At 40.9% G+C, this 144179-nt stretch overlaps 4 protein-coding genes and 3 long non-coding RNA genes across 7 annotated transcripts in view; 3 read left to right on the forward strand and 4 right to left on the reverse strand.

Moving 5' to 3' along the window:
• The window catches only part of LOC123775275 (bicaudal D-related protein homolog), an 18927-nt gene extending 13542 nt beyond the window's left edge, over window positions 1-5385 (forward strand). The window contains exons 9-13 of the mRNA XM_069311514.1: window positions 1653-1784; window positions 2244-2444; window positions 2790-2924; window positions 3329-3481; window positions 3656-5385. Coding sequence (XP_069167615.1) covers window positions 1653-1784; window positions 2244-2444; window positions 2790-2924; window positions 3329-3481; window positions 3656-3859 — 825 coding nt within the window. The 3' untranslated portion in view covers window positions 3860-5385. The remainder of the gene's footprint in view (window positions 1-1652; window positions 1785-2243; window positions 2445-2789; window positions 2925-3328; window positions 3482-3655) is intronic.
• A 10870-nt stretch (window positions 5386-16255) lies between these two features.
• LOC123775273 (putative leucine-rich repeat-containing protein DDB_G0290503) lies at window positions 16256-75001 on the forward strand. Its single transcript, XM_045770264.2, is given in 10 exon segments — window positions 16256-16499; window positions 31831-32062; window positions 47993-48208; window positions 48713-48874; window positions 49561-49686; window positions 51943-52119; window positions 52121-62917; window positions 65813-65975; window positions 67221-67319; window positions 74902-75001. Coding segments are annotated over 7 exon segments (1860 nt in total). The 5' UTR covers window positions 16256-16368; the 3' UTR covers window positions 52937-62917; window positions 65813-65975; window positions 67221-67319; window positions 74902-75001.
• On the reverse strand, window positions 34128-41451 carry LOC123775274 (hyaluronidase B). Its single transcript, XM_045770265.2, has 7 exons — window positions 40823-41451; window positions 40482-40629; window positions 39704-39876; window positions 38443-38550; window positions 38103-38299; window positions 35613-35754; window positions 34128-35078 (listed from the first exon to the last, which is right to left on the reverse strand). The coding sequence occupies exons 1-7, from the start codon at window positions 41021-41023 to the stop codon at window positions 34917-34919; spliced, it is 1131 nt and encodes a 376-aa protein (XP_045626221.1). The 5' UTR covers window positions 41024-41451; the 3' UTR covers window positions 34128-34916.
• LOC123775272 (uncharacterized) lies at window positions 74832-77628 on the reverse strand. Its single transcript, XR_006775052.2, has 5 exons — window positions 77474-77628; window positions 76207-76407; window positions 75899-75947; window positions 75532-75597; window positions 74832-74969 (listed from the first exon to the last, which is right to left on the reverse strand). It is a non-coding gene; the product is annotated as an uncharacterized lncRNA (long non-coding RNA).
• An 11402-nt stretch (window positions 77629-89030) lies between these two features.
• On the forward strand, window positions 89031-91569 carry LOC138356047 (uncharacterized). The gene is made up of 3 exons (XR_011224109.1): window positions 89031-89288; window positions 90299-90517; window positions 90779-91569. It is a non-coding gene; the product is annotated as an uncharacterized lncRNA (long non-coding RNA).
• A 140-nt stretch (window positions 91570-91709) lies between these two features.
• LOC138356046 (uncharacterized) lies at window positions 91710-98680 on the reverse strand. Its single transcript, XR_011224108.1, has 4 exons — window positions 98534-98680; window positions 97242-97460; window positions 96924-96972; window positions 91710-91808 (listed from the first exon to the last, which is right to left on the reverse strand). It is a non-coding gene; the product is annotated as an uncharacterized lncRNA (long non-coding RNA).
• Window positions 98681-124673: 25993 nt separating this feature from the next.
• Window positions 124674-144179, reverse strand: part of LOC123775270 (mitogen-activated protein kinase kinase kinase 1) — a 20790-nt gene continuing 1284 nt past the window's right edge. Inside the window, exons 2-10 of the mRNA XM_069311616.1 lie at window positions 142710-142826; window positions 140636-140814; window positions 135098-135417; window positions 134790-134936; window positions 134323-134516; window positions 132513-133979; window positions 131825-132248; window positions 128328-128602; window positions 124674-127686 (exon numbers count right to left, since the gene is read on the reverse strand). Coding sequence (XP_069167717.1) covers window positions 127534-127686; window positions 128328-128602; window positions 131825-132248; window positions 132513-133979; window positions 134323-134516; window positions 134790-134936; window positions 135098-135417; window positions 140636-140814; window positions 142710-142778 — 3228 coding nt within the window. The 5' untranslated portion in view covers window positions 142779-142826 and the 3' untranslated portion in view covers window positions 124674-127533. The remainder of the gene's footprint in view (window positions 127687-128327; window positions 128603-131824; window positions 132249-132512; window positions 133980-134322; window positions 134517-134789; window positions 134937-135097; window positions 135418-140635; window positions 140815-142709; window positions 142827-144179) is intronic.

Consider the following 144179-nt stretch of genomic DNA (forward strand, 5'->3'; position numbering starts at 1 on the left):
AACTCTGAACACGTGTGTTCAGAGCATTGTTCAGAAAGATCCTAGTAGATAGGCCGGTAATTTTTTTATACGTGCTTAGAAGTTTCATTAGAAATAGCGTTTCTTTGAGAATTAAATGTGAAATGAAAGTAGACGATAGTAGTCAATGGAAGGAGACTTGTGAGCTGCGTGGGAGAGAGAGGTACTCATTTAGTTGTGCTTGCGGGGGTTGAGCTTTGGCTCTTTGGTCCCGCCTCTCGACTGTCAATCAACTGGTATATAAATATAAGGTGTATAAGAGGTATGTAAGAGTGAGTGTAAATGCTGGTCTCTGTACCCTCAATAGTATTTAATAGAGTGAACACCGTGAGTGAGTTCGCAGCTCATTGTACAATGTAAATTGGCTACACAGTATTTAATTAGCGCCTTTGGCGTCGGGAAACAATGTAATGTACTTAGTAGTGCAGAGATAACATACTAAGTAGGTTAGGTAAGGTCGGTGTTTTCTATGAATCTTTTCAAGGGAAACTATTATGTTAAGTATGTCACCTATGCACATATTTAATAAGTCAATATTGACTTATTAAATTTGCGAGAACGGGTTGGCAGAGAACATGCCCCAGTAATTCTGTTGAACACAAATAACCTAACACGCACATGTGATTATAAAGGAAAGTGAAGACATTTGGGCTCATCCAAGACCCCTTATCAAGTTATTTCAAGTGTGAAGGGTTAGGTTAGTTGATGAGAGTTATTTACGGGTAGTAAAACTGTTGAGGTCAGATGTAAACTATAATTGGGGGAGTCTTTGACCTACTTGCATGGTTTTGTGTATTAACTTGCAGGAGGGAGTTGTATGGTGGTTGTGGTAGGTTGTGAAGTGGCTATAACCGTAATCTTTGGTTGTGGTAGGTAGTGAAGTGGCTATAACCTTGACCTTTGGTTGTGATAGGTAGTGAAGTGGCTATAACCTTAACCTTTGGTTGTGGTAGGCAGTGAAGTGGCTATAACCTTGACCTTTGGTTGTGGTAGGCAGTGAAGTGGCTATAACCTTAACCTTTGGTTGTGGTAGGCAGTGAAGTGGCTATAACCTTAACCTTTGGTTGTGGTAGGTAGTGAAGTGGCTATAACCTTGACCTTTGGTTGTGGTAGGCAGTGAAGTGGCTATAACCTTAACCTTTGGTTGTGGTAGGTAGTGAAGTGGCTATAACCTTAACCTTTGGTTGTGGTAGGCAGTGAAGTGGCTATAACCTTAACCTTTGGTTGTGGTAGGTAGTGAAGTGGCTATAACCTTGACCTTTGGTTGTGGTAGGCAGTGAAGTGGCTATAACCTTGACCTTTGGTTGTGGTAGGCAGTGAAGTGGCTATAACCTTAACCTTTGGTTGTGGTAGGCAGTGAAGTGGCTATAACCTTAACCTTTGGTTGTGGTAGGTAGTGAAGTGGCTATAACCTTGACCTTTGGTTGTGGTAGGCAGTGAAGTGGCTATAACCTTAACCTTTGGTTGTGGTAGGTAGTGAAGTGGCTATAACCTTAACCTTTGGTTGTGGTAGGCAGTGAAGTGGCTATAACCTTAACCTTTGGTTGTGGTAGGTAGTGAAGTGGCTATAACCTTGACCTTTGGTTATGGTAGGCAGTGAAATGGCTATAACCTTGACCTTTGGTGGTTTACAGCTGCGGCAGGAGGTTGTGGACGTGATCGGTCAGGTTCGAGTGATGATCGACCAGCTAAGACACAGACGGAGGAACTCCCTCACCTCTCTCTCCACCAACTCCTCCGATGAACTCTCGCCGGATAAACTGAAGGTAAGGTCATCGCTGCCCACCCTCACCCAAACTCTTACTCTTGTCCAGCCGTTTAAATGATGACATTTATGGTCATCTCAATCGGGGATGCAAGGAGAGTATTAAAGAACATACACTGAACAAAAGCATTTTGGCCAAAATATTGCTAATGTATAATTTTCATTGTCCAAGAAAATTTGTTTTTAAGTAATTGTTAGTTTGCACTGGGTCGATATATTTGAGCGTGTGCAGTCATAAAGACTGCACAGGCGACCCAGCTTCATATCCATATGAGAAACAAGTAGCAATTTAAGTGGTAAACATTTTCTCTAAAGTGATTCCCGTTGTCGTACCTTGTCAAATGCTCAATCAGTCCTCAGGAAGGAGATCCGCTCAAGAGAATGGATCTCTCTCTTAGGAGTCGTTTATCATGTTATAATAAACATGTATCGTGACCCAGCCTTCTGCTGCCCCCCTCAGAGCGGCGTGCTGGGCGGGGTGGTGCGCGAGCTACGGGGCCTGGTCAGAGACCTCCTGCGGCGGGAGGCCCAGGGCGAGTGTGCCTCCTGTGGCCGCAGCGAGGACAGACTGCAGCTGGAGCAGGAGGTCCACAGGGCGCTGGAAGCCGTCGACAAGCTCAACATCGAACTTGCTGACGTGAAGGATAAACTCAAGGGCAAGGTGAGGTGCTCAAGCAAACATTTTCCAATGATAGAGGCTCAGATTTGTTGTACTTGAAGGTATAACTCGTTGGTATAAATATTTTTGTTATTCATTACACTATATTCATTGGTTGTTTCAGTTGTTTATTTACATAAATAATCTCACTTTGTTTTACTTATTTTCATAAATTGTGTGAAACTTGCTGTCTACACTTCTTACATGATAAATACACTAAGAACATAACAATGACCTTGGCGTATTCGCTAAACGTACACTGAAATCAAAATCTTAGGCAAATCATTTGTATAACCTGTTCGCGTGCCCAAATGTTGCTCATTCACGAACACAATGGTTGTGTTGCAGACGGAGGAGGCCGCCGACCTGGGCCACCAGCTGACACTCGGCGAGGCTCAGCTCAAGGCCGTGGCTGAACAGCGGGACAACCTCAAGCATGACCTTAGCAACACCCACCTGGCAAAGGACGAGCTCATCAAGAAGGTGAGGCAGAGTGAAGGGTAGAGTAGGCATGAGGGAAGCAGATGAAGGGATAGGGAGAGAAGAATAGAGGAAGAGGTGAAAGGGAATAACAAGCGTTGAATGGAAAGGCTGTGGAATGGAAGAAGAATACGAAATAGGAAGGAAACTCGTAGGAGTAAAAATTTGTATAAAGAATTGGTTTAAAAGAAGAGGACAGGCAGTGAAATAATGTAAGCGGTTGGTAGAATAAGCGAGAGGAGCTTTGGGAGAACAGTGTAGGAGGGAGGTGTAGAGGGAAGGGAAGATAGAGCGTGGTAAGAGGATGTAAAGAGACGATAAGTGAGAGTGCATTGTGTAGGGAGGAGAGCAGACAGCAGCAGACAATCCCCTGTGAGCACAGCCAATAACAAACCTCCGCCCCGCAGGCCTGGGACATGCGGGACAACGCAGTGGCCCGCAAGAACGCCTGCGAGATTGAGTTGGCGAGAACCAGGATTGATGTGATGCAGATCAACTCTCAGCTCATGGAGGCCATCCAGCAGAAGGTGGAGCTCTCCCAGCAGCTGGAGCAGTGGCAGGTGATTGTGCTTCTCTTCAACCTGTATTGGTCTTCTTGTTCGTGTTCATGTATTTACCAATGTAATGGTGCTATCTTTTTTTATACAGGCACTTGTGCTAGTTACATTTTAATTTATTTATAATACAGTACATGTGTGTGTGTGCATAGATTGACATGTAACATTTGTATACAGGTGGACATGCAACAGCTGTTGGACGAGCAGATGAGGCGAAAACTAAGCAAGCTTGAGATGGGAGGAGGAGCGGCAGCTGCTGCCGCTGCTGCTGCCCGACGACAGGCTGCCAATGCCAGCGACTCTGACTCCTCGTGTAGTGGCAAGACCTCTCCCAGGAAGAACTCTCGCCTCTTTTCCATTCTCACTACCCTCAAGCGGTAACCTCAAGACGCCTTCCGGTTACCTTCGTTATCACCAACTTTGTCATCTCCAGCAACCTCATATTATCCCAACAGACTACTCTCATCTTCAACTGCAAAAAAAAAGTGTAAAAACACCTCAAATCATATCTAGTATAATATTTCGAGCAATGAAGTTTATGCTGATGTCCACAAGAGTACCGTCTTCATCTTCAGTAACCTCGCAGTCATCTGGTTGATACCTGGTTGATGGGGTTCTGGGGTTCTTCTACTCCCCAAGCCCGGCCCGAGGCCAGACATGACTTGTGAGAGTTTGGTCCACCAAACATCTGCAACCACTGGCAGCCTGCAGCTATAATGTAGAGTCTCCAGAGTATATGGATGCAGTGGCCAGCTGCACCACTCTTTCTCCAGTGGCCCACTGACAACACCCAAACCCACGTCAGGAACCATCACAACACTGGGCTCACTATCACAACCTCTCCCGTCCATGTAATATTAGAAGACCCACCTCAGACAGCTTGGACTATTGTGGGTTTCCCGGAAAGAACGCCTTGCTGTTGCCGTCATTCTTCTGGCCCACACTGGACCTTTTTCTCGCTGCCTGCAACTCTCCAGTATTTCCGTCTTAGTTGACATCAAGCCACATTTTCTATAACTTGAACTTGAAGCGTCTTTTATAGAAGTGATCAACTCTTAATACCTCCTTTAAAAAGGACAAATTACGTCTGATGAGAAGGGTCTAGATGCTCGCAGTGAGGCTGTTTTTTTCCTCCATTGTAACGAAAACTTAAAAGTTCTGGATGACGTGAGTTATTTCCAAACTTCTTTACTCTCCTTGCACTCTTTGCCACACTGACGTATGGCAGACAAGTCTGCCAAATCAAAACAAATCAAGGCGAATAAGAGCACGTGGGAAGGTTGTTGGAGATACTTAATATGTGTTACTGGGGGCTGCCAGTCCCATCCAACACATCCTTAATTTGTCCAGTACACTTTAAGAAACAGCTATCGATAAGTTCATTAGTATTTGGCCAGTTTGATTGGAGTGTTGAACATTGCTGCTGCTGCAATGAGTACTTCATAATCTATTTGTCTCGCAATAAACGAACGTTTTAACGATTGATTTCATGTGGTGGATGGGACCTGTCTCCTCCCGCCACCAGTGTTCGTGTGCGCTCCGCAGCCAAAACAACAGAAAATATGAACAAACTTGGCGTATTGCGTCAGAACGTATCGTCGACACACGCATTTACTATTAACTTGAGTTGGGTCCTAAGCTTTAATCCTAGTTTTGTCAGCTTTGATCATGTCTGGCCTTAAGTACAGTATAACGAAGCGTGTAGAGTTCGGATTAAGCTGGCATCAGTGGTAAGTGTTGTTGCTGACCATCCCAGGCTATAATGGTCGTGAATCTTGTGTGTGCTGGACGTGTCTTGGACTTGTTACAAGAGTCACACTGATACAAGTTGAACAAGCTGGGAAAATTAGTTTTTCTTAAAACATAGATGAAATATATATATATATATATATATATATATATATATATATATATATATATATATATATATATATATATATATTATATATATATATATATATATATATATATATATATATATATATATATATATATAATTTTAAAATATAATAAATTTATTTTATATTGATAGTTATTTTAGTTATAATACTTAGCTGTGATATATTGAGCTCTACTTGGCTTACATGAGATATGTACTACTGTTGCTGTCTGTGGACAAACTCACTAGTCTGTACACCACAACAACACAAAACTATAGTGTAGCTCTTCTGATTAAGATATTTTAATTTGGATTTGCCTTCGCTAACATTATCACAATATTCCAGATCTCTAGTGTGTTATATTTTCTCTTCTATAATCTTTTTTGAACTCCTCTTTGCTAAGTTACAAATTCGAAGTAGTTTATGCAGTGTTTATCCCAGTGCGAGGAATGTGGCTGCATGCACTATACTCTGTCTCGGTGATAGTGTCTCTTGCCAGTCCCCCTAAAACCTCCTGGGATAGTACGTGGACCTCGGAAAAAAAACGTTATCAAATTTTGACAAGAATTTATTAACCTCATCGTATATTGATTTCGTTTAGCCTGTTTATAGAGTCCATATGAGTTCCTAGGTTGCAAACGGACCAAAGTCACAGGCGCCTGTTGGTCTTCCTGCGTATATGGACGCGACTTAGGCTCATGCGCGGTTTCTTTGATAGTAAGTGTTTGCTTCTCTGTCATTATCGTCCACAATCCTATGGTTTCTTCCCTCGAAAACCTGAATATTCCTTATATACAATTTTCCTGCGATAGAAAGGCCAGTGTCTATCGACTCAGGAAGTAACAGGAAAGCTACCCTTTTGAACGTTTAATTCTTTTTAAATAATTATTTTTCTTGTTTACGATCCTGAGTTACAGAGTTAGCATAGAGTCGTCTTGGCGGCTACAATCCAGGTGTTGAGGGTGTTGATCAGTGGTTCTAATAGCCACGTACTTGAAACTCCTCCAAAAATATTGATCGCCTTTGGCTTGTGACGGAAGATGTCTCTGGCTAACTGGACTCGTGGATAACACAGGTTGTTATTTCCGCATTACACACGCCATCTGGGGCCTCTCCCTACCTGCCTCTTCTTCCCTCTCCAACTTCAAACTTGGCCACCTCATTGTCAATTGGTTTTGTTGTGACTTTGCATCATTTCTTGACGTATTAATATAAATCTGCTTTTATTGACTCGAGTCATACACACTAAATCCCTGGCACGCTTGATATAAATTATAATTTTTAAATTCGCTTAAAATTAAAAAAAACACATGTGTGTATATAAATATATGCGTACATACATTCAAGCATAATCCATACATCTACATATATACATAAAATATAAAAGCTGAGCACCTCAGACATTCCATGTGTTAATTCCATTGTTTGAATAGGTTTAAGTAATTCCCAGTAACTAAGGTGAAAATTATCCGGAATGTAATTCCTGTCTGGGTTTCTTTTCTCTCACTAACTAGATGTAAATAAAGCACTTGTATATACCAAGAGCCACACAGTAGGTGGGAGGAGGTGCGGGCGACACCCGCGGAAGCCGCTCTGGTCACCTCGGAGGATTTGATGGATTTGTTCATTTTCTTGAACGTATGTAATGGTTGCACGAATGGTCCCTCCTTTCACCCAATGCCGCTATTAATGAAGCGGTGAAATAGATGCCCGGGAGTTAGCTGGCTGTTGTGGGTTGCATCCTGGGGAGGGTCAGGAGTTGGTCTTATGGGACCTCGATAAGCCTACCATGCCCCCTGTTTCCGAGAAAGGGAATTATGTATATCAATATTGCAAGCCATAATTGCATGGCTTCAATAAGGCACAAAGATATAATAAGTTGTGACATTACAAGTGTAGGAAACTCGCACTGTCCTCCCGAGTGACCATTCCAAAGCAATGATATGAAAGCACTGTATATTTAATCACTAGCAATTCAGCATAAAGACAAACTAGTGTGGTTTCTAGCAGTGTCCCCTACATATCCTCTATTTTCTATACCGGGTTTTGTGCAGGGGGACTTGGACATTCTGACCATTATCTCTCTCACTTCTCGAAGGATAATTGGGCCTTATTTTACTTTTTTAAGCTATGATTTTCTCATTGCACTACGATGCATCATAACTTTTTACATGTTAGTCAAGTAAAAGATGTACGTTTTTGGGGAGATGAACAAAATGAATGCCTTAAATATATATTTATATGTATCCGTCCAGCAGTATCCTATTGTCTCAGTGAGATTATTGATAGCTGTTAACAGGTTCACATAAGGATTGCCTAGCATATCCCTAATGGTTCTTTAGCAGAATCTAGTTGTAATAGTTGTAAAGAGAACATGAGAAGCGAGGCATGTGTGTGTGTGTGTGTGTGCTAGGCTGCGGCCACCGTCTCAGGTGGAGAGAGAAGACCTCGTCTGGAAGCAGCAGCATCTAACCAGCACTTGCAACACAACTATTGAAGTAAAGCTAGAATGTTAAGGAGATGTTCAGTGTCCACTAGTGTGTTGGGACACTTGGGATGATGAAGCATCTGTATACTAGTGCAATAAACTCTAGCATAAACACCGTAGTCTTCTTCTTATACCCCTTAAACAATGTTTTACCAGAGGACCACTGTCTCTAGTGCCGTCGACGGGGTCAGGAAGCTGGCGGTTTGTCAATCGTCCTCTGTTTATGCATATTTATTAAATTGTTGATTTTTGCTATATTGGAGATGGATTAAGTATTTAATCTGTAAGGTGCAAGCTACTATGGCCAAGCAGCAGCCATCACACAATATGGGAATATGCTCCAGATATGCGCGTAGCATTGTCTTCCTGTGTTCCAAATTGGAATCAACTACTTACGAACATCTTCATTAAATAAAAATTAGAAATATATATAATGTTTACTGTGTCTTTTTCACTAGAATTTTATACAAAATGTATTTTTTATTTTTCTATATTCTTCCTAAAAATAGAAATATGAAATTTAATTGAATAAGTTCCATACATAAATATGTATTTATCACGTGTCAATAATAAATAAAGGAACATAGTTCACAGGGATTTATTACACAGGCATACTTGGTAGCAATACAAAATGCAGTTCTGGCTGCGGTTCGCAGTAAAAAAAAATGAAGTTGGAAAACGCTGCCCAAGTGTTACGTGGGGACTTGAAATGGCAATAGAGCAGTTTAACAAGCGGTTGAACCAAGCTCTCACAAGTCAAGCCCGGCCTGGGGAATAGACGAACTCACAGAACCCCCATCCAGCAGGTAATAACATTACGGCTCACTTCTTCTGCAGCCAAGGGAGAGTGAGCGTGTGGAAGGTGGGACTAGGAGCGTCACTGGTCAGTAGCGACCTCAACACTGACAGCGGAGGGTGGCCGGTGGACGCCCTCCACCTCTATCCCCTTACCAGCTAAGTAGAGAGAATTAGGGCTGCCAGAGTTACATATTATTGTCATTTTCACTGTTATCATCATGATGGTTGTACTATCGTAATGATAACACATGGGATTTAATTTGTACTATACATAACCAAGGAGTGCCGGACCAACCGGGCTGTGGTGGGTATGTGGGCCTGCGGGCCGCTCCAAGCAACATAAGGATTGCCTAGCATATCCCTAATGGTTCTTTAGCAGAATCTAGTTGTAATAGTTGTAAAGAGAACATGAGAAGCGAGGCATGTGTGTGTGTGTGTGTGTGTGTGTGTGTGTGTGTGTGTGTGTGTGTGTGTGTGTGTGTGTGTGTGTGTGTGTGTGTGTGTGTGTGTGTGTGCTAGGCTGCGGCCACCGTCTCAGGTGGAGAGAGAAGACCTCGTCTGGAAGCAGCAGCCAACCAGCACTTGCAACACAACTATTGAAGTAAAGCTAGAATGTTAAGGAGATGTTCAGTGTCCACTAGTGTGTTGGGACACTTGGGATGATGAAGCTGGACCAAACTCTCACAAGTCAGTAGTAGAAGAACTACTTCTAGGGGAGAAGTAGAACTCCCAGAACCCCATCAACCAGGTATAATACGACCCATCCTCCTGTTTAGATAGTAGTTTTTGTAACAATGTTTACGTAGTACAAAGATTGACGTACTAAGAAAATAGTAGAATTTTGTACTATTCACTATAATTTATAGTCCGAAAAAATGAAGCTAAAAAACAAACTTAAATATCCCAAAGCCTAGTGTAACACACACATGTACTATATTAGGCCTCAGATAGCGTGTGTTAGGCCTGGGAAGGTTAGGCTAGGCTAGTTTAGTGTATCTTTGCAACATAAATATAAAATCTTTTCCAGTTTGTCCAAATTCAATAGTACCGATTTCTACTTTCTAATAGCGCTGAACATCGGTACATGTACTATGGTCTTCATCGTTACTATAAGTACTACCACAACAGGAGGATGGACTGAAATAGGATAATTAAACAAACTTGATCACAAATAGTATTGTTTTGTTTAGGGTTGACATGTTAGTCAGCTGTCACAGGCTGCTTCCTGGTCGAGGACCGGGCCGCGGGGATACTAAAGCCCCGAAATCATCTCAAGATAACCTCAAGATAAGATACACTACAGCTAAGCACCGAAGGGTATTATTTTTGTTTGCTTGTAGAATAGGTTTTTATACTGTGATATAAATATACAGTTTTCCTTTTACGTTAGGTGATTGTGCCCCTCCTAGTAACTTTCTAGATCCCGACGGCAACTCACATACACACAATGTTCCCAGTTGTTGTTGTTGTTATAGATTCAGCTACTCGGAGCAAGTTCCAAGTAGCACGGGCTATGGTGAGCCCGTAGTGGACTTACCTGGCACAGGAGCGGGGCAAGTAGCACGGGCTATGGTGAGCCCGTAGTGGACTTACCTGGCACAGGAGCGCTGGTGTCGATGTTCCCAGGAAGCACCCGCTTTATAACTAACGGTGTATCGGCCTAAAGGTTCCTTCTCTGGTAATCCGTAATGGTTGTCTTGTTTACGGTTGCTGATGTTGGGTTGTTTGAAGGCCTTCCAACCAGGAGAGCTGGTCAGGGACCGGGTCACGGGTCATTAATCCTAGGAACCACCTCAGGTTCAAATTCAAGTACGTTTATTGAGACAATAAAATACATCTCAAAGGGATAGAGTAGCTTAGGCTATTTCTACCCCCCCCCCCCTCCCCCGCAGGTTATCCCGAGTTGGTTCCGATTGGGGGAAGGAGAGAACGTTTAAACCAGTCGTTGGTTATCTGAAGAATTTCTGCTTTAATCTCTTGAGGTTCACTACCGCCCACAGGATGGGTATGGGGTGCATAATAAATTAACTAAACTAAAACCTGTAAAACCTTCCCAGTGCTATATAGTCGTAATGGCTTGACGCTTTCCCCCTGATAGTTCCCTTCCTTCCCTTACGAGGCAAAGAAAGCATTAGAGGTAATAAGTACAGTATACAAATTTTATACTGCCAGTATAAAATCAGTAAAGCAATTATACTATTGGGATCTCCTAAAAGCGAAAATATTGTACTCCTCGGAGCAGAGGCGAGATGTATCATCATATATAATGTACTGGAAGGTTAGATACTAACTTGTATGCAACAAATTCAACATACTGGAGTGAGAGAAACAGTATGAAGTATAAAATAAACCAAATGAAAAATAAGGTTGTCAAGCACAATTAGAGAACATAGTGAGAGCATTAAAGGGCCTCCACACTCGGCCACCTTCCAGAAAATATAAGAAATATTGCTGTAATGAAGGTTGTAGCGTTTAAGAACAACAACAAGGTTCTTCAGGAACTTACTACACTTCCATAACTATGGATTTCAGTTTATGAACTCAGCATGCAGCCCGTTCCCCTAAGGTTTCTCCAACGACAAGAAACTGTCGTACTAAAGTGTCCGTATCTTAACCTACCAGAGGACCCAAAACAGAAAACGGGACAGTATGTCAATTTCGTGAGTCGCTACCATTTTCTAGTACGATGATTTTTGGCCATAGGTAGAATATACGTCAAAATGCCAATCTCTATTAGGAGGACGGGTTGAGCATGTGCCTCTGTAACCCGGTCCACCACCGCCTGCACGTGATGAGTATTGGGTGCATGATAAATGACTAAATGGAAAATGGACTGAAGGCTATGGGGGGCGGCGAGCACAAACAACCTCAGAGACAGAGTGTGTATACAAGCTCTCGTAATCGACCACAAGTATATTAATAATGATATAAAGAAGGGGAAAACACTCCCTTGAGTACCAGAGACGGAATCCCTCCTCGGTAATAGTGGGATACCAGGGTAGGAACTTCTCCTTGGCAACAGTGGAGTACCAAGTTGAGAGAGTGTTGTGATAAGGTGTTGAGAGGTGGAGCCCACTTGGAGGTGTGGGAGAGGGGCTAAGATGTGCAGAGGGAGGAGAGTCTGGGTAATGTTGACGAGACGTTCTTGGGTAGGGGTAGGGAAAAAAATATTTTATTTATAAAATATTATATAATATTTTAGGAATAATAAGCTCAGGAATCTGTACATCAGTTGATTGACGGTTGAGAGGCAGGACCAAAGAGCCAGAGCTCAACCCCCGCAAACACAACTAGATGAGTACCCCAGAAGTGACTCGAACCCATACTGCCAACCCATACTGCTCTGCTGGCGTACAGGATCCCTTAACCGTTCGAGCAACACTACTATTTTTTTGACCAACACAACATTTTTGATCTATCAAAAATGGATCTAAGTTATATAAACCACAGCTAATGTTCAAATTACATTCTTTTGTAATCTGTATTAAAACAGATTCAATTATGTTCCTGTTATAAGTGCTTTTACAATTCGTTATTGAAGAAGCCATCTCCCAGTCAATTTGGTGAGTATTTTCTGACAGATGAACAAACAAAGCATTAGACAATTGGCCATGTCTTACAGAGTATTTATGTTGCGAAATTCTACATTTCAAATCTTTAGATGCTTGTCCAACATAGAACCTATTACAGTCTTTACAAGGTATTATAAAAGCACTTATAACAGGAACATAGTTGAATCTGACTGCAGATTCAGTCATCTGCCTCCCGATGACTGCACGAGTGGTGATGTTGAGAGATGCGGCACTCACTGTGGGGCAACAATGGTCAGGACGTGGCAGAGGTTGGAAGGTATCTATGTCTTCCATTTGTGTGAGGATAAAGACCAAAATATACATATGAGTGGAAATTTGACTCAGGATTGCACATATGAGGAGTGGTGTTAATGGTGGTAGCAAAGTGTTGCTGTTGTATGGAAAGTGTGTGGTGTAGTCGAGAGACTGAGTTTGTGAGTCGAATTATGTTTGGGAGTTAATCGCAGTTCACATAGGTTAGAATATGGTAGGGTAAATTAGAGTACGTTAAATAACAAGGCCTTAAATACAAGATCTATAACATGCACTGAGATAACTCACGATGAGCTACTGGATGCTATAAAAAGTGGCAGCTCTACTGCTCCGGGAAAAGATGGAGTAACGTATGACATACTTAATTATTTAGCCGGTATGAAACCTAGTCCCTTACTTGATTTGTTTAATATGAGTTATAAAGAGGGAAAGTTACCAAGAAAATGGAAAGAGGCTGTCATCATTCCTATCCCTAAGTCAAAAGGAGGCTACAGACCTGTTTCCTTAATATCCTGCTTTTATAAAATGATGAAAAGGATTTTGTTAAATAGGCTACTCTACCTTGTAGGGGATAACACGTCCAGTAATCTCTTTGGTTTTATCAAAGGCAAAAGTACTGCGGATTGTCTCTTAAAGTGTTTGTCTAATGTGGATGACAATTGTAGAGTTTTTGTTGATCTACAAGGAGCATTTGATAAAGCCAATGGGGAAGTAATCTTATACGAATTAGCCAATCTGGGAATAACAGGGAGATTGCTACACTGGATAAGGGATTATCTACAAGGCAGAAAAGGTCAGGTGTATTACCAGGGATACATGTCTGAGGAACGGAGGTTTCAGTTAGGTACCCCACAAGGGGGAGTATTAAGTCCCACCTTATTCAATGTATTAATGAACAGATTAGCATCAGAGATGTATCCTCCAGGGGTCACGACGATCATATATGCTGATGACATTCTTATACAAGGCACTTCTGGGAACAAAATTCAAACTGCTCTTAACATACTTGGTACAACCTGTCACAAGTTAGGCTTAGTTATAAATGCAGATAAAACCAAATACGCGTATAGGAAACGAAGAAATATAACACTTACTCTAAATGGTGTGGAACTGAGCCGTGTACAGAAGTACAAGTATCTGGGCATGTATGTTGGATACACATGTGAGAGTAAAAATGCTGAAATAAATCATATCAGCACCTTATGTAAAGCCCGTCTGCATCCTCTGAAAGCACTGGCTTTTTCTGGTAAAGGTGTTGGGGTACCTATCATGCGGATGTTATACATAAGCACTGTTCAGTCCCTGATAGACTACGCAGCACCCGTATTGTCTTACACAGGCCAAGGCAGAATTCAAAAAATAGAGCTGATACAGAACGAGGCTATGAGGATTATTCTTGGATGTCAAAGAAATGCAATGATTGAAATAATGAGAATGGAATTGAATTTACAGAGTGTGTGTGATAGAGTCCGTGACATTAACACTAGAGTATCTATTCGTTTCATGCGGAGAAAAGGAGGGGATAAGCTGTTTGAGAGCGTTCAGACCTGCTTGAGTGACGTACACACTTCCAGGAAACTGAGGGAGACATGCTACACGAGGGGATTAGCTCATGACCTCAGGGAATACGACGTACTTGACTGCTGTAAACCCTCTCGACAGTGTAATATGTCTGCTCCCTGGAAAGTACAGAAAATAGACGTCGAAATTGTACCCCTCAAGGTGAAAAAGATTCATCATGAACCGGGACAATTACGGTGTTTGTATAGAAGCATGATATCTCGGTTACCAAGAGGCAACAGTTTACATGTATATTGCGACGGGTCGGTGGCGGAGGATGGCAGGGCCGGGTGTGGCGTCCTAATAAGGGAATATACGGAGTTTGGGACTGTGGACAGGATAATTGAACTCCGGCTTAGTAATTATATATCATCCACACAAGCTGAACTGCAGGCCATTCTGGCGTGTTTGGAGGAAGTACGTCATGACGACAAAAATGTTTTTGTATTTGTCGATAGCCGAGGAGCACTGGAGTCCTTAAACAGTCGAAACCCAGTCTTCATGTCTATAGTTCTACTGAAGTTCTACTGAACTTACTGGATCCCGTAGCCTCTCCGAGGCACAAACCAAGCTTTTATACATAGCTCGGGTGCAGGGGGGGGGGGAATTGTGTAAAAGCCTGGTTTGTGCCTCGGAGAGGCTACGGGATCCAGTAAGTTCATTAGAACTTCGGTTTCAACCCTTTTAACACTGTCGTAGCTCAGTCGATTAAGGCAGTGTCTGGGATGCTCCCGGACGCAGGTTCGAATCCTCGTCACGGCCCTTGTGGATTTGTTCGATAAATGAAATTGTTTATGTAATAATCTAAGATGAGGTCTGATAAAGCCCTTTTGTGCCTTCTGTAATGCTTTTTGCGCTACCGCTCACAGGATGAGTATGGGTTGCACAATAAACTAGCATCAATCAAATCAAGACATATCAGGTACAAGCAAAGGTTGTGGTTGAGTGTGAAGTAGTGGTTGATGATGGACATACCGCCATAGTGACGGGCAGTGACAGTATTTAGTTTTTTCTCCTCTCCAAGTGGGTCGGCTTCTACCCGCTCGCCTCCTCAAGGATTCCTGGCTAAGGAGGTGAGCTCAGTGTGCTTAGAACGATTACTTTGTTATATAAACACATTCCTGAATATACCTCGTCTTGTATTATGAGGTATATTTCATCTCTGATACCCCCTATCAGCGGTATCATGTGTTACGTTCAGCAGTTAGCAGGACCAGACCGGCCCGTGGCCACGGCCTGGCTGTTCCTGCGACGGCGTCTCCTGAAGGAGCCTGAGTCTGGCTGTTGTTGGAGTGTCACACGTCGCATATGTTCGCTACTTGAGAGATACGACGCCCCTTCTCCCCCGTGTGGCGTGGCCCGAGGGCGCTCTCCCTGTAGTATTTTTAGCCCTATGTTGACGCTGTTGAGTTTGAATAAGAGGAGATTGGTAACGTGATTCGAAATGGAGTTTTTTTTTTTTGTGAGCGAATGATGGATCTTTGCCATTCCCATAAGGTCTGTTATATTGTGTTCAGAGAATGTGTTGTGTGTACGTGCCTGGTCGTGCTTGCAGGCTTGAGCTTCGGGTCTTTGGTCCCTTCTTTCAACTTTCAATCAACTGGTACAAAGGTTTTCAAGCCTTTTGGACTTTAACAGAACTACATTTAAAGCTGTGTTTGTTGTTTGCCTAAACCACTTCACTTCTTAGTTCATTCCATTTGTTCACGACTCCACTGAAGAAATTATTTATAATATCTGGCTAATTTGGGACCTCGTTTGACACCTGAGTCGCCATTTTTGTGTACAACTCTTCCTCGAATATCCTGTCAATTAACCTGACAATTTTGTAAGTGGTAATCGTATCTACTTTAAACACTCTGTCTTCAAGTGACGAAGTTTAGATTAGTATTTCCTCATAAAATCCCATTCCTCCGTTCTGGGACTCTAGTCTGGGACTATAGGTCCGTAATGATTATTTCCTCATATTGTTAAAGTCAGGGCGAAGTGTATTGGGCAGCGTCACCGGTTCTGTTTTGTACCTTGGGCCAGCACAGAGCTTCCATTCCTTCCTTTAGTGTCCATGTTGAGATTCTCTTTTCAAGAAGTGTGTGTGTGTGTGTGTGTGTGTGTGTGTGTGTGTGTGTGTGTCCACCTGGAGTGGGTGGAGGAGAGGTGAGGTAAGGGGGGAAGGGTGGAAAGGGGTGGGGGTTCCTGGCACTCGGCACAGTTCCCGCCACCGTCTTGAGTGGCACCAGTGCCTTCACGACCCTCACCGCCGCTGCACTCGCCTCTCCTTTCTCCGACCTTCTCCGCAGTGTGTGGCCGCGAGGTTTTAAAATGTGGTGGCTCGCCGCGATGGTGGTGGCAGTGGTGGTAGTGGGGACGGAGGGGGGCGCCGTGCCCCTGGAGGCAGTCCAAGGTGGGAGTCACAGGCGTGTCAGCCGTCAGCAGCCCGTCTATGGTATTACGTGAGTACCAGTCAATCATTCCTGTCTTTGTGTCTATATGTCTGTCTCTCTGTGTCTCTGTCTCATTCTAATCGGATTCCACTTGTTCTATTACTTTCCTTGACCTGGTCCCCGCCTTGACCTGGTCTTCGTCTTGACCTGGTCCTCGCCTTGACCTGGTCTTCGTCTTGACCTGGTCCTCGCCTTGACCTGGTCTTCGTCTTGACCTGGTCCTCGCCTTGACCTGGTCTTCGTCTTGACCTGGTAATGAAACTAGGCGGACGAAACAGGGGGTCAGACACAGGATAACTAATGGGAGATGAAACGGACACAGAGAAAGATCTAGGAGTTGATATCACACCAAACCTGTCTCCTGAGGACCACATAAAAATAATAACATCAGCGGCGTATGCAAGGCTGGCTAATATAAGAACTTCCTTCAGAAACTTGCGTAAGGAATCCTTTAGAACTCCCTCACACCCTCCCCCTCACTCCCTTCCCCCTCTCCTCCCTCCCCCCTCTCCTCCCTCACTCCCTTCCCCTCCTCTCCCTCACACTCTTCCCTCCCTCACATCCTCCTCTCCTCCCTCACACGCTCCCCCCCCCCTTCTCCTTACACACACACACACACATAAAAGAAAAGGAAAGGGAACTGTCAGGAGAAAGCGCCAAGCCATTACGACTATATAAAACTTGGAAGGGGTCAGGATAAGGATTTAGGATAGGCCGAAGGGAAGGAATGGTGCCCCAACCACTTGGACGGTCGGGGATTGAACGGCGACCTGCATGAAGCGAGACCGTGGCTCTACCGTGCAGCCCAAGGCGTTAATCACAGCGCCACAGGAAGGTAAAGCAAGAGGACAAACGGAAGGAAACGATGCCGTAAGGGACAATAATGAGGCGGGAAGGGCGGAGCCAACCTGGGAAGAGGTGCTCGGACGGACCTGTCTGGCGCCCCTTTCCATCCCTTGGTGTGGCCTGTGTTGGCGGGGGTGTCGTGGTTGTGGCCCCTTTTCCGTCCCTTGGTGTGGCCTGTGTTGGCGGGGGTGTCGTGGTTGTGGCCCCTTTTCCGTCCCTTAGTCTGGCCCATGTTGGCGGGGGTGTCGTGGTTGTGGCCCCTTTTCCGTCCCTTAGTCTGGCCCATGTTGGCGGGGGTGTCGTGGTTGGTGCTCCTTTTCTGTCCCTTGGTGTAGCCTGTGTTGGCGGGGGTGTTGTGGTTGTGGCCCCTTTTCCGTCTCTTAGTCTGGCCCATGTTGGCGGGGGTGTCGTTGTTGAGGCCCCTTTTCCGTCCCTTAGTGTAGCCTGTGTTGTCGGGGGTGTCATGGTTGTGGCCCCTTTTCCGTCCCTTAGTGTAGCCTGTGTTGTCGGGGGTGTCGTGGTTGTGGCCCCTTTTCCGTCCCTTAGTGTAGCCTGTGTTGTCGGGGGTGTTGTGGTTGTGGCCCCTTTTCCGTCTCTTAGTCTGGCCCATGTTGGCGGGGGTGTCGTGGTTGGGGACCCTTTTCCGCTTCTTACTGGGACTCTCAGTGTCAACGTGTCCCCGTAAATGTTGGAGTAGATTGTGTAAAGTTGGGCGGCGGGTTTGGTGTGGGTGTGTGGCTTGCTGGAGCAGCAGGTGTAGTGACGGGTTGTGGGTGTGTGTTACTCTCACCAGGGTCTGCAGAAGACGACCATAAGAGAAGACGTCCGAGGCAAAGGTACTGTTCTTTCCTTCACACACCTCCGGGGCATAGTATGGGAAGGTGTCCGGGTCAATAATGAAGCCCAGGGAGGTTCCGTCCGGGCACGTCAACCCAAAGTCTATTATACTAACTGTCGGAGAGCGAGGTGGTCCTTCTACCATAATATTGTTGCTCTTGAGGTCGTTGTGGACGTAACCCAAGTTATGGACCTCCTGTAACTTGTGCCCGACTTGCAGTCCAAGTTGCAGTAAGTTGTGTTGGTTACTTGTGAAAACGTCATAAAGGGCTGTCTTACCCTTATATGCCATTAGAAGAGCTGGAGGGTCGGTGGCCACACCATAGAGAAGGGGAGCGCCTCCTGCGCCCTTCAGCTGGGTAAGGACCTCACCCTCCTGCCTCAACTCCTTACCAACACTATAGGAGTTTGCCACTTTAAGGGCCGCCAACTTGCCGCGCCACCTCACTAAGTTAACAGTGCCATACGCACCACTTCCCAAAACTGTCACCTTCTCCTTCACCAGCCGCTGCACTACACTCTTCTCAAGTCTCTCCACCATGACTTAATAAAACAGTTACCATACAAGACCGTCGACTTAGCTAATGGCAATATCACACACCAGAGAAATATAGTCAACTCCCAGAGTTAAACATTATATTTACCCGATCACATCCGGGTTAGTGTGGCTTTATTAACTGTTCTCTATACAAGAGAATGTTCGTCTGTTTAAGGCTGGGGCCCAGGCGCTTGAGTCTAGCGTGTTCAAACTATGCAGGGTGACTGGTCTGGGTCATAAGTGCGTGGGGATCGAGCCATGTGCTCCCATCTTTCCATCATATGACAAATTACACTACATTCCAACCTCACTAAATATGTCTTAACTCCGTCTTCACTAAGGCTCACCCGGTACCTTATTGTCTACGTTAATTACTGAACGTTAGTTTCTCTGACGCTGTTCCTTTACTGGCAAAGTGTTTAGTGAATATGGTTACAGAGACGGAGAGTGGTGAAGGGTAGGGAAGGTGGTGAAGGGTAGGGACGGTGGTGAAGGGTAGGGAAGGTGGTGAAGGGTAGGTGGTGAAAGGTAGGGACGGTGGTGAAGGGTAGGGAAGGTGGTGAAGGGTAGGTGGTGAAGGGTAGGGACGGTGGTGAAGGGTAGGGAAGGTGGTGAAGGGTAGGTGGTGAAGGGTAGGGACGGTGGTGAAGGGTAGGGAAGGTGGTGAAGGGTAGGGAAGGTGGTGAGGGGTAGGCAAGGTGGTGAGGGGTAGGCAAGGTGGTGAAGGGTAGGGAAGGTGATGAAGAGTAGACATGGTGGTGAAGGGTAGGGAAGGTGGTGAAGGGTAGGGACGGTGGTGAAGGGTAGGGAAGGTGGTGAAGGGTAGGGAAGGTGGTGAAGGGTAGGTGGTGAAGGGTAGGGACGGTGGTGAAGGGTAGGGAAGGTGGTGAACGGTAGGCAAGGTGGTGAAGGGTGGGCAAGGTGGTGAAGGGTAGGGAAGGAGGTGAAGGGCATGCAAGAAGGTGAAGGGTAGGGAAGGTGGTGAAGGGTAGGTGGTGAAGGGTAGGGACGGTGGTGAAGGGTAGGGAAGGTAGTGAAGGGTAGGGACGGTGGTGAAGGGTAGGGAAGGTGGTGAAGGGTAGGCAAGGTGGTGAAGGGTGGGCAAGGTGGTGAAGGGTAGGCAAGGTGGTGAAGGGCATGCAAGAAGGTGAAGGGTAGGGAAGGTGGTGAAGGGTAGGGAAGGTAGTGAAGGGTAGGGAAGGTGGTGAAGGGTAGGGAAGGTGGTTAAGGGCAGGCAAGGAGGTGAAGGGTAGGGAAGAAGGTGAAGGGTAGGGAAGAAGGTGAAGGGTAGGGAAGGTGGTGAAGGGTAGGTGGTGAAGGGTAGGGGAGGTGGTGAAGGGTAGGGAAGGTGGTGAAGGGTAGGGAAGGTGGTGAAGGGTAGGGAAGGTGGTGAAGGGTAGGGAAGGTGATGAAGGGTAGGGAAGGTGGTGAAGGGTAGGGAAGGTGATGAAGGGTAGGGAAGGTGGTGAAGGGTAGGGAAGGTGGTGAAGGGTAGGCAAGGTGGTGAAGGGTAGGGAAGGTAGTGAAGGGTAGGCAAGGTAGTGAAGGGTAGGGAAGGTGGTGAAGGGTAGGCAAGGAGGTGGTGAAGGGTAGGGAAGGTGGTGAAGGGCAGGCAAGGTGATGAAGGGTAGGGAAGGTAGTGAAGGGTAGGCAAGGTGGTGAAGGGTAGGCAAGGTGGTGAAGGGTAGGCAAGGTAGTGAAGGGTAGGGAAGGTGGTGAAGGTTAGTGAAGGTGGTGAAGGTTAGGGAAGGTAGTGAAGGGTAGGGAAGGTGGTGTAGGTTAGGGAAGGTGGTGTGTTATTTCTCCATTTCTCTACGTGTTTTAAGGAGTTAGTGTTCTTGAGCTGATATATATAGAGCAACTTAACATCATTACTCGGGAGGGGATCCACAGAAACTTGACGACTCTTCCCTGATTGAGAGTACTTACCAATCAGGGAAGAGTTATCAAGGTTCTGTGGATCCCCTCCCATGTTGGAATATGTGGGAATGAACGAGCAGATGTGCTGGCTGCTGAAGGCGCTGAAGGAGACCATATTGAATACTTCATACCCAAGACTCTTCTACAAATTAGAGGTATTGTCAGGCAACATCACCGTGACAAGGTAACTGAGGAAAGGAGGATAGAAGCACAAACCAGTGAATCTGTACGATGGTACAACACGGTTGCAGCTGGCAATCCCAATCATTATGGCCGAAGAGGAGGAGGACGAGGGAGAGAATCAGTAATAGCGAGAATCCGTCTTGGATACAAATATCCATAGAGATACGGAATGGAAACAACAGTTGTTCAGCGAAGTTGCAGAATCTGTGGTGAGAGTGACGGACACCGCCTTGACCGTAGAATAATAAACCCCACACTATTTGTCAAATATTGATACTGTTCTTAAAAGATTTTCCCATTTTGCACCCGCAAGATAACGTAAGCTTTTAAGGGTTGACAGATGTTAATCTTTTTGTTTGAGGAGCTGTTCACTTGAGACAGTTAAGCAAGTCCCAGCTGTGTCTGGGTACAAGTGACAGGATGAACAACCCAGCGAGTTTTCTTCCTATTGGGGAGTGTTGTACATGCTGCTATGGCGGTGTGTTCACTCACAAGATGAGTGGCGCTGCCCAATAAACTCGCCCCTCTGGGCAAATTTAGAAAAAATTATCATTACTCGGTCTTAGAACTCTATATTTATCCTTAATCTACTTGTCTTGCGTTCAATTTAAAACTCTAAATCGTTCTATAGCGATTTCTGGGTTACGTTAATATTGATGTCGAGTCCCAAGTCTAAATAGTTTACATGTCCCATAAAGAACAGAGGTTCGTGTACAGTGTCATGGGTACTCAAAGAGTACAAGACTAATGAGTTCTTAAAAGCTACAGAGACATGAGTATTCAAAGCCACAGTCCCTCACTCGGTCTTCAATGTTGACTAATCCCCCTGGCACAAATACTGCCTAACTGAATACTTGGTTGGCGGCCCATTGATTGCCTGACAGTTTGACTGTTTCATTTATTAATCGACAAATTTACTTATTGTTTGGCATTTTGGTCGAATTATTTACTGAATAATTATTCGATTGAGTAATAATCGAGCCAACTGACTTTTTTTTTTACTTAGGCTCGTCGGTACAGGGTAGGAAACCTCGCTTTTTGCCCGATGTGGTGGGTCAGGTACAACATCTGGTGGGTTTTCAGTAGGCTATACAGGGGCTCCATTAGTGCCTCTCAACACCACGGGGACCAGCTTCTAAACCGGGATATCTACTCTGTAACTATAGCGGCGCGGTAAACAGTCCCCCCCTAATACACTCCACACCAGCCACTGTGTAGTGCTTGAACCCCATTACCTTAGCATCGGGTGTCCCCTTGACTCTAGATTATAATTATCGCGTTTTTATGTTTTCAATGGATGTTGTATCTGGTGTGGTTTCTTATGTGTCATTAACAGTGTGTGTGTTGTCTGAGATGGGTATATATATGCGTCATATGTTAGTATAGACACACACACACTCTGTTATTCAACATTAATGTTTTTTTATGAATAATTATTAGTATTGATCAATGTAAAGACAAAACTTGCTATATACAGTAGACCGTTTTTGGATACTTGGAGGGTAAGTGTCTGAGACGGCCGGGATAATTGTGTCATAGGTTACCGGTCCATCACTAGGCTTGAGTTCGCGAACACTTAAAAAAAAAAGACGGTAAAGCCTTCAATTCTTGCAGTCACAGCCACAGCGAGTGAGAGAAACAGCTACGGATATTAGCACTGTTTTGCCAAACTGGTGACTGAGGTACAGAGTTTTATAGTTACTAGCAGGTGCTAGTAACGCTTGATAGTTGATAACACGAGCCTTCGAAGCAACGGCGGAAGAGAAAGAGAAACAATTTTGCAGCGGAAGCCTAGTGATGTAATCATAGGGCGAGTGTATTACCCTATGATTACTAGTGAGTTTATTACGTGGTGAGCATTTGAGGTTCGCCCAATACTTTAATTGCAGTATTTGATTTTGGCGATACAAGCATATAAGATTATCAAAGGAATCGGATAAGTCGGGGAAGCGTGTGCAGTATGTGTCAGATGTAATATGTTGTAAGAGTATTTGTCTTGTATTAGTTTAACTCACTGTATTGTGATTGGTGTCATTTAGACGTCAATACAAAGGTCCTTGCTTTTGAAAGTGTATTAGTATTGGTGTTACCAAACATTGTAAAATTACAGAACCTAGATATCCTAGTTGGCCAAAATCACACACACACACACACACACCACACACACACACACACACACACACACACACACACACACACACACACACACACACACACACACACACACACACACACACACACACACACACACGCACACACACGCACACACACCTCTGTTATGGCACCGCGGCTCCCATCCACGAGCGTCTCTCACTTGTTTATTTCCCCCCCTGCCAACATTGTTTACACAAGGCAACAAACATAAACAAAATGTTTCGTCTTTAGTTTTTCCCTGGCGACGTGTCTGTTATTGTTTAGGTTACCGCAGGAGAGTCACTCACACCAGGATATTTTTAGTCTTGGTGTGCACTACCCTTTGTCTATGGTGGTGAGAGGCAGAGTGTGTGTGTGTAAAAGTGTGAAAGAAACAGCAAGCTCTTTTTTTTAAATTTTGCCCCGAGGGGCGAGTTTATTGGGCAGCGCCACTCAACTTGTGAGTGGACACACCGCCATAGCAGCATGTACAACACTCCCCAATAGGAAGAAAACCCTCTGGGTTGTTCATCCTGTAACTTGTACCCAGACACAGCTGGGACTTGCTTAACTGTCTCAAGTGAACAGCTCCTCAAACAAGAAGATTAACATCTGTCAACCTTTAAAAGCTTACGTTATCTTGCGGTTGCAAAATGGGGGAATCTTTTAAGAACAGTATCAATATTTGACAAATAGTGTTTTCCTAACTCAAACAATGTGGGGTTTATTATTCTACACATATTCCTAATGTCTCTCAGGTGTTCACGTTACTTTTTCTTCCGAGTAGCTGAATCTAAAACAACAACAGGTGACCAGTAGACGGGGAATAAAGAGCTTGATCTCACTTCCCTGTGACTGAAAGGTAAATACACACCTGCCTGTTACCACTCAGCCATCAAATATATCTGGTTACATTAGCCTAATGTTGCGTGTGCGTGTGGAGCGTTGACAGGTGAAGGCTAGACCCCTCTGGGGCTCCCTCGCACGCCAACACACGAAGCCTCGCATTGCCTCCCTCACATAAGTGACGCTATGACAGCTATACAAGGCCAGTATAGCAGGACTCCCGTTCTTGCTGCTCTCGGCTCGTCAAAATGAACTAACTGAACATCGGGTGCGCACTTGGACTCAACAAATGCAATCCAAATTAATTGCAGCAAATCAGTTAACAATTAAAATAATACAAATACGGTAAACAGTCTCAGTTACGTTACCACACGCCTCTGTGGACGACAATCCTAAACAAATAACAATTACGTTAAAGTTCTCTTATACAGGCAAGAACAATTCATTACAATTTAATCAAAATAAACAATTACGTTAATTACTGTCAGTTATCAATTCATGATAATTTAGGTTAATTACAATCTGTTACTACAGACAGATTAATCAAACAAAACAATAATTCTTCACAGTAATTACTCTGCCATAAAGACCATTAACCAATCAGTGAGTAATTATAGTAATTACTGTCACACGGACAGATAATTAATCAAGATGAATTATGTTAACTGACGCTATCACTAAGACAGCTTGCCAAACAAGAATTAGTCAACACTTTACTAATTACGTTAAATACACTGTCTCCTGGACAGTTATCACAGCAATGGAATTACGTTCACTGACTTTTCAATTAATAATTAAGGATTATATAATTACCTGTCTCACCGACAAGTCAGGAACACGGTAACAATTTACACTACAGTGCTTAACAACTCACAAGCACAAGAATACACTACAACACACATCACAGTAATTAAAAATCACAAATCATTAATCGATGCTCACACAATCATTAATCCCCGGGTGTCTCAAAGACATCCCACAATTTACTTGAGGTAATCTTGAGATGATTTCGGGGCTTAGCGTCCCCGGGGCCCGGTCCTCGACCAGGTCTCCTTTTTGTTACACACCCCCAGGAAGCAGCCCGTAGCAGCTGTTTAACTCCCAGGTACCTATTTACTGCTAGGTAACAGAGGCATTAGAGTGAAAAAAAACTGACCATTTGTTTCCGCTTCCACCGAGAATTGAATCCGGAACCTCAGGACTACGAATCCGAAGCGCTGTCCACTCGGCTGTCAAGCCCGACGTGGAAAATGCTATATTGTGTCGGTATAATTGAACTACCACACACACAATTAGTACACCCTAAATAAATGTGTAATTACGTGTAACACATACACAACCGAGACGAATAACAGTCATCACTAAGATCTACTGTAATCGTCACTTTTAGGGCGTTTTCTCGATTCGTCCTCGCGCTTGTTTCAGGCTTATGTAAGACATGACAGTCTGATGGTTCATAATGAAATCAACACAAGGAATCTTGCACTGGCATATATATATGACCGGCCTTTTTGTCACTCAACAATCATGCATACAGGGGGGGTAGAAATAGCCTAAGCTACTCTATCCCTTTGAGATGGATTTCTTGCTTATCTCAATAAACATACTTGAACTTGAACTTGATCATGCATACAGGTGAACTTTGTAGAGGTTCCTCCAGCAGTTCTGGCACGGGGTAGTAGCGGGAACAACGACCATTACAAGTGGTAGATGTACACACATACGTCGCACTTTTCAAGCAACTCGACCGCGCGTGGTTTGCGTGTGAGACCACGTGATAGGCTGACCAGACACCAATAAAGAGGCGCGCGGTTCCAGCTTACTTTAAGCTGGGAGTAACAGTGACAGTGTGTTTGTACCCACGGGTGAACACACTGGGTGGGGCACAGGGGGTGTATGGTAGCCGCTGTTTAGTATTTAAACTATTAAATTTCTAAGGTTTAGAATTGGAATCAGTTTGCTAAGGAAGCACATTAGAAGAAGGAATATGTTAACCCGTTCTCGTTCTTCTTTCTTTATAGTCAATATTGGCATATTTAATAAGTGCATATGTGACATACTAATTGATTGTAAATATTTTAGTTTACCTTGAAAAGCTTCATAGAAAACACCGACCTCACCTAACCTTCTTAGTATGTTAAGATAAGCATCTTATTGCTTCTTATTTACAATTATTACTTAACCTATCAACCCGTTCTCGCACTCTATGGAAGGGGAACCAGTTCTCTATGGAAGGGGAAGGTGAGCGGGAAGGAATGAATGTGGGAGAGGGGAGATAGGTGGGAAGGGAAGGTGGGTCACTGACTTTCCGTTGTTCCCCTAATGCATTTCTCACCTTTGGCACCGTTGTCCTTGACGTCATTATGACGATGCGGGGGTGGGAGGTGGGGGGGGGGGTGTCTTGTCACTCGCCAGGTGGGGATGTTGGCCCCACACCCTCTTGTGGCACCCTCGTGCGTCATCCTCTTGTGGCACCCTCTTGCTACACCAAACCTGTGCCACCATACTCAATGTATACACTTACAAAACGCTGTAATCTAACCATGGTTATCTTGAGGTTATCTTCAGATAATTTCGGGGCTTGGCATCTCTTCTCCTTTCTGTTACACATCCGCAGGAAGCAGTCCGTAGCAGCTGTCTAACTCCCAGGTATCTATTTATTGCTAGGTGAACAGTGGGCATCAGGGTGAAAGAAACTTCCCATTTGTTTCCGCCTCCACTGGGAATCGAAACTGGAACCTTAGAACTACGAACCCTGAGCGCTGTCCACTCAGCTGTCAGGCCCCCTTTGACTGCTGGTATTTTTTAACTTTTTAATAGATCTATAAATATTTACAGTACTATGTAAATCCTTTGTCCTCTTTGTTTTTAACGTATACCGTGTGTGAGAGGGGGGGAGTGGCTTTGACAAGCCGCCGACTTTCAATTTGGCTATTTTCTCATTTGGCTCACAACCAAATGAGACTAGTTGGATTCCGGGACCAGAAACCCCATATATTATCAGCGTTCAACTTTCTGTAAAAGTTAACCATTAAGTGTATATCGTTTTCTGTGATGGCCATGAACGTTCTGAAAAGATAAACAAATTTAAATTCCATTTCCACATTTCTATTTTTCAATTTAAAGGCTATTTAGCGTTCTTATACATAAATGCAGATCCTTGGCTTACAGCAGACATACGTCAGTTTAAATTTAAATGGAGAAATAAACGTAAAGGCCTCCAGAAATATGACGTCAATCCCCAACGTACAAAATATGATGTATTGTAAATCATATATATATATATATAATATTCTCGGGTCATACTTGAGGTATGCCCCCCCCCTCTTCGAGTCATACTTAGAAATACCTATAATTTCCTCGAGTAACACTTGAGATCAGTAGGTCACTCTTAATTTTGCTTACGGTGCAGAGATCCCTCGAGTCATCCTTGAGATACTTCAGATACCCAAGTTCCTCGAATCATATTTGTACAAGTCAACCCGGAAACAGGTTGCCACATGGAGATGGCCTCATTGAATAGCCGCTCTGACCTCCACATGTCAACACAGCCACTCTGGGAGGGGGGGGCATCGTTTTCACAGATTAGGTTCCCTCTTGTATTGCACAACCATCGTCTTTATTAAACTAACACGATGGATGTTGTATTGCACAACAATAGTCTTTATTAAACTAACACGATGGATGCTGTATTGCACAACAATAGTCTTTATTAAACTAACACGATGGATGCTGTATTGCACAACAATAGTCTTTATTAAACTAACACGATGGATGCTGTATTGCACAACAATAGTCTTTATTGAACTAAGCATTAAATTATTCAGTAAACATAAAAATAATGAAATAGTTCGTAATCTTACTCAAATTCCTGCCCCGGGTTAGGCTATGTTTAGTTAGGTTATGAAATCGTTAGTGATTTGTATAGTTTTAAAACAAAACGTTCATGTTCCTTAAATATTTTTATATTAATGATTTGTGCCTACGAAACCTATTAATTTACTCTAGTTTAACACCTATAGTTAACTATTGTTTACGAAGTGAGCAAATACGCTCATGATCTTTGAATTTTGCAGTTGGGAATAAGTTAATTGACGCTTGGCATCTTCTGAAGTAAAGTCATTTTCCTGTTGCAACATAAGAAATGAACATTGCATATGTTTGTTGCGATGACGTTATTAGACAGTGTGTGTTCCACTTTTATACAACTTACTATTGTTGAACCAATGTTGTCCTATATCCTTTATATTTAACCTAAACTTGTCCAGTTGAAATCCGTTGTGACGAGTGCTATGTTGATATGGGTTTCAACACCTTGCTTATACCCTGCATTTGTTTATGGCTTTCATCCAAGTGTTTATACTTCAGTCATGCCTCTCTTCGTTCTAGTTTAGTTTAGTTTTTTCATTTATTTTGCACCCCGTATCATCCTGTGGGTGGTAGTGGACCCCCACACCCTTCTTGTGGGTGGTAGTGGACCCCCACACCCATCCTGTGGGTGGTAGTGGACCCCCACTCCCTTCTTGTGGGTGGTAGTGGACCCCCACACCCATCCTGTGGGTGGTAGTGGACCCCCACTCCCTTCTTGTGGGTGGTAGTGGACCCCCACACCCATCCTGTGGGTGGTAGTGGACCCCCACTCCCTTCTTGTGGGTGGTAGTGGACCCCCTCTCCCTTCCTGTGGGTGGTAGTGGACCCCCACACCCATCCTGTGGGTGGTAGTGGAACCCCACTCCCTTCCTGTGGGTGGTAGTGGACCCCCATACGCATCCTGTGGGTGGTAGTGGACCCCCACACCCATCCTGTGGGTGGTAGTGGACCCCCACACGCATCCTGTGGGTGGTAGTGGACCCCCCACACCCATCCTGTGGGTGGTAGTGGACCCCCATACGCATCCTGTGGGTGGTAGTGAACCCCCACACCCATCCTGTGGGTGGTAGTGGACCCCCAAACCCATCCTGTGGGTGGTAGTGGACCCCTCACCCATCCTGTGTGTGAACCTCCCACCCATCCTTTGGGTGGTAGTGGACCCCACACCCATCCTGTGGGTGGTAGTGGACCCCCCACCCATCCTGTGTGTGAACCTCCCACCCATCCTTTGGGTGGTAGTGGACCCCACACCCATCCTGTGGGTGGTAGTGGACCCCACACCCATCCTGTGGGTGGTAGTGGACACCACACCCATCCTGTGGGCGGTAGTGGACCCCACACCCATCCTGTGGGCGGTAATGTAAAATGTTATCATTCATTTAAAACAAACATTAAATGTACATAATCTAATTATTTTTAATTTGTCTTGTTCTAATTGTATAAATTGAAGATCACTTTGATGTATTTTTAATGCTGATTGAAAGCTGCGTTAAGGGTTCATTCAGGTATTGTATAAGCTCTGAAAGCTGCACCAGCGGGAACACATTGACGTCAGAGTGACGTCACACTTCAGTGCGCACACTGTATTAATCACAAAGTTTTCTTTTTATTTCGTTAGGTTGGATTAGGATAGGTTAGGTTTGATTTGTATTTCCCCTGGATTTACCTGACGGCCACTAACACTCCAGTGGCCTCGGCGAGGACACTCAGTGTGTGTATATACATTCTTGTTTACAGAGTAGCGATGACGTAGAGGGGTGCATACTTTTATCAGGTCATAGACCCTACTCGTCTCTTGTAGTAATTAATGTGCTCCAAAATAAATATAAGAAAGGCGTAAATGCTTTTAATTGTCAATACCCGAGCTACTGGGGACCCAGCGGCCGTCAGACATCCCGGCAGTCCTGCGTGGAACAAATTCAATTCAAATAAGTTTGAGGTGTAAATACACACACACAAAGATTAGGTAGCTCAAGCTACTCTCGCCCCCTACTGCATGGAACGGTTCGGTTCAACAAGGCAGCCTCACAGTTCACCGGGATAATTGGATTCAGGGCCTTGTGGTGCTGGGCTTATGGACAATATCTCGTAGGTTGTTGCCCTTGTGACTACGGGCCCACCTAGTTGTGCTTACGGGGGCTGAGCTTTAGCTCTTTGGACCATCTTGGCTTTCGTAAATCTGTGTTCATCTTGGCAACATTTTACACGCCATTTTTGGCATCCAGATTGTTGAGAAAATGAATCTGATATTCTGACTGCCATTGCTCATGCGGTAAAGTGGGTTACGCCGGTGATGTATCAAGGAGTATGTGATGTACTGGCTAGGCTGGAGGTGGTGGCTAGGCTAGAGGTGGTGGCTAAGCTGGAGGTGGTGGCTAGGCTGGAGGTGGTGGCTAGGCTGGAGGTGGTGGCTAGGCTAGAGGTGGTGGCTAGGCTAGAGGTGGTGGCTAGGCTTGAGGTGGTGGCTAGGCTTGAGGTGGTGGCTAGGCTAGAGGTGGTGGCTAGGCTTGAGGTGGTGGCTAGGCTAGAGGTGGTGGCTAGGCTTGAGGTGGTGGCTAGGCTAGAGGTGGTGGCTAGGCTAGAGGTGGTGGCTAGGCTTGAGGTGGTGGCTAGGCTAGAGGTGGAGAGAGGGAAGGGGAGAGGGGAAGTGACAGGAATGTGGATGCTCGGAGAGGTGGTGAGTGGTGTTCAGGGAGGGAGGGGCTACCTTATGTGAAGATTCATCTCCCTACTTTGCCAGTAACGCAGTTTGTGCGCATTAACACCAAGGTCACATTTGTCGAAAGCTTTTGCAAAAGTCTTGTGTATATTACATCTAGATTCTGTTTTTCTTCCATGGCACCTAAGACCATGTCATAGTGATCTAGCAACTGTGAGAGGCAGGAGCGCCCTGTTCTGAACCCGTGCTTGTCCAGGGTTATGTAGATGTTGTGAGTTCACGTGATTTGTAATCTTTTTAGCACTCTTTCAAAGGTTTTTAATGATGTGTGAAGTTAGAGCTATTGGTCTATAATTTTTTTTTCATTTGCTTTTCCTTCTACCTACCAAGGGGGGGGGGAGAGGAGAGAACGAACAGCGGGGAGGAAAATTGAGGACAGGTGCTTGGGGGGAGGGGGAGAATATTTCAGGCATCAAGTAGTTTTCAGACAAATACCCACCGTTGCACTTCTCGCCGTGGCAGACACAAATGGACAGAACTGATGCCCTCTTTACCTAACGCTAAATAAGTACCTGGGAAATAGACAGCTGCTCCGGGCTGTATCTTGGGGGATGTGTGTGTGTGTGTACTTACCTAGTTGTGTTTGCGGGGGTTGAGCTCTGTCTCTTTGGTCCCGTCTCTCACCTGTCACAGTTGAGTTCCCCTGTGACAGTTCAGTTCACCTGTGACAGTTCAGTTCAACTGTGTGGGTGTGTGTGTGTGTGTGTGTGTGTGTGTGTGTGTGTGTGTGTGTGTGTGTGTGTGTGTGTGTGTGTGTGTGTGTGTGTGTGTGTGTGTACTAAGATACAGGAAAACCAGGTCGGGGTCGAATCAGTACATTAGACAACAAACGGTTAGAAAGGTGGGATCCAAGAGCTAACATCTTGATTCTACAGGCACACATAGTAATACACATACACACACATACGTGTAATTTTATGTGTATACATGTGTATACTGTACGTACTTAATATTTTTCCGGGGCGGTTGGGACCTCTGCCAGCTGAAATATTGAGTTGGAGTGGTATTTATCTTGGTGTTGAAGACCTTGGTGACTGATGGCAACCCCCCGACCTCTCCCATAGTACATCATATTTTGACGTATAAATATCCTACGGCCAAAAACTGGTGTACTTAAAACCACAGCGGCTCGCAAAATTGTCGTGATGTCCCGTTTTCTACTACTTGGGTGGGGAGGGGGGCTCGGTTAAGTTTGGTTCGGGCAAATTAGTACATCAATTTAGTGACGTTTTTGAACACTGGAGAGATCCGGCTGCGGTGGGTAGCCTAGGTTTTGACGCTTTTCATTAGACTAAACCACTACATTTTTTACGGAGGGGGAAATTGAGTGAACTAAGGAGTGTCTAACTTTCCCCTAAGTTACCCCTCCCTAGTAACACCTTGCCCCTCCTCTCTTCGGAAAACTCCCTCTTCCTCCTTCTCCAAGTAACTGCTGTCCTCCTCCACAGACATTTGGACATCCGGGACGCCATCTTGACCCTGGAGAAGAGCATTAAGGACGTAACCAACAAACTGAACAGACACGAGGCTAGAGAGGCCCAGGTGGCCGACTTCTCCAAGAAGACGCTGGTGAGCCTGGCCTCGGACCACGACCTCACGGAGAAGAACATGCAGGCCCTCGCCAGGCAGCTGGCCACCGTGGAGGAGAGACTGATCTCCACCGAGGCCCTCATCATAACGGTGAGTAGGCCTGTTATGGTTGAAATTGAAATAAGTTTATTTGGGTAAAATACACACAAAGGGATGAGGTAGCTCAAGCTATTCTCACGCCGTTCAGTACATCGTGTTAATACATACATAGACACACATCACAAACAATAAACATATTACCGAACATTCTGAGAGATAAACATATACATTTCCTCCTTTACACAAGTAGTATGGTAGGAAGCCTGTTATGGTAGTTAGGTTGTTTATGACTGCCAATTGAAATAGCTGCGGGGGCAGAAATAGCCTAAGCTACTCTATCCCTTTGAGATGTATTTCTTTCTTGTCTCAATAAACATACTTGAACTTGAGCTTGAAATAGCTTCGTGTATTCGTACGTTTGTCAACCGTTTTTTGATGGGGATGAAGAGGGAAATAACACGTGTATGCTATTTTTCCTCTGTTATTTCTCGTTCCTATATAACAGAAAATTGGAACGTTTCCGGGAAATTGATTTCCTTGTGTTCATGTGAGCGGAAGGTACTAGTTTTTTTTTAGTCTATTATTTAATTAGTAAATGAAAGAATGGCTCTGATAAGTCACCCTATTGTCGTATCCCGTCCAAGTGTTGTACAACCATATTAGCTGTACGCTTTTACTCATAATTACTTCAGACAGGTCAGATGTACTGGGCTTTCTCCTCATAATTACTTCAGACAGGTCAGATGTACTGGGCTTTCTCCTCATAATTAATTCAGACAGGTCAGATGTACTGGGCTTTCTCCTCATAATTACTTCAGACAGGTCAGATGTACTGGGCTTTCTCCTCATAATTACTTCAGACAGGTCAGATGTACTGGGCTTTCTCCTCATAATTACTTCAGACAGGTCAGATGTACTGGGCTTTCTCCTCATAATTACTTCAGACAGGTCAGATGTACTGGGCTTTCTCCTCATAATTACTTCAGACAGGTCAGATGTGCTGGGCTTTCTCCTCATAATTACTTCAGACAGGTCAGATGTACTGGGCTTTCTCCTCATAATTACTTCAGACAGGTCAGATGTACTGGGCTTTCTCCTCATAATTACTTCAGACAGGTCAGATGTACTGGGCTTTCTCCTCATAATTACTTCAGACAGGTCAGATGTACTGGGCTTTCTCCTCATAATTACTTCAGACAGGTCAGATGTGCTGGGCATTCTCCTCATAATTACTTCAGACAGGTCAGATGTACTGGGCTTTCTCCTCATAATTACTTCAGACAGATCAGATGTACTGGGCTTTCTCCTCATAATTACTTCAGACAGGTCAGATGTACTGGGCTTTCTCCTCATAATTACTTCAGACAGGTCAGATGTACTGGGCTTTCTCCTCATAATTACTTCAGACAGGTCAGATGTACTGGGCTTTCTCCTCATAATTACTTCAGACAGGTCAGATGTGCTGGGCATTTGTGTACTGGAAATGTCTCTATTTCTCGATCAATTTAGATTTCACCACAATATATATATAACTTCTTTCTGTAAGTACTGTCAGCATCTTTTAATGGTATAATATTGTTGCTCTCTGTCTTAAGTATTGCAATAACTAGGTGATCCCTCCCTCCCTCCCTCCCTCCCCCCCACCCCGAGGCTTGGTGGGACAGGTTGCCGGCGGCCGCCACCTGTCCTCTTACAAAGAACGTCGCTTTTCGACCGTATGCGTTACCTAAGGCAAAAAAAAATTGTCGTACTAGAAAATGGAAGCGGCTGGCGAAAGTGACGTACTGTCCCGTTTTCTGTTTTGGGTCCTCGCTATAAATTGACCGTTTTCTTGGCGTTGGGAACCTTAGGAGGACGGACTGCACCATTGGAGCACCTAGAGACTTGGCTTAGGTTGTGCTAGAAAATAGATGTTTTAAAAGTCTCAAAGGTGATGTCATGGGATGTCCAAATCACAGTTCAGAAAATGACGAGACGACGACGTTTCGGTCCGTCCTGGACCATTATGTAGTCTACAATGGTCCAGGCAGCGTGTGCCTGGTTCGCTAAGGCAGCGTGTGCCTGGTCCGCTAAGGCAGCGTGTGCCTGAGGACGGGTTAAATAATAACAACAGCCAGTTAGTGAAGAGTCTATATTGCCCATTGTTAGAGGACAATACACGCGTTGTGTATTGTCCATCAACACTTTAGTTGCATAAAAGCAAATACAGATTTTATTGTAGTTAAAAAACTTACACACCTAACACCATGATTATTTTTTTTACGGTATTGACCACAGAGTCAACAAATTCCATGGATTTATTGGCCAAGGTTTTGACAACAGTCAAAGAGATACGGCATGATGGGAGTTAACTGCTAGGTGAACAGAGGCATCAGGTGTAAGGAAAGGTGTCCAGACGTCTCGCTGTGTCCGGAACTCCAACTCGGGTCTAACCGGTTGTGAGCCGACTGCTGCAGCCAAATTACTTCCTGTGAGACAGTAGCCACCTTTTGTGCCCTGATTGGAAATTCTTGGATTTGTTTCAAGTAATTAAGATCAGTAATGTGGACTTGGGACTCGTGGTGATTGGCACTGGGAGGGGTCTGTGGTGATGACTCTGGCCGGGTTGTGATTGGGAGGTTTGTAACTGGCTCACAGTCAGACTTAATAATACTGTTGACTATATCAGTGAGTCAGTCAACCAGTCAGTCAGTCAGTCAGCCCCGTCTGTGAGTCTGAGTGTATATGTCAGCGAGGTTGAATTGATAGGTCGGTCAGTCAGTCAGTGAGAAAGTGAAGGAGTCAGTGAGAAAGTCAGTCAGTGAGAAAGTCAGTCAGTGAGAAAGTCAGTCAGTGAGAAAGTCAGTCAGTGAGAAAGTCAGTCAGTGAGTCAGTGAGTCAGTCAGTGAAAAAGTGAAGGAGGCAGTCAGTGACGCCTGGTGAATGCTAGTGGCCACTTGTCCTTCCTGAGAGCTTTCTTAACCACTCTCTTGAGCAGTCTCTTGGAGTTGATGATGGTGCGAAGGGCAGCCGTGGGAAGACTGTCGAGGTACTTCACCAGCGGCCCCAGCTGGCCCTCCACATACGCCTGCACCAAGAAAATAATAAAAAAATGAATAAAAACACACCGAAGAAGCCCAAGGAGGTATATATTAGCCTAAAGGAGGCAGCTCCATAACATATGTCTATCCTACGCTTCAAAGACTCCAGCGATCTGTTAACTTATACATAAATCAACAGTTAAATAATGTAGTTTACAAATGTGAATGTACTCCGGATAGCTTTTTTTTTTTTTTGAGATATATACAAGAGTTGTTACATTCTTGTACAGCCACTAGTACGCATAGCGTTTCGGGCAGGTCCCTGGAATACGATCCCCTGCCGCGAAGAATCGTTTTTTCATCCAAGTACACATTTTACTGTTGCGTTAAACAGAGGCTACAATTAAGGAATTGCGCCCAGTAAATCCTCCCCGGCCAGGATACGAACCCATGACATAGCGCTCGCGGAACGCCAGGCGAGTGTCTTACTACTACACCACGGAGACTGTGAGTTGAGACCCGCCCAAGACTTTTGGTCTTGGGCGGGTCTCGACAGAGGAGGGTGTACATGAGGAAGTCACCTTGAGTGCCAGGCACTGGTCCTCGGATCTGACGTCGTCGCTGGAGCCCCAGACAACGGCGCCCTCCAAGCCCAGCACCCGGGTGAAGCCCAGAGTGTTGACCACGTCCACGGGCAGGAGGAGGCTGGGGGAGTCGTGGTACCTGTGGTCAATGGTAAACACTTCAGTAAATAGGTACCTGGGAGTTAGTCAGCTGTTACGGGCTGCTTCCTGGTGTGTGGGTGTGTGTGTGGGTGTGTGTGTGTGTGTGTGTGTGTGTGTGTGTGTGTGTGTGTGTGGTGTGGAAAAAAAAGTAGTTAGTAAACAGTTGATTGACAGTTGAGAGGCGGGCCGAAAGAGCAAAGCTCAACCCCCGCAAACACAACTAGCTGAACACATCCTGCACGACGATCTATAGACGACACACAAAACTGGTGAAGAATGAAGACAAAGATAATTTCAAGCAACGAGAAAAGGGTCTAGACAACCCTGCAAGATTGTACATAAAAAAAATAAGTATTGCCAGAGTTCAATCCCAGCAAATGTAAGGTAATGAGAAGGACCAGAGAAGAAAGGAATCAAGCAGAAGTAAACAATATAAAAAGCAAGTATCTACACAAGTAGATACTTATCTACTATCTATTATTATCTATTTATTAGCAAGTATCTACACAAATAGATACAGAAAACTGGTCCGTGTTTAACACTAAGTTTAATATGTTAACACTAAGCTTAATATGTTAACACTAAGCTCAATATGTTAACACTAAGCTCAATATGTTAACACTAAGCTCAATATGTTAACACTAAGCTCAATATGTTAACACTAAGCTCAATATGTTTAACTTTAATGCTCCATGCACTATTTAATGCACTAACTTTAATGCTCCACATCTGCGTGAACAAAACTACATCAAGAGATTAATTGCTCAAGGCTGGCAAAAGAATAGATGTTCTTCAAGTAACTAAACAAGAAATCCTTCAAAGCACTGTGGAGAGTCCGTATAACACCAGTCCTAGAGTGAGGGAGAGACAACCTGGAACTCCTGCCTCGTAAAACAATTTTTTTTTATATTCAGGTAAGAGTACATACATACAAGATGAGTTACAAATATAATGTTGGCTTTCTAGATGGAGCTAGTACATATAATACCTAAAGCCACTAATACGCACAGCGTTTAGGGCAAGAAGCGCAAGAATCTTGACAAGTTAAGTCTGTACATTTGCTACAAGATCAGTATTAGATATATTATAACTAAGCTATGAAGACAGAGTGAACCTAACAACATCAGAGAGGAGAAAGGTCATCGGAGACATGATCATTATGTACAAGATATCTTAGGAGGGATGATAGACGACGTGGTCAGGGACGCCTTCTATTTCAAATGAAGGAACGATGAGCAAAATGTGAAATTGGAACGACAAATGAATGGGGGAAGACAGAGAGAAGTGGGAGAGACATAGAAAGCTTCCTCTGTGCAGTGAGGGATGTAGACAAGCGGAATGCACCAGGTGTGGTGGTGAGCGCCGCCTCTCTGCTATCTGTCACCTTCAAGAGCAGATACGATAAAGCACTACAGAGTCAAGAGAAATAACTGCACCAGGTACGTGACAGATAAGAGGCGGGCCCAAGAGCTGAACTTCCTTTCCCGATGACATAGATACATCAGAACATCACTCCCACCCACCCCTATACATATATCGAAGGCAGATCAACACACACAACGTTCTGAATCCTTCAGAACCTTGTATACCACGTATGTAAGACCAGTCATGGAGTATGCAGCCCCAGCATGGAGCCCGTACCTTGTCAAGCACAAGACGAAGCTGGAAAAAGTTCAGAGGTATGCCACTTGGCTAGTCCCAGAACTAAGAGGCATGAGTCACTACGGGCTCACCATAGCCCGTGCTACTTGGAACTTTTTGTTCCCAGTAGCTTAATCTATAGCAAGGGGGTCGGGATAAGGATTTGGGATGGGACGGGGGAAAAGGAATGGTGCCAACCGCTTGGCTATTGTTGTTTTAGATTCAGCTACTGGGAATAAAAAGTTCCAAGCAGCACGGGGTATGGTGAGCCCGTCGTACTCACCTGGCACAGGAGATGTGCGTGAACCACTTGGACGGTCGGGGACTGAATGCCGACCTGCACGTCGCTCTACCGTCCAGCCCAAGTTTATAATAGTGTGGCCCAACTAATAGAAAACTCTAAATAAATAGTGAAAATTCAACACAAACCAATTATCTTCCTAAATATGACTGTAGTTATTTCAGTACGACTGTAGACGACGTGTAGAATGTTGTGTGGCTCTCAGGCGAGCTGATATGATGAAAGGCAGCCAAGAAGCTCTATAACAGTCAGAAGACAAATACAACTGTTCCAGATTCGACAAAGAATTGGAACGTTAGATTAGTTAGGCTTTAACGCAACGGGTCCCAGAAAGCTAGTAGAGCCGGGGCATAGAGAGCTAGACCTCACTTCCCCGTAGTCACTGAAGGCGAGAGGTCCCTCACCTGTACCAGAAGTAAGGGAGGATGGGGATGTTGACCCCAGCTCGCTGCCGCATGCGGATGGCTTCAAGGAGGCGTCCGCGAGTGTTGAGGCGCCGCGTGGCGGGGTCCCAGCCACTGTCCTTGAAGATGTAGATGCTCGGGTAAAGCGCTGTGCTCATCTCTATCAACCACTGCGTCTCGTTGTTCACCTCCATCACCTGCATTATAAGAGAGAGAGATGATGCTTCACACTGAAAAATTACTTGTTTTTATCCAATATGATTTGTATGACACTGTTGTGTGTGGGCGTTGTTGCGGTGACTGTGACTAGCCAATAACAAGAAGAGTATCGTGTACTGACCAGAGGCTTGCAGTCGCCAACACCAGGGCCATAGTTGTGACAGTAGGGGTAGTGGTAGTAGCCCCAGAGGGCATCCGGCCGCAGCGCGCGACCCGTCCACAGCAGCGCCTGTGGGAGGGAAGGTAGAAATAGCCTAAGCTACTCTATCCCTTTGAAATGCATATTTTTTTCTTGTCTCAATAAACATACTTGAACTTGAAGCAGGGCAACAAGTATAGTCTCTTCACACAACATTCTGAATCATACTTTTATGTACGCGTTTAGTTGAGTCAATCGAACTGCTCTGAAACAATCAATCACGATATTGTGATTTCATTATGCAACAAAAGACCACTGTAGCAGTGGCCCTTATCATGACTGTACAGTGAGGGAGAAAAACTAGTGACCTGGGAACCCCAGTCTTGAGAGGTTTCTGATCTTCTCCTTCCCCCCCTCCCTACAACCTCTCCCCCCATCCCGCTCTCTCTCTCTTGATAAGAGTAACATTTATTATTACTGCTTTTCATAAGGCATAATTGCGTATGTATGCTACACACATTCTACTCACTAGCCACCTGATCAAACAGCCAGTCTCAAACCCTGTAAACTTTATAAAATAGACATCAGTAGCATACTCAATGGTAATAGGGATATATATACTCATGAGAGGTATACTCTACTTTCCGGTGGGTATACACTGAGGGTTTACCTTAGACCTGCACATTGTCCTAAAGATTGGTCCGTAGGCTTCAGCGTCATAGCCTTATCCCTTCAGAGGTTGATAGACCATTAACCCAACACCAAACCAATTGGTACGAAAGTTTACCTGAGTTTACCTGAGAGCCACTAACACTAGTTGCCTTGACGAGGACACGAATCCGGCGGCTTGTCGAAGGTCCCCCATTTGCCTTGATGATCTTTTCCCGTTGTATTTAAAAGTTAACAGAATTTTGGCATTTATGGCTTCGGTGGGTAGGCGGTTCCATGGGTTTAAAACCCTGTGGGTGAAAACGGATTGGGACAAACGGCCAAATTCAGACGTTATTTGTAAGAGGACAGGTTGCTAACCTTGTTGAGCTTGAAACCGTTGCTCCTTGTTTGTGTTACATCTGACATTTTGAAGAAATTTTCCGGACCAACATCCTCCAAATTATTCAGCATTTTAAAAGTGTCAATAAGATCCGTCCATAAGAGTCAATGAGATTTCAATAAGATCGAAAAGATTCAATAAGTGAACCGACACCCTCTACTTTTCATCTCCGGGGAGCGTCCATGCACCCACCTCGAAGTAGTCCCTGGCGGAGGCGTTGAAGGTCTCCTCTGCGAGTTGTTCGACCTCGGATGGAGGGAGAAGTGGAAATTGATCGAGGACCCACTCTCTGGACGCCTTGCGGTACTCCGGCACACTCATATCCAGGCTCGGGTAGTACGACTCGAAGTCCAGCACCGCTACGCCTGCATTACAATGGATGGTGGTTATCATAGGTGTACATCCGCACGCTCTCTCTCATCTCTGTTGGGTGTATATTATCACATATGAATATTATATGTGTCTAAGTGGTCTGTTTTACTTAATATATGTAATTAAAACACATATTACTGAATACTGGATTGATCTGTCACCTTTTGTGGTAAAGGAAAACGGTGTGGCATGGGTGACTCTCATAATATACATATCAGCCTATCATCCTGTTTAGATGGTGATGGAGATGAGGAGGGCGAGGAAGATGAGGAGGGTGAGGAAGATAAGGAGGGGAAGATGAGGAGGGTGAGCAAGGTGAGGGGAAAACGGATACAAGGGAAAACGGATACAAAAGATACATTGTAGCCGTCGCCCCTAACGAGAAATGGCAAATTAACACCTAAACGAGTCAGAAGAACACCAGGAAGAACTTTATGTATACAGATTGCGAGAACAAGTAGCCAGCTAAGAAAGAGAGGTAATGAAGACTGACTTCCATACACAGATACACAATTAATCACGATAAGTTCAATCAACTACACCAGACCGTGGGGGGGAAGAAAGTGACATTGAGGATGTCTAGGACTACTGGACTCGCCTGAGAAGTTAGGTTGCATTTGATGGCGGACCTTATCAGCGAAGGCTTGAACATGATGGGACAGGTTGCCGTTCTGAGGAATGCCGCCGTTCACCGGCACGGTCCCGTTCAACCAGGGGAATGCCCCAGGGTTGTAGAATATCGTCGCCTGGGACCGCGGAGAGCACGATCAGGGGAAGAGAAAGATGTAAACAACCTGTCCTCACACTTAATGCACTACATATACGCCTTTGAGCGTCAAAATTCCGGGGCATTAGTGAAATTACAAGCACCATAATGTTGACGTTTCCCGGACAAATGTACATGCCTAACTCAACACATCACACCATCCTCGTACTCACCTTGTCTCCATAGAACTTGTCATCGGTGTTCTGAACGATACCGAAGGCAGCGGCGTCGACGTAGACACCGAACTTGTGACATGCGTCCGTTGGGGAGTTCCAGTAGACAGTGAATCGTGCGTCACATAGACGGCAGATTACCGTCAGTGCTAGCAAACAGCACGCCCAAGCCACAGGGGTAGCCGGTGGACGGTTAGCCATGAGGGTGGCTTTCAAGCTTATCGCCGAGTGTGTGTGGTGGTGAATTGGTTGTTAAGGGGGTGTTTCACATTAAACTGATGGAGTGCGTCTTGTGGGGAAGGTTAAGTGGTAGTGTAATCACAGCAGAGGAAATGGCTTTCGTATTGGTGGCAGAGGTTGTTGAAGTAGTGATTAGTTAACAGCGGAGAGACGTAGGCCAACTAGTGGCGTATTAAAGAATGGAGTGCCTTGATCCAGTAGTAGTAGAGAGCAATGTAGCTGCTGTCACAATTAACGTTGCTGCTCAGGGTTGTAGTGGTGTGACCGGTGGTTGTATTCCCAGCAGCACACACACACACACACACACACACGCGCGCGCACCCTGCTCCTGTCAGACTGATGCCCTAGCTATCGGGTGACAGAGCCAGGCACCACAGCCTCTACCTGATAAGACTCTATTGGTCTTACCGTCCTCCCTCCCATCACACCATTCCCCACCACGCCCCCCTCACACCACTCCCCGCCCCCTCACACCATTCCCCGCCCCGCCCCGCCCCCTCACACCACTCCCCGCTCCGCCCCGTCACCTGCTGCACGGTTGCCGTGTTGTTGAATGATTAACAAACTTGGGTACGCAACATTCTGCTTGATACTCTAATCTTTTTAAGGGATAACAGAAAGTAGGTCGAGAGATAGTAGCTAGTATATTAGTGACTTGATATACCCGCCTTGTAGAATGATGCGTCATACTTGGGATGAGAGTAGAGTAAGGTAGCCCTGTACTAGCAAACGTCGGCTAGAATATGAGGATATCCTCAAATATTCGCGAGTAAATTCAATAATTTTCAAAACTAGATATCTCATGCCTAATTATCTAAAATCTTTTATGAGTGGGCATTCAGTAACATAATTTTGAAGGGGTGTTCTAATTTTGTCCATACTGTACAGTTGCAGTGTTAAAGTGTTTGAGATTCATTATCTGCTTTAACGATATGGAAGCTTAACTCTGGTAGTTCCTGTCACACTGGTGGACTCCTTGTGTTATCCGTGTAATATACTTCTTAATATTTCATAATTAAACTGTGTTTGTTGTGTGGTGGAGAGTTGTTACTGTGTGGTGGAGAGTTGTCACTGTGTGGTGGAGAGTTATCACTGTGTGGTGGAGAGTTGTCACTGTGTGGTGGAGAGTTATCACTGTGTGGTGGAGAGTTGTCACTGTGTGGTGGAGAGTTGTCACTGTGTGGTGGACAATTGTCACTGTGTGGTGGACAATTGTCATTGTCAGTCAATCATGAAGGGACCAGCACGACCAGCCCTCACTCCTCGGTGTCATGCAGGCTTAGTGCCCGTTGATCACAAAACTGATCGTACCGTACACTCTCGCCTAATACAGTGTACAGTACTAGTGTTATGTACGTCCCTCTTGTGATCTTGCCCAAATCCGGAGACTTCACCTCCGGTGAGGTGCTCGGAACTCTGGATTATACACTAAATTAATCCCATTTTAACTAATATTCACATGGGATTATAACTTAGCTGACATCCGTTGGTCACTAATTCGTCTTGACTTTCAGCACAAACGAGTCTATATTCATGGGCTCGCTAATAAGACTGGCGTCCTCTACTGCTGTAGTCAGGTCACCATGCATCAACGAGACCTTCGGTTAACTGGTTCAGTGAGCTCATTTCTTTGTAGCATCTCAAGTGTTGTTGCGTACAGCTGTTGTGCAAATTATTTTCTTCGGGGTGAGTTGTGACACAACACATCGTTCAACCTGAAGCCTAAGGGCTTGGCGACCTATTTATTCTGCTTCACTTCGCCCTAGACGTTTCCTTGCTAGACATTTTCACTTCTTGGCCGGTGGATTTGTGTCACACTTAAGGCCAGGTAATGCTTCATTGCACTGACAACAATTCCAGTACAACCTATGATGCGAGAATTATCTTATGACAATAAAAATCAAATAATATAAAATTATGACCACTTGGGCTGGACGGTAGGGCGACGGTCTCGTTTTATGCAGGTCAGCGTTCAGTCCCCGACTGTCCAAGTGGTTGGGCACCATTCCTTTCCCCTGTCCCATCCCGAATTCTTAATGCTGACCCCTTCCAAGGGCTATATTGTCGTAATGGCTAGGCGCTTTCTCCTGATAGTTCACTTCCCTTATAACATTACACCCTTGGGTTCTCGACTGCAAGCTATCCGATATACATCATTCATCCTTCACTATTCTTCCTTGAAGACGAGTTTGACTTAAGGTAGCAGAGTCATGCGACGCTCCACAAGGACTTGGCACTGATAAGACAAAATCCCAACTGCGTGACGATCTCCATAGCACCAGCAAACGTCTGCTACTCTACCTGCACTTTTATGCGTCAACCCTGGCCATCATTATGGCATTATACATCAACCCTGGCCATCGACTTGGGTCAGAATGTATGCTCAAGTCTCCCCAAGCCGCGGCGTGCTGCTATAGGCTAAAGTCTAAAGTGCTGCAATAGGCTTTTCTCAATCTGGTCCTTCTCTAAATGGTCATTTTCGATTTCAAAGGCATCTATATGATGTCTCTGGTCCGTTGCAGCTTCCCGTAAATGGAGAAGTCCAGTCTCTCTTTATGCTTGGCTACTCGACTTCACATGCATGATTTCTATACTATTAACATAGAACTTAACACATGTGCACGATTTTTATCCGCAAAAGTTAGGCTACGTAAAAAGTTAAACCAAGATATTACAGGAGTACATGCTATGAAACGTGCTGTTACATGAGGTCGTATATCCTTAGAGCAGGTAGAGTAAATGACCTGAAAATGCTAATTACAGTATCTACTTACAATATATAATGACTTCAACTAGTGTACTATGGTCTATTGTTCTATATCTCTATAAGAAAGTTCGTATTCAATTAGCTACCCTAAGTGGAAAAACCTTCGTAAGTTCATTTCGGGATTTAAGTGTGGTTTCGACCACTCGTAGCTTTACGTAAACTGGATATAAGTCATTTTTTCTCTACTACATAACACTGAGATCGACCAAAATGACCAAAATATTATAGCTGGTGAATCTAGTGAAGAGTAATCCTTCGTGTTAGTTATATATGCATTCTCTGCTTGAAACTTGAAGTAAATATGTGTTTGATGATAGTAGAATTAGTTTTATAATAGCAAGATATTATACCAGTAGTTATTAAGTAAATAAACACTGGTGAACATGAAATATGAGAGAAGGTGATGAGCCCTGCCTGATGGGATCATTTACTATCACCAAATGCCCCTGTTCACCTAGTAGTAAGGGTGTACCTTAGCTATACATACCCATTTCTAATTTATTTAGTTTGGTTTTATTTTGAAATTAAATCTGGGTGAGACATAAAATAAAAATATGCTGCACAAATGATGTTAGGTGAGGAAAAGGGTAAAAATGTCAAAAACTTTATTCATTGAATACTTAAAGCTATAATTATGACTATATAGATTATTAAAAAAGAGAGAGGGAAGTAGGGGTCCAAGACCTCTTCCTGTTATACAATTTTGGTGTGGAACAAGTAATTATCAAAAGAAGGCACCATGCCGGGAAGGCTATGTAGCAGTAAGGCAGTGAGGTGAGGCAGCTACTTATTTGAGAAATGCTTATTTTATTTACCTTATAAGCTGAGGCAACTTATTTTATTTGAGGAATACTCAGCTGATTCCTCTACATTTAGCATGGAACAAATTTTTGTCCAAGACCTTTTCCTGTTACTCAATTTGGCTGTGTGTAACCAAACTAGAAGTGCTCTACAAATCAAGGGACCCAGAATGTGGAATGACCTCCCGAATCATGTCAAAGGCTGTACCTCTCTCAACCAGTTTAAGAGTTAAACCAAGTACTGCCTAATTAACTCCATGTAACCTAACTTACCTCCTAAATGTCAACCCATGTCTTGCTATTTTTTAAACAACGCTGTTCACCAACATGTGCAATTGCTGATTTATGCTATGTTAACCCCCCTTTTTGTATTTTTTATTCCTTCTTTCAACACAATTTATACCTAATCCCGATTACTATTAAGTTTTAGTCTGTGTTTTTTCCCCCACACCTTGCCCGAAATGCTATGAGTATTAGTGGCTTTAGGTATTGTATGTACTAGCTCTGTCTATAAATCCAACATTATGTTTGTAAATCAACTGTATGTACTTTTCCTGAATAAAATGTATTTATTATTTATTTTTTAATCAGTAAGTATTAAAAGAAGGCACCAAGCTGGGAAGGCTATGTAGCACCTTTGTGTGTAACAATAAACCAAATTTTTTTTTAACAAATAATGCACCTGTATGGTAAAACAAATCCTGTCAGCTGTAAAAATATTGATGCAGTTATTTAAATGAAAAATATAATGAAAGAAATATTACTGGTTTATTTTTATCCTATCTTTTTGTACTGTACAGTGTATCCAAGGAAGTGAAAAATTGAGACATAATGCACAATTTAATGAATGATTAACATGGATTAGCAGTTCAAAAGAAATATGACTATTACATATCAACATGAGATCTTAATGATCCATAGTCAACATGATTTAATAAGGATAATACAGTACTGAATTTGTAATAATACAAACTATAATTTAAAATCTTTATTACTGATTTTTTTATTAAGAAGATTAGGTATACACAGCAATGTACCTATTGTACCTAGCAATACCCTATTCTATATGGAATATTACACAGTGTAGATAAAAAACTAGCTATAAATTTATCTAATACTCCCATCTCACAGGATGGTTAGACATACTGTACATGGAATCAATTTAGAAAATACCAGCCTCAATACAAAAAACAAATCAACTCTGACTAAACAACTCTAAGCAATTTTCACAAAAGGTAAGCACTGAATCATGGAAACATTATATTATAATTACTCTTACCAGTTTCTACAAGACTCCTCTCAAACAATGTATTTTTAAACATGTTTAGGTATACACAGCAATGTGCTGCTTCCCTATTCATTTATTTATTTATTTATTTATATATATACAAGAAGGTACATTGGGTTTGAGAGAATACATAGGATAGTACAGTACTGTATTTACATTCTTGTAAAGCCACTAGTACGCGCAGCGTTTCGGGCAGGTCCTTAATCTAGCAGATAATTTTAAGTAGGTAATTTCAATCAGAATTGATAAATGAAAGATACATTACAAGAGAAAAATGAGATGAGAGAGACTGTATTCTGTATAAAGGACCACACAGATCAAAAACCAAAGGATCAAAAACCAGCTACAAGCTCATCCAACATCCTCACCTCACAGGATGGCCAGTCATACATGGAATTAGGAGAGAACAAAATACTTAATGCTGATCTATTAGCCTCCACTGGCAAAATCTGGGTGCAGCACAAGAATATCTTCCAATATTCCTGAGTGTATGAAGTAATTACAGAGCTCAAAATACCTCATACCATTTGGTATGAAGTCACTGATAACAGGACAATCACAGATATAGTGTTCGAGAGTATGTTCTCTCAAGTAGGACTGAAAACAGATGTTTTTTTCCACCAAGAGGGCTATAAACCCATGGAACCGCCTACCCGATGAAGCCGTAAATGCCAAATTCCAGCTAAAAAATATCATTAAGACAATTGGCGGGTCCTTTAACAAGCCGCCGGCTTTCTGTCCTCTTCAAGGTCACTAGATAGTTAGTGGCCCTTGGGTAAATTCAGTAAATATATACAATAATTGTCAGCGCATCTTCCGAGCAACAAGGACAGCTACACAGTATCTCTTAGAATTACGTAGGTAAACAACAAATGTAACATATTTGTTTACTACAATGTCGGTGCTGGCTGTAGAAGTTGAAAAAACATTGTTTTACTTCGAAATATACTAATTTTATAGGAAAATTCAACGTAAATAGGAGGCAGTAGAGCTCCGATAAACCAGCGCTAAATCTTCAATATGAAGAATGTTGCTGCTCTCTGATTGGCCAAACGAAACACAGTAGTGACCTCTATCGGCACGCAGGTGAACCAACAATTTTCTTCTTAAGTGGACCTTATTGAATCGCACCTAAGCATCTTCTTAGGGCGCACTTAGGAACCTTCGTAGCAAACCCACTTACGAAGAAATACACAGAGCTTCCTGAATCTAGGTCCTGTACAATTGTGTGTTTACCAGTCGTGAGTCTCCGAGTAAATACGAGTAATATACATACAGTTAAATATCTTTGCTATACTACATTTTTACAGGTATCTATCTCTAGCATTTCAACATTAATGTACTTTGATACCAAGTTTCTTAGACTGTATTTGAGCACTGTAAATGTTGGCTCAGTGTTTGAACAAAACTGAACACAGGAAGAGGGTTAGAACAAGTGCAGAACGGAAGTCTCTCACAGGTGCGAAATTTTCCCACAGGTGTAAAATTTTTCCACAGGCGTGGAATGTTTTCTCAAAGATATATGAATATTATTTTATAAGTTTATGTACACTTAGGACCAGGGCAGGTGTTTTGGTTCTATTGATAATTATTTGTTCATACAGTACGTAGATGAAGCATTTAGAGATGTGCGATTCGAACATAGGAAATGAGTGAATCGCTCCTAAAAAAAAAACTTCATACGTAATCAGTTGCGAGTCACGTGTAGTTTTTTTCATTTCTGAACAAGGGGGAGCCTAATGGATTAACGAGCATTTGGAAAAGTGTATAATAATCAACTTACAGGAATTCGAACTTGGTTACCCTTGGATTGTATAATGTCTTATTTACAAGTGTTTTCAAGTTATTTTCATTGTTATATCATATAATTTTCTCAACAAATTTGTCCTAATCTGAGTACTTCAATTAGGAGTTATTAAAATGAGGATGATACTGGTATTCACTGCCACACAGGACAGAGGATCATAATACACAAGACAATAGGCAAACTGTAGACTTTGTACATATACTGAATTACCCAGATTAGGCAAAATTGTAAATTAATTTTGTTAATGTTAATGTTGCAACTTCCCCAGGCTGACGAGCGTCAGCGGATGCTGCTTGGCCAGATATCTCAGGGCCTGGACCGGCTGCTGGCTTCCGGCCCATCGCTGGAAGCCTTCCCAGGAGGTCCTCCAACTGGTGATGATGGTGACGACAACAACGTTCTCAAGAACCTCAAGAAGCTCACCAGGAAGGTCAACACTGTGGACACTTTCATTCAGCAAGAGCTGAGGAAGGTCTCAAATGAGGTCAGTTATGAGGGCAGCTGCGAGGTTTAATTCCATGTTATCTTGGTAATGTTTGATTACTTTTGAGTGATAGTATGAGCATATATTATGGATCTGTCATGTTTATTTTTGGTTTCTTCTGTTTCTGGTAGCTTTTCATTCAATATCTCTAGAACCCTTCATCGTACTGACTTCATACTTTTATATTTTAGTGTGTGTAAAAATGTCTGTCATCTGTGCGATATCTTAAGGAAGCTTCATATTCCTTCCCTCCGTCCTATCCAGGTTCTCAAATCCTTTCCAAGTGTTATATAACCATACTGACAACGCTTTCTCCTGGCCGTTCAGTAATTGTGCTTCTGGAAGAGTTAAGCTTCGGCTCGTTGGTCCCACCTATCTCATATATCAATTTATTTATTTATATACAAGAAGGTACATTGGGGATTAACAGAGAACATAGAAATTGAGTTGATTTTACATTCTTGTAAAGCCACTAGCACGCCAATCACAATCAATCACCTGCAGGTGAAGATCGTTGGCGAGTCTGTGGATCAGCACATGGAGCAGCTTCAGGAGCGTCATGACCGTCTCTCCTCCAGCATGGACACCTGCCAGAGTCAAACTGTGGCGTCCATACAGCACCTGGGAGCCTCTCTGGTCGCCGCCGCCGACAAGATCCAAGAACAGGTGAGAACCATCACACCCGCGGGAAAGGCACCGAAGTGTTTTCCTTATATCAAATTTGCTGTGGATGCTTCATTTTTTAAATTTAGTTTACATTGAACACTAGATTTGATCTCCAAAGTAATAGGTTTGTTAGTAAATATATATATATATATATATATATATATATATATATATAATATAAATTAACCTTTGCATATAGATTGATTGTTGCTCGAGAGCTTACATCGTTCCTCAATAAATTTTTTAAGTTTAAAATTTACTATTTATATTAAGCAGTAAATTTTATATTAACTACTTAACATAAGTAGTAATTATAATATTAACAGTTTATTATATAATTATTTATAATTAGGTACTACAAATTCTCAAAGTAGTCTATCGTATACCTGAAATAATTGCTAACCTTTAAACTTATCAGAAACGCTATGCCTGTTAGTTCAAGTTCAAGTATGTTTATTGAGACAAGAAATACAGTAAATACATCTCAAAGGGATAAAGTAGCTTAGGCTCTTTCTACCCCCAGTGCCTGTTAGAAGCTTTGCAAGAATATACCATTTGCCATTGTAATTAATTGTTCATAATTACCATTCATTGTAATTAATTGTTCATAATTACCATTTATTGTAATTAATTGCACCATCGTCATTTCTTTAAATCACACACTAAAAAAAATGTTGTATATGCAGATGGAAGAGCAGCAAGGGTCAGGGTGCAGCGAGGCCAAGAACGTGACCTCTCGCCTGGACACACTCGACCAACACTATCGCCAGCAGGAACACCAACTCCAGGGCTTTACCGAGCAGACGCAGAAGGTGGGTCTTGGACAGTGGCTGGTGCAGACACAGGTGGTGGGTCTTGGTCAGTGGCTGGTGCAGACACAGGTGGTGGGTCTTGGTCAGTGGCTGGTGCAGACACAGGTGGTGGGTCTTGGTCAGTGGCTGGTGCAGACACAGGTGGTGGGTCTTGGTCAGTGGCTGGTGCAGACACAGGTGGTGGGTCTTGGACAGTGGCTGGTGCAGACATAGGTGGTGGGTCTTGGTCAGTGGCTGGTGCAGACACAGGTGGTGGGTCTTGGTCAATGGCTGGTGCAGACATAGGTGGTGGGTCTTGGTCAGTGGCTGGTGCAGACACAGGTGGTGGGTCTTGGACAGTGAATGGTGCAGACATAGGTAGTGGGTCTCAGACAGAGGCTGGTGCAGACACAGGTGGTGGGTCTTGGACAGTGGCTGGTGCAGACACAGGTGGTAGGTCTTGGTCAGTGGCTGGTGCAGACACAGGTGTTGGGTCTTGGTCAGTGGCTGGTGCAGACACAGGTGTTGGGTCTTGGACAGTGGCTGGTGCAGACACAGGTGGTAGGTCTTGGTCAGTGGCTGGTGCAGACACAGGTGTTGGGTCTTGGTCAGTGGCTGGTGCAGACACAGGTGTTGGGTCTTGGTCAGTGGCTGGTGCAGACACAGGTGTTGGGTCTTGGACAGTGGCTGGTGCAGACACAGGTGGTAGGTCTTGGTCAGTGGCTGGTGCAGACACAGGTGTTGGGTCTTGGTCAGTGGCTGGTGCAGACACAGGTGGTGGGTCTTGGACAGTGGCTGGTGCAGACACAGGTGGTGGGTCTTGGACAGTGGCTGGTGCAGACACAGGTGGTGGGTCTTGGACAGTGGCTGGTGCAGACACAGGTGGTGGGTCTTGGTCAGTGGCTGGTGCAGACACAGGTGGTGGGTCTTGGTCAGTGGCTGGTGCAGACACAGGTGTTGGGTCTTGGTCAGTGGCTGGTGCAGACACAGGTGTTGGGTCTTGGTCAGTGGCTGGTGCAGACACAGGTGGTGGGTCTTGGTCAGTGGCTGATGGAGGTACAGAAGGTGGGACTTGGACAGTCAACCCATCCATAAGGGTTATGTGCCTTTGTTATAATCACCACACAGTCTATTATTGCTTCCTGTTAACAGTACCAAATTGCATTACATAATTAGTGCTTTAATGTACAGTACTTCCTATTTTTTATTAGGTTAAGTTTAGGTTAAAGTTGTGTTAAGATTTAAGTTAGGTTGCTGATTAGGTTGAGTTTATGGTTAAGTTAGGTATATTGCATCCTCAAACATGTGAAATTCTTGCCTACGGCACCTCATATATTATCACTATAGCTTCAATCACATGAGCCCTGCAGAGAGCCCTGCAGATTACACAAATGTTTCAATGGAATATGCCAGAAATTTGTTAAGACTTACAAAGTGGATATTAAATGCACATGAAAGAGAAAGCTAAATATAAGTTCGAGTATCTAATGAGTAGACGAAGATAAAATTAATACAGTGTCTTTAATGAGGTACAGTATGTATTGGTATCAAGTAACCATTATTTGATGTTCTGATGTAGTATATATAGGTTTACAATATTTTTATTTTTTTTTTATACAAGAGTTCATACATTCTTGTACAGCCACTAGTATGCATAGCGTTTCGAGCAAGTCCTTAATCCTATGTTCCCTGGAATACGACCCCCACAAAGAATCGTTTAACAACCAGGTACCCATTTTACTGTTGAGTTAAACAGAGGCTACAGTTAAGGATTTGCGCCCAGTAAATCCTTCCCAGCCAGGATACGAACCCAGGACAAAGTGCTCGCGAAACGCCAGGCGAGTGTCTTGACCACTACACTACGGAGGCTGCCAATTAGGCTTTAGGCTTTATGAGGGTTTAGCATATGCTGTTTTTTGAGGGCTTACACATGTCCTACATTACTCAACTGGTGAATAGTTGAAAGCTCTTTCATTTAAAAATATTGAGATTAACCTTCTTGTTGTTATAAGTTATACTAAATTACATACGGTAAATATAAAGAAAAAGCTGATTTGAATTTTAGGAAATAGAACCTTGTTCATATTGTTGCATTAATAAAAGTCTGATAACCCAGCCTTAGGTATTTACTATCGGTGCAAATTGTAATGTTAGCAACTTGGATAATTGTAGCTGATAGCTTGTTTAGAAATATTAGTTTTTGTCAACCTAGTAACTATAGTTCTACTGATATTGATTACAAAAATGTAATAATTTGATATTATGTATGTACTTCAGAGTCTGAATGAGCACTTAGCAACACTGAAGACATTGCTGGAAGAGAGTCATGCTGGTCAAGCCGTCATCAATGCCTCTATGGCCGATCTCGCTCTTAATTTACGCAGCTTAAACATCACTAACCAAGAGGGACTGGGACACTTATCCTCTGATGTCACAACAGCTCTTAAGGACAACTGCAGCCACAGTTGCGGAAGCAATGTCATCCATGGTAAATGACCTGAAGGAAGGAACCTCAAATATCATTGACATCCTTGACGACAGGGCCTCTCAGACAGAGAACCTTCAGAATACTGTTTTAGAAAACTATTCTGAATTATCTGCAGAAATTGGTAGCTTGAAGAAGGTAGAACAAGTGATGATTAATACTGCAGATTCTGTTCTTGATACTAAACGTAGCATCGAATTTGGCATTCAACAGATTATTTTAGAACTTGGTGAAATTGTGAAGAATAGTGGCAGTACCATTAACTCAACCCTTTCTGATCAGATTAACAACATTTCCTTTGCCATTCTGAAGAACCAGACTTCTGCCCTGACCAACATGACTGCTAAGATGGAGCAGGAGATCTCACAAGTCTGGCGGCAAATTGGAATTATGTACCAGCAGATGACCCAGTCTGTGGACCTCCTGGACCAGCTGAAGGACACCACAAAACAGCACATGAACGCATCTTTGTCTCGTGTGGGAAGCATGGACGGAACGGTTGACAAGATCAACACAAAGGTGGCTGATGTGGAGAACAACCTCAATTACCTGTTGGGGCGACTCTCTCTAGTGGTCTCTGAATTCAACCTGATGAAGTCTGGTGTAGGGGATGAGCTCATGAGATTAAGGGAGAACTTAGCAAAGGAGAACAATGACAATTCTGTGCATTTTGCTGGATCACAGCCACCACCCGACAGCCGGTATGAAGTTAATCGCAAACGACATGCCCCTTTGCAATCCGAGGTTTATCCAGGACACAATCCTGAGCCCCTTGGTGTGTTCTAGCTGGGTAGTATTTTGCAGCTTTCATTGTTATGTTCACTACCAGTTTTTGAGGTTTTGAACTTGTCTAATCAGTACATCTTAATTTGAACCTAGGGACAAATCTTGAAGTTTGCATAAAATTTAGGGGTATATTTTTAGTGTGGCCATCTTCAATTCATAATCATTGTCATACATAGTGATGCTGTTATGAGAATTGTACATCATGTGTTAGATGTATTTATCAGGGACTGTGATTGCCAGATAATAACTAGAATCTTTCTAGTTATGGTAATTGGCTCTTGTTAACTACAATGTGGTCTTTGCTGTACTAATGACCAGTGTTGAGGTTGTAACAATAATTAGGCAGAGAACTACAATGATGCATAGCTGGCCCAGCTTGGTTAGTGGTGGGGGTAAGTGCTAACATAAGGTAACCCCATAACAGAATTATCTTTTTTTCTTTAGATTTAGCACATTTTAGTACTGTATTTGATAAACTGGTTTGGAAACATTTGATAAATTTTTTGTAGTTGTATAGTAAATTCTTTGTAGTAGGAAATATACAGTACTGTATTTAGTATTAAAAATTTGTTAAAAAGTTTCTTTCATCAGCCACATGTCTCTGGAGATACCTGAAGGTATTGGTGAATCGATGAGTCAGGTTGCATATGAGTGATGTACAAAACATACAAGCCTGAGGGCCACTATCTTTCGTAGCCTAGACAGACAGGAAGCTAGTGGCTTGTCAAAGGGTTCCCCCATTATTTCTAAGGATTTTTTCCTGCTGAATTTAAAGCTGAAGCAGTGTTTTGGTATTTACAGCTTTGGCAGGTAGATAATTCCATGGGTTTATTAAAGTGCAGGTGCAAAAACCTCTCATGTTTTCTGTCTTACATTGTGGCTTCTTGAATTTGAAGCTGTTGGCCCTTATGTTACACTGTGCCTTTTAAAGAAGTGGTCTGGATTAATATCTTCCAATTTGTTTAGCATTTTAAAGAATCAATGCTTGGCACCTTCTTTGGATAAATATAAGCATACTTACTCAATTAAATCAGCCGTCATGTCTGTATGTAGTGCTAATAGTCCTAAGGCCCTCGTCCATTCCTGGAAAAAATGTTGACTTAGTTCCGAGATGATTTTTGTAGCTTTGCACTAAACTGTCTCCAAAATGTGTAATTTTGAGACCAAAGTCTCCATGCCTGGATACAGTAGTCTGGATGGGGTGCACCAGAGATTTGTGCAGATAAATTACTGTACCACATTCTTTTCCTTGATCAAAGAATCTTTTTTTTTTTTTTTTTATTATTATTATTATTATTATTATTATTATTATTTCTAAGGTTTGGTTGTCTTCTTTTTTCCACTCGTTACTTATTGAGCAACTTTGAATGACTAGTGGATCAGAATTCTCAGGTACTTTTCTTCAACACACTACTGTATGATCATGCTGTTTATATGGTAGTTATGATGTACATGCATATTGTAATGCCCTACATGCAAGGTCTTGCATTTTTCAATATTGAAAAGCTATTTGCCTGTCTTTTGACCATTTGTAGAGTTTACGTAGATTGCTTTGCAAGGCCGTGACATCATTTTTTTTATTTCTCATTTTATCATAGAGCTGTGTCATCTGTTAATTTGATGATGTGGTTTGTAATATTCTCATCTACATCATAAGTGTAGGTAACAAACAAGGTTGGCCTCAAGATTTTCCAATCAGATTTATTTGCACATAGGATGAGCTTTTGCTTTCTGTTTTAACCATTGTTTTATCCATTTTAGTACAGTATTGTGTTATTTATTGCATGTGCTTGCAATTTCTGTGAGTCATGTGGTACAATATCAAAAGCTGTAGAGAAGTTCTTGTATTGTACACTACTTCTAGTGGAATTCATTTGTGTAAGTAGCTGGTTACACTTTATAAAATGTGAACAGGTTCATTAGGCAGAATTAATTTTATTTTACAAAACTGTGTTGATTTCACAAGGTTATGCAGTGTGAGATAGTGAATGATTTCCTCCCTTAGGATTCTCTCCATGAGCTTGTAGACATATGAGGTTAGGCTGATTGGTTGCTAGTCTTTTGCTGAACTTTTTCAGCCTGTCTTTAAGATGGGATGTCATTTGCATATTTCCAATCTTGGAGACTTTTCCCTTGATCTAGATACTTGTTGAGTAGCAGTTTTATTGGTACACATAGCTTGTCAGACCACTGTCTACATACAGGAAAACTACTGTATGATGTTGGATTGAAATGTATCCACACTTAGAGGTTTTGATTCCTTTAATTTATCAATGCTTTTCCTGATTATTTTACATGTAGTGGTGATATCCGTTTACTCATTCTCTTCTCCCACTTCAAACACTTATATTTACTATTTGTGTCTGCAGAATCGAGCTATTAGCTCTTGGACCGCCTTTCTAACCAATCTATTTTTACTATATTATATGTACTTCATATATTTCTCTTTAACACACACACATCCCCAGGAAGCAGCCTGGGATGCAGGCGGCTTCCTTGGACATTAAGGACTTGCCCGAAACGCTACGTGTACTAGTGGCTGTACAAGAATGTAACAACTCTTGTATATATATAAAAAAAAAAAAAAAAAAAAAAAAAAAAAAAAAAATCAATCAATCAATCACAAGAAACAAGGGATACATCTCCCGTCACACAGGGTCCAGTCGCACCTCCACAGATCTCCAGTATCATCTATTGATACTCTTAATGGTTCAAGAGGACTACCACTTACGGGCCACTTATGGGCCTACCTCAAGGTAACAATCAGGTGAGAACATAAAATATAAGGCTGATCTATTAGCCTCCGTTAGCAAAATCCGGGTACAGCATAAGAATATCTTCCAATATTCCTAAGTGTATGAAGTAATTACAGAGTTCAAAGTACCTTATACCAATTTTTCTGAAGTCACTTATAACAGGGCAATCACAGATATAGTGTTGGTGAGTATGTCCCAGCTCTTGTTCACATAGTTTACAATTGGAATATTCACCATTGGGGGCTATTCATTACCTGCAGCCACCTGCGATACATATCGATATCCTAGCCTAATTCTGGCAATTACAATGTCACACTGTCATTTTGACACTAGTGGAAGTTTTATGCTGTCCGTTCATATAATCAGTTTACAATCAAAATGTTAGGTCACTTGGTAAACATTTTGATGATATAAATGCACTACTTACAGCACTAGGTACTAAATTATCGTTCATCATTTTAACTGAAACTTGGCTAAGTAATGACTATACCCAACTCTACAATTTAGCTGGTTATAAAGCCATTCATAACTGCAGGCCTAACAAAAAAGGTGGTGGTACAGCAATATATTACAAAGATACCTTCATTTGCAATAGTGTCATTAGTGATAGAGACGACTATTGTGAATAGTCGTTGCACACCACTACACCACTACACCACAGTCTCCGTGGTGTAGTGGTAAGACACTCGCCTGGCGTTCCGCGAGCGCTATGTCATGGGTTCGTATCCTGGCCGGGGAGGATTTACTGGGCGCAATTCCTTAACTGTAGCCTCTGTTTAACGCAACAGTAAAATGTGTACTTGGATGAAAAAACGATTCTTCGCGGCAGGGGATCGTATTCCAGGGACCATAGGATTAAGGACTTGCCCGAAACGCTACACGTACTAGTGGCTGTACAAGAATGTAACAACTCTTGTATATATCTCAAAAAAAAAAAAAAAAAAAAAAAAAAATATACCTTTGCCAAGTTCTCCAGTACAGTAAATCCCTTAAATCCTCCCTGATAATCGGTGCCATCTATAGATTTCCTAATACCAACATAGCTTTATTCTCTGACAATGTAAGGAATCTTATCATAAATAACAATCTCAACAAAAATCACATTATTCTGGGAGGTGATTTCAATATTGACCTGGGTCTTCAAAACAACCCTCAAGTTGACTATTTCCGTAACAGCATGCACTCCTGTATGCTAATCCCCACAATCACCAAGCCCACCCGAGTCACTCAAACATCTGCCACTACCCTGGATCACCTATGGACTAATATAACAGCTCCCCTTACATCTGGGGTAATTTATGACAGAACAACTGACCACTATCCTACTTTCCTCATAGCAAACATTGACACATCACCACCAGAAACCAAAAAACTTTCATTCAGGCTACATAGTGAATCAGCTTTAGGCAATCTCTCTAATGCACTTCACAATATTAACTGGGAATCTGAATTTAACAATTCACAGGATATAAACTCATCAACAAACCTCTATCTCTCCAAAACTCTAAGCCTCTACAACACTCACTGTCCCCTCCTTACCAAACAAGTAACTGATAAAAGAAAAAATAACCCGTGGCTCACAAGTGGCATAATTAAATCAATCAACAAAAAACATGAATACGAAAAGAAATTTAGGAGTGGCCTAATTTCAATGGAAGTACAGTAGTTAAAAGGTACTCATCAGTGCTTACCAGTATCATAAGAAAAGCAAAACTTTCATATTATGAGACTAGATTCAAAGAAGCAAAAGGCAACATGAAAAGCACATGGAATACCATCTCTAACATCCTGGGAACTAAACAACACTCCCACAACCAGATAACTCTCTCTAAGGATGGCCTTACACTGTCATCTGACTTAGAAATGGCGAATGAATTTAATAGCTTCTTTTCATCGATTGGTGCTAACCTTGCAAGTAAAATCCCACAGACTCAGGACACATATCAACACATATCTCTCAGGCAGCTATCCAAACTATCTTCTCCTCTCACCAGTCAGCCCGTCAGATGTTGTGTCCATCATACACTCACTAAAAACCAAAGCTGGGAACATCAGTGAAATCCCATCCATTGTATACAAGAGCACCTCCCATGCCCTTGCACCACCTATAGCTCTGCTGTTCAACAAATCCCTTGAGTGTCATACCTTCCCTGATATCCTTAAAAACGCAAGAGTAACGCCAGTTCATAAAGGAGGTAATCTGTCAGACATAAACAACTACAGACCAATATCGAACCTACCCATACTATCAAAAATATTTGAAAAAATTATCTACAAACAGCTCTACTCCTATCTCGTAAAATGCGACATTCTTAGCCCCTGTCAGTTTGGCTTCCGCTCTCAAAAGAGTACCAACGATGCAATTATTAGTCTCCTTGATATAATTTACTCTGCCCTTGACAAAAATGAGTTTCCAATTGGACTCTTCATTGACCTGAGAAAGGCCTTTGATACTGTTAATCACGATTACCTCTTATGTAAACTCCATCATTATGGAATCCGAGGCCATGCACTGGACTATATCCAATCCTATCTTAGTGATAGACACCAATGTGTAGCCATCAATAATATAATCTCACCCATTCTACCAATAACCGTTGGAGTGCCTCAGGGCAGCATCTTGGGACCCCTACTATTTCTTATATACATTAATGATCTGCCTAATGTCTCTAACATTCTGAAACCTATTTTGTTTGCTGATGATACTACCCTCATTTACTCCAACCCCAACCCACATACACTAAATGATGTTGTTAATAATGAACTAAAAAAAGTCCACTTATGGATGTCAACCAACAAACTAACACTTAACATAGAAAAGACCTACTACATCCTATTTGGAAGCAAATCTACAAATGTAATTCAGCTTCAGATTGACAATGTAAACATTAGCAATAAAAATGATGGAAAGTTTCTTGGCATATTCCTAGACAAGAGACTCAACTTCAGTACCCACATACAACACATACAACAACAATACAATACAATACAATACAATTTTATTTAGGTAAGGTACATACATACAATAAATATTTACAAGGATTGTTTGACTTATAGGTAGAGCTAGTACATACAATGCCTAAAGCCACTATTACGCAAAGCGTTTCGGGCATGATAAACTTAAATGACAAGCTTAATACTAATTGAGCATAATGAGTAGAATGAAAACAAGAAATGAAAACATAGATGAAAAAGCAGCACAAATACAATTATGTCGACAAACAGCGCTCTTTAAAGAAAAAAACAGACATTGGTTGACAATAGAAGGGTAAGGTAGGTTATAGGGAATTTATTAGGTATAGCTTCGCTTTTAACTTAAACTGGTTGAGAGAGGTACAGTCTTTAACATGGTTGGGAAGGTCATTCCACATTCTGGGCCCCTTGATTTGTAGAGCATTTCTAGTTTGATTAAGTCGTACTCTAGGAATATCAAAACTGTATTTATTTCTGGTGTGGTGCTCATGGGTTCTGATACAACCTTCTATGAAGCTTTTGAGATCAGGATTGGCATTATAGTTTAGCGTTTTATATATGTATAATACACATGAGAGAATGTGCAGTGACTTAATGTCTAACATATTCAGAGATTTAAGTAGGGGTACCGAGTGATGTCTGGGGCCAGAATTGGATATTGTCCTAATAGCAGCTTTGTGTTGAGTAATTAGAGGACGTAAGTGATTTTGGGTAGTAGAGCCCCAAGCACAAATACCATAGTTGAGATATTTATAGATAAGGGAGTAATAGAGAGTCACCAGGGCAGGGCGTGGTACATAATATCTGATCTTAGAAAGAATGCCCACAGTTTTTGAAACTTTTTTTGATATGTTTAGAATGTGTCCCTGGAAATTAAGCTTGTGGTCAATGAGAATGCCAAGGAATTTGCCATCTAATTTGTTACAAATTTGGGTATTGTTTATTTTGAGATTTATTTGATTAGAGGATTTATTGCCAAACAGAATATAGAAGGTTTTGTCAATGTTAAGGGTGAGTTTGTTGGCAGTTAGCCACAGATGGACTTTATTTAGCTCAGTATTTACTGTGGCATTTAGAGCAAGGGGATCAGGACTGGAATAAATGAAGGTTGTGTTGTCAGCAAACAGAATTGGTTTGAGGTGTTGGGAGGCATTTGGAAGGTCATTAATGTAGATGAGAAAGAGGAGAGGGCCAAGTATGCTGCCCTGGGGAACACCAATGTTGATGGGTAGGGTGGGAGAAATTGTATTATTCACAGAAACATATTGGAGCCTGTCAGTAAGGTAGGATTTGAGGTATTGTAGGGAGTGTCCTCTGACTCCATAATGATGTAATTTAAGAAGAAGGTTTTGGTGATTGACAGTATCAAAAGCTTTACGCAGGTCCACAAACAACCCAACAGGGAACTCATTTTTATCAAGAGCTGTATGAATCGAGTTAAGCATACTAATAAGTGCATCGTTAGTGTTTTTTTTGGGTCTGAAGCCATATTGGCAAGGGCTAAGTATATTGAGTTTGGCTAGATATGAGTAAAGCTGCTTATAGATTAGTTTTTCAAAAATTTTTGACAAGTTTGGCAGGATAGATATAGGTCTGTAGTTGTTAACATCTGTGAGATTACCACATTTGTGGACAGGCGTTACTCTCGCTTTTTTTAGAATATCTGGGAAGGTTTGGAGTTCAAGTGACTTGTTGAAGAGCAAAGCAATAGCAGGGGCTAAAGATCTGGAGGCTTTTTTGTAAATTAAAGTTGGTATCTCCTCAAGGGCACCAGACTTGGTTTTAAGGGAAAGGACATAACTAAGAAAGTCTCTAAAACAGTTGGTATACTCTCCAAAATCAGATATTATGTTCCTAACTCTGCTCTCATCTCTCTATATTATGCACTAATCTATCCCTATCTCAACTATGGTATCTGTGCATGGGGTTCAACCACTGCAAACCACCTCAAGTCCATCATCACCCAGCAAAAATCTGCTATCAGAATAATATCAAATTCTGCTTTTAGACAACACACAGCCCCTTGTTTAACTCCCTAAACATGCTAAACATAATCTCACTCCACAAATTCTCTTGTGTCAACTACATTTACAAAACCCTGTTCTTAAATGCAAATCCTTGTCTGAAACTCTTCCTGGACAGATGTAATAGGACCCATTATCACCACACCAGAAATAAATATCTCTTCGATATCCCCAGAGTTAAACTTAATTTGTGTAAACACTCTATGCAAATAAAGGGACCCAGTTTATGGAACTCACTCCCTACTGAATTGAAAAGCTGTCCAACTTTTACAACATTCAAAATCAATACTAAAAAGTACCTATTTTCATCTTCATAGTTTTTCTCTTTTTGCCTTAAAATTGCACTGTATCTATTGCTACCCAATCTCCCAACCTTTTTGTTTCCAATTTGAACATCTTTACCATTGAGATCATTGCTGTTTTCTTATATGTGCTGCCAATCTGTGGTATGGTGTTTATAAATCTTGTTTATCTGTATCTTTTGCTACCCAGTCTCCCAATCTTTATGTACCCAATCTGAACATCTTTACCATTGTGATCATTGCTGTCTTATATGTGCTGTCAATCTGCTGTATGGTGTCTATTAATCTTGTTTAAATTACTAATCAAGCTGTCAATGTAATCAATCAGAGCTTTAATATAACAATGTGCTTTAATATACTTACTTATCTCTCTCATCTCATTTTTCTCTTGTAATGTATCTTTCATTTATCAATTCTGATTGAAATTACCTACTTAAAATTATCTGCTAGATTAAGGACCTGCCCGAAACGCTGCGCGTACTAGTGGCTTTACAAGAATGTAATTACTGTACTATCCAATGTATTCTCACAAACCCAATGTACCTTCTTGTATATATATAAATAAAATAAAATAAAATAAAATAAAATAAAATAAAATAAAATAATTCTCGATTCTAAACATGTTTACTTAGTTTAGTTCATTAATTATGCACCCCATATATCATCTTGTGGGCGGTAGTGGAAAAGGTTACAGAGGCACATAAACATGTCATAGCTCTTTATACTCTTGCTTTCTGGCTTTTGTGTGTCAGTGACTGCTCTTCTGTCTTCCCTAATTTCCTAAAATATTGGGGCTTTGACAGAAGAGATTGGAATGCCCATATCCCACTCAACTTCAGGCTTATCACATTCAGTTTTAGCTGCCTTGTTTGTGTCATCATGCTGGACAACACCTATATGAGAAGGTATCCATACAAATGAGACTTTGAAACTCCTACTGTTTGCAATAATAATGTTGTTTATAATGGAAGTTACAACTACAACCTTTTGAAGATCAATGCTAATTTTATCTAGATAATGTAATAAATGAAAGTTTTCTATGTCAACAGAAAGGCAGAAATATAAGCTACACTTTAAATACTTGTCATAAATATAACTGAAGTGAAAGCGAAGATATATGCATTTGATACTGTACAGTTTCTTGATGGCTTGCTCTAAGAGTGTGAAGCCCTTCACACCAGCCTATAAATTGTGTAATTTATTTCCATATATGCTAATTAACCTTAAAATCTATATGTCAGAAGGAAGGAAGATGTAGACGTTAATGTGACAACATTTCAAGAAATATCTCTCTTGAAAGTTAAATAATACAATCCTGTCGCCGGTGTCCGGACACATGAAAGCTACTTAGGTATCAGTGGCCTAGCCAGGTGGAGATCACAGGACTGTACAATACTGATAAATTATGTAATTCACAGAGATACGTTGATAAATATTAATGTTTTATATTTTATTAAAAATACAGATATATACTTTGTTTCATACGTTAAATGTAACAATATTTCAGTATACTGTATATTATATAAGCATAGTATATATAATTCAGTATATACAATATATAATAAGAGTGTCAGACCACGGAGGAAGAATTGAAACAGGAATTTCCTTTAGTACTTTCTTATATTAATACATCTTCAGAGCGAACCATTCCTTCTGAAGATGTATTAATATACGAAAGTACTTAGAGAAAGTACTATTGTGGTTTTAATATTGAACTATTATACATATACGAAACAGACAAATCTGGTGTCCGAAATAGTAAAAATATTAGTGTGCGATGTGATCAATGTAAGGGGGATATTGGGTGTGCCTCGTATCCCCTACAACAACAAGAAGTTCGAGAGCGATGAGGCCGCCACCTACTAGCTTCAGGATGTCGTCGAATCTAAATCAACAATATACTACCGCCGCTACTTTCTCGGAAACGTAAGTACCTGCCGCTTTACTTCTCTCACCCTGCCTAGCCTGGCCTGGCCTGACCTGGCCTAGCCAGACCTGACCAGACCTGACCTGGCCTAGCCTTACCTAGCCTAGTCTGACCTGGCCTAGTCTGACCTGACCTGGCCTAGCCTTACCCAACACTAATCACCACACGTGACAGCCCAAACGAATCGCAAATAAGTACACGTAACAAGTCATATGCCCGGACACTCTTTCACCTTGGGGACTGAGTGGTAACTATTGTATAGAAGAGCCGGCTCCCTGAGAGTGGTAAGAGGGCGTGATAAGAGGCTAACGTGTGGTCTTGAAGGAAGTCGATAAAGCAGACAATTTTCAAAAGGAAGGGCAGCATAACGAGCAGACAGGAATGGACAGACAGTCGGTTATCCCATAATGTGTAATACGCCCCGCACAGCATGGGTGGAGTGGGGGGGGGGGGTTGTAGCAGGGCACAGTATGGTGATGGTGCGGGTGAGATACACACCCACTGAATTCCTGCCATCAATAATTGTTTTCATAACCATTAGAACAATGGCATCCCTCCAGGCACCATCCTTCCACTGACCCCCTCCTCTGGTCCTCCACCTCAGACAATAACCCCCCACACCCCCTCTCCCTTCCAGACATCAGCATGTCAAAATCAGTACCATAATGTGTTTAAACTATTTAAACTAAGTCATTGTGTATCTCAAGGTATCTTAATTCATTTGAAAGTGTACATGTGCATTCGTTCATATACTCGCCTAATTGTGCTTGCTGGGGTTGAGCTCTGGCTCTTTAGTTCCACCTCTCAACCGTCAATCAACAGGTGTACAGGTTTCCGAGCCTATTGGGCTCTATCATATCTACACTTGAACCTGTGTATAGAGTCAGCCTCCACCACATCACTTACTAATGCATTCCATTAGATATAATCATATATGATTACACATAATCATAATCATTCCATACACATAATCATATATGTGTACGTCAACGTATACATACATGTGTATATATACCTCATATTAAAATACTGATAAACGAATGACCATGAACAAATTAATTTATAATTGTAGCACTATATATAATTTTAATAGACTAATTACGTGTTTATACATTTGAATGGTCCAGACAGGTGGCCAGCCTTGGACATATACACTTCTGGTAGGCACAATGACCTCATGTTAGACCCTTGATAGATTATGTGAGAGAGAGAGAGAGCTGGGGCAGGGAGGTGCGTGCCCCAGGGAGATAATCCATGCCCATGCCCCGCCTCGAGGTCAGTTCTCGAGTCACACCAAGAATAACAATCGAGCAAGTTGTCCTGACCAGGATGTGGCATATTAGGGAGGGTTGAGGAATAGGAAGCCTGTCTGATAGGGCTCTTGGCAAGCAGCTCTCCCTCAGTCTACCTATCTATATGGAAGAAATGTATCTAGGCCCTCCTCCCCCCTGCCTATTCTCTCTCCCCCACCTTTCTTCCTTCATTTCCTCCCTCCTTCCCTCCCCCTCACTGGTGAGAGAGTAGGAGTGTGAGAGTGGTTAGAGAACTCGTAGTTCTCACGCTCGTGAAATTGTCTGCGACCCTGGAGGAGTAGAGCGGAGGGGGGGGTGAAAGTAGGTGACGATGGAGGAGTAGAGGGGAGCATTATATGCAGTGAACGTAGGTGTCTATGGAAGAGTACATCATAGAGGAGGGTGAAAGGAAGGTGACGATGGAGGAGGAGAAGGGAGGGGGTGTGAAGGTAGGTGATGATGGAGGAGTAGAGGGGAGGAGGGGGGCAAAGGTAGGTGTCTATGGAAGAGTACATCATAGAGGGGGGTGAAGGCAGGTGGCGATGGAGTAGAGCAAAAGGGGTGGGGGTTGAAAGTAATCCTGAGTTTAATTTTTTAGTTATATATAGTGACACCTCGGCTTACGAATGAATATTTATGAACTTTTCGGGTTACGAGCCTAATTTCTTCGAAAAATTTGAATCGGGTTACAAACTTTGCCGCAGGAAATGAGTTTGTTGATATGCGTATGGGCTGACCTAGCGCGTGGTGGCATGGTGATCGCACCTCAGTTTACCAAGGTCTCCTGCCTAGTAACTATCGCGCCTGAATTCTTTATAAAGCATTACATTTGTTTTGGGATTTTTGGCTATTTGAACATAAAATTTGTTATTATATATCTTGCCATGAGTCCCAAGAAAGCCAGTGGTAAGGTTCAAGCCAAGAAAACACATGTGAGAATGACCATAGAGGAAAAACAAGAGAGCATTCATAAACATCAAAATGGTGCACAGGTTGTTGAACTAGCTAGGCAGTACAACAAATCTATGTCAACAATATGCACTATACTTGCTAAGAAAAAGGACATTATGAGCATTAAAGTGTCAAAAGGCATATCAACAATCCCGAAACAAAGAACACAAACACTTGAGGATGTTAAAAAGTTTTTATTAATTTGGATACACAACAAGGAGTTAGCAGGTGATAGCATTTCAGAGGCCATCATTTGTGAGAAACCAAGGCATTTGCATGAAGACCTTTTAAAGAAAACCCCTGGAACGAGGGGGGGGGGGGGGAAGATGAATCAAGTTTGAAAATGTGAAAAGTTTGTGTGACAATAGAGCCTCGTGGAAAACTTTTGCTGTGGTCATTACCTGGTGGAATGCACCCAGGATGGAGTATTAGGGCTATACATCTTTTAAATCATAAAAGTAATAAACATTTCCCATCAACCTTACAAACAATATTAACCTATTTTCATGTATTTCCCCCATGTGCATTTTAACAAAGTTGCTAAATTGCCTTTATCATTCTGTAAAATTTCAATTACAGTACTGTATGTATAATTTTGTTAGTATAAATGGACTGAATATTCTGAAATTGCTATTAATTTTACAATTTCAGATTCAAAGGTGGTCTGGACACCCAATTTGGTCAGACAGGTGAAGAGAGCATTTAGGATAGTTCGAAGAGATGAAGATGGTCGCAATTGTGTTCGAAGAGGCAAACGCCCCCCTTTGCTCCTGACATTATGTTCAACCATTGACCTCTGCATGCCTAACACAAGGTAGGTTGAAAACTCCTCCTTTATGTCATTGGTACATTAGCCAGAAACTCAGGGCTCATGTAGGAATATCCCTAAAAAAAAAAAAGTGGCCCCAACAATGCATCCTCCAAGTCTGGAGGATGAGCAGGAGCATTGTCGAGAAGCAGGCCCTTTAGTGTCAAACTTTTCTCTTGCAGATATTTTTTGATGGCAGGGCAAACCACTCTACATCACAGTTTTTCTGCACGTTATATATTTTTTAAAACTCTTGGATTTTCGGAATGATACACAAGCAAGGGTTTAATTTTCAAATCGCCACACAGCACAAGAGTTAGCCTATCCTGACACAAGTTAGCCCAAGTTAGCTTGTGTCCGGGCAGTGACGTCTCCTCTTGGGCAATGTATGTCCTCTTCGGCAATTTTTTCCAGAATAGCCATGTCTCCTCACAATTAAACACTTGTTGTGGAATATATCCATCAATACAGTATCTACAAAATCTTTAAAATCACGAACAAATCTTTCAGCCCCTACTTTGTCTGAGCTGGCACCCTCACCATGCCTCACAACACTATGAATACCACGTCTTTTTTCAAAATTTATCAAACCATCCCCTACTCACCTTAAACTCTTTCGTATCTGCAAAACTCGTTCTAGGGGTTTTCTTTATAAGATCTTGCATGAAGATTTCATTGTTGACCAAACCACACACTGGAAATTGAATAGACGACGACATTTCGATCCGTCCTGGACCATTATAAAGTCGATTGTGATGAGATGAGGGAAGCAAGAGCATTAAGTAGGCAAGAGAGAGAGGTGAGGAGATGGCAAGTATGTACGTATGTATATGAATAAAACATGTACATACTTATACATAACGTGTGTAAATAGTGTAATAAACACAATAACAGTATTTTGGGAGGAGGAATGTTGGCGAGTAATGTGTTGGAGGAGGGAGGGAGGACTGGCAGGGTGTGGCAGCTCACTCATGTTTTTTGGGCTCACCATACCAACATAGTGGATCGTTATGGTGAATACATACGTAGATGGGTATATACAATGTGTGTATATAGTGTAATAACAGCAAAAACACTGTTTGATTGTAGAATATGTCGCATATACGAGGCCCATAATTTTGAGCATAGCGATGTTCTATACTTTGAATTATATAAATTCCACAAATTACACACTTTTAAATAATATTACAGCAAAAAAAAGAAGAAATGAATGAGAAACTTCAAAATAATTGCGCAACATTTTATTCGCAGCAACTGCCGTCGCACGGGGTGGCGGGGCCGACAGACCCCCATCGCTCCAACGCTCAGCGCCCATAATTTGCTCAACTTCCCAGCTCCATCGCAGCTAAAGTAAGTCACATACAATATTTTTTGTTTAGTTTCCCCGTGATGAGACTCTGCATTTTAACAATATAAGAAGAGAAAAAAATTTTTTGGAAAGAATTTATTTCTTGTGCACCAGGGTGTTATTTGGAGACAGAGCAGTTCAGTGGTTAACTACTAAATTTTTTTTTCTCCCACACACGCACCCCCCTAGGAAGCAGCCTGTAACAGCTAACTCCCAGATACCTATTTACTGTTAGGTAACAGGGGTCATCCCCTTTTGTACAAAGAATCTGCTAAAGCTTTTAGGGCTAATCTTTGACACTCGTTTGTCTTTGTCGCCCCATATTTTTTACGTCCGAGTTGAATGCTCTAAGGCCCTTAACTAACTTTAGGTCATGTCCCATACTTCTTGGGGAGCTAATCGACACTACTCCTCTCTTTACATTCCTCTCTCGTTCTGTCTAAACTCGATTATGGCCCTGTTTACTCGTCTGCTTCTCCTTCTACCCTTCACCATCCGGACACACTGCATCATACTGGGTTACGGCTCAGCTCTGGTACCTTTCCTTCGACACTTACCCTAAGTCTGTATGTTGAAACTGGCGTCCTGTTTCTACAGGATCGCCATGATCGCTACTGTCTTCTCCACCTTGCACGGTCCTTACAGCACCCTCACTCTTGCTTATGTCATGCCTTGACCTTTACCCATCCTGTGGTTCCTGTTCCCCTTCACCACCTATCTCTTTCTGTACGATCGTCTCTCTTACAAAATGCTCTTTCAGTTTGTGTTACCAATATTTCCCCTCGTGTCATTCCGTCTTTGCCCCTATGGAGGGGTCCCCGTTCCTAAATTCTGTAAGCCTTGACCCACATGACTAAAACTTTTACCCCTCCTACAGTTCTAAATCACCTTTTCCTTGAACACTTTTCTTCACACTTCCACTCTATTTCCGTCTTCACCAATGGGTCTTAAGTCTGCAGACGGTGTAGGCTACTCTGTTGTTTTTCCTGACTGCACCTTTGTGTCTCCTGCCTCCGGAGACTAGCATCTTCATGGCAGAACTTTATGCTATTCTCTATGCTCTTCATCAACTCTTTTCTCGCTGTCAATCCTCCTCTGTGTTTGTAGTTGACACTTGCAGTGCCCTCATGGCTCTAGAATCCTTTAATCCAGTCCATCCTTTGGTAGTTGAAATTCAACATTGTCTGTTTCTTATCTCCAGTAGATTTAAGACAGTGGAATTTCGCTGGATTCCCACCCATATTGGTGTGTTCTTAAATGAGCGTGCGGACACTGCCGCTAAGGAAGCTATCCGCACCTGTCCCATCTCCCGTAAAGGTATTCCTTATTATGACTTTTACCCAGTTATTCATTTCCCCATTCTTGCCCGTTGTCAGGGTTGTTGGTCTTCTGTTACTGGTAACAAATTGCGTGCTCTTAAGAGCAGTGTGTTCCCGTGGCCTTCCTCCTACCACCGTAACCGGTGGTGGGAAACGGCTCTGGCGAGGTTGTATATTGGTCATACACGTTTAACTCACGGGCACTTAATGGAGCGCTGCCCTGCTTCTTATTGTCCAAACCGTTGTCTCTACATGTCCTGACTTCCAGGACTTACGTGTCTTGCTTCCCGACCATCCCTCACTGTCAATTGTCCCTCGATAAAATTCTTGGTAAATTCAATACCTTTGATATTGTTCGCCGTATGCGTTTTTGTTCTTGTATTGGCGACGTTAGTGATATTTAGGGCACTATGATTATCCCACACATTTGATGGTTTGATAATTACTGTACTGTACAGTACTTTGGTTTGGAATGTATCAAATAAAGTTGTTTCATGTATTCAAATGTGTGAGAAAATCCACTGGGGCTGTGAGATGAAGCGAACCTGTAACAAAGGCATTGCCAGTTGCATACTCTACCACCACTGATGGTAAAAGTCTTACAACTGGATATCTTGTGTGACGGGTTATGGTATCACAGCTATACTGAACCAAGATGGTATGGCTCTCCCTCACATAAATGAAAGAAATGCTGCTATTGGCCTTGCAGTGTGTAAGTTGCAGGTGGAAACAAATGAAAATTATCAAATAAATAATTAAACAATTTACTGAAATAGTAATGAACAAAAATAACACATGACAATACTTGACTATCATGTAATGCAAAGGTGAACAAGTTAGTATGACCTTAAATGCAAAAAATAAACTATAAGCAATGAATAAAAGTATGAAGATATACTGGTGTTCTGAAGACAGCTACCATACCACCATGGCATCAGTCACATGATGTTGGCTGGAAGTGGACGACGGGTTAGAGACACCAAGGTGATCCAGCACTAAGGGAGAGATTGCCTCTCCAGGGAGGCAGCGCTCTTTATATAGTCCGGCGGTGATGACTCATCCAGTGTCAACACGAGGTGGACATCTGGTCAACTAGCAAACTGCTCGTTGTGGCTGGCGGTGCCTTTGTGTTGAGCTGTACCACTGTCAGTTGAAGGCGGCTAACTGCTTGTTTGTGGGGACAAACTGCCAGTTAGCAGTGGCGCCCGGCTTGCCTCCTTGTCGTACCAGGCCGTGCCAGGCCCTGGGGGGTATGGAGAGGTGGCAGGACTGATGACTCTTCTGGGCTGGTGTAGATGTATACTTCCAGTGCAGAGGCATTGAAGGTGAAGGGAAAAGGCAGTTCCACTGCTATGCAGGGGATTCACGTGACACTTGTGAAGCCACAGAAAGTCTGGAGGCCCTACTGAAGCCAGTCCAAGTATTAAATAAAACCCATGAAGTACGCCGGTGAAGGGTAAAGTGAAGGGTGAAGCAAGACCGTATGCCCCAACTTCAGGCACACACAGAAAATCACGTTTTGGTCCCGCCTCTCAACTGTGTATTTGAAGTTGGGGCGTATGGTGTTGAACTGCTTCAGCCTCCACCTGAGTGCTTGTAGGTCTTACGTAAGACATTGACTCAAGGAGGGGCCTCAAAACTTGCTGTGATTTATGGGGAAATCCGGTTGTAAGACTTTTACAAAGTCAGTAATATACTGTGGTAGAGTATGCAGCTCCAGTGCCTTGGGCAAGGGTTTACGTCGCCTCACAGCTCCAGTGGATTTTCTGCTTGGTGTATATCAGGTTGTGATTTTGTGTGTGTACCGTATTGTTATGATCGCCGTCTGATAAGTCCTTTCTGGCCTCAAGAGTCATTTTTACCCACCTAGAAAGATTGCAGATGGCCAAAGCAGTTATTTAAGTTAAGAAGGGACAAGTCTTAAACAGAATTTTGCATAATATTTGACTGTAAAGGGGTAAATTGAGGTAGATTGAAAAACAAAATGGTGAACCGGGCAGGCGGTACTCACAATTAGGCGAGTACACTCGGGAACTTTTAAAGTGCAACCAAACATGCTTTAGGCTCTCACAACAAGAGGTGAGTGGTGGTGGCTCAGGTGCTCAGCCAATCAGAGCACCTAAGGAGGGAGGGCAGGAATGAGAGGGGGGTGGTATGTGGAAGTTTGGTGACAGTTGTGTGTAGTTTGTTCATCTTCATTGTAAGTTTCATGGCTTGGTGTGCATTTCCCTAGTAAATTTAATTAGGGAAAAATTCAGGTGTTTGATTTTTTAAATCAACTTTTTAAATGTTGAGTTGTTAAAGCCTCAAAGTGCATGGAGTTGGTTTGGGAGTATGGCATCCTCATGCTGTTGCGTGCTCGCGTGAGGTAGCAAAGGTGATGTAAAGTTGCGGGGTGTACATGCTTGGGACGTCCTCTCTCGGGATGGCTGGTGTTAGACCTGCGTGTTTGTCGGTTGTTGAAAAGCCGTCATCCTTTGCTGTTGTGGTATTGATTTTACATTGTTCATCTTGTAATTAATACTGTAGTGCGATATCTAGGGCTACCATTTGTAAGTTTAAAATGTCTAATACAAACAGTTGTCCAATGAGTTTTAATAGGAAATATCATCCACCAAGCACCATTGTACAATTATATTAATTGATAGTACAGTATATGGATTGTGCAGAACTGCTTAGAATGATCTTTAACCCTTGGCTATATTGGTCATGTCAAATACCTGCACGGTGAATGCTCAAAGACCCTTTCTTTAATCAGTGTTGTCACATACCTCATGGGGGTATGGATAGGCAAACACTCATTCGGTTAAACTTGCCTTGTAGTACTTTCAGAGCTCAGTAATTTGGAATCTGGTTAGCACTTTCCAAATAAATTGACCTTTAAAGTGAATTCCTATTTAGGTTTAAAACATTATACCGAATGAGAAACTCGGATTATATAGCCGAACACCAGAAATGTTGTTATTCAATTTGGTTGCCTAAAGCACATTCAAGGACTACACATTACATGGCATTCCAGGATTCCTCTATACCTTGCCTTATGCTGTAAACATTGCCACAACCCTGTGTTTTATTGATTTAAATGGCCACAGGGAGGCATACAACACTGCAGATTATGATGTCATTAGTTATCCACTGTGCTGACAAGTGGGCTGACTGATGTTCGTTGACACCTGTATCGTGCTTCAATTTAATCGCCAGGAGATCACCCTCTCACTAGACTCGTCTGTAGGAAGTACAGTATAGTATCTCAAATTACCTTGGATCATAAATAGCATAAGACTTGGGGGTAGGAGAGGGTTGCAGTGTTTGTCATGGCTCTCAGTTGTTCCTGGTATTAGGCAATTTAGTTCTGGAATCATTTTTGTTGGCCAATGTTAAACTTTTTCAAAAGTAGATGTTTTTCTGAAAGGGAAGGGGGGGGGGCCTCTATGCTTGGATACAGTTATCTAAGTGAATACTTAGATTTATACAGTAGAATAACTACCTTCTTTTCCTTAGTCAAAAAGGTTGCTTGTTTATTTCTAGGGACTTGTATTTTCTTTTATTTTTAACTGCAGCAACTTTCAGTGAATGATAGATTCTTACTGAAAGGACCTTTACTTCATTGTTGTTGCTTTATGGTCATCTCATTGTGTACAGGGATTCCGCGAAGCTTTTGGGGTTAGTCTTTGACACTCGAGTTGAATGCTCTAAGGCCCTTAACCTCCTTAAGGTTTTGTCCCATACTTCTTGGGGAGCGGATAGGCGCACGCTCCTCTATTTGCACTCCTCTCTCGTCCTGTCTAAACTCGATTATGGTTGCCCTGCATACTCTTCTGCTTCTTCTACTGTTCGCCGTCTTGATGCTTTGCACCATACTGGGTTGCGTCTCGGCTCTGGTGCCTTTCGTTCGACTCCCGCCCTTAGTTTGTATGTTGACACTGGCTTTCTCTCTCTTCAGGACTGCCGTGATCGCTACTGTCTTCGCTATCTTGCGCGGTCCTTCCAACATCCTCTCGCCTCTGTCGTGCATTGACTTTTCCTCCTCCTGTGGTTCCTGTTCCTCTTCATTGTCTCCCACTTTCTGTCCAGTTATCTCGCTTACAGGATTCTCTTTCTGTTCATATTTGTAATGTTTCTCCTCGTATTGTTCCTTCATTACCTCTGTGGAGAGTCCCCCTTCCCAAGTTTTGTACGTTCTTGACTTGTATTACTAAAGCCTTTACCCCTCCTACAATTCTGAAAAGCCTCTTCCTTGAGCACTTTTCTTCGCACTCCCACTCTATTTCCATCTTCCCTGATGGGTCTAAGTCTGCGGATGGTGTGGGATACTCTGTTGTTTTTCCTGACCGTACTTACATGTGTCGCCTCCCTTCGGAGGCTAGCGTCTTTACGGCAGAACTTTATGCTATTCTCTATGCTCTTTGTCTCTTGCTTTCTCATTCTTATTCCTCCTTTGTGGTTGTAGTTGATTCTCGTAGTGCCCTCATGGCTCTAGGGTCCTTTAATCCTGTCCATCCAGTGGTCATTGAGATTCAACATTGGCTGTTTCTTATTTCTAGTAAATTTAAATCAGTAGAGTTTTGCTGGGTTCCCAGCCATATTGGTGTTTCAATGAGCATGCGGATGCTGCCGCTAAGGAAGCTATCCGTTCTTGTCCCATCTCCCGTAAAGGTATTCCTTATTCCGACTTTTATCCTGTTATTCATTCTTCCCCGTTGGCAGGGTTGTTGTTCCTCTGTGGTTGGTAACAAGCTGCGTACTCTCAAACTTAGTGTGTCCCCATGGCCTTCCTCCTACCACTGTAGGGACACTGCTTTGGCACGGCTGTGGGTTGGTCATACCCGCTTAACCCACGGTCACTTAATGGAGCGCCGCCCTGCTCCTTATTGTCCGAATTGCGTTGTCCCTCTTACAGTTGTGCATATCCTTGTTGAATGTCCTGACTTCCAGGACAAGCGTGTGTCTTGCTTTCCGACCGTCCCTCGCAGTCACTTGTCCCTCGATAGAATTCTAGGTGAATCGGATACTTTTGATATCGTTTGCCTTATGCGTTTTTGCTCTCGTATTGGCATTCTTGGTGATATTTAGCGCCCTCTGATTATTTCGCACTTTGATGGTGCTACATGGCCTTCCTGGTTTGGTGCCTTCTTTTGGTAATTACCTTACCTTCATTGTTGTTTCATTTTAATGTGGTAGTTATGATATGGATTGTTCTGGCTCACGTGCAAGGTCTTGGATTTTTTTCTGTTTTATATTAAGAAATTGCCAGTCTTGTTACTATTTGTAGAGTTAGAGATCTGCATTAAGGCCTCAATATTATATTTTTTTTTTTTTAACATGTTATCAGCAATTTTTGTGGTTGGTAATATGTAGATTAATGTCAGTGATGTATATGACAAGGGGTAAGACCCCTTGTGGTATGACAGCATTTTTCCCCAGTCATTTCTTTAACAAATGAAAGGGTCCTCATAACCATTCTTTTGTCCTTTCTACCATGTACCTGTTTGTTGCTTCTTGGGCTTTCATTTGGTACTTTGGCTATTAAAACAATGGTCTGGTAATGTTGCAGTTACCATTTCTAAAAAAATGAGCAGGTTCATTATGCAGGGTTTGTTTTTAGCAAACAGTTTTAAAACAAAAATTCCATTCCTTCAGGACCTTGCAGATGTTAGGTCAAACTAATTGACAGTAATCTGTTTTGCCCTTTCAAACAATGATGGTTTTAATCTAGGTAAAATATTTCAGAATATCTGAAGTTTGGCAGACAAATCATTTAAGAGCTTTGGTAACTTGAATTTAATCAAAGACTGTGAAAACCATGTTGTATAGATGCTTCAGTGTCACTTTTGAAATGTTTTGTAAATTTAACAATGATCTTTAGTTAATTTAATCATAATTTGTACAAAGCTTAGGTGTTTCATAGCTTTAAATTTACTTTCAAATATGAAAACTAAAATATTGACTGAAGTTTCTTCCACTTTAATATTTCAGACTAATTTCCAATATTTGTTAGTTTATGTAAATTGAAAAGGTAGTCCACTTTTACATCTTTTCAATGCATTTTACATGCACCTATGTAACAAGTTACAAATAGGTGTAAATTTTACCAAGTACTTATTTTCAAAGTAATGAAATTTCAGATGTTTAAACATTGCATCAATAGTAGTAAACAATTTCCAGCATAATTTCAGGATAAGGTATATAAAGTAGTTTCATTAAAATGTTTATTTAATAAGTTTTACATAGATGTATTATAAATACTATAATATTACTGTTTCAGGTTGTGAGACAGATGCTCCTAGATGAACAGAAGATCCAAAAGGCCAAGACAACTCCAGAGACAATCACCTGTAAAAGAAAAATAAAACATTAAACAGGGACACTACTTTTATTATCACCAAAGCCTAATAACAAGCCCAAAAAATCCTAACATCCTATCTTTTAAGATAGGCTCAGCAAGGCCTATCCCTTACTCTGGTTTTATTGCAGAGCTTGTTCCCTGAATGGGTGCATTACATCCACCACTTTAGTGCCCTCAACACATTGTACATATGCTTTACCAAAAGCACTGTACAATGTATGCCAGGCACTAATGTTTTAGATGCATCCACCCATTCAGCAAACAAGCCCTGTGAGAATTAACAATGGTTACCATTGTTAAGGGTCCCTAAACCTATGCAAATCTAGTCCATCTAGTAGACAGGTAGTAGAGCAAAGCTCTGAAAAAGCCAAGCCAGGGAGGTCTGCAGGACTGCCTGGTCCCCTTTTATGAAATGGGGTAGGATCAGTACAAACTGCATTATCCCTGTGGGTTGTAACAGTAGGACATGGTTACACACCTATAAATGGACTAGATAAGAGAATTAAGATTAAGTCATTGATATAGCTAAAACATCAAATTCAAACTCACCCACATTTGTAGATTTCCTTTTGCAGAGTAAAGGAGCCTCACTCCATGCATCATAATCACTTTCACCTGAAAAATATTTCAACAAATTAATTTCAGATTTAAAGCCAATCTTTCTTTACTTTTCAAATTAGCATTCAGTACTTTACAAATTCAGATGGAAAAAATTTCTTTAAGATATTTACCTTACCTACATATTCTAGTAAAGATCTAATTTAGCAATATAAATATATGTCATTTGAGAAACTATCCACAACTGCACTTCAATGGCAATTTACATTTATCTTTAGCCAATGCTATATTGTTTAAGTTATTATTATTTGTTTACTTTCATGCAAATCTATTCAGATTAACCTTTACTACAACTCACCTGATTCTGTCAGTTGGAAGAGGGACTTCTGGACTTTCCAAACCACATTCTGGAAAACTATATAAATTTAAAACCAAGCTAAAGTAAACATTGAAGATTTTTTTTTTTTTTACTTTCAAGGTAAAAATACCATCACTTAAAACAAAACTTTTCCTGCCATTAACTTTGACTCTTTATTACCCTTAAGTGTTAAACATTTATAGATTAAAGCTTATTTAACAAATATTAACACTTTCTCCCCCCCTTCCTCCCAACTGTTCAGTGTCAAAAGGGAGGGGAGGGGGGTGTCCATTTACTGTACCACTTACATTTTACTGTGGGCTTCATCCACTATTCTGATGTTAGCTGGAACATTTGTGCCAGCTGCTGGTTTGAAAGGGAGGCATACCATGTGCCAATTCAGGAAGCTTTCCACGTTCCTCACTGCATGTCAGCTCAGGACCTCACTACCATGTTGGGAGGCAGTTGAAGACTAACCAATCAACGTGCCAGCTCAGAGAATTTGCCACCTGCAAAAAAATTTAATACTCTTAATCTACACCATCTATCTCATCTTTACCTAGCCCCCAAACCTTACATTTGTCAGCATTAAACTGCATCTGGTAGTCTTAACCATTTCAAAACTATATAGGGCATCGGTATTTTTTATTTGCCAATTCTGCAACTATTGCAGTCTAAACCATAATCTTGCGAATAACCGAGGTCCAAGGAGAGCTTTTAAGCACTACTTTGAACACTTCTCCCAACTTAACCCCATTTATACTAATTTCCTTTGGTATAGCCATGACCTAATCAACTTCAGTCAGCATTCCCAATGATCCGAGCCCCTATCAATTTTGCGCCACTATCAAAATCTCTGCTGAAGTCAAGGTACACAAAATCATAAACCTTATCACCGTTTCCTCAACTATGCAACCTAATCCATGAACATTTAGTAATAAAACTATGCGATTCATGTATCTAGTCATGTTTCTCAAAAAGAGTAGAGAAATGGCACTTGCAGTGTTAGATTCTAGTAATTTTCCTCACAATAGACTAAGCTAATTGGTCACTAACTTAAGCGTTAAAGTTAATTCAAACTTTTCCTTTAAAACTTGCTATATTAGGAACTTTCCACGACCGGCCTTTACCCGACATAATTAAATAGGGTAAAAACGGTATATTAAATGCAGTAAAACTACGGTAAATTCAATATCATAAACTTGCATTCTTTAAGCATGGGCTGCATAGTAAGTGAACTAAACTAAATGTTAAGCACCCTGGCAAACCACTTCGTTCTATTCAATTTCTTTATTTAATCACTTTGTCCGGCTAGAATTTTTAGATTAAAGGAACACCCTCCCTGGTAACGGCTGAACTAGTTAACCAAATACAAATATTTAGGTAAAATACTTTCATAAAACCCGTCTACTTACCCCACCAGTAGACTTGTTCAGCTAAAGGCATAATGTAATGTTCCACTTTAGTAAATAAAGACTTAAAAAAACACTACCCCATCTGTGTAGTTACCGGTTACCTGACATTCTACGCTTAAAATAACCCATCTATTCCCCATAATTGTTCGATATAGCTTACCTCTCACCCGCTGGTCGAGTACACAGCAGTATATATCCTCCTCCATCACTCACCGCGTGGATACTATTTCATTCTGGCCGCAAATTGCCTCAAATCACCTACGTTGTCTATAAACATATATAGAAGAGCAACTGACCGTAACACCCGTATAGCGATCATCATATAACGTGGGAACCTTAGTAGTACTGCTGTCAAAACATAGATGGCGCCAGGACAAACGGTAAAACGGACAAGACACTCCGTACATTGACAACATCGCACACTAATATTTTTACCACTTCGGACACCAGCTTTAGACGTTTCGCATATGTGTACGTGTTCCATATTAAAACGACAATATAATGCTATTAACAATTAAAATCTTCTATTTAACAGGCATATAGTTATTAAATGAAGTTTAGTGATGTAATAGACATAATCCGGAGTTGGTAAGGACGCCGCCCGCCAGCGTAAACACAACACATCCGAATGCCCACAAACACGATACAACGCACAAAACACAACACTTCTGTCAGTTTTTTGATAAACTCCTTTTATATTTATTATGTGATAGTTATACTTGCATAAAATGATAACTATTATAGGTAAGCGCCTAATATTTAATATTAATCAATAAAAAAGAAGTCAGAAGCCACACGCCTGTCTGTACATGTCTCTTGTGTAAAAGTATTTTGGGCGCTCATGTACTTGTGCGCTAGCTGGCGTTCACACCTGTTCTCGCCTACAAGCATTAGCATTAAACAAACGAATTTATTTTTTCATTTATATACAAGAAGAGAAGGCTACTCTTGAGTCTGTAATATTCATCTGATCACTGGTCTCCCATTTGGTCCTCATTGATTTATAAACTAAAAAAAAAAAAAAATAAAAATGTTTATTTAGGTAAGGTACATACATACAATAAATTTTTACAAAGATTGGTTGACTTATAGGTAGAGCTAGTACATACAATGCCTAAAGCCACTATTACGCAAAGCGTTTCGGGCATGATAAACTTAAATGACAAGCTTAATACTAATTGAGGATAATGAGTAGAATGAAAACAAGAAATGAAAACATAGATGAAAAAGCAGCACAAATACAATTATGTCGACAAACAGCGCTCTTAAAAAAAAAAAAAAAAAAAACATTGGTTGACAATAGAAGGGTAAGGTAGGTTACAGGGAATTTATTAGGTAGTTACTAACTGGTTGAGAGAGGTACAGTCTTTAACATGGTTGGGAAGGTCATTCCACATTCTGGGCCCCTTGATTTGTAGAGCATTTCTAGTTTGATTAAGTCGTACTCTAGGAATATCAAAACTGTCTTACTTAAAACTTATCTTAACTTATCTTACTTAAAAACTTAATATCAAAACTTATCTTACTATTATTGAATGTCAATAACCGTATTATGCAATTTCAATTTCTTCTATTTCTTTCTTTATTATGCACCCCATACCCATCCCGTGGGCGGTGGTGTAAAGGATTACAGAGGCACATAATCGGTTCAGGAACTGTTCAAGTTCAAGTTCAAGTTCAAGTATGTTTATTGAGATAAGCAATAAATACATCTCAAAGGGATAGAGTAGCTTAGGCTATTTCTACCCCCCTCTACTTCAAGTCCCTCAAGGGGCGCACAAATTCAGTGAGTACAAATAGACATATAGCAGTACAAAAATCCCATTTAACATTGCATACAGCAAGTACAGCATATAATTGTTACATTCTTGGGGCAAAATTCTTGTAGCTCCTAAGTATACTGTCTATTATACCATTATCACACATCCAAACAATTTGATGTGGTACACTATTTATTTCCTTATTTCTATATTTTTCAATAAGGTGACACTCTAATACATAATGTACTAAGGTGTGGGCGGACGGCATACTACATAATTTACACTCCTTATCTTTTTCACTGACATCAACACCGTATTGCCAGATATATTTATATCCTAATCGTAATCTCATGTAAATTGAATCCTTCCAAGTAGACTTTCCTTTACCATAAGTGAAGGACGAATTTGTATTTATTATTGAATAATTCTTAAGTGTGTTACTACTGTCCACCATTGCCATTCTCTTTATCATTTCTTCACCCTCCTGAATCACCTTGAGTCTTGTTTTTATTTGTTTCAAGGTTAACTGACATACAACATCAACAAGAGTTTTTTCAGTGGCTCTCTTCGCTATGTCATCAACTACCTCATTCAACAGTATTCCCACATGTGAAGGGATCCACATGAATCTTACTTTATACCCAGTTTTTTCTAGTCTCTTAACATTCTCTCTACACTCTATCACAATATTCTGATATACTGGGCGTCTGCTATTTAAAGACTCTAACGCTCCTCTGCTGTCAATAAAGAAGCAAGCATTTTTTCCACATTTGACTACTTCCTGTAATCCTGCTAATACTCCTTGGAGTTCAGCCTGCGTTGAAGAGACATTGTCAGTTAAGCGGCGTCCAATAACAGTATCTACAGTGCCGATGTCAGTGTACTCCCTGATCAAGACTCCACATCCTGCCTTCCCATCCCTAGCTACTGACCCATCACAATATACATGTAGAGTGTTTTCCGTAGGCAGTTTTCTAATTATACAATCATATGTTGCCCTCAGCTCTCCTATTTCATACATACTTTTTTTCTTATGCAAGGGAGTAATTACTACATCTACATTACAATCCTCCCATGGTGGTGTAAATTTTCTCTTGGGCACAGCAATACACTCTGTAATAACATCATACTTTATAACATTATAACATAATTTGTTCATATATACTCTCTTCTTCATCATACACTGTTCACTACTTCCCACCTTTTGAACCGAGAGGATTAATTCATTAGCTCCCCCACCTCTCATTAATCTAATGGCAGAGGCTACATTTATCTCTGAAATTCTATCCCCAATACTCTGCAGATTCAACTCCATCCTCATTATCTCAATCATAGCATTTCTTGGGCATCCTAAGATAATTCTCATTGCTTCATTTTGTACCTTCTCCAACTTGCCCATCCTACCTTTACCAAAACAAGAAATGACAGGTGCAGCATAATCAATAAGAGATCTTACAGTACTCAAGTATAACATTCGTAGCACAGGGACTCCCACTCCCTTTCCACAGCATGCCAAAGCCTTCAGAGGTTGTAATCTCTTCCGACATTGACCCAACAGTCTGTTCATCTCAGCTTCCAAACTCTCATGGGTATATCCAACATATATGCCTAAATATTTATATATATTAACTCTCTCTATATTTTTATCGTTTATTTTCAAAACAATGGGGCTCCGACTTCTACATTCAAACTTAGTTTTGTTTTCATTAACCACCAATCCCATATGGTGACACAGGTTTCCGAAATTGTCCAACACTGTTTGAACCTTTGAAATATCTTTGCCCTGAAATAAAATATCATCGGCATATATGATCGGAGTTACCCCATTTGAGTATCTCTCAGATGCTATCTTATTCATTAGTACATTAAACAGGGTGGGACTCAAAACTCCTCCCTGAGGTGTGCCGAGTTCAAAAGACCTCACACCTGACATACAACCTTGATACCACACCTGAGCCTTCCTTTCGTAAAGATAATCCCCTATCCAGCGCAATAATTTCCCTTTAACACCAAGACTAGCTAATTCATATAAAATAACCTCTTTGTTGGCTTTATCAAAAGCTCCTTGTAAATCAATGAAAATTCTATAATAATCATTTTCATTAGCTAGACATTTAATAATACAATCAGAGGTACTTTTTCCTTTGAGGAACCCGAACAAATTACTAGACAGCTGATCACCTATTATATATAAAAGTCTATTTAAAATGATCCTCTCCATCATTTTACAAAAACACGAGGTTAAAGACACAGGTCTATACTCTCCATTGGCTTTAGGGATAGGGATGATCATAGCTTTTTTCCATTTACTGGGAATACTGCCCTCTTTATAACTAATATTAAAGAGGTCTAAAAGTGGGCTTTTCGTCATAGTGGCAAGTTCATTAAGTATTTCATAAGTTACTCCATCCTCCCCAGATGCGGTAGATTTCCCAACTTTAATCGCCGTTATTAGTTCTTCTCTGGTAATACCTGTGCAAGTGACATCACCACTGTTACCTGCTATAAGTATAAAATCCTTTCTTAGATCTTTCCAAGAATCTAATGACTCTCTCGTTACAGCGGGTAATGAACTAAGTTTGGCAGCTTCCGCCCATTTATTTACGAGCTCATTTGCAATTCCTTGCGGGTCTGGATGTGCAACAAAATTGTGCTTTTTACCCCTTATTTTATTTACATCTTGCCAGATTTCCTTCAAGTTTCTGTTACTCCCAACTTTCTTTGCAAATTCCTGCCAATACTTGCTCCTAATTTCCTTTCTCTTCTCCCCACACAGCCTAGCAACTGCCAGTAAAGCATTCTTCCCTTCCTCAGTCCTACCATTCCTATTCCAATCCCTGTGAGCTCTCCTCATTGTTAATGTCCACCCCTTAAGCATCTTGTCATGTGTATAATTTTCTTTTCTGGGGGGATGCCTTTTTATACTAGATGGTTTCCGGTTCAATGTTGCATTAAATACATCTACCTCCTTAATTAAATCTTCATAAAATGCTTCTGCCGAAACCGGCTTATAAGTATCATACCAAGACTTAATATGGCCGACAAGACCCCTTAATTCTCCCTCATTAAACTTTAACCTTTTCCTCTGAAGGCAGGCATGCTTTTTATCTAGTTTAAGCTGTATTTGTAATGCAAAATGATCACTTAGCATTTCATCCACAGTAAGACAATTCCCCTCTATGCCCTCAGCATTTATTAAACAAGCATAATCTAATCTCCCTCCCCTCAAATGAGTAGGAGAGGGCTCGCCCAGCAGTTGAACATCTTCATGTTCCTGCAAAAACTGGTACCATCTGCAACCATTCCTATTTGCTTTACCCCTTGATCCTAAAGCTGGATGTCTGGCATTAAAATCCCCTACCACAAGTGTATCTTCAGAAAAGAAGGAATCTGGCAAGTATCGTAAATCAAGGGAGCTATCAGAGATGTATAGATTAATGAAATTTAACTCTCGGTCCTTTAATTGTATCCGCAAGCTAATACTTTCAATACCTCTATATCTCTGAGGGATTCCAGTTATCTCGGCAGGTATGGTACTTTTGACATAACATGAGACCCCCCTAGTTCCTCCATCAGCATATAAGTGAAAGCCTCTATAGCCATTTAGCCTCAGTATGCTACCATCCCTATCCCCAGTTTCCTGGAGTGCTACTATGTCAATATCCTCTCTAAGAGTATAATAGTGTACATCCACTGCTCTAGTTTTTAATCCATTAATGTTCCAAGATAATATTCTCAATTTACTTTCATCCATGATTAATAATAAAACTACCTTTGCCCTGTCCGTCACATTCCATGAGATACAAGAGTACCTTAGAAACTTCCTTCCAACACCGTAACATTTTTTCTTTCTCCTCACCTTCACAACTACTACTAACATCGAAGGTAATATTTTTCATATCTATTTTCTTTGTTATTTCTGTAACCCGTTTTACTTTAACCGTTCTTTCACCATTTGTCACAACAGGAGGTTGAACACCGCTAACACTACTAGAAAGTGTATTCTCCTGACTATCCTCTATCATCGTTACCTCATGCACATCATTACTTTCTTCTACGCACGTTTCACTTTCCATTTCACGTCTCGTTTTACTTTCAATTACACGTCCTGTTTCACCACCATCTTTACCCCGTCCACCTTCCATAGCCAATTTTTCCAATGCCTCAATCCTCTTATCTAGTTTTTTTAGATACTCCAAAATTTGATTACCAACCTCAGAGGTGACCATATTGTCCTGAACCTTGTCGTCACAAGGTTTCAGTTTTTCCACTGCATGATGTACTTTCCCTAAGCTCGCCTTTACTTTCTCCGTCCCTTTTTCCCACACATTGATCATAGGGGCTGCCGTTGGCTTCCAACTGTTTCCTCCATGTTCCTCTTGCACAATTTTTCCTTGCTGCGAGGATACATCTATCCTGCTTGTAGGACCCGTTCTAGTCTCTTTCAGATGAGGCTTCATGGGGCATAGAGAGGAACCAGCATTGTGGCTGCCTCGACAGTTGCAACAAAATGGGATAATCTTTTTACTTCTTTCAATCTTGACTCTACACTCTCGCGAGTCGTGATTTTTCCCACAATACCGACACCTGGGGTCAAACTGGCATTTCCATGCCATATGTCCCCAACGTGAACACTTCATGCACAGTATAGGCTCCTCAACGTATTTTGCAACGTTCCTATAGCCTAGTCCTTGCACAAAAATTTTCTCCGGCGCCTCACCCTTTACCAAGGCAACAACCTGGCTTCGTTTGTCACCACGAACACTGTTCCTCTTGGCCCAGACAACATTATCATTGTTAAGAAGAAGACAGTCAGGATCCAAATAAGTTGGAAACTTGAATACTATGATCTTTGTGTGCAACATACCTTCTTCTGGAGGAACCATCACTACATTCTCAAATCCAACCGTCGTGAGGCGTTCCACGGCCTGTTCAGTCCCAACTGTTATGTAGGGCCGGTGAAGACCCTCCTTGAAAAGTGGTTCGTATTCCAAACATTGTTTAGCCAAACGTACCGTCCACTCTAGCTTTTGGTGGAAATTCAATTGGCATGTTGTAGGGAACAACAGCCTCTTCCTTCTTGTCTTGTCTTGAGTCTTGCCGAGTAGGGTCTCATTCTTTGGTCTCTTTGCAATCTCATCGTCACTCTCACTGTCTCGCTGTCTGTTATTATTTCTCCGTTTCTTTTTGTTCACTACTAATTCAAACGGTCGATTATCATCTTGTCTGTCCTCCTCACTGCCACTTGGGCATACCGCCTCAGCCATTTCTTCGACGTTGTCAATAATCGAGAACAAATGCACAATATCCTGTATCACCACGTGCAAAAAACGAAGAGTGTGGGGCAATCCTCCACCTCCCACCAATCAGCGGACGCCAAGAGCGCCAACCTAGCGACCGCACACAACCGTGGTCTGGATACAACTGTTCAGGAACTGAACCCTCTAGTTCGGTTAGCTAAGCAAGTAACAGTGTTTGACGCTAGTTACAAAATTATTAATGTTGTATACACATGTACACACACTCATACATACATGTATGTACGACGACTGGATCACTGTGTACAGGAGGCTGTTATGGCAGCAAACACTCTCCAGGCGATCATATATCTTGGATAAGTCGCTCCACATAATTGTCGCTTGGACCGTCGACTTCCTATGGCGTCACCTCTCACATATTTACGTCTCATTTCGTTATGAAATTTAGATTATTTCAGAGTAAAAATAGGTTTGATCATGTTCTACGTGTAGCACCAACATTATAGTAAGTAAATATACCATATTTCTTCATTACTTACGTAATGCTAGGACGATTTGTGTAGTTTTGGGCCGATTTGGGTAATTCTATGGACCCCCATTTGGTGGTGTATAAAACTGGGATTGTGTACCCTGATCTACTGACTTAGATTCCAAGCATCTACTACTGTGAAAGTAAATTTTCTTATATTTCTTCGGCAGCTTTGTTTAGTTAGTTTAAACCTACGGCCTCTTGTTCTTGAAGGTCCAGATACCAAGAATTTTTTCCAATCAATTTTATCAATTCCCGTTACTATTTTGTACGTAGTGATTGTATTGCCTCTTTTTTATTGCAGTGCTGAAGTTATGTTCTTCCCTCACATACATGATCCCCTTTGATAAATGTAATGGGTGATGGTTGGAAGTAAATATGAAATTAAAAATAGACTAGGGATGATGGTATTTTATATTAGGTTTCAAGGACACTGTTGTATCGCAACACACACGACTCATAGACCGGCTTTTTAATCCCCTCGAACATGCCGGTGCAGGAACGCCGAGCGGTTAGCTGGTGACGTCATTGACCATTAGCAATGTCTGTGCAGGGTCACTAAGCCAACGAAATTTGGGGATGCCAGGGACCGGCTTTTTAATCCCTAGGCAAGTTGAATAGAGAAAACCCAGGGCGCGTAGACAGTGCCCGGAAAAACCAAAACGCACGGTTGTAGGCGTACTGGAATCAGGGGGTGCGGAGACTGGGCCCGGAAAAAACCAAAACGCACGGTTGTAGGCGTACTGGAATCAGGGGGTGCGGAGACCGGGCCTGGAAAAAACCAAAACGCACGGTTGTAGGCGTACTGGAATCAGGGGGTGCGGAGACCGGGCCCGGAAAAAAACCAAAATGCACGGTTGTAGGCGTACTGGAATCCAGGGGTGCGGAGACCGGGCCCGGAAAAAACCAAAACGCACGGTTGTAGGCGTACTGGAATCAGGGGGTGCGGAGACCGGGCCCGGAAAAAACCAAAACGCACGGTTGTAGGCGTCAATCCCACCCACGTCAAATTTGGGGATGCCAGGGACCGGCTTTTTAATCCCTAGGCAAGTTGAATAGAGAAAACCCAGGGCGCGTAGACAGTGCCCGAAAACACCAAAACGCACGGTTGTAGGCGTACTGGAATCAGGGGGTGCGGAGACTGGGCCCGGAAAAAACCAAAACGCACGGTTGTAGGCGTACTGGAATCAGGGGGTGCGGAGACCGGGCCTGGAAAAAACCAAAACACACGGTTGTAGGCGTACTGGAATCAGGGGGTGCGGAGACCGGGCCCGGAAAAAACCAAAATGCACGGTTGTAGGCGTACTGGAATCCAGGGGTGCGGAGACCGGGCCCGGAAAAAACCAAAACGCACGGTTGTAGGCGTACTGGAATCAGGGGGTGCGGAGACCGGGCCCGGAAAAAACCAAAACGCACGGTTGTAGGCGTCAATCCCACCCACGTCAAATTTGGGGATGCCAGGGACCGGCTTTTTAATCCCTAGGCAAGTTGAATAGAGAAAACCCAGGGCGCGTAGACAGTGCCCGGAAAAACCAAAACGCACGGTTGTAGGCGTACTGGAATCAGGGGGTGCGGAGACTGGGCCCGGAAAAAACCAAAACGCACGGTTGTAGGCGTACTGGAATCAGGGGGTGCGGAGACCGGGCCTGGAAAAAACCAAAACGCACGGTTGTAGGCGTACTGGAATCAGGGGGTGCGGAGACCGGGCCCGGAAAAAACCAAAACGCACGGTTGTAGGCGTACTGGAATCCAGGGGTGCGGAGACCGGGCCCGGAAAAAACAAAAACGCACGGTTGTAGGCGTACTGGAATCAGGGGGTGCGGAGACCGGGCCCGGAAAAAACCAAAACGCACGGTTGTAGGCGTCAATCCCACTACTCAGAACAACGTGCTGAGCGTCAATCCCACTACAACGTGCCAGCTCAGAATTTACCACCTGCAAAAACATTTAATACTCTTAACAATCTACACCATCTATCTCATCTTTACCTAGCCCCCAAACCTTACATTTGTCAGCATTAAACTGCATCTGGTAGTCTTAACCATTTCAAAACTATATAGGGCATCGGTATTTTTATTTGCCAATTCTGCAACTATTGCAGTCTAAACCATAATCTTGCGAACCGGTTACCTGACATTCTACGCTTAAAATAACCCATCTATTCCCCATAATTGTTCGATATAACTTACCTCTCACCCGCTGGTCGAGTACAGAGCAGTATATATCCTCCTCCATCACTCACCGCGTGGATACTATTTCACTCTGGCCGCAAATTGCCTCAAATCACCTACGTTGTCCATAAACATATATAGAAGAGCAACTGATTGATTGATTGATGATTGATGAAGATTAAGCCACCCAAGAGGTGGCACGGGCATGAATAGCCCGTAAGTGGTGGCCCTTGGTCAACAGTGGCCATAAGATACAGCTTACGCCATCTGTTGACATCAAATTACACTTATAACAAATTACCCCACAAAATACAACTAACGCCATCTCTGTTTTTTCCAACGCACTATAAATAGCCAAACAGCAACCCATAAGGCGGGTTGTTGTGCTCGGGTAGGAGGTTCCAAGCTCCGCCCACAAGTGGTATGGGGTGCATAATAAATGGCATATTATTGGTAGAAACTCTTTGTTGACATTCACACCACAGCCAATCACAGGAAGGGATCAGATAGGGAATTAAGCTTCAGCTGTTTGGTCCCGCCCCTCAGCTGTATTCACCTAGTTGTACTCACCTAATTTGTGCTTGCAGGGGTTGAGCTTTGGTTCTTTGGTCCCGACTCTCAACCGTCAATCAACAGGTGTACAGGTTCCTGAGCCTATTGGGCTCTATCACATCTACATTTGAAATTGTGTATGGAGTCAGCCTCCACCACATCACTGCTTAATACATTCCATTTGTTAACTACTCTGACACTGAAAAAATTCTTTCTAATATCTCTGTGGCTCATTTGGGTACTAAGTTCCCCTTGTTCGTGTTCCACCCGTGTTAAAGAGCTGTCTTTGTAACTATCAAAATGCATATACCTTTGCTTTCACTTCAGTTATATTTATGACAAGGGATTTAAAATTTGCCTATATTTCTGCTTCTCTGATGACATTAAAAACTTTCGTTTATTACAGTATCTACATAACATTAACATTTATCTTCATTAGGTTGTAGTTCTCATCAATAGGGAGAGCGTCGGTAAAAAAAAAAAAATTGTTTAAATATAAATATCTTTCCTCTCTTAATAATATGCCCGAAACGCTATGCGTACTAGTGGCTTTAGGTATTGTATGTACTAGCTCTATCTATAAATCCAATATTATGTTTGTAAATCGACTATTTATGTACTTTCCTGAATAAAATGAACTTTACTAATATCTAATCTATGTGACTAAAACGTAAGAACAACTTTATCTATGCCTTTTTGATAACATATACAATTATAAGCTTTATTAGATAATCTCTATTAATTAAACAATATATCAGAGAGTGTGTAAGGTTCGGTGTTCCATGTGCGTGTCTGTGTCTGTCCCTGTCCCTCTGCTCCTGTCCCTGTCCCTCTGTCTCTGCCTCTCCTCGTTTCTGACATTCTCTGTGTCAGCCTATCTCTGTCTCTTTCCTCGCTCTATCTCTGTCATTCTCTCACTGACTTTGCATATCCTTATCTATATGTCTCTGTGTCTAACATTCTCTGTCTATATCTATTTCTCTGTCTCGATCTTCATTTCTTTCTCTCTCTCTCTCTCTCTCCTTCTCTCTCTCTCTCTCTCTCTCTCCTTACATACATACATACATACATTAGGCATTGTATGTACTAGCTCTATTTATAAAGCCAACAAACTTTGTAAAATCTCTTTATGTATGTACCTTTACCTAAATAAAAATTATTATTATTATTATTATTATTATTATTATTATTATTATATAAGTGGATGGAGCCTTTAGCTGATCCCTTCCTGTGATTGGCTGTGGTGTGAATGTCAACAAAGAGTTTCTACCAATAATATGCCATTTATTATGCACCCCATACCACTTGTGGGCGGAGCTTGGAACCTCCTACCCGAGCACAACAATCCGCCTTATGGGTTGCTGTTTGGCTATTTATAGTGCGTTGGAAAAAACAGAGATGGCGTTAGTTGTATTTTGTGGGGTAATTTGTTATAAGTGTAATTTGATGTCAACAGATGGCGTAAGCTGTATCTTATGGCCACTGTTGACCAAGGGCCACCACTTACGGGCTATTCATGCCCGTGCCACCTCTTGGGTGACTTAATCTTCATCAATCATCAATCAATCAATCAGTTGCTCTTCTATATATGTTTATGGACAACGTAGGTGATTTGAGGCAATTTGCGGCCAGAGTGAAATAGTATCCACGCGGTGAGTGATGGAGGAGGATATATACTGCTGTGTACTCGACCAGCGGGTGAGAGGTAAGTTATATCGAACAATTATGGGGAATAGATGGGTTATTTTAAGCGTAGAATGTCAGGTAACCGGTAACTACACAGATGGGGTAGTGTTTTTTTTAAAGTATTTATTTACTAAAGTGGAACATTACATTATGCCTTTAGTTGAACAAGTCTACTGGTGGGGTAAGTAGACGGGTTTTATGAAAGTATTTTACCTAATTATTTGTATTTGGTTAACTAGTTCAGCCGTTACCAGGGAGGGTGTTCCTTTAATCTAATCTAAAAATTCTAGCCGGACAAAGTGATTAAATAAAGAAATTGAATAGAACGAAGTGGTTTGCCAGTTTATCATGTTGAATTTACCGTAGTTTTACTGCACTTAATATACCGTTTTTACCCTATTTAATTATGTCGGGTAAAGGCCGGTCGTGGAAAGTTCCTAATGTATCAAGTTTTAAAAGAAAAGTTTGAACTAACTTTAACGCTTAAGTTAGTGACCAATTAGCTTAGTCTATTGTGAGGAAAGTTACTGGAATCTAACATTGCAAGTGCCATTTCCCTACTCTTTTTGAGAAACCTAACTAGATACATGAATCGCATAGTTTTATTACTAAATGTTCATGGATTAGGTTGAGGAAATGGTGATAAGGTTTGTGATTTTGTGTACCTTGACTTCAGCAGAGATTTTGATAGTGGCGCAAAATTGATAGGGGCTCGGATCATTGGGAATGCTGACACAAGTTGATTAGGTTATGGCTATACCAAAGGAAATTAGTATAAATGGGGTTAAGTTGGGAGAAGTGTTGTACGTAGTGCTTAAAAGCTCTCCTTGGACCTCGGTTATTCGCAAGATTATGGTTTAGACTGCAATAGTTGCAGAATTGGCAAATAAAAAATATCGATGGCCTATATAGTTTTGAAATGGTTAAGACTACCAGATGCAGTTTAATGCTGACAAATGTAAGGTTTGGGGGCTAGGTAAAGATGAGATAGATGGTGTAGATTGTTAAGAGTATTAAATGTTTTTGCAGGTGGCAAATTCTCCGAGCTGGCACTGCTCTCCGGCCTGGGATGTTGATTGGTTAGTCTTCAACTGCCTCCCAACATGGTAGTGAGGTCCTGAGCTGACGTGCAGTGAGGAACGTGGAAAGCTTCCTGAATTGGCACATGGTAAGCCTCCCTTTCAAACCAGCAGCTGGCACAAATGTTCCAGCTAACATCAGAATAGTGGATGAAGCCCACACTAAAATGTAAGTGGTACAGTAAATGGACACCCCCCCCCCCCTCCCTTTTGACACTGAACAGTTGGGAGAAAAGGGGGGGAGAAAGTCTGTTAATATTTGTTAAATAAGCTTTAATCTATAAATGTATGACACTGTTAAGGGTAATCATGAGTCAAAGTTAATGGCAGGAAAAGTTTTGTTCTAAGTGATGGTATTTTTCCATTGAAAGTAAAAAAAAAATATTCAATGTTTACTTTAGCTTGGTTTTAAATTTATATAGTTTTCCAGAATGTGGTTCGGAAAGTCCAGAAGTCCCTCTTCCAACTGACAGAATCAGGCGAGTTGTAGTAAAGTTTAATCTGAATAGATTTGCATGAAAGTAAACAAATAGTAATAACTTAAACAATATAGCATTGGCTAAAGATAAATGTAAATTGCCATTGAAGTGCAGTTGTGGATAGTTTCTCAAATGACACTTATATTGCTAAATTAGATCTTTACTAGAATATGTAGGAAAGTTAGATTCCTTAAAGAAATTTTTTCCATCTGAATTTGTAAAGTACTGAATGCTAATTTGAAAAGTAAAGCAAGATTGGCTTTAAATCTGAAATTAATTTGTTCAAATATTTTTCAGGTGAAAGTGATTATGATGCATGGACTGGCTTGGAGTGAGGCTCCTTTACTCTGCAAAAGTGGGAGAGTTTGAATTTGATGTTTTAGCTATATCAATGACCTAATTTTACTTCTCTTATCTAGTCCATTTATAGGTGTGTAACCATGTCCTACTGTTACAACCCACAGGGGATGATGCAGTTTGTACCGATTCCTACCCCATTTCATAAAAGGGGACCAGGCAGTCCTGCAGACTTCCCTGGCTTGGCTTTTTCAGAGCTTTGCTCTACTACCCATCTAATAGATGGACTAGATTTGCATAGGTTTAGGGACCCTTAACAATGGTTACATTGTTAATTCTCACAGGGCTTGTTTGCTGAATGGGTGGATGCATCTAAAACTTTAGTGCCTGGCATGCATTGTACAGTGCTTTCAATAAAGCATATGTACAATGTGTTGAGGGCACTAAAGTGGTGGATGTAATGCACCCATTCAGGGAACAAGCTCTGCAATAAAACCAGAGGAAGGGATAGGCCTTGCTGAGCCTATCTTGAAAGATAGGATTTTTTGGGCTTGTTATTAGGCATTGGTGATAATAAAAGTAGTGTCCCTGTTTAATGTTTATTTTTCTTTTACAGGTGGTTGTCTCTGGAGTTGTCTTGGCCTTTTGGATCTTCTGTTCATCTAGGAGCATCTGTCCCACAACCTGAAACAGTAATAGTATTTATAATACATCTAATATTTATATGTAAAACTTTTAATGAAACTACTTTATATACCTTATCCTGATTATGCTGGAAATTGTTTACTACTACTGTATTGATGCAATGTTTAAACATCTGAAATTTTTTTCACTTTGAAAATACTTTGTCAAATTTACACCTATTTGTAACTTGTTACATAGGTGCATGCAAAATGCATTGAAAAGTTGACTACCTACTCAATTTACATAAACTAAAATATTGCAAATTAGTCTGAAATATTAAAGTGGAAGAAACTTTAGTCAATATTTTAGTTTTCATATTTGAAAGTAAATTTAAAGCTATGCAACACCTAAGCTTTGTACAAATTATGATTAAATTAACTAAATCATAATCATTAATTTACAAAACATTAGAAAAGTGACACTGAAGCATCTATACAACATGGTTTTCACAAAGTCTTTGGTAACTTAAATTTAATCAAAGCTCTTAAATGATTTGTCTGCCAAACTTCATATATTCTGAAATATTTTACCTAGATTAAAACCATCATTGTTTGAAAGGGCAAAACAGATTACAGTGTACTGTCAATTAGTTTGACCTAACATCTGCAAGGTCCTGAAGGAATGGAATTTTTTTTGTAAAACTTTGCTAAAAACAAACCCTGCCTAATGAACCTGCTCATTTTTTTTAGAAATGGTAATTGCAACATTACCAAAGGCCATTGTTTTAATAGCCAAAGTACCAAATGAAAGACCAAGAAGCAACAAACAGGTACATGGTAGAAAGGACAAAAGAATGGTTACGAGGACCCTTTCATTTGTTAAAGAAATGACTGGGGAAAAATGCTGTCATACCACAAGTGGTCTTAACCCTTGTCATATACATCACTGACATTAATCTAAATATTACCAACCACAAAAATTGCTGATAACATGTTATAAAAAAATAAAAGAATATAATATTGAGGCCTTAATGCAGATCTCTAACTCTACAAATAGTAACAAGACTGGCAATTTCTTAATATAAAACAAACAATTCCAAGACCTTGCACGTGAGCCAGAACAATCCATATCACAACTACCACATTAAAATGAAACAACAATGAAGGTAAGGTAATTACCAAAAGAAGGCACCAAACCGGGAAGGCCATGTAGCACCATCAAAGTGCAAAATAATCAGAGGGCACTAAATATCACCAAGAATGCCAATACGAGAACAAAAACGCATAAGGCGAACGATATCAAAAGTATCCGATTCACCTAGAATTCTATCGAGGGACTGCGAGGGACGGTCGGAAAGCAAGACACGCTCGTCCTGGAAGTCAGGACATTCAACAAGGATATGCACAACTGTAAGAGGGACAATAAGGAGCAGGGCGGCGCTCCATTAAGTGACCGTGGGTTAAGCGGGTATGACCAACCCACAGCCGTGCCAAAGCAGTGTCCCACCGCCGGTTACGGTGGTAGGAGGAAGGCCACGGGGACACACTAAGTTTGAGAGTACGCAGCTTGTTACCAACCACAGAGGGCCAACGGGGAAGAATGAATAACAGGATAAAAGTCTGAATAAGGAATACCTTTACGGGAGATGGGACAAGAACGGATAGCTTCCTTAGCGGCAGCATCTGCACGCTCATTGAAACACCAATATGGCTGGGAACCCAGCAAAACTACCGATTTAAATTTACTAGAAACAGCCAATGTTGAATCTCGATGGACAGGATTAAAGGACCCTTTGCTCTTCAACAAGGTTCTTTGCTCTTTGCTTCTTCGACCCTTTGCTGCTTTGCTCTTCAACAAGTCACTTTAACTCCAAACCTTTCCAGATATTCTAAAAAAAGCGAGAGTAACGCCTGTCCACAAATGTGGTGATCTCACAGAAGTTAACAACTACAGACCTATATCAATCCTGCCAAACTTGTCAAAAATTTTTGAAAAACTAATCTATAAGCAGCTTTACTCATATCTAGCCAAACTCAATATACTTAGCCCTTGCCAATATGGCTTCAGGCCCAAAAAAGCACTAACGATGCACTTATTAGTATGCTTAACTCGATTCATACAGCTCTTGATAAAAATGAGTTCCCTGTTGGGTTATTTGTGGACCTGCGTAAAGCTTTCGATACTGTCAACCACCAAAACCTTCAGATGTTTATCAGATTCAGATGTTTATTCAGGTAAGGTATATACATACAAGTGATGTTACATTAATGGATTGATATATAGATAGAGCTAGTACATACAATGCCTAAAGCCACTATTACGCAATGCGTTTCGGGCAAGAAAAACATTAATATCTAGAACTTAATACTAATTGAGCATAAAGAATAAAAGATGTTGAGAACAAATACAAATAAAGATAAAAAAAAAAGGGGGAACATGACTGAAAAAGCAGCACAAATACAATAGGTTGACAAACAGAGTTGATTAAAGAAAAAAAAGAAAATAACAGACATGGGTTGACAATAGAGGAGTGAGGTAGATTACAGGGAATTTATTAGGTAGTGTTTAGTTTTTATCTTAAACTGGTTGAGAGAGGTACAGTCTTTAACATGGTTGGGAAGGTCATTCCACATTCTGGGCCCCTTGATTTGCAGAGCATTTCTAGTTTGATTAAGACGTACTCTAGGAATATCAAAACTGTATTTATTTCTGGTGTGGTGCTCATGGGTTCTGTTACAACCTTCTATGAAGCTTTTAAGATCAGGATTGGCATTATAGTTTAGCGTTTTATATATGTATAATACACATGAGAGAATGTGCAGTGACTTAATATCTAACATATTAAGAGATTCGAGTAGGGGTACCGAGTGATGTCTGGGGCCAGAGTTGGATATTGTTCTAATAGCGGCTTTGTGTTGGGTAATTAGAGGACGTAAGTGATTTTGGGTAGTAGAACCCCAAGCACAAATACCATAGTTGAGATAAGGATAGATAAGGGAGTAATAGAGAGTCACCAGAGCAGGGCGTGGTACATAATATCTGATCTTAGAAAGAATGCCCACAGTTTTTGAAACTTTTTTTGATATATTTAGAATGTGTCCCTGGAAATTCAGCTTGTGGTCAATGAGAATGCCAAGGAATTTGCCATCTGATTTGTTACAAATTTGGGTATTGTTTATTTTGAGATTTATAAGACTAGAGGATTTATTGCCAAACAGAATATAGAAGGTTTTGTCAATGTTAAGGGTGAGTTTGTTGGCAGTTAGCCAAAGATGGACTTTATTTAGCTCAGTATTTACTGTGGCATTTAGAGCAAGAGGGTCAGGACTGGAGTAAATGAAGGTTGTGTCGTCAGCAAATAGAATTGGTTTGAGGTGTTGGGAGGCATTTGGAAGGTCATTAATGTAGATGAGAAAGAGGAGAGGGCCAAGTATGCTGCCCTGAGGAACACCAATGTTGATGGGTAGGGTGGGAGAAATTGTATTATTCACAGAAACATATTGGAGCCTGTCAGTAAGGTAGGACTCTAGGTATTGTAGGGAGTGTCCTCTGACTCCATAATGATGTAATTTAAGAAGAAGGTTTTGGTGGTTGACAGTATCAAAAGCTTTACGCAGGTCCACAAATAACCCAACAGGGAGCTCTTAAATTTCTTCTTAAATTACATCATTATGGTGTCAGAGGACACTCCCTACAATACCTCAAATCCTACCTTACTGACAGGCTCCAATGTGTTTGTGAATAATACAATTTCTCCCACCCTACCCATCAACATTGGTGTTCCCCAGGGCAGCATACTTTGCCTTCTCATCTACATTAATGACCTTCCAAATGCCTCCCAACACCTCAAACCAATCCTATTTGCTGACGACACAACCTTCATTTACTCCAGTCCTGATCCCCTTGCTCTAAATGCCACAGTAAATACTGAGCTAAATAAAGTCCATCTGTGGCTAACTGCCAACAAACTCACCCTTAACATTGACAAAACTTTCTATATTCTGTTTGGCAATAAATCCTCTAATCAAATAAATCTCAAAATAAACAATACCCAAATTTGTAACAAATTAGATGGCAAATTCCTTGGCACTCTCATTGACCACAAGCTGAATTTCCAGGGACACATTCTAAACATATCTAAAAAAGTTTCAAAAACTGTGGGCATTCTTTCTAAGATCAGATATTATGTACTACGCCTTGCCCTGGTGACTATTACTCTCTTATCTATCCATATCTCAACTATGGTATTTGTGCTTGGGGCTCTACTACCCAAAATCATTTACGTCCTCTAATTACTCAACACAAAGCTGCTATTAGGACAATATCCAATTCTGGCCCCAGACATCACTCGGTACCCCTATTCAAATCCCTGAATATGTTAGACATTAAGTCGCTGCACATTCTCTCATGTGTACTATACATATACAAAACGCTAAATTGTAATGCCAATCCTGATCTCAAAAGCTTCATAGAAGGTTGTAACAGAACCCATGAGCATCACACCAGAAATAAACACAGTTTTGATATTCCTAGAGTAAGACTTAATCGAACCAGAAATGCTCTACAAATCAAGGGGCCCAGAATGTGGAATGACCTTCCCAACCATGTTAAAGACAGTACCTCTCTCAACCAGTTTAAGATAAAAACTAAACACTACCTAATAAATTCCCTGTAACCTACCTCACTCCTCTATTGTCAACCCATGTCCGTTATTTTCTTTTTTTTTAATCACTGTCAACCTATTGTATTTGTGGTGCTTGTTCAGTCATGTTCCCCCTTTTTTTTATCTTTATTTGTATTTGTTCTCAACACTATTCTTTATGCTCAATTAGTATTAAGTTCTAGATATTACCGTTTTTCTTGCCCGAAACGCATTGCGTAATAGTGGCTTTAGGCATTGTATGTACTAGCTCTATCTATATATCAATCCATTAATGTAACATCACTTGTATGTATATACCTTACCTGAATAAACATCTGAATCTGAATCAGAATAGCATAAAGTTATGCCGTAAAGACGCCAGCCTCCGAAGGGAGGCGACACATGTAAGTACGGTCAGGAAAAACAAAGTAGCCCACACCATCCGCAGACTTAGACCCATCAGGGAAGATGGAAATAGAGTGGGAGTGCAGGTTTTTGCAGGTTAAAGGTGCAGAACCTTTACTACAACTCACCTGATTCTGTCAGTTGGAACAGGGACTTCTGGACTTTCCAAACCACATTCTGGAAAACTATATAAATTTAAAACCAAGCTAAAGTAAACCATTGAATATTTTTATTTTTTTTTTACTTTCAAGGGAAAAATACCATCACTTAAAACAAAACTTTTCCTGCCATTAACTTTATTTGACTCATGATTACCCTTAACAGGGTTATACATTTATAGATTAAAGCTTATTTAACAAATATTAACACTTTCTCCCCCCCCCTTCCTCCCAACTGTTCAGTGTCAAAAGGGAGGGGGGGGGGTGTCCATTTACTGTACCACTTACATTTTAGTGTGGGCTTCATCCACTATTCTGATGTTAGCTGGAACATTTGTGCCAGCTGCTGGTTTGAAAGGGAGGCATACGATGTGCCAATTCAGAAAGCTTTCCACGTTCCTCACTGCACGTCAGCTCAGGACCTCACTACCATGTTGGGAGGCAGTTGAAGACTAACCAATCAACATCCCAGGCCGGAGAGCAGTGCCAGCTCGGAGAATTTGCCACCTGCAAAAAAATTTAATTCTCTTAACAATCTACACCATCTATCTCATCTTTACCTAGCCCCCAAACCTTACATTTGTCAGCATTAAACTGCATCTGGTAGTCTTAACCATTTCAAAACTATATAGGCCATCGATATTTTTTTATTTGCCAATTCTGCAACTATTGCAGTTTAAACCATAATCTTGCGAATAACCGAAGTCCAAGGAGAGCTTTTAAGCACTACGTACAACACTTCCCCCAACTTAACCCCATTTCTACTAATTTCCTTTGGTATAGCCATGACCTAATCAACTTCAGTCAGCATTCCCAATGATCCGAGCCCCTATCAATTTTGCGCCACTATCAAAATCTCTGCTGAAGTCAAGGTACACAAAATCACAAACCTTGTCACCATTTCCTCAACTATGCAACCTAATCCATGAACATTTAGTAATAAAACTATGCGATTCATGTATCTAGTCATGTTTCTCAAAAAGAGTAGAGAAATGGCACTTGCAATGTTAGATTCTAGTAACTTTCCTCACAATAGACTAAGCTAATTGGTCACTAACTTAAGCGTTAAAGTCAACTCAAACTTTTCCTTTAAAACTTGCTATATTAGGAACTTTCCACGACCGGCCTTTACCCGACAATTAAATAGGGTAAAAACGGTATATTAAATGCAGTAAAACTACGGTAAATTCAATATGATAAACTTGCATTCTTTAAGCATGGGCTGCATAGTAAGTGAACTAAACTAAATGTTAAGCACCCTGGCAAACCACTTTGTTCTATTCAATTTATTTATTTAATCACTTTGTCCGGCTAGAATTTTTAGACTAGATTAAAGGAACACCCTCCCTGGTAACGGCTGAACTACTTAACCAAATACTAATATTTAGGTAAAATACTTTCATAAAACCCGTCTACTTTCCCCACCAGTAGACTTGTTCAGCTAAAGGCATAATGTAATGTTCCACTTTAGTAGATAAAGACTTAAAAAAACACTACCCCATCTGTGTAGTTACCGGTTACCTGACATTCTACGCTTAAAATAACCCATCTATTCCCCATAATTGTTCGATATAACTTACCTCTCACCCGCTGGTCGAGTACACAGCAGTATATATCCTCCTCCATCACTCACCGCGTGGATACTATTTCACTCTGGCCGCAAATTGCCTCAAATCACCTACGTTGTCCATAAACATATATAGAAGAGCAACTGACCCTAACACCCGTATAGCGATCATCACATAACGTGGGACCATTAGTAGTACTGCTGTCAAAACATAGATGGCGCCAGGACAAACGGTAATTCCTATGGACTCGCCTAGTTATGCGTAGGGAATTGAGCTTCAGCTGTTTGGTCCCGCCCCTCAGCTGTATTCACCTAGTTGTACTCACCTAATTTGTGCTTGCAGGGGTTGAGCTTTGGTTCTTTGGTCCCGACTCTCAACCGTCAATCAACAGGTGTACAGGTTCCTGAGCCTATTGGGCTCTATCACATCTACATTTGAAATTGTGTATGGAGTCAGCCTCCACCACATCACTGCTTAATACATTCCATTTGTTAACTACTCTGACACTGAAAAAATTCTTTCTAATATCTCTGTGGCTCATTTGGGTACTAAGTTCCCCTTGTTCGTGTTCCACCCGTGTTAAAGAGCTGTCTTTGTAACTATCAAAATGCATATATCTTTGCTTTCACTTCAGTTATATTTATGACAGGGGATTTAAAATTTGCCTATATTTCTGCTTCTCTGATGACATTAAAAACTTTCGTTCATTACAGTATCTACATAAAATTAACATTTATCTTCATTAGGTTGTAGTTCTCATCAATAGGGAGAGCGTCGGTAAAAAAAAAAATTGTTTAAATATAAATATCTTTCCTCTCTCAATAATATGCCCGAAACACTATGCGTACTAGTAGCTTTAGGTATTGTATGTACTAGCTCTATCTATAAATCCAATATTATGTTTGTAAATCGACTATTTATGTACTTTCCTGAATAAAATGAACTTTACTTTACTAATATCTATTCTCTGTGACTAAAACGTAAGAACGACTTTATCTATGCCTTTTTGATAACATATACAATTATAAGCTTTATTAGTGAATCTCTATTAATTAAACAATATATCAGAGAGTGTGTAAGGTTCGGTGTTCCATGTGCGAAGAGACATGGGAGATTTTACATCAGTACAGTAAATGTTTTAAGTAGCGAACGCATACTAACGAATAACGATTAGTATAGACCAACACTATTGTTCTATGAAGTCGATTTAACTTCCAGACATGTATTTTTCAATAAGTCTTAAATATTTTCTGGCTAGTTATGTTAGATATTATTAGAAATACGTATTCTACTTGTTAATATAATAAACTAAATTTGCGATCATTTAAGGAGAGAAGTGCGACGACTGGATCACTGTGTACAGAAGGTTGATATGCCAACAAACACTTTCCAGACAACAATATATCTTGGATAAGTCGCTCCACAACATTGACACCTGGACCGTTGATTTCCTATGAGGCCACATATTTACTTATTTCATAATGGAAGTATATTATTTTATAGTAAATATATGTTTTCTCGTGTTCTGCATTAAGCACCAACATTATAGTGAATAAATATACCATATTTCTTCATTATTTAAGTAATGCTAGGAGGCTTTGAGTAGCTTTGGGTCATTAGGTGAACAGAATCTCCAATAGATGGGGCGAGAGTCGCGCTATCTCTCGCCCGAGCGAGAGTCGAAACTTATTTTAGAATTGATATATCTTTGTCCTCCAACAAGATATATTTCCTTTGGTGCACTCACAATAACGAGCATATCTCTGTCTTTCTGAAGGCATATAATATTTTAGGCTTTATAAGCGTATCTTTGTTAATTACACACTATATTGGCAAGTGCGTAGGCTTCTGCATTCCATGACCGACAAGCTACTGAATGCCACTATAAAAACGTATGTATCTTCACTTGAGCTTTATATATGTCTATGTTAAAGTATTTAAAATGAAGCTTATATTTCTATCTTTCTTGAGACATAAAACATATGTGTTTATTAATGAATTTACGTGAAATAAGCATTGTTCTGAGAGAGAGTTGCTCTGTCGATCAGTCTGTGCGGGTCCATAGAATTACCCAAATCGACCCAAATCAGGCCAAAACTACCCAAATCGTATTAGCATTACGTAAGTAATGAAGAAATATGGTATATTTACTTACTATAATGTTGGTGCTACACGTAGAACATGATCAAACCTATTTTTACTCTGAAATAATCTAATTTCATAACGAAATGAGACGTAAATATGTGAGAGGTGACGCCATAGGAAGTCGACGGTCCAAGCGACAATTGTGTGGAGCGACTTATCCAAGATATATGGTCGCCTGGAGAGTGTTTGCTGCCATAACAGCCTCCTGTACACAGTGATCCAGTCGTCGTATTTCATGGCTCAAATTGTCGCAAATTTAATTGGTAATATTAACAAGTAGAATGTGTATTTATAATAATATTTTTCATAAACAGCCACAAAATATTTAATATTTATTAAAAAAAAGTGTCTGGAAGTTAAATCAATTCCACATGACAATAAATTTGTTATATAGATACTAGCGTTATTCGTTGGTATGCGTTCGCTATTTAAACTACTCCAGTCCTTTTCGTTCATAGAACACCGAACCCTACACGCCCTCTGATATATTGCTTAATTAACAAATATTCACAAATAAAGATTATATTTATATATGTTATCAGAAAGGCAGATATAAAATAGTTTGTGTTAATGCATCACAGAGATTATACCTTATTAGAGAGGAAAAATATTCATATTTTAAACAAGGCTTCTTGGCCGACGCTCTCCTTACCGATATGGGAACTATGACCTTCCGAAGATCAATGTTAATTGAATCTATATATTGTAAAAAACGAAGTTTTTTATGTCATCAGAAAGACATATAAGCTGCATGTTAATACTTTGGTATAAATATAACTGAAGTGAAAGTGAAGATATATGCCTTTTTATAGTTACTTGATGGCTCGCTCAGGGAGTGTGAAGGCCTGCACACAAGCCAATCAATTTTATAATTAATGTACATATATGCAAAGTAACGTCAAAGGTTTTTATTTCAGAATAAAGACAGATGTAGACGATAATGTAAATACATTTCAAGGAAAACATATCTTAAATGAAAGCAAAGACATGGTCAAATAAATAGGCAATACCACACCATCGCCAGTGTCCGAACACATGAATATTCGCATTAGGTAGGTGAAAGGAAATGTACCCAACCATTTCCATTTACGCGACCAGTTTCCGTTCTTATGTTCTTACTTACATTTATTGAAATTTATCATCATCATCATTTACAGAAATAAATTAACATAAAAATGTAGTAATTTTAATACACAAAACAGAAGTAGATATGTATGTAAATTATGACGCAGGATAGGATCACTATTGCAGAACTATTCGCATACTTTGCGTCATTATATACAGTACTGGAATTTAAAAAAAATCGCGGAATTCAGAGATAACACCATCATTGGTGTCCAAGAAAAGTGTAAGTACTTCATTTATAATGATGTGCTGCCCGAAATCTTAGCGAAGTATCTAAAATTTGCTTACTGTAAGTAATTCATGCAAATGATTGTAAAGCCGTCGCCCAGTTGGGTGGGTGTGGAGCACATGACTGTTAAGCTGCCGCCCAGTTGGTTGGGTGTGGAGCACATGACTGTAAAGCTGCCGCCCATTTGGGTGGGTGTGGAGCACATGACTGTTAAGCTGCCGCCCAGTTGGGTGGGTGTGGAGCACATGACTGTTAAGCTGCCGCCCAGTTGGGTGGGTGTGGAGCACATGACTGTAAAGCTGCCGCCCAGTTGGGTGGGTGTGGAGCACATGACTGTTAAGCTGCCGCCCAGTTGGGTGGGTGTGGAGCACATGACTGTTAAACTACCGCCCAGTTGGGTGGGTGTGGAGCACATAACTGTTAAGCTGCCGCCCAGTTGGGTGGGTGTGGAGCACATGACTGTAAAGCTGCCGCCCAGTTGGGTGGGTGTGGAGCACATGACTGTTAAGCTGCCGCCCAGTTGGGTGGGTGTGGAGCACATGACTATAAAGCTGCCGCCCAGTTGGGTGGGTGTGGAGCACATGACTGTTAAGCTGCCGCCCAGTTGGGTGGGTGTGGAGCACATGACTGTTAAGCTACCGCCCAGTTGGGTGGGTGTGGAGCACATGATTGTTAAGCTGCCGCCCAGTTGGGTGGGTGTGGAGCACATGACTGTTAAGCTACCGCCCAGTTGGGTGGGTGTGGAGCACATGACTGTTAAGCTGCCGCCCAGTTGGGTGGGTGTGGAGCACATGACTGTTAAGCTGCCGCCCAGTTGGGTGGGTGTGGAGCACATGACTGTTAAGCTGCCGCCCAGTTGGGTGGGTGTGGAGCACATGACTGTTAAGCTGCCGCCCAGTTGGGTGGGTGTGGAGCACATGACTGTAAAGCTGCCACCCAGTTGGGTGGGTGTGGAGCACATGACTGTAAAGCTGCCGCCCAGTTGGGTGGGTGTGGAGCACATGACTGTAAAGCTGCCGCCCAGTTGGGTGGGTGTGGAGCACATGACTGTAAAGCTGCCGCCCAGTTGGGTGGGTGTAGAGCAAGACTAGTAATTGGACGACTCACCATAGATGTAAAGTGCCTAGTATAGTGACTTGTGAGCCTCTTGTTGAATCACTTGTGATACAAAGATTATTGATGTGTGTATTTGTGTGGGTGATTGAATATGTATGTGAATGTATATGTATGTATATGTATATATGCAATTGACGATCACGAAACAATAATCATTTGTATGCGGAAAAATCCATATTTCATTTCTCTGGATTTACCTCATATGTATATATATGTACATGTATGTATGATTATGTGTACATGTATATATAACATTAATAAGAGGAAATGAAGATGAAGAAATGATAAAAAGAATGGCAATAGTGGATAGTAGTAACACACTTAAGAATTATTCAGTAATAAATACAAACTCGTCCTTCACCTATGATAAAGGAAAGTCAACTTGGAAGGATTCAATTTACATGAGATTAAGATTAGGATACAAATATATCTGGCAATACGGAGTTGATGTCAGTGAAAAAGATAAGGAGTGTAAATTATGTAGTATGCCGCACGCCCACACCTTAGAACATTATGTATTAGAGTGTCAACTTATTGATAACTATAGAAATAAGGAAATAAGTAATGTACCACATCAAATTGTTTGTATGTGTGATAATGGTATGATAGACAGTATACTTAGGAGCTACAAAAATTTTGCCCCAAGAGTGTAACAATTGTATGCTGTACTTACTATATTAACCTGCAATGTTAAATGGGATTCTTGTAATGCTAATTGTCTATTTGTACTTACTGAATTTGTACGCCCCTTGAGGGACTTGAAGTAGAGGGGGTAGAAATAGCCTAAGTTACTCTATCCCTTTGAGATGTATTTTTTTCTTGTCTCAATAAACATACTTGAACTTGAACTGTAAATATTTGTGGCTTCCTGACCATAAAGTTACCGCCGCAGTCGAGGGTAAGAGACCGGATGTACCCAGTATACAAGCCGCACTAGCTATTAGTTCATAAAAGCTGACAACTTACCCAGATAAACATTACTTCCTAATTATATATATATATGCAAATAATAAAATTAAAATGTTTAAAACGTGATTATATATATGTATCATGTGGACAGTTTTTAATGTAATTTTTTCTCCTGATATTCGGGTTCTTTATTATGCTTCATCTTGAGGCAAAGCCCAATACCTTACGCCATATTGATGCTCTGTCTACAGATCATTCTCTCTCTCTCTCAAATCATATACATTGATGGTTTCCTACACCGCCACACGGGTGCAGCTGCAAGTGCAGTTGCCTCTACCCATCAGACAGAACTATTTGCCTTGCTTGTTACACTAAAATGTGTACAAGTGTGTGTGTCTATGTATTAACACGATGTACTGAACGGGGTGAGAATAGCTTGAGCTACCTCATCCATTTGTGTGTATTTTACCTCAATAAACTTATTTCAATTTCAATTTCAATTCAAGTCTCCAAACTTGATGCATTAATTGTAAGTGATTTTCTACCATCCTGCATTAATTGTAAGTGATTTCTATCATGCTTAATTGCGCGCAACTCTCTAAGACACAATTGTAACATGACCGTGTCTGAAGCTAGACAGAAAACACAACATTATTAGTGATGGTAACATAAGCCATTTCATGTGAATTCCATCTTCGTTGACCTCCGAAACTTGAGGAATGGTCCAGAAAATAGCTACTAAAGTTTAAGTCAAGTGTGAAGATACTTTAGTTGATACTTAGATACTTCCAATAAGTGTAAACATAAGTGCTGACGATGCTACCTTCCTCTATTCAGACCCCAACCCAAACGCACTATATAATAATAAAAATAATAGATTTAAAAAGTCCACTCATGGATGTAAACTAACAAACTCACATCAAACATAAAAAAGACCGACTACTATTTTTGTTCGAAAGTAAATCCTGAAACCAAATTCAACTTCAGATACACAATGTTAACATTAGCAATAATGATTATGGAAAGTTCCTTGACCTATACATAGACAAGAGACTGAACTTCAGCATCCACATACAACACATATGTGAGTGGTGAGAGAGAGAGAAAGAGAGAGAGAGAAAGATAGACAGACAGACAGAGAGAGAGACAGACAGAGAGACAGAGAGAGACAGAGAGAGAGAGTGAGAGAGTATTCACCTAGTTGTGCAGGCGCGGGTTGAGCTCTGCTCATTCGGCCCGCCTCTCAACTGTCAATCAACTATTACTGACTAACTAATTTTTTTTCTCTCGCACACACACACACACACACACACACACACACACACACACACACACACACACACACACACACACACACACACACACACACAAACAATCGACCGGGTAAACAAGGATAAACTATTCAACACTGGTGGGAAACTGAGTACCCACATGAGCCACAGAGACGTTAAAAGGAACTTTTTCAGTGTCAGAGTAGTTAACGGATAGAATGCATTAGGCAGTGATGTGGTGGAGGCTAACTCCATACACAGTTTTAAATGTAGATGTGATAGAGCCCAGTAGGCTCAGGAATCTGTACACCAGTTGATTGACAGTTGAGAGGCGGGACCAAAAAGCCAAAGCTCAACCCCCGCAAGCACAAATAGGTGAGTACACACACACCAGGAAGCAACCCGTAGCAACTGTCTAATTTCCAGGTACCTATTTACTGCTCGGTGACATCACATTAACATTTACAGAGAGTAGAGAATTAATTAGGTATCTGGGAGCTAGTTAACTGTTGTGGGATGTATATCTTGAGGTACTGTATACAATGTTCACAACAGAGCAATGTATAATCATTTCATTGTATACAACACATTGAGAAAGAATGAAGGTTAGATCCGAAAATTATTGTGTGGCTCTCTCATGACTTGTTTCCGGCGCGAAGAGTTGTGAATTTACATGAAAATGTACCAACAAAATCTTGTTACATAGCAGTAGGAGTAACATTTACTCCCTAGGTCCACGAGTCTAGAGCGCTGTCCACTCGGCCACCACCTCCCTTATGAGAGGGAGAGAGTGAGTGTGTGTGTACTCACCTAATTGTGCTTGGGGGGTTGAGCTCTGGCTCTTTGGTCCCGCCTCTCAACTGTCAATCAACTGATGTACAGATTCCTGAGCCTACTGGACTCTATCATATCTACATTTGAAACTGTGTATGGAGTCAGCCTCCACCACATTACTGCCTAATGCATTACATCTGTTAACTATTTTGACACTGAAAAAGTTCTTTCTAACGTCCCTCTGGCTCATTTGGGTACTCAGTTTCCACCTGTGTCCCCTTGTTTGCGTACCACCCGTGTTAAACAGTTTATCTTTATCTACCTTGTCAATTCCTCTGAGAATTTTGTAGGTAGTGATCATGTCTCCCATACTCTTCTGCCTTCTAGTGTCGTGAGGTGCTTTTCTCGCAGCCTTTCTCCGTAGCTCATGCCTCTTAGTTCTGGGACTAGCCTAGTGCCATATCTCTGAACTTTTTCAAGCTTCGCCTAGTGCTTGACAAGGTACGGACTCCATGCTGGGGCCACATACTCCAGGATTGGTCTTACATATGTGGTATAGAAGGTTCTGAATGATTCCTTACACAGGTTCCTGAAGGCTGTTCTGATGTTAACCAGTCTCGCATAATCACACACTCACGTGTGTGTGTTTGTGTGTGTGTGTGTGTGTGTGTGTGTGTGTGTGTGTGTGTGTGTGTGTGTGTGTGTGTGTAAAATATACACTGAGGACAGGCAGCTTGTGCATGTCTATTCGTTAGGTGTATATCGAGGTCCACCTCCAAGGTCGAACTACTGACCTCCACATTCACCCTGGGCACAAGTAGTCTCGAACCACTAACCCCAGGAGCAGGAGACTGTAGTTCTATTAACTACTTTACCTACAGCATAAAGAAGAATTCCAGAAACAAGAAATGGCAGTTGTTAACTGCTTCTGGAATCCTTCCTCGAATGTAGATGTTGCAAGGTTCTTTGATTATGTAAGTTAACAATAAAGAACTAGATACAAATTAAATGTGTGCTATAAAATATGTGTATGTGACATATATTCATATAAGCACAGACGTTGCGGTATTCAGAGTAAGGACAGTTTTTCCTCAGACCCATGCTCGACTTTGTTACTTGCCCCATACACATGTTTTATTTCACACATTTCATTGTGATGAACGATGGACCTGCTAGTTCCAGTTTGCACTGTTCTACTTTCTTCAAATCCATCCAGGAGTTCTCGTCTAATGACACTTTTAAGGGACCTATTTGATAACTCAAGATTCCATTCAATACTGTCTTTATTTACTGCAGCCTTAGCAAGGGCGTCAACTTTGTCATGTTCCTGCATGCCAGTGTGAGAAGGAATCCACAACATTTTTATATTTACCCTCTTGCAAAGTATTCTTATATATCTACGTCTAGCTTCCAAGACAAGCACGTTATTACTTGATTGCAAACTGTTTATTGCTCGTAGTGAGGATAGGGAGTCAGAAATAATTAAGCTGTCTACTTCAGTGTTGTCAATAATTTCGAGTGCTACCAGTATCGCTACCAACTCGGCTTGCATTGTGGACGTCCAGTTACTAATTCGGATATTTCTTTGAATTGTGCTGCCATCGGGCTGATGAGCAATAACAGCACTTCCTGCCCTCCCTGTAGCTGTATTGAGTGATCCGTCAGTGTATATGGTCTGTGCAATGTTGTTTTCAGCTTGTATATTGTGAATGTGTTCTATGGTGCTTAATTTAGCAGCAAGCTGAGCATGAGGGTTGCTTGTGATTAGTTTCTTGGTGTGGTATGCAGGGGTCGGGATGTCAAAAGGTACTATCTACCAGGGTGGAAGGAAGTGCTGTACTCTTTCATCTGTATATACATCGTGCAGTGCCATCATTTTAATATGAGTGGCAGTTCTTTGAATCCATTTAGACTCGCTAGTTCCATTTCGTATGTGTTCTAACAGTGCAACTGACACAATGTTGTTTTTGTTATCACGCAGCAGCTTTAGTCCCATCATAAGATTAATTTCAAATATTCTATCTCTAATGCTAAGTATATTTAATTCTTTCCGCATGTTGAGAACTTTGGTAGTTATAGGACAGCCAAGTATAATTCTGAGTGCTTCATTTTGCATTTTTTCCAGTCTATCAATACTTTTGCCATTCTGCAGGACCAAAGCTGGTGCATGATAGTCTATCAGAGACCTTATATACGCTAAATACATCATTCTTGCTATTCTAATATTAACACCATATTTCGGGCTGTACCCCACTACAGTTCTGAAAGCCTTGAGTCTGTCTCTACATTGTTGATGTAACTTATTGACTGCAGTTGAGGTACAAGGGACAGAGACACCAAGGTATTTGAAAAAAGAGACATAGTCTATTGGTATGTTGTCTATCTTAAGTTTTCGTGGTCCACTTTTGCGGTTGCCAATTTGTCTGTTAAATACCTTAGTTTTAGCAGCGTTGATTACAAGACCAAGGCTCTCACAAGCTGTATGTATACAATTTAAGACTGTTTGCATTTTGCGGTGGGTTTTAGTATGCACAAAGATGTCATCTGCATAGCTGATAGTGATGTTTGCCGGACTAGTTGGGATTGATTTTAGTAAAGCATTAATTAGAACATTAAACAAGGTAGGACTAAGTACTCTTCCATGTGGGGTGCCTAGTTGCACTACTTTAGTTTCACTCTTGTAGCCTTGGAACAGCGCAGAGGACTTCCGGTTGGTAAGATAGCCTCGTATCCACTGTAATAAATGTCCCCCTATATCCATTCTCGCTAATTCATACATAATCACTTCCCTATTAGCAATATCAAAGGCATTTTTTAAATCAAGAAATGTTGTGTACTTGTGCCTTTTATCTCCATGAACAGTAAGAAAGGTTGTGATACAGTTGTGTACACTTTTACCATGTGTGAAACCATTGATATCAGGTGACATGTGCTCTTTAACTCTATACAATAATCTATTAAGCACCATTCTCTCAAAGGTTTTGCACATGCAACTGGTCAGTGAGATGGGACGGAAAGCATCAGGTTGGCCAGGCTTTGGTACAGGTACTGTAAGACTGGTGGTCCATGATACAGGCAACTGCCCAAAGACATAGCTGGCATTAAACAATTCTAATAATGGGTTACCGGGTACACGATGTAGGAGTCTTAGAATATCATAGGTGATACCGTCCTCACCAGGAGCAGTGCTACTGCCCCTGGAGAGGGCTGCATCCAATTCATAATCTGTATATGGAACATCACATTCATCATGTTGCTTGCTCAACATGAAATTTATGAGAGAATTTCTGTCTGTGGACCTCGCCTGCAATTTCTCCCTAGTGCTAGCTGGTAGCATTCCAAGGCTGGAAACCTGAGCCCATTTTGCAATTAACTGATTGGCTTTCTGTAGTGGGTTTGGGTGTGAAACTTGTCTACTATTTTTACCAATAATTTTGTTTATGCCTTTCCAGGCTTTGCCCAGGGGAGTATGCAGGTTAAGTCCACTAACAAAACCCTCCCATTCATTTTGTCTCAGTTCAGTCATTCTCTCCCTTGCCGCTGCAAGCGCGGCCTGAAACAGTTTTAACATTTGAGGAGTTCTAAGGCTCTTATATGCTTTACCTGTCTGTCTAGCAATTGATTTAAGCTCTTTCAGTTTAGCATCATCATAGTACTGGTTGTGTCTGACCTGTTTACCAGTACTTCTTTTTGTTTGGCGTGACTCACTATTTTTGATGGCCTCATAGGTATATGGGTACATCCGGTCTCTTACCCTCGACCGCGTCGGTACCTTTATGGTCAGGAAGCCACGGATATTTACAATGGGGCTCGGTCAGTCAATATGATTCCTTTGACATCACTCAACTTATGTATTCTGTTCTCGTATTGACAATTTGAATGATATCAAGAATATTTTGAATATCTTCTGACATAGATGGTGCTGTAGTTGATTGTTGTTCATGACCTGTCCAGTGGGTCGAGACTGGTCTCATTAGCATCTCTCAGATTAGTGGGAAGAAATTCTTGCTGCAAGAATGTGTGTTCTCAGAGCTAACTAGGGTAACTAAAATACTTATTTCCTAAATAAATACTTTAATTGTAAATATTTGAAAATATATGGTATGTTTCCGAATTTCTGACGATATTAAACATATTGTGGTTTATAATTAAGTTCTTAATAGTGATCCTATCCTGCATCATAATTTACATAATATCTACTTCTGTTTTGTGTATTAAAATGACTACTTTTTATGTTAATTTATTTCTGTAAATGATGATGATGATAAAGTTCAATAAATGTAAGTAAGAACATAAGAATGAAGGTAACTGCAAAAGACTTATTGGCCCATACGAGGCAGCTCCTCGTATGGAGCTGCCTTTGATAAGTAATTACCAAAGAAGGCACCAAGCCGGGAAGGCTGTGTAGCACAATAAAATAAGTCTACTGCTCCTGAAGAGGACGGTATTACTTACAGTTTACTGAGATTAGTCTCACAAGTACCAGGTAATCCACTTTTAGTGTTGTACAGAATGAGTTTAAGTGAAGGAGTATTACCTGATGATTGGACAGTGTCATTGTTCCCATCCCCAAAGCACACTCAGATAATTATAGACCCATATCTCTAACATAATTTTGTCTATTAGCACAGTTTTCGGCGTGAATGCATTTTGGTTCTACAAGGTAGCCAACTCCATCAAAATATTAAATATGTACCCAACTCAATTAACGATTAATCAACCAATTACTCCATGGGATAACTTGGATCTAGCAGTTGATTTTGTAAATGCACCCAAGAAAGATAATGTACACTCTACATTATTAAAACAGTTAACACTGTGAAGCATCACTGAAAGTACTCAGAGTATGGGTAACGATGTGTATCAGTGCTATACCGACGGTTCTGTAGAAGAAGGTGGATGATGTACCGGATGTGCATGTAATATATTTGAACAATCTTCTCTCGTACATACATGAATGAAGCGCGTCAATGATTGGGCAAGTACAACTCAAACCGAACTTGCATTCATATACCTTGCCACTGAATTTTTAAAACACAAAGGCAGTCGACTTATATACTGTGATTCGCAGAGTGCACTCCTGGTATTGAACGCACATAGTAGTGACACCCAGAAAATAGTCAGTGATATTCGAATGAATATTTTAGCTGCCAAAGAAAAGAGATTTGAAATTAAATTCCTATGGATACCATCACATGTTGGCATCTCAAGGCATGACACTGTTGATATGCTTGCAAAGACAGCCTGTAGAAAACCAGTGGTAGAAATTTATATGGGTGTTTCATTAGCAGTGACAAAGAGAATACTTAAGCAAACATCTAATGAAAATCTCACCGACCTAACAAATTCACAAAGACCTGAAAATTGTAGCATTAAATATTATGATAGATATCGTGCGGAGACATTCACATACAGGATTAATGGAACAAGAACCCAATGTGATGTTATAGTGGCCATAATACGCTTGGGATATAGACGTATCTGGCAGCTTTCTCAAAACCCAAATGTCGAGTACACAATGTGTCAACTTTGTAAAAGAGAAAATATGCACTCCCTTGAACATTATATTGTAGAATGTCCCATACTGACTGACTTTCGCCCTCCTGGGCTAAGGTATGCTGAACTGTGTAATTACTATTTGAGTACTGGAACACTTGATGATATATTGAACTTGTACCCTAGATTGACCATGTAACGTATCAATTATACAATGAATGTATGTGATGTAACTCTATAACCTGAGCTTGTGAAAGCACCTTAATCACCTTCAGTGATTAAGTGCTTAATTGCACACTAGTTTCTCTATCAGTTATCTCACCTTGTCAGAGTAAAAGAGACAAATATATGTGTATGTATGTGTGTATATATGTATGTATATATATATGTATATGTACGCATACGTCTGTGTGTGTATATGTATGTGTATAAAGTATATGTGGAAGCTGGTCAGAATTCAATTTCACCTTTGTAAATGCACGTTAATGACACTATGTAAAAGACACATCGAACACTTTATGTAGGGCATACGTAAATCTGTGTATTTATGTATTTACGTATGTAGCTTAGCCTAGCATTTTAAAAACACTACAATCACCTTATGTGGTTAATTGTTCAATAAATCCCTGACCTATATGTTTAACAAATCTCTAACCCTATCAATGGAGTTAGTTAGTTTAGTTCTTATATTATGCACCCTATACCCATCTTGTGGGCGGTAGTGGAAAGGGTTAGAGTCCATGGCGGACTGAAGAAAATGTATATATGCTGGTTAGCATTGTTAATGTGTGGCCACGTCTGTGGTAGAAAATAATACAAAAAATCAAATAAAGGTATTATTGAAACTTTATAGGAAAACATTAAATGCTAAATATATCTTTAATATTATACTTGAAATATTGTATACTTTGCTCTTTCCATCGTACTTCTGCACCTGCTGGCAAGTGGTTCGGTGCAGTGTGCAGGTGATGTTCATTACTGGGTGAGCTGGCAGGTGGTGCTCACCTGCCAGCTCACCCAACGAAAATTTGGTTTTTAATACACTTACACATTTATTGGGTCTTTCCTTCACTTTCATTCAAGCACTAGGGTATTACAGTAAGTGTTTTAATTATAATATTTATTAACGTTATTATTTTTAATTTTTATTATTATTAGTATTATTATTAACAGGAGAGGAGTGTGTGTGTGTGTGTGTGTGTGGGGGGGGGGTATAATGGTACACATGTCCACATCCCAATGCCCGCCCTTCCAGGACTGGGGGTGCGGGGGTGTACAATAAACTATACCCACATCCGGCGGCAGCTTGTCGAAGGCGGAAGTGTAGCCTAGACTATTTGTCATGATAATTAGTGATGACTCTTATTTTGATTATGGGTCCGTAATCCAGCTAAGCTTTTATTCTTAATTTATATTACAATGCTGGTAAAATACACTTCTTGATGATGAGTATGGAGTACAAATGAACTCATTGTGTACCCAAGTTCAAGTTCAAGTGTGTTTATTGAGATAAGCAATAAATACATCTCAAAGGGATAGAGTAGCTTAGGCTATTTCAACCCCCCTCTAATTCAAGTCCCTCAAGGGGTGCACAAATACTGTGACTACAAATAGACAAATAACATTACAAGAATCCAAACAAGAATTGTGTACCCTATACTCACAGGATGAATATAGGGTACACAATAAACTACCACTCACATCATGGGTATGGGTTGCACAAGAAACTATCGCGCAGAGGATGAATATGGAGAGCAAAGTAAACAAAGATTCACACGATGAGAAAGGGTTGCGCAATGTCCTATGACTCACAGAATGAGTATTAGCTGCACAATAAACTACAGGTCACAGGATAAGTATGGGTTGCACAATAAATTACAGGTCACAGGATGGGTATGGGCTGCACAAACTACCGGTAACAGGATGAGTATGGGATGCACAATAAATTACGGGTCACAGGATGAGTATGGGTTGCACAAACTACTGGTAACAAGATGAGTATGTGGTGCACAATAAATTACCGCACAGAGGATGAGTATAGGGTGCACAAACTGGTTGGGTAAATGGAAATGGTTGGGTACATTTCCTTTCACCTAATGCGACTATTCATGTGTCCGAACACCGGCGATTGTGTGGTATTGGCTATTTATTTAACCATAACTTTGCATTCATTTAATAATTATATTAAGACATGTTTTCCTTGAAATGTAGTTACATTATCGTCTACATGGCTTTATTCTGACATAAAGACCTATGGCGTTACTTTGCATATATGCAAAGTAATTATAAAATTGATTGGCTTGTGTGGAGGCCTTCACACTCCCTGAGCGAGCCATCAAGTAACTATAAAAAGGCATATATCTTAACTTTCAATTCAGTTATATTTATGCCAAATTATTAACATGCAGCTTATATTTATGTCTTTATGATGACATAGAAAACTTCGTTTATTACAATATCTAGATTAAATTAACATTGATCTTCGGAAGGTCATAGTTCCCATATCGGTAAGGAGAGCGTCGGCCATGAAGCCTTGTTTAAAGTATGAATATTTTTCCTCTCTAATAAGGTATAATCTCTGTGATGGATTCACAAAAACTATTTTATATCTGCCTTTCTGATAACATATACAAATATAATCTTTATTTGTGAATATTTCTTAATTAAGCAATATATCAGAGGGCGTGTAGGGTTCGGTGTTCAATGAACGAAAAGGACTGGATCACTGTGTACAGGAGGCTGATATGGCAGCAAACACTCTCCTGGCGACCATATATTTTGGATAAGTCGCTCCACACAATTGTCGCTTGGACCGTCGACTTCCTATGGCGTCACCTCTCACATATTTACGTCTAATTTCGTTATGAAATTAGATTATTTCAGAGTAAAAATAGGTTTGATCATGTTCTATGTGTAGCACCAACATTATAGTAAGTAAATATACCATATTTCTTCATTACTTACGTAATGCTAAGACGATTTGGGTAGTTTTGGGCTGATTTGGGTCGATTTGGGTAATTCTATGGACCGGTCTGTGCGGGGTCGGAGCTCGGCGATTATTAAAACACATGTATCTTCATTAGAACTTTATATATATCTATGGTAAAGTATTTAAAATGAAGCTTATATTTCTATCTTTCTCAACACATATAAAAACATTTGCGTTTATTAACGAATTTACGTGAAATAAGCATTGTTCTGAGAGAGAGTTACTCCGTTGCTCGATCTGTGCGGGATCGGAGCTCGCCGATTAGAAAAATACACGTATCTTCGCTTTAAATACAAATATGCCCATGGTAAGGCATTTAAAATGAAGATTACGTTTCTATCTTTCTTGAGACGTATAAAAATCTTACGTTTATTAACGATTCTGCGTGAAATAAGCATTGTTCTGAGATGAATATTGCGGATTTCCGGCTCTACGACCGATGAAAAATGCAACTTTTATACAACTACAAATATCTTTAGTTTTACTTTAAATTTTGTCCTGAAAGAGTTTTCATATATAGATCCAGTTTCTGCCGTTCTTCTGACATGCAAAGACCTTTGGTTTAATAATTTATTAAGATGTTTTCAACAATATTACTAGGGCGTTCACCGATTCTAACATGGGCGACCCTTTTGGAAACGCAACACATGGGTTGACCTGATTGATACATGGGTCAGATTCCATTAAGGTTCGGAACATAATCATTTATTTATTTATTTATTTATATATATACAAGAAGGGTACATTGGAATTGTGTGGATACATAGCATAGTAATTACACTCTTGTAAAGCCACTAGTAGGCGCAGCGTTTCGGATATTTTTAAATATATGATGAAAATATTTTATTCGTTCAATATACAATTTATTTATTTATATACAAGAAGGTACATTGGTTTTGTGAGAATACATAGCATAGTATTTACAATCTTGTAAAGCCACTAGTACAATTCAATTAAATGTCTTCTAGTATGGGAAGCGTTTCGGGCAGGTCCTTAATCTAACAGATAATTTTAAGTAGGTAAATTCTAGCAGAATTAATAAAATGATAACAGATACATTGCCTGAAAAAATAGGATGAGAGAGATTAGTAAGTATATTAAAGCACATTGGTATATTAAAACTCTGATTGATTACATTGACAGCTTGATTGGTAATTTAAACAAGATTAATAGACACCATAAGGAGGAAATGTATATGTTTATCTCTCAGAATGTTTGGTAATATGTTTATTGTTTGTGATGTGTGTATATGTATGTATTAACACGATGTACTGAACGGGGTGAGAATAGCTTGAGCTACCTCATCCCTTTGTGTGTATTTTACCTCAATAAACTTATTTCAATTTCAATAGGCACCATACAGCAGATTGAGAGCACAAATAAGAAGACAGCAATGATCACAATGGTAAAGATGTTTGGATTGGGTACATAAAGATTGGGAGATTGGGTAGCAAATGATACAGTGCAATTTTAATATATTGATATGATAGACAATATATTGAATATGTTAAAAATTGGTATATAGAGGGTAAATTAATTGTTGATAATTATAAGGAAGAAAGAAAGGAGTTTTTCTTTTTCACCCACAGGATTATAAACCCATGGAACTACCTACCCTCTGAATCCGTAAATGCCGAAACGCTGCTGATTTTAAAAATCCTGCTCGCTAAAATCCTCAGGACAAATAGGGAGACCTCTACAACCCATCGGCTTCCTGTCCTCGTCGAGGCCACTAGAATGGTAGTGGCCCACAGATAAATTAGGGTAAACTACTATAACTTGAGCGTCGAGGTAGTTCAGTCAGGTTCGTTTTCAATTCACAATAAAAAATTCTGGGTTCAAGTCCAGACGGGAAAGTACTGTAGCGAGTAGATTATCCCAATAATATACTCGCTCCAAATGCATTGTTAATATTCCTGTCAACCTTTGGAGATGAATGAGGTGAGGCGTTGCCTGGGCAACACGGTGAGGTGTTGCCCGAGCATATAAGCAGCGGTGTAGCGAACATTGGCTAGTCTACTTTCAAGTGTGGTCTAGAGCAGACACTTGCGAGATACTGTACCGACGCTCAGTGCGCTCAACTCACACCAAAGTATCACCGGTGTACTTCTGTATATTCGACCAAATATATATATAGTATCTTAGTGTCTGTGTTTATTTGTCACCATACTTTACGTAACAATAGAACCGTTACATTGGTGACCCAGTGAGTGAAAAAGAACACCTAGTCACAAACTAGATCTTCGCCATGGATTTATCTACCAGGTTTCCAGCATACAACGCAGATGAGCCAGAATTTTGGTTCATGCAGATGGAGGCTATTTTCGACCTTCACGAAATTTCGACTGAGAAAGCCCGATATGCCTGTACCCTGCCAACACTTACCTCGGAGGCTATGCACACTGCCTCCGCTGTCATCACCGCGCCATCGCCGGACACCAGGACGTACACTGCATTGAAGGCCGCTCTTCTACAGGCAGCAATGAAACGCCGCATTCAACAAAGGGACCAACTCCTCACTGACAAAAGATTAGCAGACAAAACACCAGCTCAGCTTCTGCGGCATATTCAGTATGTGATGCATACTGCAACTGGCCCAGCCCCCAACGCCACTTATCACACCCCCAGACCCCACTTTTGTCCAGAAATTACGGGCGGCCATGACAAACATTCGGCCTACACCACCACGCCAACCGACAACTCGTGCTACATATGTGCCTCATGAGCTCCACACAACTGAACACGTGTTTGTAAGAGTCGACGCTGTTCGACGCCCTCTACAGTCACCTTACGAAGGACCATTTAAAGTGGTTTCTCGAACACCGAAGTTCTTCACCATTGAACGCCGAGGACAGCGGGTAAACATCTCCATCGACCAGCACACTGTGACGCTGCCCCAGACATCCCTCCAGAGACACATCCGCCGACTACGCAGTTCACTTTTCGACCACAGTTACCAGCAGCACCGCCACCTACGACAACGGACGATCCTGTACGACCTCTCACCCTACAACCCCAGTTACCAGCCGCACCACAACCTGATCCTGCGACGACGGACGATCCTGTGCGACCTCCCACCCTACGACCCCAGTTAGATGACATCAGCGAAGAGGAGGAAGTTAACTTTGATGGTTATGTAACGCGAGCAGGGCGTACAATTCGCCGACCAGCTAAGTTCCTTGATCAAGTATTTTTCCTTTCATCCCCTGGGAGGGGGAGTTCTGTAGCGAGTAGATTATCCCAATAATATACTCGCTTCAAATGCATTGTTAATATTCCTGTCAACCTTTGGAGATGAATGAGGTGAGGCGTTGCCTGGGCAACACGGTGAGGTGTTGCCCGAGCATATAAGCAGCGGTGTAGCGAACATTGGCTAGTCTACTTTCAAGTGTGGTCTAGAGCAGACACTTGCGAGATACTGTACCGACGCTCAGTGCGCTCAACTCACACCAAAGTATCACCGGTGTACTTCTGTATATTCGACCAAATATATATATAGTATCTTAGTGTCTGTGTTTATTTGTCACCATACTTTACGTAACAATAGAACCGTTACAGTACTGATTGGGCGCATTTGATATCACCTAATCACCTTTAGAGGGTAGAAATAGAGCCTAAGCTACTCTATCCTTTTTGAGATGTATTTTATTGTTTCAATAAACGTACTTGAACATGAACACCTAATGCCTCTGTTCACCTAGCGGTAAATAGGTACTCAGGAGTACCTATTTATTTATTTTTTTGCATCCTGGGGAGGCTCAGTAGTTCGCCCTTATGATTGATTGATGAAGATTAAGCCACTCAAAAGGTGGCGTAAGTGGCGGCCCTTTGGAGCCATTAACAGTATCAAGAGCTGATACTGGAGATCTGTGGAGGTGCGACTGCACCCTATAGAGAGGTCGTGACCTCTGGTTCATTATGGGGGGGGGGGCTCAATATATACTTAACAAATATATATATATATATATATATATATATATATATATATATATATATATATATATATATATATATATATATATATATATATATATACACACACTGGCTGCCTATCCCCGACACAATTAATTATTATAATTATTATTATATATCTGTTAATCCCTCAAATTTGCGACCTGCTGAATTTAAACATACGGATAAAATGAATTTCTTCTCATATAATAATATTTTAATTACAAAATATACAGAAGAGCATGACAGAGTTGTTAATTAACTGTTACAGAATATGAATATTAAATAAAGCCACTAATACGAAAAGCGTTTTGGGCATTACTTCAGATAATAGTTAAATTATTTCTACGTTTGATGGTTAGTTTATTTCATTAATTATGCACCCTATACCTATCTTGTGGGGTGTAGTGGAAAGGGTTACAGAGGCACATAATGGGCTCAGGGACTGAACTCCACAATTCATTCAGCTAAACTAGTTACAATCTTGATGAGCTAGTTACACAGTTTAATTTATATTGTTACATTAACAATAGTGGTTCAGTCTGTGAAGGTTACTGTGGTTGTTTCAAATGCCTTATGCAGGTCAATAAATAGACCTATGAGGTACTAATTTTGGTCAAGAACTCTATTTATCAAGTCATGCTTATTAATCAAAGCAACATTGGTGCTTTTTTTGGGTGGGGAGCAGTCTACAGCCGTGACATACGCACCTTGGATCATGCGTATCAGTGTAGCTGTGACAAACATACTTATCTTTCCTCATTCAGCGTATCCTGGATGTTTTGTTCCCGCTCGTATTTCCACTTCCTCTACTCCGTCTTATTCTAACTTTTTCTCCATTCTCAGTTCTCCCAAGTGGTTAGTGAGATGTCAGACGAGAGGCTGTCTAAGTACCCTCGCTCTCCTGTGATCTACTTTAAGGAAATATCTAGTACTTGTGAGTTGTGTGGATATACATCGACTTCACAGCATTATGCCCTTGGCGGGATGGGCCTCTTCGCCTTTATTACTCAACGCTGTTCACCGAGATAACAAGTGACACAAGGATAATAAACGATAAGGGAACTAGGGAACTATCAGGGGGGAAAGCGCCAAGTCATTACGACTATATAGCACTTGGGAAAGGGTCAGGATAAGGATTTGGGATGGGAAAGGGGGAAGGAATGGTGCCCAACCACTTGGACGGTCGGGGATTGAACGCCGACCTGCATGAAGCGAGACCGTCGCTCTACCATCCACTCCAAGTGGCTGGGTAAACGATAAGGGAGAGATATATATTTTTTCACCCTAATAAACAACACAGTTAGTGTAGAACACCGGCATACATAGGCGTCATGACGTCATTGCTGCTTCCTGCCGCTAATGCTATATATTTGTAAGTTTTCTTAAATGTTTTATTATACTCTTTATGTTTTTTTATCCCTGTGTTACTTTTTATTATCCCTGGGAGTTTCAAAACGAAATATTTACGTGAATGAAATATGGGTATACCACTTTTCCACTACCACTCGGCTACCATGTATACGACCATAACTACCATCACCATTACAGGTACTATTGTCACCACAACTACTACCACCATCTCTACTTCTCGATCAACCACTATAATCTCACGAGTTAACTACCAACATCACAGCCTCACTCAACCACCGCCACACAAGCATTCTAATGACTGATATTTTACATATAATAATTCTGTTTTACTAATTAGCATTGTGTATTACTATTTAATATAATCATCTTTTGAGTTGTATATGCGAGAGAGCGAGTGTGTGAAGAGCTGCGTTCATGATAGCCTAATACAACACTGACCAATCTCCTCTAGCCTCGCCAGATGAATTTTGGGGGTACAGTTCCTGAGCCCATCATGTACCTCTATATCCTTTTCCACCACCACCTGCAGGATGGGTACAGGTGCATAATATATTACCTAAACAAAAAACAGACTAGCTTCATTCCCTTCCCATCTCAGAGAGCTCCTAGACATGACGGAGGCTGTGTGCTTCCCTTCCGGCTTGCAGCTCAGAAGGGGAGCAGCCTCCATGGTGTTCACGTCTTCGCTCTTATGGAGCAAGGAGACTGGTGGTGTATATACTGTGGTAGAAGAGAGCTTGAAGTATTTTCTGTATTGCCATAAATCATAAGTAAGTGATACTTAGTTCCCTATTGTGATTTACTTCTCATGTTTCCTACACAGTAAATGTAAATACCTGTCAATAATAAACTTGTATTATTTCTACTTATGTATGATATATTTATATTTGACCCATTTCATTGTGTATAGCGTTTTTTTTATTATATTTGACCTTGCTGTGATGGCATTGTCAATAATTTCCCTCACTTAATAATATACGTAAATTCCCTTCATTTCCATGATATATATATATATATATATATATATATATATATATATATATATATATTGTGTTTCCCTTTATCATATATTTCAATATCTTGGGTGTTGTTACAGCATCTCATTATTACCTTGTTGGTCAGGATGCTGCTGGTATGGATGGTCACTATCAAGCTCTCATTGACCTGCTGCCACTCCTGCAGCCTCATGTACAGCCTCGCCTGCTACCGCTACCACTGCTACTGCTGCTGCTGCTGCACAGTTGTCACACCACACTTGCTGCTTCTGGTTCGTCCCGCGTGTCTCGTCTTGTTTACAGTATTGTAAGCGTTCGACGTTGCATTAATTTTTAATATCTTTCATAGCTGTAGTGTTTGAGTCGCTTTTAAGCTTTACTAATTAGTGATTTAAGTGACTTTATTTAATTTAAGTGATTAGTGATTAGCAACTGATCACTAATTAGTGACTTTACCAATTAAATGATGAGTTTAACTGGCTGTTGGCGTTCACGTGATGGCAGTCTTGCCAGCAATGGGCATTATATCTTGGTTGCTCCTCCATCTTCCTGTTGTTAGTGGGAAGGCACAAGCTTCTTAAGTGTTCAATGATGGTAGAACCATTAACAAGTATATTAAATCATTCGTAATTCTGGTTATTCTTCCTATCTTAAGAGGCTTGGATTCATTACACATACGTACACTTTCCCAGGATGTCTTAACTCCCTGGTACCTATTTACTGTTAGGTGCACAAAGGTATTAGGCGAAAGAAACTTTGCCCATTTATTTCTGCTTCGACTGGAAATCGAATCCAGGTTCAAGGACTGACTTCCGAACGCTGTCCGCTTGGCCATGGGGACCCATAGTTGTATGTGTGCGCAAGAGAGTAACATATGTAGTAGATATGAAATAATTAAGTCAGGAGATAGTACATTAGAGAACCGACAGTATCATAAGTGTAGGTAACAAACAAGGTTGGCCTCAAGATTTTCCAATCAGATTTATTTGCACATAGGATGAGCTTTTGCTTTCTGTTTTAACCATTGTTTTATCCATTTTAGTACAGTATTGTGTTATTTATTGCATGTGCTTGCAATTTCTGTGAGTCATGTGGTACAATATCAAAAGCTGTAGAGAAGTTCTTGTATTGTACACTACTTCTAGTGGAATTCATTTGTGTAAGTAGCTGGTTACACTTTATAAAATGTGAACAGGTTCATTAGGCAGAATTAATTTTATTTTACAAAACTGTGTTGATTTCACAAGGTTATGCAGTGTGAGATGGTGAATGATTTCCTCCCTTAGGATTCTCTCCATGAGCTTGTAGACATATGAGGTTAGGCTGATTGGTTGCTAGTCTTTTGCTGAACTTTTTCAGCCTGTCTTTAAGATGGGATGTCATTTGCATGTTTCCAATCTTGGAGACTTTTCCCTTGATCTAGATACTTGTTGAGTAGCAGTTTTATTGGTACACATAGCTTGTCAGACCACTGTCTACATACAGGAAAACTTCTGTATGATTTTGGATTGAATTGTATCCACACTTAGAGGTTTTGATTCCTTTAATTTATCAATGCTTTTCCTGATTATTTTACATGTAGTGGTGATATCCGTTTACTCATTCTCTTCTCCCACTTCAAACACTTATATTTACTATTTGTGTCTGCAGAATCGAGCTATTAGCTCTTGGACCGCCTTTCTAACCAATCTATTTTTACTTTATTATATGTACTTCATATATTTCTCTTTAACACACACACATCCCCAGGAAGCAGCCTGGGATGCAGGCGGTTTCCTGCATCCCAGGATGCAGGGACCTATTTACTGCTAGGTGAACAAATGCATCAGGATGAAAGAAACTGCCCATTTGTTTCTGCCTTGGCCAGGATTCAAATCTGGGCCCATAGGACTACGACCTCCAAGCGTTGTCCACTTAGCCGTGAGGCCCCATCGACCACCCAAGACATCACATTTGCTAAAAAAAATTAATTTGTTAAAATTAAACAACATCCCATCAACCATACATTTGTGTGGATGTTGGGATGTTGTCTAATCTTTCTAATGTTAACACTGCTGTAAAGCATATATTCAATGTTGGCTGCATTTTTATCATCAGTTAGAATTTGGTTGATTTTGTCTTTAAAGGGTCCTACTGAGTCTGTCCTGCTTTTACTCCTTGTATAAGCATAAGAGGACTTCAAATCTTTTTTTTTATATTTTGAGCCAGCTTTCTTTCATAGCTTCTTTTAGTAAATGTGATGTCTTGGGTGGCTGAATTTAATGTCTGTTATATATCTCATTTGTGATTCTGCGTGGACTGATATCTCCTCCACAGACTAAACTTAGTTGTTCCAGCTCATTTTATTCTTTTGTCATCCATTTATTTCATTTTGTTTCTTTTTGGTAAACATTTTTCTACAGTTTCAGTAATGCCCTTTGTGAAGTTTTCTCATGATGCTTCAGTGTCTATCTCCTATTAAATTCCTCCAGGAGATACTTTGCAAGTCATCCTTCATTCTTTGGTAGTCTCCTTGAAAGTAGTCAAAGAAACCTCATCCTTGACCTTTGTGAGTTTCTATAATTATATTTCATCCCAAGATACAATGGTCACATGAAGAGGTCATCAATGGACGCACAAATCCTACCTCAATTTGATGGATCCTCCTCTCGGATACTAGCACAAGATGCAGTTTACTTGGATGGGCTCTTGTCATATGTTGTATGAGAAAGGAGTTCCACACCAGGTCAAGAGATTGCCATCCAGTGGCAACAATTCAGTTCAAAATTCTTCCATTTGTGACATTGTCACCAAATTTATTATATCATGGTGAAAATATCCTATTATGTGCTTGGTCTTAGCTGCTTCCTTATCACATTCTTCAGGTCTGTACTTTACTGTGCCAGTGCCGTGTCTGCTCTGCAGCATACTCCCACTATCAGTTTACTATCGTTTTGAGCTATTACATTGCAGATTCTAAGCATGCCATGTTGTTTAATTCCTCATTTCTAGCTGCAGTGAAGTCCTCTTTTTATGTATAGTGTTAACACTTTCTGCTCTTCTTGGTGTCCTTTCTGACAGGTGGGTAGTACTCTGAAAGATAAAAGACCCCTTTCAACGACAGTAATCTTCTCATTGCCATGTTTCGATGATCATTGTTGGGATTCTTAATCTCTATATATGTAGGCAATATCTGAAATTTATTTACTTGGCTTCTGGCATTTTTGTAACAATTTAAACTTCATATTTTTCCTATGGGGGTGAGAGATTGGTTCTGCATTCTGTACTGTAATTCTGTAAATTGTCCCTTTTGGTTTTGTGCTTTCTTTTATGCTTGACTTACTGAGTAGAGGGCTTTGTCCTCTCCTAACTTGATCACTTTAACTTTAGCTCTGAATTTATTTTGAGGTACGATTCTTAACTTTTTTTAGTTTTTGCCATTTTATTAAGGTCTGGTGAATGTGAATATTTTTTTTTCCAGGACACATATCCCTCTGTTGAGGGATATATTTCCCCACAATCTAACTGAAGCAACTAAAAGTAACTATAAAAATATCCCCAGCCTGGAAGTGTATTTAGTGCACTCTGTGGCACACAATCACACTTCAGGAATCTGTACACCAGTTTATTGACAGTTGAGAGGTGGGACCAAAGAGCTGAAGCTCAACCCCGGGGAGTACAATGGTAAACAATATAGGATCTAGAATTTCTTGCTTATTTTTTCCTGCATTGCTTTTATGTTTTCAAATTGCCATGACAATTATGCCACAGAAGGGTTATGCAAGGAAATATAAATACCTTTTTCTTGCAAATTTGTATTATAATCTACCAAAAAATCAACTACAAAAAACCTAATAAACAGTAAGGTTTTCTGAAACTTGGTCCCAGACATTCACAAAAAGTTTCATTTGAGAAATGCAAACAGTGAACAGTAGAAAAATAGCTTAAACTAGGGTTGTGCTCTGTACATTTTGGCACCTGGGATGGGTGGAGATACAGAAAGTAATCTTGTACTCTAGAACAAATGTGAAGTTAGTTCAAATAGTATGAGGCACAAGTGTGATTAAAGCTTGACATATATATAAAGAACAGAATTGTCCGCCAGAAATAGTGATCTCCACCACATATCCCACACACTTAAAACAATTATTTTTTTTTACACGTTTCCAAATTGAATTGGCCACTTGATTGATGAAGGGATTCTCAGCAATTTAATTTAGGTCATAATATAATTTTTCAATTTATTTACTATTTTAGAGTACTGTAATTTGCATTGTTTCTGTATTATGCTTCACTCAAGAATCCCTTCCTGATAAATTTGGATAAAAAAAAAATTAAGGCACTTTTCAGTGGGTTGGTTTTTGACAATTCTGCAATGGATGTCTCTTAATCCTCTTAACATTTTAATTATTTGGGAGTAGCCCATAATTAACAATTATTCCCCAGTTCACAATAAGTACATTTTCTTTTTTTTTTCTTTTTGACATACCGTAATTTCAAAAGTGTCAAAGAGGACATACACCCGAACTTTGTAAAACATCCATGGAAGCGCAGGCTCAGTCATGGGGAGGTTAATATATCTTAACAATGAAACATTTTGTACTATGTGGGGTGGTTTTTCAACAACTGCCAGTTAAACCAATTTCAACATTGTTTAAGCCCCAAACTCCCCACTGGTAAATTGTCAGGTGCTTGTCCGCAGTTGACCCTTAACACTAGAAGAACAAACACAGGTCAGAGTTATGTAACAGTTCTGTGGGCTTACCAGATTAACAAATATAAATAAATAAATTAAAGTGTCAAGAACATTCTTCCTACAGCTAGGACATTGGTTTTTCAAATCTGTAAAACTACAGAATTTAGTTTTAACTTCCAGCACCATTAAAAAATTGTGACTAAACATTAAATATGGCTGGATTCTTTGCATTGCAACATTTCATTAACCATGCTCGGCAGCTATTCCTTTAGTTCAGTGTTTCACACCAATAACTAAATTATTTTTGGAACATTTTTTGTTCTTTTGTTGATTGTGTTTGATAAGATAGTCTTCCCATGCAGATAATTCATGACCCAGCTAAGGAAGACTTGTCGAACACAAATATTTACAGTAGTAGTAAATTACAGTACTACTACTATCATTATTCACCACAATATGGTGTACATGAATATTTTAGAAATTCAAAAAGTATGAGAAACTGGGGACAGAGAAACTAATATACGTAACAAGTAAAGGGAGACACAATACAAATAATTTAAATAAAATACATAAATAGTAAAGACTACTTGGTCCCCTAAATTACACTGAGATCTGTAGTCACTTTGTAAAGTGTTACAAATGCAATGGAATTTCACAGAATGATGGCAAAAGTCGGAGTTAACAGCTAGTTATTTCACCCACACAAGCAACTCTGGCCGAACTGATGGGAGACAGATTACTGCTGAAAAATTGCACAAATCAGCCAGTTCCCAAACACAGAGCTGGCACACCTGTGAGCATTACTAACATCATCTGCTGCTCACCAGTTGCATGCAAGTTACTCTAAAAGAACAGAATTAGATGAAGTTTGTGAGGTAAAATGACAGCACCATGCCACTGTAGAGGCTGTTGAGATTACCCACAGGAAAAATAAAGAAATCTGTGGAGCAACTTTGCAAGTCCATCAATACTGGTCTGACAGGAGCAAGAAATCTAATTATTTCAGTTCACATGAGAAATAACACCTTAAATTATTTTGGCAAATCATAAAAAAAAGAAATCTCATGTTTAAAAAATACAAATTGTTCTTTCATATTGGTTTTATTGTAATTTATTACTTGGTCCTGCTGACCAGTTTTGGGGGACAGACAGGCCCGACTCCACCTTCACGGGGACACTGCCCCTCCTAACACCCACATACCATGAGGCCATCAATGCCAAAGGAGCATCTAGACTTTGAATGCCTATTTGGGAGTCTAACATTGGTGCTCCCAAATTTAAATTTTTATTGACAATGGTGCTCCCAAATTCAGACTTGTACTTGGGCAAATCAAAGAGTCGTGATGTCCATGAAGTTAATGTTTCCTTAGTCTGATGGGTGTTCTTGAAGGAGGCCGCCTATGACCTACACTAAGCTACGTGTATACTGTTAATATATACACTATAGAGCTAGACGTCCCTTACCAAGCTCTATATGCTCTGCCTGCTCACATTTAACCAATTTCATCAGGAGAAGAGCTTTACTGATTAATAATGAATTAAAAGAAATGGAAAGTAACAGTGAAAATTTGTACTATCAGATTTTCAAGACATTCAGAGGTAAATATTGAAATGGAACAACAATGATTTGGCATTGCCAATTTAAGGCTTTGTATATTCCACCAAAATAATATTCATGTGGCCTGCTAACACCACAAATTTTATTCATGGAAAGAAAAATCTATGAAATCATATCATATACAGTATGATAATTATATAATTATCATACTGTATATGACTAACTAAAATACCCTAAACAATTTGTCAAATTAAAAAATATAAAATTTACTAAATAGTAGTTAAATTCAAAATTTAATCATAATAAAATTTAAATACTGTATATCACGACCTCTAATTTTCAATATGAATTGTGAATTTAATTTTTCCTTTAATTAGCAGTAGATAATTTTGTGGGAGGATGGGGTCATGGTGGTTGTGTCTTGAAACATGGATGTTGTATTAGTTCCTTGGCTGGTGGTCTGTTTTCACTCTTGATCTCTAGACAGCGGAGAGCCAAGTCCCGCGTACTGGCTGAGAGTGTTTCAGGTACTGTGGGGGGTCCGTTGCTTGTAGCAATCTAGAATTAAAAGTTGAAACATTGTAATCTTAGGGGTTTTGAAACCTGCATTATGTAACACAACAAAAGAGGGATCGCTCAATTATTTCAAGCGTAGAGGTCGGACATATACCAGTATACAGGTATATGAGTGAGTTTAGGCAAATAAATTGGCCTCATATTGGCCAATAAGTTTCTGCAGTTTGCTTTATTCTTATCTTCTTATGCCTGTGAGATACCTGTGAGGTTCTTATTTTCATACCAGCAGCCTGTGTATGTCCTCCTGTGGTACCATGCAACCCTCATAGGTCAGTCATTAATTACCCCTTCTTATTAACTTTGCTTAACATCACCTTTAAACACTTTCATGAACTTTCCATCAGGCTATTTACATAACTACGTAAATCAGTGACCCAAGTGCCACAACCTGTGGGAGCCTGCTGACCATTTCTCTCTACTGTATGTAGAAATGGGGATTGAGTGTGAACAAATTGTAAGCGACAAGGATGGCTGGAAGTGGATTGTAAGAAGGGAGTGAATAAATGTATCTGTATTATATATGACAATTCACGAGAAACACTGTACTCGTGGTCTTGTGGTGGGGTAAAATATTCTTAAATGCTATAACACAGCCTTGTCTTAAAAAGTCCTTAAAAAATTACCTTGTACATGAGCTTCAACTGATTGGAAACATGATCAGCTCCCCAAGGTGGCTTGGTGGTAGCCATCTCTATAACACAGCAGCCCACACTCCAAACATCGCAGGAACGACCATAATCTTCTCCACGCAAGACCTCAGGAGCCATAAAGGCTATTGTGCCAAGCAGTTGCCCTTGAAATTCTCCTGTAACGGTTGACTTGCTTGCCATTCGAGCTGCTGTCCCAAAGTCTCCAATTCTTAACCACTGGCCGGTACTGTCTACCAATAGGTTAGCACCTGGATGGAAAGAAGAAAATGTCTAGAATTACAGTACATCAAGTACATCATATTAATTATTCAAACATTATAACAAAATACATCAAGGCGACTAGTAACCTCATTTGCCAAAGGCCAGCCTTTGTGTGGCAGCCACATCACTACCCTGGGGTAGTGTGCCCTCAGATTCACCATCACAATTTCCCTCAACTGTGTTGTTATACTTCTTATCTTCTATTCTCTGACATGTATACACTTGCTGATGCAATTCTACTTTATTCCACATATTCATGTTTCTTGCCCAGCAGGAATAAGATGCTCAATATTAAATCAACATAATATAATTGGTAAACCACTTTCATCAACAGTAATGGCCTAGATTTGCCTGGAGGAAATGAAATCAAGTGGTATCTGCATCTCTTACACTGTATAAGCAACCCATCTTCAGGCCAGACTCATTAATTAAAGCTGTTCTCATCCCCCAAGATGCATTCATCAATTTTAACATAGTGTATTAAATAAGTTTCTTATTTATATACAGTACCAATATTATTATATATTAAATCTCTGTGTATAGTAAAATGTAGGTTAGGTTAGGTGTTTAGGATCGGTTGGTGATTATTTATATTTCAAATACGTGGGTGAAGTATTTACAGTGGTGCAATTCAAACAGAGGGCATCATCATTGTTGAAGACATCTCCAAACGTCATCAGTTGTGAGCCATTATCTTGAGGTGATTTTGGGGCTTTAGTGTCCCTGCAGCCCGGTCCTCGACCAGGCCTCCTCCCCCAGGAAGCAGCCCGTGACAGCTGACTAACTCCCAGGTACCTATTTACTGCTAGGTAACAGGGTGAAAGAAACTCTGCCCATCGTTTCTCACCGGCGCCCGGGATTGAACCCAAGACCACAGGATCACGCGTCCAGCATTCTGTCCGCTCAGCCACCGGCAAACATTTACCATGTGTAAATCTTTTACATTCATAAACAAGAAGTTTGGCAGTTTGATTAACAAGTATTTTGGCTTTGTTTATGCGGACAGGGTAGTGTAAGAGTCAAAGGAGGCAGGCTCCACATGCAGAAAGCAGCAGATGAGGTTATCTCACTCACATTTGACTTTTCATTCTAAAGGATATCTGATCAACTGGGCTGTGATTCACATGTTAGACTACAACCAGCACCATTAAGCAGCCTGGTTGACCAGACCACCAGCTAGGAGGTCTAGTCAGAGACTGGGCCATGAAAACATTGGTCATTGAACCACCTTAATGTATAGCCAAACAATCATATAGAATTCTGTTAAAACATTTTGAGTGGTCCTTTAAAATGTTTATATCATATAAAAGCATCTGAAATGTCTAGAGAAATTTAGGTGAGGAAAGAAACTGGTTATAAGGAAAATAAGTAACTATAATAGACACCAAACTGGGAAGACTATTTAGCACCATACATGTCATGGGATATGCAAAAAGTATTAACTATCACTCTGCATGCCAATACTATGAGGAAAAATGACATAAGATGAGAAATACCAAAGGTATCAGATTCACCAAAGATCTTACCAAGAGAAATTAATTTCAAAAGGACACTGGAAGGTCCTTTATCTTTGGCACCCCAGGAAAACAAGGTGCCAAAAATAAAGAGAAATACAGTAGATAACAAAATATTTAACATCCCATGTTAAATATTTCTCCATGAAACTGAAGATCTGACTCCTGATCACTCTCTCAAATACTTTTATTACGTGGGATGTTAGTGCAACTGGCCTATAATTCTTAGCCAATTCTTTGCTCCCTCCCTTGTGTAGAGGGGATATATCTGCTGATTTAAGTGCATCTGGTATATCCTCCTCTACATTAGAAAGTCAACATAAATAGGTTTGTAGATTTCTGAAAGTTGAAGTTTTTTTTATAAGTATATTTTAATTGTATAAATAAAGTAAAAGTCCATTAATTGCAAACAGTACATAAATATTCTTGCATTAATTAAAGAGGCAAAATTCGAAAATGGTGTTTTCTCCTTATAGTTCCCTTCCCTTCCTTTCCTTTCTCATGCATAAAACTGAACTTGATTTGTGTTTTGCTGTTAAATATCAATGCCCAAAAATATGATAAGAAAAGGGTGTACAGATACCGGAGTTCAGTCCGGAGTTCAAAGCTTGTCAGATTAAGGGGAGCATAGGAAGCATGTGCCCTAGGCCCCAAGGCTGCTGTGGATAAAATGATATGTACTTAAATATGTCAGGTATAGATCTAAAATGAATACTCAGCCTATTATTGCTACAATATAATAAATGTACACATAAAATAATGCATAAGGATAACCTTTAAGGTTATGGATCTATAATTATTCTCAACTCTCTTTAGTTATCTCTATAAAACCTCAAAATACTGAACAATTTGGAGAATGTCAATCCAGACAATTTCTTCAAAAGGTTAGATGTAACACGAACGAGGAGCAACGGTTTCAAGCTCAACAAGCCACAATGTAGGACAGAAAACAGGAGATGCTTTTTCACGCATAGGGTTGATGTAAAGTAAACCCGTGGAACAGCCTACCCGACGAAGCTGGGTTTTAAAATACAGCTGGAAAAGATCATCAGGGCAAATGGGGGGACCTTTGACAAGCCGCCGGGTTCCTGTCTTCATCGAGGCTACTAGTATTAGTGGCCCTCAGGTAAATTCAGGTAAATTCAACATTAGCTGTAAATTATACTAGTTGTAGCCAGCTGTAACTTGTGCAAGAAGGAAAAAATGTGGATAGTGAGGAGTTAGAAATAACATGTGGAGCCACATCCACATGTGCACAAATGTACAGAAATATTGTGTGTACACATACTTGCACATAAATGACTGCCTTAAAAATGTACTAATGACAGATTTGCTGTGTACACAGTTATTTGCAATCATTTCCAGTTTGTAATAAGCTTTCACAAAATGATGGACGATGAAATAAAAAAAGGAGGCTGCCAAATCACCTGTGCATTAGCCACAAGCTCTATGCAAAGAACGACATCTTCAAGAAATGATAACAATGCACTTAATGTGAGGGCAATCCACCATTGCCTACCAGGAAATACCTAATGAAAAATAATGCAAGCCATTTAGCATTCCATTTACCAGGAATACACATAGGACAAAGCTATAAGATTTACCCTTTACTGTGGATGTTGTACCTATTCATTATATTTTACTTCATAAAATTTCAATTTTATTTTAAGAACTGATTGCAATTACAGTATTTACCTTTAAGGTCACGGTGCAAGATTTTGTTGTCGTGAAGGTATGCCAATCCGGCCAGCACTTGTTTGGTGTACTTCAAGATGACATGTTCTGAAAAAGTGCCATACTTGTCCAGCATAGTGGCTACTGACCCCCCGGCCATCCATTCAGTGAAAACGGAAAATGATGTTGAATGTCTGGAGGCACCTAAAAGCCTCACAATATTGGTATGACGCAAACGAGACATAATGAGGATTTCTTCTTCCGCCGATGCTTCCACTCTCTCTTGCTCCTCCTCATTGTTCCGACAGAATGAGACCTGCTTGACAGCCATCAGCGTGCCAGTCCGCACATCTCGAGCTTGATAACATGAAGAGAATGCCCCTGTGCCCAGCAATGGTCCTCGCACCCAGTCCCTTCCCTCCTCATACTGTCCACCCTCCACATTCTGAAAGCACTTCGTAGAGTTAGTAAAATACTACTGTGTGTTTAAAAATTTGCTTTAGTATTAAATAATAAACGTGTTCATCAAAAACCAAACAAATATCTAGATAATCCTACTATAGTTAAAGTTTATTCATATTGCACAAGAGACACATTAAATGCATCTATTCTCAGCAAACTAAAATAACTGTTCATAGAACATATCAACCATAATATTCAATCAATAATATGAGTACAAGAAAATGAAATAGAAGGTGTATGCTCAAACCTGTTCATAAGGGTGTAAGACTTCGTCGAGGTGGGCTGGAAGAAGGTCAAGTCCCGGTATGACTGGTAGGGGAGCTTCGTGTCTCGACCATGGGTCTAGGGTGTTTTGTGCATCACAGTTACTCTCAGAAAGTGGTGGAGTCATCTCTCTAACCGGTGTGCAGTGTGGAACAGTGGGTGTAGCAGGAGAACTCACTACATCTCTGAAGGAGAACTGTGGTGGTGCTACAGATCCTACAGGTGTCTGAGGAGAAACATCTAGAGCATCACCGTGGCTTTGGGAAAGTCCACCTTTGCTGAGAACACCCCCCATTTTCATGGGACTCCATCTGTGATGCCGTTGTATAGGTGATACTAGTAGATTTGGTACAATGAAAGGGACATCATTTTTTGGCCTTGTTTTGTGATAAAGACGTAATTTTGCTTGTTTTTCTCTAAATTTTGCTTCAAAACAGTCTAATGGCAGGTTAGTTGGCCTGGGTGGGGAAGACGTAGGTCCTGCAGCACTCTTATTTGTTCGTTCTGTGTCTTTTTTAAGAGTTGCTGTGATTATAGGCTGACGTGCAGGTGATTGTGAGGAAGATCTTAAAGCCGATAACATTCTTGATGGTGAATGAGAAACAGAGCGCACAAGTCGTGGACCAGCAGTATCACCAAGATCCCATGTACTTAACTTTCCCTCTAAACGTGCAAGCGTGGCTTTACGATCACTATGTTGGCCTTGCATGGAACGCAGTCGACGTTTCAGACGCATCTGTAATGATACATCTAGCTTTGAAAGCATGTCACAAACTTGGTGGAATACTGCTGGTTCAGCTGCAGCAAACCTTGCTCCACATATATATACACGGCGTGCTAACTTGCCAACAGTTGCATGGCTACTTCCTAAAGCCTTAAAGGCAAACTCCACTACAGTCATTAAACGATCATAGTTTTGGAGTTTATATCCAGACTCTGTAGGCTGAAGTGGCACATACTGCAATTGGAATTCTGATGGGAACTCATCAACGAGGCGATCGAGAACACAAAGGCGTCCAAGGAGCCACTGCCATGGAGCTTCTGAAGGTGGGGTGTCCTCCAAGATACAAGAGAGAATAAAAGAAATGCCTCCAAGACCAGGGGTGGAAGTTGACACCTGAGTAGCTAATGCCAGTTCACCATCTTGACCACGACACAGCTCCAATATACAATCCACACTGATCTGTGATGTACGTCTGTTCCCATCTGCGCATTTCAGAAGTAATGTGTGGACAAGTGGACGGAATAACTCTTGTAGAGCCGTCACTTGACTTGCAGATGAAGGACTAAGGTGGGATAACAACTCTCTCAAACATCGCAAACATGCCAGGTACACTTTGTAAACAGGATCGTTCGCCACCTGGGCGAGAATATTAGCACAACAGTGGATAACTTGCCGTCTTTTCTCATCAGCTGTCATTAGTCTGTCCAAGAGTAACACTTTAAGTACCTGTAAAGAAATAAATGTACAACTGTACTTTTAATTCAAAACAAGTTAAATGAATCTACTTTTAATATGCCTTCCATTAGTTAGTTATACAGTATATGATGGGAATCAATTATCCCATCTTTTACAATCAATATTAAATGTTGTAAGGCATGAAATGATAAAAATCCTGAGATAATATAATATTTAATACTGCAAAAACAATGTCACTGTTGCATCCTAGTGCTGTATACAAATAGAACTGGAGCTTTCCTTGTAAAGGAAAGCCTTGTTCCTTGTTCCTGCTGTCTAGTATATCCTGAAAGGTATACTAGACAGCAGGAACATATTTCATTCTGGTGTTTACCTCGTGCGCAAGTCTCCTGAGACCAGTTTCTCTTACTGCCCAATCACGTGAGAAAAGACACGAGACAAGTTCTTTGCCGAAGACATGAACCCAACCAGCAGCCGTAGACTCGTGTTCTGCAGGTATTGGCTCACTTCTGGGTAGTGGCACTGGTTCCTCAGAGGCACTCACTACAATGGCTGCTGACACCTCCCCTATTGCACAAGAGAATGCAACATTTATGAAAAGGGAAAATTCTGAATAAATTTATGATTAAAAAAAATGTTTTTGTAGTTGAAGAGATAAGTAGTTGAGGAAAATAATTACTTTAGATCTTAATCATTAGTATTGAGTTTTAATTACATAATTAGTAATGAGTTTTAATTACATGATAAAATATATTTACTTACATTTTTTATAAATTATATGAAATTACAGTGCAAATTGATTCACATCACACGAAGAACATCATGTGAAGCCATTCTCACCTCTAACAGTTGGTGGGTAGATTGAGCCTCCTGCAGGTGAGGAGTACGCAGAGTCTGTGTATGGTGATTGGGTATGTGGGTAAGCTGATAAGGAACGTGACATTAATCCAGATCCGGTTGGACTCTGGCGATCACTGATGCAAACTCCTGAAAAAGCACAAATATGCATTTACTGTACAGCTACAAGCATGTACATTTTGAAATCAATTTCCAGTTTGAGTATACGTACAGAGTTTAGATTTCAGTACATGTACTGAATTACTATTGGAGTATATTTACTCTTGGTAAATTAATCAGAAAATACTAACCTGAGAAACTGGCACTCATCAATGGGTAGGCATAGTCTGGTGCCAGGGGTTGCGGCCAGGCAGCTGGAGGCGAGGTAGAAGTGTGTGGGCGGGTTACAGATATGCTCCCTGGAGTAGGTGTGAGGCGTGGGTGGTGCTTGAGCGGCCAGGGTGCCCTACAGAGAGGGCAAAGGAGAGGCTGACCCTGGGCACTTCGGTGAGCAGCCCAGACAGCCATGCAGTGGTGATGCAGCAGGTTACGGCACCCAGCCTCACACACGACCAGGCTCTCCCCCTCCACCATACACATCAGGCAGATGGGACACTGGGAGTCATCATCACTGCAAACACCACATACCAAATATCATATACAGCTTGTGAATACTGTTTCAAATTAAGAGCATAAGAAAAAATGAAACTGTATAAGGCCTATTGGCCCACACACGGCGGCTCCCATTTATATCCACCTAAACTCGTTAATAAAACGTAAGAACAATTAAATTATTAAAATTAGATGAATAATCTAATCTGTAAAAATAAAAGGACTATAACTAAATATTCTAATACCAAGTCTGCATTTTGTGTTCCTCCTCCACTAGTGACATTCAAGTCATGGAATGTGTTAAACAGCACACTGAATATACACCATCTTCTTAACGTCTTTCCATTTAATAAAAAATTTGAAGTGCATGAGTTTTAAAATTACATGAATGAACCCTTGTCATTGGAACTCTACCCAACCAAGGCATTGAACTTTGCTCCTTAATTTGGCACATCTACCACATTACCCTGTTCCATGGCAACCAACATACATAAATACACCTACAATATCTATACTGTACCTCCAACTCCTTATTCCCTCTGAGAACTACATACATAAAATCATTGCTCAACAGTTCACTGTACTATCTTTATACACCATTTAAATCTAACAAAGACAACACTCATTCCCTAAGAATTAAAAATCCTGGTTTAGCAATCACATAAGTGATGGTACTATCACTTGCTTACAGTAGGAGGTATGAATGTTTTGGAAGAACCACTTATCTTTGCCACGCTTTGGAAGCACAGGGGAATTTATGTGCTTTGGAATTTCTTTCACCAACAAGGCCAACTACAAACGACAATGAGGTTAGTTATCTTGAGATGATTTTGGGGCTTAGCGTCCCCGCGGCCCGGTCCTTGACCATGCCTCCTTTTTGTTACACATCTCCAGGAAGCAGCCCGTAGTAGCTGTCTAACTCCCAGGTACCTATTTACTGCTAGGTGAACAGGGTGAAAGAATCTGCCCATTTGTTTCTGCCTTCACCGGGGAGCGAACCCGGAACCTCAAAACTACGAATCCCGAGTGCTGTTCACTCAGGCCCCTTAATGGGGCTTGAGTGGGTTTTTGAGGTACAGTAATGAGGCCAAAGAAACAAACTCATTGGGAAGAGGTACAAATAAGTATTACTTCTCTCCTGTACTCTTCCATAGGTGAATGATCGGCAATCTCATTGGCATCATTTATTCAGCTTGCAAAATTCTAGTGCAATATGTCCAAAAGCTTTCTCTCACATCCATGTATGTCCTAATTGTGTGTTGAATATGGTAACTAACTTTTACAAAGTTTGCAATTACACCAAAGTTAACAACAAAACATAAAATACTTCACATAAAGTACAAATATTATACTTGTCAACTACTAGAAAAAACAAAAGCTAGAAACATGGTAATTAAGAGAATGTATCATAATCCAACAACTTGTGCCTGATAAATATACAGTACTATGATACAATACAGTATAATACAGTACATCTGGCTTCCGGTACACACAAGAATGTGTATGTCACAGTACATCTGGCTTCCGGTACACACAAGAATGTGTATGTCACAGTACAGCTGGCTTCTGGTACACACAAGAATGTGTATGTCACAGTACAGCTGGCTTTCGGTACACACAAGAATGTGTATGTCACAGTACATCTGGCTTCTGGTACACACAAGAATGTGTATGTCACAGTACATCTGGCTTCTGGTACACACAAGAATGTGTATGTCACAGTACATCTGGCTTCTGGTACACACAAGAATGTGTATGTCAGAGTACATCTGGCTTCTGGTACACACAAGAATGTGTATGTCAGAGTACATCTGGCTTCCGGTACACACAAGAATGTGTATGTCAGAGTACATCTGGCTTCTGGTACACATAAGAATGTGTATGTCACAGTACATCTGGCTTCTGGTACACACAGGAATGTGTATGTCACAGTACATCTGGCTTCTGGTACACATAAGAATGTGTATATCACAGTACATCTGGCTTCTGGTACACACAAGAATGTGTATGTCACAGTACATCTGGCTTCTGGTACACATAAGAATGTGTATGTCACAGTACAGCTGGCTTCCAAGATGTACCACAATACACATTATACAATTCTGCTTTTGATGGGTTTGCAACACCTGTATATATTATTTTATTTGTGTGCACTTACATTACATACTGTGCTACAAAACACTGAATTGTTATTTTATGAACAAATTAACAAGAAATTTCAAAATATATGGGTCAGTATGAATCTGTTTAAGCTAGAGCAGGCAGGCAAGCAGCCTGGTTGTCTGTATGTCTGTATCTGTATGTTTGTGTCTGTCTGTCTGTCTGTGGAGGGAGGAGGCATGTGTATGCATATCTGGGTGTAATTACTTAAGTGTAATTACCAAAGTGTAGTTACAGGACGAGAGCTACGCTCATGGTGTCCCGTCTTCCCAACACTCTTTGTCATATAAAATTTTCAAACTACTGACGGTTTTAGCCTCCAGCACCTCACTTAACTTGCTCCAACTATCTAACACTCTGTTTGCGAAAGTGAATTTTCTTATATTTCTTCAGCAGCTTTGTTTAGTTAATTTAAATCTATGACCTCTTGTTCATGAAATTCCAGGTCTTCAAATTCTAATTGATAGGGAAGAATTCCCGAGACCTGTAACTTCAAGAACAAGAGGTTATAGATTTAAACTAACTAAACAAAGCTGTCGAAGAAATATAAGAAAATTCCCTTTCGAAAACAGAGTGGTAAATGGTTGGAACAAGTTAAGTGAGAGGGAGGTGGAGACCAAAACAATCAGTAGTTTGAAAGTGCTACATGACAAAGAGTGCTGGGAAGACAGGACACCACGAGTATAGCTCTCATCCTTTTACTACACTTAGGTAATTACAAATAGGTAATTTACATAATCTCATGCCTCAAAATCCACACAATCTAACTATTGAAGATTTTGAAGATCAACATGCCTGCTGTATATCATTCACAGAATTATTTGCTTCAATCCATTGTAATCTCTCTAGTTTTTCCAGCAATTTTACCAAGATACTGGTTATGAAAGCCAGCTTGTAAACGAGTTTAACCCTTAAATGGCTCAGTTAATTAAAAAGTCCTATATTGTAGTACAAATGCTTATCTGGAGAGGGTTCTGCAAGTTCTACTCCCTAAACCCGGTTTGGGGCCGTGCATGACTTGTGATAACTTGGTCCAACATGTTGTTGCTTGGATTGACCTGCAGGTCCACATATCCACAACTAAGGCTTGCTGGGAGAATATTGAATAGCCACGGACCTCTAATGCTCATACAGCGTTCTCTGTGCATATGGCTCCTCTACTTCTCACTGTTTCTATTCTGCATTTCCTTCATTATCAATTGCTCCAGTATGTTATTATTTTACTGTGCAAATTTGTGACCTGGCCTTCCAATATCTTCCATGTACAGAATATGTAAAAAATGTAAAAATATATCACATTTGTCTATTTGAGCACAGGAGGTAATTGCAGATAGCCATTATACTGTAGCCATTTTATGTTTACGGGGTCGTCCATATGTCCCCTTTCATAAATGGGAACAATGTTAGCCTGCTTCCATCCCTATGCAAGCATGCCTTCCTGGAGAAATGCCATGAATATGTGCTATAATAGACAGCTTGGTACACTGCTACTCCCATGGAGAAATGCCATCCAGATAAACTGCTCTGTGTCTTCCAAAGTACACTAAAAGCCTTTTTACCTCTTCCCTACATCAGAAACTACAGAGGAGTGAGATCTAACTCTTTATGTACTGCCTTCTACCCTTATATATCTGGAACACTTTCTATGTCTTTTGACATTCAACTTGTCATATTTTTTCTTTAAATGTTGTTTTTTATTGAAAATATTTGTTGACATAACGAAGCACTGAGGTGCTGAGGTTGTCTACTTCAGCAGCCACAGTTATACTAAGTCTGGCTCTATTGCTGTTGTTGCATCTAGTGCCTCTGTTTTTTTTTTTCTAGCCCTTCTACAATGACTACTATGTCACTTGGTGTGTCTTTTGGCCACCACATCATTTTGCAACCTAGGTCTCCACACTGGTTCTTTTGTGAAGATCTCGTAAAATCTTTTATTGAGTTCTTTACACTCATCCATATCATTTTCTGTGAGACTTTACCTTTGCTTCCTCAACATGATCGCATTGTCTCTTATTGAACACTCTTTGTAGTGTTATTAAACAATCTTGGTTGGTTGTAAGCTTTAGCTTCATTGCCTTTTTTAAACTCTTTCTCAGCTTCCTTCCTAATTCAGGTGTTCTTATTTCTGGCTCTCTTTAGTGTCTCTATTGTCAACTCTCAATTTCTCTGTACTTTTCTGTGCTCTTTTGGTCTTTTCTCTCTGTTTCCTGACATGCCTATTGAACAATGGGTTTACTCTGCTTTTCTCATTTGCATTCTTCTTGAGTGGGATGAACTGCTCCATGGCATCTGCACACATGTCTAGGCTATGGTGCATGTTCCTCTGTTCCTTGTCCCTTGCATATGGTTGTACAAGCAGAGATTTAGTGATGGAGTTGGCCTAGTCTGTGTCATAAGTGTTCCACCTCTCTGTGTAACATAAATTACCAGTCATTTCCATTGGGTAAAGGGCTAAGCAGTTTTCTTTGACCACCATTTGCAATTGTTTACTGTTTACCTGTGATCAATTTTGAGAGTTATCCTACTCTTGCAACCTGGTCCGAGGCCTAAGGCCAGGCTTTGGTCTTAATGTGGAGGATTCACCATAGGTATTCCTAAGCACACACCTTAAACCACTGATGTACTGAACTGCAGCAGCTGCTCATCTACATCTCCTTCGGTCAAATGGAATCAGTTGGTCAGAGGCGAAAGTTTCTAGCTCTAGGATACTTTATGATTGTCGGTTGCAGCATGATTGTAAGGTACCTAAGTTACTATAATGTGTTACTATCAGGAATGCCTAATAAATACAGATATCAACTTTCTGAGGTAAAGTGCAATAAAATAAAATAAAAAGATGACTTCATAAAGATCAAGTCCTCAAATATAAAACGTGGTTGACTCGTACAAAATATACGCGATCTGTCAGGCTGCAATGCCTATGTTGGACTGTGAGCTGCCAGCATCAAAAGCCTAGCCTATCTGATGAAGCCGGCAACCAAGAGGCCAGATTAGTAGTGGAGGCAATGAGGTATACTGGAGGCAGAATAATTAAATGCATCATTTAAAAAGGCACAGCACTATATTATGATATTTACCCATTTGTTGGATCGGGATGAGATGAAGGTGGACCAGTAGGGGTTGAAGGGCTTGACCGTCCACCTTTACCTCCAGCAGGTAATTCTCCAACTGACCCACTTGCCCCACTTTGACGGCGCCCCCTTGCTCTAACTGCCTTCTTCAGCCTCTCCTCATATGCCCCCATCAGCTGCTCGACCTGGCCAATGAAAAAGACAAAAACATTCAAATTATTTATGCAATAATTCTTAATAATCTAATAATCTAATATATATGTACTCCATAATAAATTATAGTTTTATTGGGCAATGTTCTGAAAAGGACAACCAGATCTTTATGTAAAATATGATAGGACATACAAAGCTGAGTAAGATTCAAGACATCATTTGTTATTATGTGTGAAATATATTAATACAATTAAGTTTAATTCAATATGTAAAATACAAATTCAATAGTAGGAGTTCTACATAAAAAAACATTTGAGAAATGTAAAAAAGTTTCAAAAGTGTGACAAGTGATTAAATTGGACACCATTAGACTAAAACTCTGAACCAATAAAAGTATGTTTGTGACAGATGGACTACAAGCTAATTATCCAACCTATTCTCTCAAATAATATACCATAATTTGATGTCACATTCTCCAGCGAATAAAATAGGAGGCGCTATGAAAAGTAGCAGCTCGCAAACAATTACGTTTTCTATGCTTGGGTCAGTTATGTTAGGTTGGGAGGTTAGATTTGAACCTTTCAGTAGCCCTTATTTTGTCCACTGTGCCAACTCAAGAGGATGGGCTGAATTATCTGAATAATAAGCACTATCCACTGTCTTGGCAGGTCAGCACTAAATTAAAAATTTCGAAATTAATGCAACCAAAATATGGACTACAATGCCAGTGAGGAAAATGTATTAAGTAAACGCATTAATAAAATTCAGAATAAAATAGTTAAAGAATTCCTTTGCCCGAAACGCTGAGTATACTAGTGGCTTTAGGCATAGTATGTATGGTACTAGCTGTATCTAGAAATCCAATAATCTGTTTGTAACTCATTTTGTATGCATGTACTTTTATCTGAATAAATATTATTATTATTATTATTATTATCATCAAGAATAAAATATATTATTTTTGTTAGATGTGAAGAAGTGGGTGGGACAGAGGTAAGAAAAGAAGGTTTAGGGAGAGATAAGAAGGACAAGAATTACATTCAAAACAGCTTCTTAAACTCTGGAAGGTCATATGGGTAGTGTATACTGGTATCATGCATGTAAAGAGTCTTAACAAAATGTAATTGACATCCAGAGAAGAGTAGTTCTGTGATTCAAACTTGGGTCAGAAGATGTACCAGATACATACAGTATTTATTATATAAATACTAAACTGAATAATTGAACTGGCTCATGGGAAAATCATATTAAGATATCACAGGAAATAACTTAAAAAAAGAGAGTTCCAGGATCCTTTCAATTAATACAGGCATGTGTAAAAATAACTTTCATGATCCAAAGATTTCCTGGAGCTACAAGCAAAGTAAGCACTAACCTTGTGGATGCAAGGACAGTTTTAAGTGGATAAATAATCTGAAATGTGACATGGGATGGATAGCAGGATTAAAGCACAAACTTACCCATCTACCAATTGTGAAGACCTCCCCTCAGAGGGTGAAGGCAAGATAACTACCATCTCGCTACCCAGTTCCCAAGATAACTAACTACCCAGTTCCCTCCCCCTCCTTCTCTCTGTGGCCAAAGTAACAGAGCAAAGACAACTACTATTGCCAGAACAAATGTGGACATCTTCAAGAGAAAAGTAGATAGTTTTCTTCAAGAAGCGCCGGACTAACCAGGCTGTGGTGGATATGTGGGCCTGTGGGTTGCTCCAGGCAACAGCCTGTTGGACCAATCTCTGACAGGTCAAGCCTGGCCCCAGGCCGGGCTTGTGGAGTAGAAGAACTCAAGAACCCCATCCAGGTACTATCTCACTACCCAACTCCCTCTTGCTTCTCCTCTCTGTGGGCATGGGGTACCCCCCCCCCCGCCTAATTCTTTCTGTGACCCCTAACACTTACCATAAGAGATAGGCAATTTAACTCACCTCAAAGTCCTTGAGTGCACCAGCCATGAGGACAGGGTCTGCCTCTGCCACCTGCAGGACTCGCACCATCACAAACAGGACATGCACGCAGTACGGACCGTGACCACACGAACACGTCTGCAATGAAAAAATCCTATATTATGATGGGAACATATACCTAAGGTAGAGCTAAGTCATCTTCAAAACCAGAATATATTCACCAACGAAATATATGATGTTTAGGAGAAAAAAAATGATGCCATGATATGGTCGTTCAGGGATGCGGGTTCAATCCCATGGCACAGCATTAATATTTTCTCGTAAATAGTTCACATTCTTATGATTTCATTGAACATGGTGTTTGTTAACAATTTCACACCTCTTGTAAAATGTAAGTGTGTCACGATGTCATGGGGCTCATTTATATTTCAATTAGAAAACTTAGTCTTTAAAGTACAAGGGGGGTTTCTTTAAATACAATGGGGGTTTCTTTAAAGTACAAGGGAGGGTTTCTTTAAATTACAAGGGGGGGGGGGGGTTCCTTTAAAGTACAAGGGGGGGTCTTTAAATTACAAGGGGGGTTGTCTTTAAATTACAAGAGGGTGTCTTTAAGGTACAAGGAGGGGTTTCTTTAGAGTACAAGTTTTATTTTTACAGTACAAGGGGGTTTCTTTAAAGTACAAGGGGGGGGGTCATTAAAGTACAAAGGGGGATTCTTTAAATTACAAGGGGGGTTCTTTAAAGTACAAAGGGGGTTTCTTTAAAGTACGAGGAGGGTGTTTTTAAATTACAAGGGGGGTGTCTTTAAATTTCAAAGGGGGGTTTCTTTAAATTACAGGGGGTTTCTGTTAAACTAAAAGGGGGGGGGGGTCCTTGAAAACTCATCAAGCATTCATAACTTTGACTTTGTCCAATAGTCAATATGACATGTATTTTTAAATTCATTAAAGCACCGCTATTTTGATGCGATAGATGATAACATCAAATTTGCAGGGTAATAAGCGTGAGAACAGGTTGAGATTCTGGCCATACTCAACTTTGAAACCCTCCACCACCCCCAAGATTCCTCACACATCCATCAGTTCTGCCTATCATCTTTTAACCATCATCTCCTCTTCCTCCTCCTATCCTCAAATTCACCAGGCTATTATCATCCATTTGTTCAGCATGGCCCAACTATCTCATGACACACTCCTCACTCTTAGGATTTTCCAACATTCTGCACGCTAGTCTGCATCTTTCCCCCCAATATGTTCATGCCTTAATCCAAGCACCACACACACATCGTTTTCACGTTACATTTTCCCACTGTTCAATGTGTTGATTTGAACATGCCATGGCAGTGTCTTAATCCCGGCATAATGGTAGGTACTACATAATGGCACTTTTCACCACAGGATTTTTTGTTTTTGAGGGGGGGGGGGGAGATGTTTCATGACCAACCATTGTTGTGACTACTCTGTGATGGTTCCAGGAATTAGTATCCCCGCA

This window comes from Procambarus clarkii, chromosome 70 (genome assembly GCF_040958095.1).
Source record: "Procambarus clarkii isolate CNS0578487 chromosome 70, FALCON_Pclarkii_2.0, whole genome shotgun sequence".
Taxonomy (NCBI): Eukaryota; Metazoa; Arthropoda; class Malacostraca; order Decapoda; family Cambaridae; genus Procambarus; species Procambarus clarkii.

Excerpts from the sequence above, each read along its gene's own strand:
- LOC123775274 (XM_045770265.2), bottom strand. The coding sequence starts at position 41,023 with ATGGCTAACCGTCCACCGGCTACCCCTGTGGCTTGGGCGTGCTGTTTG. Across the intron at positions 38,551-39,703 it reads CCGCCAGGGACTACTTCGAG|GCGCTGCTGTGGACGGGTCG; the intron begins GTGGGTGCATGG and ends TCCCTCCCACAG. Across the intron at positions 35,755-38,102 it reads CTCCCTTACTTCTGGTACAG|GTACCACGACTCCCCCAGCC; the intron begins GTGAGGGACCTC and ends CATTGACCACAG.